Below are 144,179 nucleotides of genomic sequence, written 5' to 3' on the forward strand. Positions count from 1 at the left end.
CCAATTCAGTATCTATATTAGCTACCAAAGTTTGGGTTCATACTCTGAGATCTCTAGGTGAAATTCTCTTGGCTTGATAAGCCTTAAAGAGTCTTAAATGCCAGACATTAGTCCATAAAGCTCTCATGCAGTTGGTTAGTTTTTGAAAGTGAGATATGCACATATTATCTGGCTGATGTGGGTCCAACCCAGTATTGATATTATTGGTGGGTCCCAGTCCAAAAATCCCCAAATCATCTCTATCTGCTGACAATCCCTGTAGGATCTTAGTCAAATCCATGTTAATAATTCTGTTGTCAGTTGATAAAGAAAAAATGTATATATATGAATAGAGTTGGTCACAAAAACTTATATATGCAAATGTAAATATCTAAGCCAAAAAATGATTCACACACATATAACATAAAAATGAAATCCTAGGGACGAGCAATAATAGCCTTTGCTTAACACCTCTGCAGTCACCTATATGATAATTGCAGTTGGTCCAAACATTAAAACTAATCTGTGACTAATTCAAGGGACTAATGTCTGGCATTAAGACTCTTTAAGGCTTATCAAGCCAAGGGAATTTCACCTAGAGGCCTCAGAGTATGAACCCAAACTTTGTTAGCTAATATAGATACCGAATTGGCAGAACAACGGGCTTTGGCCCAACAAAAAGCCACCATGGGGTCCGTTGATATTGTTATAAATAAGTTAGCCAATATTTGTGAGGAAACCAAGACGTTTGAGGGACAGCCTTCTTATATGACATGTTTAAACAAACTCAGCCAAGAATTATCCCATTTAGAACAACAGCTCAAGGAGAGGAAAATACATACATTTCACAGGGACATGGGAAATTATGATAGGGGGAACCCTTTTAGTACAAGCAAACATGCCAAATTTGACAATGTGAACAAGAAAACCTTTAAACACAAAATACCAAGGTCCATCCTTAAGAAATCTAAAACATCCTACAATAGGACATCTGGTGACAATTATTCTTCAGTCACAGATTTATATGTCTTAATGTGGTTATAGGTTCATAGATTAGTAGTAGGCTAACTGCCCTTGTGGGCCATTTTGAGCCTAGCCCAATTACTCCCTGTGAGAATCAAACCCTGCATATTGTGCCTGTAAGGTAAACACCTAAACCATTATGCCAACCTCCCACCACAGATACCCTGGTGTCCAAATGTAGGAATTCTCAAAACCCTTTAGGGGTAGGACAAGGAGGGCAGAGAGAAAACATGTCACATGTAGGCAATACAGAGACCCTACTCAGACTCATGATGCAGAAATAATTGGAACCAGTAATGTGTTAAATATTTCATCACAATCTTTGTTACAAGTTCAAATTCAATTGTTAAATAAAGGGTTACATTTTGTACCAGGCTTTTTTGTCTCTGAGAACTCTTTTTGCACAAGATGTTATATCCTTTTGTCGTTTGTTAAATTTGAAATTGCATTTTGATTCACTCATTAATTCTGTGAAGGATGATGTATTTAAATATCACAGATCTAATTTCATGCCTCCTATGCATCATAATGTTCACATGTTCCAAATATCTGTTCTCAAAGATTTACATTTTCACTTCAGGGAATCCGGGATTATGCCTAATAACCTGTCAAAGATTGAACAACAGGTTATTCAGGACCTTGCAAATAATAAAAATGTGGTCATTTTGCCTGCAGATAAGGGAGGGGCTGTGGTCGTTGTGGACTGGGCCAAATACCATGCTGAAGCTGAGAGGCAACTTAATGATGGACGTTACTACATGCATATGCCTTTGGACCCCAGTTTTAGTTTCAAAAAACAAATTGATCAATTTCTTCAGTCTGCAAAGGAGGAGGGCATTATATCTGATTCAGTATTATATCATTTGACAGTGTCTGATCCCAGCAGTCAATAGTTGTATTTACTGCCCAAAATACTTAAAGATCTCAACCATCCACCAGGCAGACCTATTGTGTCAGGGAGGGGCTCCATTACTGAGCCCTTCTCCCAGTTTTTGACCAAATACTTAAAGCCTTTACTGAAATGGGTCAGGTCCAGGATCCAAGACACCACTCAATTTTTACAAATAATCTCGGACATGAAATTAGAACCAGGTTGGCTGTTATGTACTCTGGATGTATCTGCTTTGTATACCAACATTCCTTAATGGGCTGGGTTGCAGGCTCTCGAACATTAGCTACTTAGATCTGAACTTTATCCACCAGAGTTCAATACTTTTTTGATCTGCCTTGTACTCTCCAAAAATGTTTTTTATTACCAAGACAAATGTTACTGGTATTTTCAGGGCAGAGCACTGGGGGCATCCTTTGCCCCTATTTATGATGACCTTTTCATGGCCTTCCTAGAAGAACATCTCATTTATGACAGTAGTCATAATATATACTTAGAGGAAATTGATATATGGAGACATTATCTCGACGATTGTTGGATGGTCTGGAGAACTGATATTGAATATCTCTATGAGTTTGTAGAATATTTAAATAGCAACAAGTGGGGAAAACAATTTACAGTCAATCATGATGTCCAACAAATCACTTTCTTGGATGTCTTGGTCACCAGAAATACCGATAATATGTTAGATACTCAGGTTTATCCCACAATACAACTTTTTATTGCATACATCCAGTTTCCATCCATCACATTTTACTAGGAACATACCCAGATCTCAATTTCTTTGCATGAAACGTATTTGTTTGCATCCAGTCAATTATGAGCACTTCAACAAGGACATGACTAGAAGGTTTAGAGACGGAGGTAATAAAATTGGTAACATCTCGACTGCCAGTAATTGGGTATCAACGCTAGACAGGAAGGATGTATTGAACTATAAAAACAAAGAACAGGGTGGTAATTTAAACATTCATCTTGTTACTTCCTATGGGCAGAATATCAACATGTTACTAGACAGTGTTCAAAGACATTGGAATATCCTTTTAGCTGATACCAAGTTATCTGAGCTTCTTAATGATAGGTGACTTTTCTCCTTTCAGAAGGGGAAAACTCTTGGTTCCATTTCAGTCATTACAAACATGGATCGAGATACATTCAGGACAAAATTCAACAAACCGGTGATTTACTTTTTGGTTGTGTCCCTTGCGGACACTGCATACATTGTCATATGTTGGTAAAATCAAAACAATTTACAAGTAGGAACACAGGAACAGTTTATGATATTGAATTCTTATCAAATTGCGGAACAGATTGGGTGATTTACTTTGCCACATGTACCTGTTCAGCTTTTTATATTGGCAAACCTCCAGGCCACTGAGATTACGAATATTGGAACATTGTAGTGATATCACAACCAAAAGACCAAGTAATGCTCTATTTAAACACTCACTGGTACACAAAAATGCAAACTTTAGATTCACAGTCATAGACAGGATTGTTGGAAATAGGACAAATAAAGCTGGATGGCAGTCTATACTAAATGCAAAAGAGAAAAAAAGTGGATTATCAAATTGGGTAGTTTATTTCCACCAGGTTTAAATGAGAATTTTTGAACAGCCAATGAGCTTCACTTTTGTTGATATCTTACTGTTTAAATGGGCACTGGATTTCTATGATGTTTTTACTTACATTTTGCACTGATGAAGACTATTTAATCTTTTCAAACAAAACCGGTCTGAGTTTCATTTATACATGTTTTAATAAAGCATTCAGTATACTACAGTCTGCTGGCCTTTGTTTTTCAGTTTGGACTGTTCCTTTTTGGGGCTGTGCAATTGCTGTACTTGCAAGGGCTGTTCAGTTCTACTATGCCAGAAGAAAGCCAAACAAGCTAAAAAATAAGGTACACAAGACAGTGGTGCAACCAGTATTACTGTATAGTACAGAAACTTGGGCAGTAAAGACAGAACAGTTGAAGAAGCTAGAGGTGTTGGAAATCAAGTGCCTGAGAAGGGTGGTAGGATTCACACTGTGGGAAAGACGAAGAAATGTGGACATAAGAGCAGAAGCCAAGGTAGCTCCAATTGCAGAAAAGATCAAAGAGAACAGATTACTGTGGGTTGGACACATGCAGAAAAACAGAAGACAGTCTGGTAAGGAAGATTTGGGACAGACAGGAAGAAGGTAAGAGGAAGCAAGGATGTCCAGCAAAGAGGTGGATGGATTGTTGTATGAAAGATGATCTGTGGCAGTTAGGCATGAGTGTTGAAGAAGACAGGAGTGTAGCACTGAATTGAGAGGGTCGGTGACAGTTAACATGATAGCGCGACCCCTTGTAGAAAAAATGGAAAAAAAGGGGGCTGATGATGACGATGATATATGGATGTGTGTGTGTATGCATGTATGTATATATATATATATATATATATATATATATATATATAGACACACACACACACACACACACACACACACACACACACACACATACACAAACTCAAATTTACACATGTATATATATATATATATATATATATATATATATATATATATAAATGTAGATATTGATATAGATATAGATATAGATATAGATATAGATATAGGGGTTCCCTGCATTTTGTTGAATGTCCATTTGGTTGATGATTGCTTTTTCAGAGAATGTTTCATCTAGAAACGAGAGTGGGGTTGGAGGTGGTGAGAACATTCGTGCATGCGTGTGAGAGTCAGTTTTTGGGTCAGGGTTAGGTAAGGGGATAACCTTTGTATGTTTGTGCGAGAATGTGTGAGTTTTAGAGTTAGAGTTTGGGTTAGGTAAGGGGATAGATGTAATGTTGTTAGTGCGTGTTTGTGTGCCTGAGAGTGTCTTGTGTAGTAGCAGTGTTACGGAAGGTTTTTATTAAGGTGTGATGTAAGGCTAGAGTAGAGGAAAGTGGCAATGTTAGGGTCAGAGTTAGCACCCATTACTGAGATGGGCAGGGGGTAGTGTTATAGGGGTCTATATTATAACATTGAATTTTATAAACATCGAATGTTATAATATCGAACCCGTAACGTTGAACGCTGAAAACAGCGAAGGTGCAGGACACCAATTTTTTTCCCAGGGAAAGAATTCAGTGGGCCATTGCTGTGGCTTCGCTGTTTTCAGCATTCGATATGTTGGAACATTACGGGTCGGGTTCAGGTAAGTGTGCGATTGTGTGTAGGTTAGGGTTAAGGGGCGGGTTAGGTGAGTTAGGGTTAGGGAGCGGGTCAGGTAAGTATACGGTTGTGTAGACATTAGGGTTAGGGCGCGGGTCAGGTAAGTGTGCGATTGTGTGTAGGTTAGGGTTAGGGGGTGGGTTAGGTGAGTTAGGGTTAGGGTGAGGTGAGTGTGTGATAGTGATAGACCTTAGGGTTAGGGTTGGGTTAAGGTAAGTGGATAGTAGTAGTGTATGTAAAGTTTAGTGTAGGATTTTAAGTGTATGTGTGTGGATTGCTGTTTTTGTGTATGTTTCTGTTGTGTGTATGTTTCTCAGAATAGCGATTTTTTTCACTTTCTGCCATGACCGGCTAAACCTCACAATGAGCTGAACTATCTATGATGTAGATCCATACCACAATGACCTCTCCAACCTCTCCTCTTGTTCCTGTTTACACTTTGCATGTCCAGTGTCTGTTTCCTGTTATTTTTTTCCCAGTACAGAGGTCTGAGAATGAGATGGGCAAACATCCTGAACAGTATTATACCTTCCCTGAGTAGAAACCAAACCAAGATTACAGCAATGAATGTACCATATCTTATTCACTGGTATTGAGATGCATTGCATTTCTGTAAATATACAAGCTTGTATTATTTATTGAGACTGTTATATTTCTACTGTTTTATTTTATTTTTAATTTATTGTCATGTTTTATAACAACTTTCTGAGACTGTGTGAAGTTGTAATCAAAGAACATTTAAAAAATCATGTTCCATTTGTCAGCTTTAATTATGCAATGCTGTCATTATAAGAAAATGTTTGACAATGAATTCTGTCCCTGAACCTCCATTAGCATTTCTGATTCTTTGTAGGTATAAACAGGGAAATGCATTCTCTCTTTTCATACCATTGTCAACTCAACTTTTTTTTAAATGATTTATTATTATGGTGTCATGTAAAAGAAATGAAAAACATTCTTGCCATGTAGTATCTATAAAGAAATGTTACTTAATGAATAATAGTTATAACATCAACATAAAAAAGAGTTATTAACAGATTTTTTTTATCCATTTAATAACTGAGTTCTCAAAAGCTCGACTTGGTAGCATTGTCTGGTTATGTGATTGGCTCAGTCTCACAGTATTCTAATGGAGACTGAGGGCATCAACCAAGGACTACATGATGAAACTTATTAACAGCTTAGGACCTTTAGCCTATGCTATATTGTCTGTTTCTGAATGCTTCTGCAGATAGAATATAATTAGGAGCACAGTGACCTGGCAACTCCGTATAACAAAACAACATCACTATAGGATTGCTATTCTGACTTCATATTTTTCTTTCTTTTTCACTAAATATGCAGACATGATGCTGAGAGCATTTATACTACCTTAATTCCTCACTGTTATTCCATTAGTATGACATAATAGTACTTAGACCTTAACAGCTGTAATTTATTTAATAATCAAGAGATTTGTTAAACATGGGCTGTATCAACAATTAGTATATATATATATATATATATATATATATATATATATATATATATATATATATATATATATATACCAAAATCAGACTTGCACTAAAAGCTTAAGTCAAACTCTAATTCCTGCTAGTTTTAAATATCTGTGTTAGTCTGTTTATTTTTCTGTTTTTTTATCTATCAATCATTCTGTCTGTGCCCCCCCACTACTGTAGCTATCTGTCCACATTGTGCATATATAAGGCACTCAGCCATGCCTTTATGTCATATGTAATGCAATAAAATCAAACCAAGCAAATCATGCCACGTTCTAGGCCTGAATCCTCACCAACCCTGTTTGGGTGTTAAAAAATTAGTGACGGGTATTTTTGGTGGCTTTAGACTCTTTCCTTCTTGTCACACCATAGGAAACAACATGTTCTATGGATCATAAGTATATCTCTAACCTGCCTCATGCATGTCTGTATCTCAGGAACATAAGCAGGGGCTGCACATTTTGGAATCATACATCTGGCTATTTTATAAAAGGGATAAGGTATGCAGTACATTCATCAGTGTCGGAAAGGGCCTCATAAAATACAAAATTCTGAACTTGAAGGGATTTGTATTAGTATTACATCCTATTGATGTTAGTGTGTTGGCTTATCTTGGGCTACTGTATTAAAATCATTCCACCAAAATCATTTCCTTTCTTTTTAACTTGAGATACCAGAATTATATCCTAATACAATCAAGTACATAATGACATGTAAATATAATGCAGTCTCCACATAAGAATATCATCAGGAAAGTGGCTCTTGAGCAATAAAACTAATGCGCTTCTATTCAGAGACTTCAGACATTGTTTGTCCTGATTTTCCAACATTCGAATACCGCTCACTGTCACGAACATTGCCTTGTGAATACCGCTGTATGAAACTGGCATTACTTCATACCATGCTTAGTTCTTTGAGCGAGAAAGTTACTAGAATAGTAGTAAGCAATTAATGCTAATAATCTGAAAACTGTAAGCTATATAACATCTAAAAGTTGTAGTACATAGGCTAGAAAAGAGAAACATATAAAGGGGGATGGTGACAGGGCATATTTATTGCTACCCAAATCTCTTTAACTCTCTCCCCTCCCTTTTTCTCAAATCTGCTGTTATGGTTAGTCCCAAATACGTAACTGTATTAATAAGTTCATAGGTTCATAGGTAGGTACTAGGCTATCTGCCTGAAGGTATTTATAAGCCTAGCTGGAATGTGTTGCATTTGCCATCCCCTTAGATTAGTTCCCTGTGCCTCTGTCCAGCAGAGCCATTGAAGTGATCCCTGGGGTAAACTTTCTGTTTCCCATCCACTCATCAAGGTTTCTCTTGAAGAGGGTTAGCAAGGAGCTCTGCCTAATGTAGATTGGAATCTTGTTCCAGGGCATGGGAAGTCTCTGGGACATGAATCTATCCCTCCAGCATGTCCTATTTATTGTTGTGGTGAGGTTTAGATCCCTGGAGCATGTGGCTCGAGGGGATATGGTTTTCTTTAGGTGGAGCATGTCCATCAATTCTGTGTTGGACATGGCCTTGTATGTCAGGCAGAGATCACCTCTGAGTAGGCTGTATGCAACTGAGTACAGCTCGAGTTTCTTCAGTCGAGCTGCATAGGGCATCTGCTTGAGGCCAGTGATCCTCTTGGTGAGGTACTTCTGTGGTCTTTCCAGTTGTTGCAGGTGTCTTGTAAGGTACATCCCAAATGGGGCACTATACTCTATGATGGGTCTGATGAGTGATGCATAGAGGGGCCCAATGACTTCTTTCAATCTGAATGCAAACTCTTTTTTGATTAGGTGGGCCACATAGAAGGATTTTCTAACCACTTTGGCAATGTGATTATCAAAGGAGAGGTTACTATCCACTTGGGTCCCCAGATCCCTTATTACATCTTCCGTATTTAGGGGGCTACCACCGATGTGATAGTTTGTGGGTACTTTGTTTTTTCCAAAGAGGATGACTGTGCACTTTTTGGCATTTAACCTGAGGCCATGGTTCTGACACCAGGTACCTGTCTCAGTGAGACCCTTTTGGAGGATGTTTGTGTCAGCCAGAGAGTCAATTATAGCCCCTAGTTTGCAGTCGTCTGTGAACTTGGTCAGCCATAGTCCTCCTGTGCTTGACTGTACCTCTGAGACGTATATGCCGAACAGGAGAAGTCCCAGGACTGAGCCCTGGGGAACTCCACTTGTAACTGGTTTAGAGTCAGACCTAGCTCCCGCAACTCTTACCATGTGGGTTCTCTCTGTGAGCCAGTTGGCAACCCATCTCATGATGTAGGGGTTTATGTTCAGGCTGGTGAGATTATCTATAATACCTGAGTGGGGAATGGTGTTGAAGGCCTTTGCAAGGTCTAGGTAGGCTGTGTGGACCACCTTTCCCTCATCTATAGCCTTGGTAACTGTCTCAAAGAAGTCCACCAGGTTTAGGAGGCATGATCTGCCCCTAACAAAGCCAAACTGGGTAGGGTCCAGTGTTTGGAGGTTCCCAATGTCTCTGTTAATGAGATCCATGATGATGCACTCCATAGCTTTGCATACCAAGCTACTCAGGCTTATAGGGCGATAGTTCCCAGGGTCCATTGTGGCTCCACCTTTGTGGAGTGGAATAACCATTGCTGTGCGCCACTCTGTGGGCACACAGCCTGTGGAGAGGCTGAGTTTAAACAGTATGTTTAGGTGAGGGGTTAGTTCATCTTTGAGCTCGTGTAGGATGCAGCCTGGCACACCGTCCCATCCCATTGATGCTGCGTTTTTATTTTGGAGAGGGCTGTTTTAACCTGAGTGTCTGTGATTTCAGGGGCACTACATTCTTCTGGTATAGTTATGGGCCCTTTTGGGGGTGAGAGGGGGGTGAAGTTTGCACTGAACCTGTCTGCCAGGATGTTGACTATATCATTCGGTTCAGTGTATTTTGTGCCATTCTGCACTAACTCCAAGCAGATCTGAGAATTGCCACTTAGATTTTTGACATAGCTAAAGAATGCCTTGTGGTTTGCTTTGGAGTCCATGGCAATTTTTCTTTCGAAGCTAGCCTTGGATGATTTTATGAAGGAATGTAGTTTCTTGCTGATACTGATCAGGGATGTCTTTCCTTCTTGGGATTTTACTCTTTTCTGTACTAGTTTCCTCCTTTTACTGTATAGCTTGTTTATGGCAGGGGTCCACCAGACTGGTTTCCTTTTCTTGGAGGAGTAAGTCTTGGTTTTGTTTGGGAATAGCATGATCCATGCATTCTTGTAGGTGCCCATAGAGTGCATTAGTAAAGGATTTTGCAGCCTGGTCAGCATTATCCTTTAGCATGGGGGCTTTGAATCTTCCCACCTCGATCTTAAGTAATGTGATGTTTGCTTTTGAAAAGTTTTTCATGGTGGTTTCTTTGACCGGGGGTGGTGGCATAATGTGGATATCCAGAGTGATTAGTTTATGGTCAGATCTAACAGAGGGGTTGACATCCGGTGTGGAAAACCGGTCGCCCATGTTGGTGATGAGCAGGTCCAATATATTGTCACCTCTGGTGGGGGTGTTGACCAGTTGATCCTGGGTGTTTATAAATTCTAGGAAATGTTGGGCAAGGGAGTTTGTATTTGAGTAGTTCTCCCAGTTAATGTTTGGGTAATTGAAATCACCCAATATCAGGGTGTTTGGTAGGACCTTTATGTTTCCCAGTGTTTCCAGGCATGCAGAGTGGGGGTCCTAGGACATGATGGGTGACTGTAGCAAGCTATAATTTGAATAGCAGTTTTGCCCATTGTTAGTTGCACATGGATGATCTCTGAAGCATTGTGCTGTGCCACTAACCTGGAGGTGTGGGTATCCTTGATAAATATGGATACTCCCCTGCCTTTTGTATTTCGGTCCAGGTTTTATGGCTGAAATGTATGGTATGAGTTGTAGCCTGGTAGTGCTGGGGTGCTCTCTAGAGCCTTAAACCAGATTTCTGTTACTGCACATTTATTGATTTTCTCCATACTGAGGAGTGCCACGAGTGCGCGCATTTGGAGGTTTAGACTTCTGGCATTGAGTAGCATTACCCTCAGTTTTTTGTTACTTGTACTGTTTAGGGAGGTGGGTTTGTCTTTTGAGCCTTGCCTTAAAAAGGCACTATGGGGGGGTGGAAAGAGCCTTGGCCAGTATTCAAAAGCCTAAGGGTGACAGGTGCAAGCCACCTCTAGTGAAGTAGCGTGGCTTGTCAAGCATGTCATCCCAGGCTGAGAGACACTGGATCCCCTTTGAATGACACCAGAAACTTAGCCAATTGTTGAAATTGATAATTTTTTCTCTTTACCGTGGTATCATTCTTAATGAGGCCAGGATGCTACTCAGGGTCAGGGACATACCTGCCTGGACTACATGATCAGAGAGCTCCTCCATGTCTCTTTTTATGTAGTCCAGGGAGGTACGGCTCAGGTCATTCACACCAACATGGACAATGACAGAGTCATATTTGTACTTGTTCTGGAGTGACCTGAGTGCTTGTGTTATGTGGCAGATCCTGGCACCCGACAGACAGCTAACAGTAACCTTCTCCTTGATCAGCCCAGCGAGTGGGACGTCAGTGTGCCTGACTATAGAGTCACCTATTACCAGTGTGGTAGGTATGTTATTTTGCCTTAAGGGCTGTGATTGTATGGCACACTGGTTTTGTGAAGTATGTGTTTCATGGTTTATGTTGGGGGGTGGAGGTTGCTTGGATGTCTGCTTTGGAGGTCTCTGTTGCTTTTGCAGATTTTTATTTAGAGCCTCCAAGTATGTTTTCATGTATTCATGTGTGTTTTTTGCCGGTGCTGGTTTCATAGGTCTATGTGAGACTGGTGATGTGATGCAAGTAATTCCCTTCTCCTCTTGACTGCCTGGTCCATTCTTGGGTTGAGAGAGCTTAGCCTCCAGTTTGGCTGTATAATTGCATCTCTCGCATGTGTTAGTGTTTGGTGGAAGGAGGAGAGGGTTGTCTATGTACATAAGGCAATTGTAACATTGCCTCATAATGCCCAGATTCACCAGTTGGACTGGAGAGTACACCTGAAACTGCCCTTTGGACATGCCTGGATAGGTACAGTGAACTGTTTTACTGATTGGCTGATAAGGTCGAATAAAGAACCTTGCCCATCTCTACAGTATAGGGGGCTCTAGTGCTAAGGTTTATTAGTGCTTGCTATGAGTTTTGAGCAAATGCCGGGATGAGAAGTGAATGGTTTGAGTGCTTAAGTTGAAAGTTTGTCTAGTTCCAAGGGAAAAATTGAAGAGTAGACTTTGTGAAACCGGGAATAGTTATACCCTAGCTAACCGGTGCTGCCCGGTGCGCAAAACCACGCAAATGCGGGTTTTATAGCAGGGAAATGTAAGAGATAGAAATTAGCCCAAAATGGCCAATAAACTACTAATTTCTGGGCTGAAACCACTACTCCAAGGACAGATAGGCTGCTCAACGCTCCCTCTCTCACAGTGAACAGAGAAACTTCCTTCTATCCAAGTAAGGTATGGGCAAACACAGAAACTTGTAACAGAGCCCTGAATTCTGCACTAACCTGAAAACTGGACTATACTAGCTTAAAAAGGTGGGAAAACAAGTATTTTTTTTTGTTATTTTTTTCAGAAAATAAAGCAGATACAATTAAAAAAACACTTTAAATGCACAGAAATGGCTATCACAATTGAGTGTGAAGCCTACAACAGTTAAACAAGTAATTAAACAAAAAAGCAACATTGTTAAAGTGCAGGCAGTAAAATAATTACAATATGTAGCTGAAACAAGCTTTTTAAATCACAGAAACTCTAGAAAATCGGCGTTTTTGACAGAATTAGCTAAAGGCAGCAAGAAAATGCAGAAAAATGATACTTAATCACTCCAAAGTCTCTCTTTTGTCTCTCTGCTGCTATAGAACTCTGAAGGGCACCAGGCAGGAGCTTGCTGAGCTGTATACTAGCCCAAAAACCTTGCAAATATGGGTTTTATAGCAGGGAAATGAAAGAGATAGAAATTAGCCCAAAATGGCCAATAAACTACTAATTTCTGGGCTGAAACTACTCCTCCAGGGACAAATAGGCTGCTCAAAGCTCCCTCTCTCACAGCAAACAGAGAAACTTCCTTCTATCCAAGTAAGGTATGGGCAAACACAGAAACTTGTAACACAGCCCTGAATTCAGCACTAACCTGAAAACTGGACTATACTAGTTTAGAAAGGTGGAAAACAAATATTTTTTTTTGTTTTTTTTTCAGAAAATAAAGCAGATACAATCAAAAAAACACTTTAAATTTCAACTTCAATGAAATATGTATGCTGGAAACCAAGTAGCCATGTGCCAATTAATCTCAGGTTAAAGAAAGTCTTAGAATCCTCAGCAGAACTTACCTTTCAAGTCCATTTCTTTCCTTTGATGATGCATTTAATTTGTATGTTTTATGTAAGTTTGGATAAAAGAGCACATTACAATGTTAAGTTCTATAGCATAGATGACTATCGACCCAATTGCCTCAGGGTTGAATAATGGAGCCAGCTAATGAGCGATGGCAGGGGGTGATTGATACTAGCTTGCCCATTCTTTGGGGATGTTTGGTATGACTTTTATTTCAAGAACTGCAATAAATATGCACTCAATGTGAGAAGGTGGGATGGGTGAGGTCATGATTGTGCCAAGGAGACCATCACTCTGAAAGGCTAACAGGGGTGCAGAAGCATGTACCCACATAAGAAGAAAAAAAATATTACCTCATTCTAGATATGATGACAGCTAATAGTCATTACATTATGCCCCACATATCCACTCTGCTCTGATGCCAAGAAGCAAGGGAAGAACAAGGTAATTGCATAATAGGGTTCAATGGTTACTGGGAGGTTAGATGGGGCAAAACAGTACACCAAAATGTTCATGTCACAATTACATATCTGTCTTGTGTAGAAAGGTTTCTAAAATATGCAGCAAAGGTGGTAGATATCATAGTTGATGAACCTTGATTTTACCAGTTACTCTTATTTTGTTTATTTGGATTCTGTATCTGGCAGACCTCTTTTTTGTAGATCCATTTCAATAGTATGTGACAATATTATGTAAAGCAAAGCATGGAATCGATACATATAATTTCATGAAATATCTGCATTACTGCATTTTTTGCATATGGAACATCAGACATTTCAGCTAACATCAAATCTGCTTTTGAAAAGATTCATATATCAGCCCATTGCAACGTATAAACATGAAGATAAGCATGCATATAAAGGTATGGCCTACATACAGCAGTCTAATGTTCAAGTGATAAATCTTTTATAAACACATAGCTAAAAGCCATGTCTATCTCATACAGACTTGTGATTATGTTCATAAATAGCTAAAATGATTTCAACTAAAATGACAATATGTTCAAAATCTAAAAGTCATATCCAGTTTAACATATCAGGCATTAATCATAGTTAGCTGAAAAGGTAAATTAGTATAATCATGGTATGGGACATTAACATTTTAAAATGCATGTATAAAATATAGTATCATCACAGCTGCACATAACTAACATAAACATAACATTTGTAACAAAACTAAGAATTTGATTTTTGTGTAAGTTTTAAAAGCCACAGTTTGCAGTATTATTTTATTTTGTGATAAGGTGATTATTCCTACATAAGCTGTTTGATATTTGTGTGATTTTACAGTGGATACTACACAATGCAGCAGTTGCATTTAGATTTGCTTTCAGGATGTCATATAGCAGACTTGTAAAGTTTATAGCTATAGTTAGAGATTTAAATAAGTTGACTGGCTATTCCATGTTGTGGTGCCAGCACAGGTCCACAGACAGTCAGCAGATGAATAGAAAGAGTTTGGAAATCTGAGGTTATATGAAATACCCAATATGAGGTTTAGAATGGAGATATTCCACACCCAAAGGATCTGTGATTAAGAGCGTGGTTGTCTGTGTAGCAGTCTGAAGGTGATTTACAAGTGGAGCTGCACTAGGAAGTTTGAAAGGGAGTCGCCAAATGAAACAAATTGTTGCCAATGACACACAATTCAGTTCTAAGCTTTTTAGTTTGTAAATTAGATGAGATAGAATCTGGTCCATTCAGCACTATAGCTCAGTAGCCAGTGTTTCAATGTATAGCATGTCCAAAGAAAAATAACATTCACTGTCCAAATGAACTAAGCAACTTCTTACCCTAAATCCGAAGTTGTAAGTCCAAAACAAAATTCATCTTCAGGGACAAGCTCATTGCCATCTAGGATCATCTTCACAATGTTTCCCAGACCAAGAAATAGTCCAAAATAGTACTATTTATCCATAACAGGAAATCTAATCCATATGTAAGCAGTCAGAACTCTTAGCAAATACACATCCCATCAGCTCATGAGCACAGCAGGATAACAGGTTACTATATCAGTATAAATAACTGCTAAACCTAAAAGCTGAAGTCCAAATACAAATTAATTGGCAGGGGGTACACCAAAGCAGCTAACACACTTTTTTATGAACATCCAGTGACATCTCATAAATAATGTACAATGCAGATGGAATTGAGCAAAGGCACAGATCTTCATCAACCTAAGAATACACACTTCTAAGCTGCTTCCAGTGAGTCATCACAGATAAGTATTGTTCAAAATTTATCTGGAACAAAAGGTTTTCCTTTCACCTAAATGCTCTTAAATGGGTAGGCTTTAATCAGCAAATCCCCACAGATAAAAAGACTTTGCCCAAAACACAACATCCATCCATCCATAACACATTTTTTTCCATTTTTACACATGATTCAGGGTGTCACTTCAACAGTGACAATTATCTAGAGCAAAAGTTTATACCATCGGGTTGCTAGCCCTGCCTCGGTAGTTCTTCCACACCACACACATGCACACCTATGGCTAATTTAGAGTGTTAAATCCACCTACTACATTTCTTTGGAATGTGGGAGGAAATCAGAGCACCCAGAGGAAACCCACACGAACAGAGGGAGGACATGCAGACTCCACACAGAAGGCACCCCAGCCAAGAATTGAACTGGGGAATGTCTTGCTGTGAGACAACAATGCTATTCACTGCACCACTGTGCCACCCAAAACATAACATGAGTTATTTTATGGCAAAGGGCACAAATACAGCTAATCACTGAAGAGATACACCAAATAAACAGGTCTATATTAGAACATCGAAGTTTTAAAACATTGAATGTTCTAATATCGACACCAAAACAGCGAACGTTGAAAATAGCGAAGCTGCAGAACACCAAATTTTTTTCCTAGGGAAAGAATTCGGTTGGTTGTTTCTGTGGCTTTGCTATTTTCAGCCCTTTGCGGAAAGTTACGGGTCAGGTTCAGGTAAGTGTGCGATTGTGCAGACATTAGGGTTAGGGTGCAGGTTAGGTGAGTTAGGGTTAGGGCACGGGTCAGGTAAGTGTGCGATAGTGACGGAACATAGGGTTAGGGTTTGTGTTAAGGTAAGTAGATAGATAGTAGTGTATGTGCAGTTTAGTGTAGGGTTAGATGTAGGATTTTAGGTGTATGTGTGTGGATTGCTGTATTTTTTGATGTGCTTGTGTTGTATGTATGTTTCTCGGAACAGCAAATTTTTTTCCCAGGGAAAAAATTTGCTGTTCTGAGCTTTTGGTGATATCATATTTCGAGATTCCAGGTCGAGCTTATGGTGTTCAATGTTTTGGAATTTCGATAATATGATATCATCATCATCATCATCTTTTGGCTTTTCCCATTAGGGGTCGCCACAGCGGATCATCTCTTTCCATTTCTTCCTATCCTCTGCATCTTGCTCTGTCACACCAACCGACTGCATGTCCTCTCTCACCACGTCCATAAACCTTATCTTAGGCCTTCCTCTTTTACTCTTACCTGGCAGCTCCATCCTTAGCATCTTTTTCCCAATATACCCATCATCCCTCCTCAGCACATGTCCAAACCAATGCAATCTCGTCTCTCTTGCTTTGTCTCCAAACTGTCCAACATGAGCTGACCCTCTAATATACTGATTCCTAATCCTATCCATCCTAGTCACACTGAGTGCAAATCTTAACATCTTTAACTCTGCCACATCCAGCTCTGACTCCTGCCTTTTTGTCAATGCCACTGACTCCAACCCATATAACATAGCTGGTCTCACTACCCTCTTGTAGACCTTCCCTTTCACTCTTAGTGGTACCCGTCTGTCACGAATCACTCCTGACACTCTTATCCACCCATTCCACCCTGCCTGTACTCTCTTCTTCACCTCTCTTCCACATTCACCATTACTCTGAACTGTTGATCCCAAGTACTTAAACTCATCCACCTTTACCAACTCTACTCCCTGCATCCTCACCATTCCTCTACCCTCCCTCTCATTTACACACATATATTCTGTCTTAGCCCTGCTGACCTTCATTCCTCTGCTCTCTAGAGCATATCTCCACCTCTCCAGAGTCTCCTCAACCTGATTCCTACTCTCACTACAGATCACAATGTCACCTGCAAACATCATAGTCCATGGGGCCTCCTGTCTGATCTCATCTGTCAACCTGTCCATCACCACTGCAAATAAGAAAGGACTCAGAGCTGATCCTTGATGTAATCCCACCACCACCTTAAACAGATCTGTCACTCCCACTGCAGTCCTCACCACTGTCACACTACCCTTGTACATATCCTGTACCACTCTTACATACTTCTCTGCCACTCCTGACTTCCTCATACAATACCACAACTCTTCTCTAGGCACCCTGTCATATGCTTTCTCCAAGTCTACAAAGACACAATGCAACTCCTTCTGACCTTCTCTGTATTTCTCCAATAACATTCTCAGAGCAAACATTGCATCTGTAGTGCTCATTCGATAATATGCTATAGACCCCAAATAAACATGCTAACTCACAAAAGACACATTATTCCAACTCTGGTGTAAAAGACAGATTGCAGTCTCCTTCCTCCCACACAGAGACACTGAACAAAAATAAGAAAAAGCATTTCAATGACTGATGTATATGTCCATATGAGAAGATATGGGAAAAATTCAAACAGTGATTCTGCATTTTGCCCATAGCTAGCCATCTACTACCATCTTTGGACTAACAGGAAGGGCATAATAAGCAGGGAGCAACTACTCAGTGTGTATGATACAAAACAGAAAGTATGCTTATATCTTGAAAAGTGGCAGAAACAAGTTCATAAGTTCATAGCTAATTACTAGGATAGCTGCCCTTGTGGACCATTTTAAGGCTAGACAATTTCCCTCCCAAAGGTGAGAATCAAACCTTGTACCTTGAACCTTTGAGGCAAATACCTCAACCTTTATACCAACCCCCAACTAGGCTCAGTGACACTCTCATATTTTGTACGTTTGAATACCATGGCTAAAAATGCCAGATAGAAGGTCATTATCAACTAACAGATGTACATCACCATGAGGAACATGGGCACACTCTTAAGTGTCGTAATGGGACCAACCACAGTAAGGGAACTGGAGTTGGGGGTCCAGCAGACCACCAAGGGTTACATTGCAGTGATAGCACCAACATTACTACGGGGACTTAGAGGTGGGGGAAAACACTGGATGAAAGTCCAAAGTGCCATGACTGCACCAACATTGTAACAGGTATCGGAGGGTGGGGGAATACTCTAGACTACCAGGACCTAAGTCATACATACAGTAATGGCACTAAAGAATTATGGGGTAGGGAATCATGGGAAGGTAGGGTCAGATACAGAGGCTGTAGTGTGTTTGTATGTGTGTACATAATTGTGTACATGTGTGTTAAAGAGTGATTGGAGGGAAGATTTCCTCTGCCTCCATGTGCAACAGGGTACTACCACAATGTTGTGTAGTACATGTAATTCAAAAAGCATGCAGATTAGTTGATAATGAGGTTCAATCTTATCGCTGCTAGCATATTCCTGAATCAAGAATGAGCATTGTGCTGAAGGAACTTTCTAATGCAAGTCATACCATGTTCTAGGGCCTTTAATGAATAACTAGGCTTTTGTTTTTGTCAGAAATTCAGCTAAGATAGTATCAAATCAATAATACAGAACATTTAAGCAGTGACATGATTAGAATTATTCTAATCAGGGCTAACCAAGACATTTAAATTTCACTATTTCAACAATAAGAAAGAAAATAAGTAAAAACAGAAAGTAAGAGAAAGAAAGAAATGTGAATTAAATAGTAAGTAAACCATTTAAAATGATATTTAGTGCACATTTCTTAATCAGTATCTCATTATGTAGTAAGCTAAACAATGTTATCACAGAATATTTTCCTTATATTTATCTGGTAGTAGATTCAGTATAGTCCAAAATTTAAAAAAATAATGTCCATTTAATTCTCATTTGAATAGCATTACTTTCATTTTCATAAATAATAATGGTTATGATTAAAAAGGTAGAACATGAAGGTATAATAAGTTCATTTTAATTTTTAGTTATGGTATGTTTGACTACAGCATACCAAAGAAGTGGTAATGGTTCTTGTTTTATACCAAGAGAATTTGGAGCATTAAAAAAACTTCATAATTTGATAACTAAAATTTAACTGTCTATAATGCTTGGGTAAATGTTAGGCATTTTGTCTAAAATGCCAGTAATTGCTGACATTCATAAAAGATAAGTTGCAAAACTGCTTTTATCATCTTATTTCACCTTCAACAACTTCTATTATTTTCTTGTACTATCTTTTCAATCTTTTGGGTGGTGAAAAACTGAATGCAATAACATGAAAGTAAATATTCTCCAAAATGAGAATGATGTCCCCAAGATTCAATAAAATCCATGTAGGCTCCATGTAGAGCCTCCACTGAATGTGCCCATGTACACAGCCATAGTTCCCCTTTGGCAGGGTGCCATAATTATTAATCATGGTGCACTGCAGAGGGAGATCAGAGTAACACAGATATTGAATCTGTGTAGGCAGTAGTGTAGAAGCTGTCCTGTAGTTGTGGATTGTCCAGGAAATTCATGGACAGATGTTATGCACAGGATAAGAATCCATGTAATGTACTCTGCTATTGTATAAACATGTTTGAATTTTTTTTAATTTCTTTTTAATGCCCATTTGCATGGTGTGGTGCAGTGCTTAGCATTAAGGAGCTGCGCTTACACATACACAGTTGACACCTGCCAGACATCTAAAAATAGAAACTGTATGTAATTAATTTTGCATTTTTTTAATGTCTGTTTGCGAGGTGTGGCATGGAGCTTTGTTTAAATTTTTTTAATGGCTATTTGCATGGCACGGTGCTTAGCAATGCTATCAGGCACCTTAGTAGCATATGTGAAGGTATACTGGCCTTTTCACTATCAAATTAGCTAAATAGATTGAGTCACTGCTTAAAGTATAGTAGGTCCTTGGTTTGAGTCTTGAGTAGTCATACCTTTTTAAATTTCATGCCGTGAAAATGTGTGAGGTGACCTAAAGGGTGGTTTAATATAAAAACAAAATTGTTACATTTGGAAAAGCTGTGCAATGCTGAGTATCACTTAAACATGGTCAATGGCTATTCTTGTTTGCGTATTGCTAAACTCTGCTGAAACACGATTGTGCAAGTTTGTGTGATGCTCAGCTCTGCTAAAATGGGTTTCGTGATGCTAAGTAACATAATGCTTTTTTGAAAATTACACTATGATGTGTAAGGGCAGGAATGTAGCCTATATTAATGCCAATAGGAAGGAATTCTACAACATTCATTGGAGTCTATAGTAGGCTGTTGATATGCCTGGCGGTGTTGGTGAGGGAGTGTGATTTCCAGCATATAGGTGGGGTATGCAGGAGTCCAGCGTGTTTGTTGGACTCCAGGTGACCAACTGTGAACCCTGGCTGCTGTAGGGTGATTACCAGGACTCAGAATGTAAAGCTGAAGCCTGGGATCAGTTGGCCAGGGATCTTACCAGTGCTACTGGTATCCCCAGCACTAGTGAGCAGTGTCATCACCACTATGATGACCTGAGGCAGACGAAGAGTGGAATCTTGGACAACTGGGTCTAAGAAACTCAGGCTGGGCAGACCCCACAAATATGTAAGTATGTTTGTTACTACTTTGCTAATATACAAGCTGAACCCATGCAAAACTGGTATGCATAATGGTTGCTTCTCTTCCAACAGCTGTAGCTGAACAGATTTGCAATGTCCAGTCTAATGCAGGGTGCCTGGCCAGGATGAGGCATGAGTGTGGTAAATAGGGAAAAATGTCTGATAAATGTAGTGCAGTACACACAGTAAGGCTCAAGGCTGTTTTATAGTCAGTTTGAGTCAAATAACCCCCTCTATTCTTCCCACTCCAGGAACAAAGTATATGGGTAAGGTAGCTCACATTCTGGGCAGATATCATGTGTATAAGTGACAGATTCTAAGGAACAATAACAATAAAGTTTAAAGCAGGATTGTGCTTTGATAAGTAATGTGTTCAAATGACTGCCGTACAGCTGCATTCACTGCATGTGTGTTCTAATCTGACTCCAATCAGTTGTTAAAATAAGTGCACATGTACCCTGGAGTCACAGCTTGTGGGCTGTACTTCCAAGCCAGCCAACTAAGACATGACCATCTGTCTAGTCTACTTAACACACATGAAATACCTCTCAACTGTCAGTAGACGTATGTATTAGTAGTCTGTATAGTAATATCATCTGCAAGTTCACTAATGGTATGTTTTTCTCTCTCGACCCATCCCTTACCTTTTTTAATTTATTAATGTTATTTATTATCATGATTTGATATTAACATATTCTGTTAAAGTAACTGTTATATTAGCCTAATGGGTTATTTCATACTGGTCTGCTAACATACTTACCATCATGTTATTTATTGTTGTGTTCCATATAATTTACCTTAATATGTATTTTGATTAATCAATATCATCTTCCATTATGTTAATACTAACATTTGTTTGGTTATTATTTGTCTTACCTTATGTTTACACTTAATTTACTACAGCTCAACAAGGTAGGCCAGTTCCAGGAGATCCAGCTATCTTGGCTCCCCTGACTGTGGCACTGAGGCCCAGCATGTCTGGGACCTAACTTGGTGGTGCCCCCTCTGCTGCCCCTGCACTACCTGCTGCATTGGGTAGTGCAGGGACAGCAGGTAGTGCAGGGGCAGCAGAGGGGGGCACTGCACTACCTTCTGCATTGGGTAGTTCTGTCCCATGGGCTGGGACTGGGCCCCACTCTGTGAGAGGTTGTAGAGGGGGTGATTTTGCCACCCATGATGAAATACCAGGTACGGTACACAGGTTTCTCCACTGAAATGTCAGAGGTCACCTGCACTGGGTGGTGAACATGCTTGCTACCCTGGTGGGGCAGCCTTGCCCTTGACACCAGCCTCCACCACTGCCACCACACGGGCAGTGAAGGAGCAGTGCTGACAGTCCCATGGGTGAGGACTTGAGTCACACTGCTACCTTATGGATGCTCCTGAGACTGGGATTCCACAACACTCTCTCCATCTAAGGTGTTCACCCCCCTCTTGTGTCACACACCACCCCTCTCTGTTGTCTTGTCTGTCTTGTCTGTCTGCAAAAGCTTCCTCGTCTTCCAAACTTATCTCCCCCACACCTCCCTTCCCCAACATTCCACTCTCACGTAAAAATAAAAAATGGGCACCTGTCCCATAAATAAAAGATTGCCCATACATACCTTCTCCATTTCTCACACATGCCCACTGGACACATGTACTTTGGTCCATTTGGCTTAGCAATGCAGTTAAATTGTCATCACACCTCTTTGGGGGTGGCAGTCCAAATTTAGCTAAATGATCTGTTAAAATGCACAATTGTTGCTGATGAAGAAATGGATAGCTGTGGTTATTTCATACACACGTCAAGCACATCCCTACCTGCCTTTCACTATGTTTTTCCCCTGCTTGTACCCCTTTTCACCACTAACCTAGCTCCCATTTTTCTTTCCTTTAAAGATTTTTTGTGCTATGTGGCGTAGTGTACTGTGTCGCTTAAATATGCTAAATAGCACTGTACTGATATATGCTTTTGGAACAATATTAATCACATTCAGAATGTATATCTGCATCCTAATTCAAACCCATTACCCTCGCACCTGCAGAACAGTGGATCGTCCCACCAAGCCACACAGCTACTAATAAAAACAGCTGTTTTAAGCAAAACATAGTAATGCTGTAGTTCCCCCATTAAGCATATTTAAATGGTGTGGCACATCATGCTGCACCATGCATGTCAGCTAAGAGAGTCATAGGTAGGTACTAGGCTATCAGCCCTGGGGCCTGTACAAGCCCAGACAAAAAGGTACCCTGGCTTCTGCCACCCAAGAAAATTATTTTCCTGTGCCACTGTCGAGCAGAGCCACAGAGGTGATCCCCGGGGAGAATTTCCAATTTCCCATCCAATCATCAATATTTTTCTTGAAGAGTGTAATGAGGGGCTTTGTTTGATATAGATAGGTAGTTTATTCCAGAGTATGGGAAGTCTCTGGGGCAGCAATCTATCCCTCCGGCATGTTCTGTTTATTGTGGTGACAAGGTTTAGGTCCCTAGAGCGTGTAGCTCAGAGTTTTGGGGATTTCTTTAAGTGGAGCATGTCCAACAGCTCTGGGTTTTGATGCTTTGTATGTTAGGCAGAGATCACCTCTGAGTAGGCAATATGCGACGGAGTAAAGCTGGAGTTTTTTGAGATGGTCTGCATAGGGCATCTGTTTGAGGCCAGTAATCCTCTTTGTGAGGTATTTCTGCAGCCTTTCCGGTTGTTGTAGATGTCTTGTGAGGTACATACCAAAAGGGGTGTTGTACTCTATAATAGGTCTAATGAGTGATGAGTAGAGGGGAACAATGACCTCTTTTTTTCTGGATGAGAAACCTTTTGTGATGAGGTGTGCCACCTAGAAGGATTTCCTGACTACTGTGGCGATGTGATTATCAAAGGAGAGACTACTGTCCACCTGTGTCCCAAGGTCTCTTATCACACTTTCGGTGTTAAGTATACTACCACCTATGTTGTAGTTCATGGGTACAGAGTTTTTACCAAAGGAGATGACGATGCACTTTTTAGCATTAAGCTTGAGGCCATGGCTTTGACACCAGGCATCTGTCTCAGTGAGGCCCTTTTGTAGGATGTCCACATTGTTAGGAGTTTTTATTATGGCTCCTAGTTTGCAGTTATCTGCAAACTTCATTAGCCAAATACCTTCTGTGTTAGCCTGTACTTCAGAGAAGTAGATACCAAGTAGGAGAGGACTCAGGACTGAACCCTGTGGTACTCCACTTGTCACTGGTCTGAAGTCGGATTTGGAGTCTGCTAATTTCACAGTGTGGGTTCTGTCAGTGAGCCGGTTAGCAACCCATCTTGTGACATAGGGATTTATACCTAGTTTAGTGAGTTTATCTATAATTCCAGAGTGGGGGATGGTGTAGAAAGCCTTGGCAAGATCTAGATAGGCTGTGTGAACCACCTTACCCTTGTCTACAGCTTTGGTGACTGCTTCAATGCAGTCTATCAGGTTTAGGAGACATGATCTGCCTTTTACAAACCTGAACTGGGTGGGATCCAGAGTTTGGAGATTACCATTGTCTTTGTTTATAAGTTCCATGATGATACGTTCCATGGCCTTGCAGACCAGGCTCATCAGGCTAATGAGGCGGTAGTTCCCGGGGTCCATGGTGGCTCCCCCCTTGTGGAGTGGTATAACCATTGCTGTGCACCATTCAGCAGGCACAAAGCCTGAGGTGAGGCTATGATTGAACATGGTACTTAGGTGGGGTGCCAGTTCGTTCTGTAGTTCATGTAGAACGCAGCCTGGGATGTTGTCTGGTCCCATGGATGCTGTGTTCTTGGCTTTGGATAGTGTGGTTTTTACCTGTGCAGCCGTGTTTACATACAAAAATGGCACTGTAATTAGCACTCTAGTACACAAATGCATCACTATAAAGGCACACACATAAGCTTAGACGTAATTGAGGTATCTGATTGTAGGTAATCCTGCAGTTATGTCTACAACATAAGAACACACTTGATAAAACATTAATGGAAAAAGAGGATGTTAACTGGGATTCTGTTATACAAATACAGCACTCTAAAGCCATACACTAATTAAGTGCAGTATTTAACAGCAGATAACTGTGGACTTATAACAACAACATATAGGAATTCACCACCCATAACAGTGCCTCTGCAGCTCAGTCTGTAAAATGCATTGAAAAAATAACTTTTTGGTATACATGGTCCTGGGTTCAAGTACAGCTCTGTCTAACAATGAAAATACATGTATGTGGCCATCAATATTATAATGTGCGATATGCATGTCTGTCTCATCACCTATTTATCCAACCAAAGCAGTACAGTTGGAATGTCTGCAGATAGACCACCTTCATCCTACTCCTAGTGCAACAGGTAATGCAGTAGGCTGCATTCCCACTGGATGTCAAAGTGTGTGCTGAAATGGTACTCCAGTAATATCACACTGCATCCCACAATGTTTTTCTGGTGATATCACAGACAACCACAGATGCACACGTAACATACATATATGGCGGTTGAGCTAGACACAAGGGTTGCCAGCACACACTCAACTAGGGAATACCATGGCATAACGCATGATCTAGCAGTTGTCCACCTACCTGACATCATGGTTAATGTGCACCTACCTGTTTTGTAGGACACACCAAACATTTTGGCTTGCATTGTCTTAATGATACCATTGGCTGACACACTTACCTGACACACATACCTTACTTCCCAGTGGGGTCGCTACACTCAGTCTAGCTCTGCCTATAAAACAAGGCTGCCACACATCCCACACTTACTCTTACAGCTTGTTGTCCTGCAAAGTGTTCACCCTTTCTTCTTATGACTATTACCTGCAGCATCACCTTCAGCTCTAGCCTGTAGCACACACGTGTATGTACATAGTAGCGGCTACAAACATCCTGTCTGTCATGTCTGCCATGACATAGGATCTGTCCCCCACTATTTCCAAACCCAACATAGAGAAAGGGGTTGTAATGTACATTGAGGCCTTATATCTTGTTCAGGGGTAAGACAGGTAGTATATCATGCTCATGTCATTACTGAGGGCACTGTCACTTGATAATGCTGTGTTTATAACCTCCATGTGCTCTTCCCTCAGCATGCCAATATTTTACTGCAATGGTCATTTTGTCATGTACCTTTGTAAGCACCACCGGCAATTGGACACAACACAAACTTTCCCCACAAGAGAACTTCAAGTCCCCAGTATCTGACATACGGAGATCATCTGCAATTACTGTCATAGCTTGTGCCATATAGACCACTCAGAAGTGATCTGTGCCTTGCATACAGGGCATTATGTGACCCTGCAGCATTAGGCATGCTGCAACTCTGTGAGTGAAATGGTACATGTATTACCCACTGTAAGCACATAGGATCATAGAATCATAGGAAGTTATTAGGCTATTGGCCTTGAGACCCTTACAGGCCTGCCCAAGAATTTACCCTGTTTTCCAACACATTAGCACCCAATGCAAGTGGAATCACAAGGATGTATATTCTGTTCCCCTATCCAGTTATTCATGTTGCATTTACAATGGGTTAATGAGGTACTTAGCTTGATGTTGAGAGGAAGTCTATTCCACAGAAGGGGGAGTCTATGGGACACAAATCTGTCCTGCCAACAAGTTCTATTGATGTCACAGACCAGGTTGAGGTCACAAGTGTGGGTTACTCAAGTGGAGCTTGTCTTGCGTATATGCAGCAGTCTGTCCCTTCAAGGTGGGGTCTCAGATTGCTGTGTATGCCAGACAGAGGCCACCTCTGAAGACTCTGTATGAGACTGAGTAGAAGGACAGGGCTTTTAGCCTATCTGTGTTGGTTAGATGTTTGAGGCTCTAGGTTATCATGGCGAGAACCTCTGTGGTCTCTCCATCTGCTGCATGTGCTTTGTGAGGTACATGCCAAAAGGGGCACTTGACTCAATAAAGGGTCTTATAAGGGAATAATACAGGGATGTATGACCTCCTTGTCCCTGGATGAGATACCCTTCCTAATGAGGTGGGCCATGTAGAAAGCTTTCTGTACAACAGAGGCAATATGATGGTCAAAACTCAGTTTGCTATCAACCTGGGTGCCCAAGTGCCTCATGACTGATTGGGTGTTTAGGACCTTGTCATTATGGTAATAATTTATGGGGATATCACTCTCCCCAAAGGGGATGATGAGGCATTTTTTAGCATTCAGTTTGAGGTCATGTTTCTGGCACTAGGCATTTGTTTGGGTGAGACCCTGCTGGAGGATATCCACATCACTAGAGAAATTGATGACAGTGGCCAGCTTGCAGTCATCTGAAAACCTGGTCAGATATAACACATTGGTTTTGGTCTGCACCTCAGAAAACTATATCCCAAACAACATAGGCCCCAGGACCAATCCCTGGTGTACACCATTTGTTACTGGTCTACTGCTTGAGATGGCTTCCCCTATTTTGAGTAGATGGGTTCTATCAGTGAGCCAGTTTGCTACCCATCTGGTAACATACAGAGTGATGCCTAGTTGAGAGAGTTTATCTATTATACCTGAGTGGGGAATAGTATCGAAGTATTTGGCCAGGTCAAGGTAGGTGGCATGCATTGTCTTCTCCTCATCCATGGCTTTGGAGACTGTCTTAAAGAAGTCGACCAAATTTAAAAGGCATGACCTCCCCTGATGAAATCTGATGAAACTGTGGGGGATCAGGTGTTTGGAGGCTGCCAATGTCCTTGTTAATGAGTTCCATGATACTCCGTCCAATGGCTTTACAGATCAAGCTAATTAAGCTGATGGCCCTATAATTTGCTGGATTGGTGGATGCTCCACCTTTGTGCAAAGGGATGACAGTGGCTGTCCTCCACTTGGCTGGAACAAAGATGGTACTCAGGCTTTGGTTGAATAGGGTGCCTAAATTTCCTGCTAGTCCCTGCCTGTGTTCATGTGGGCTGTGTGACACCCATGCACTGGCCCAGCAATCAAGGAGCCTCAATCCTCACCACTAACACCAGTGAGGAGCATCCATATAGAGAAAGGATAATAAATACACACTCAGTAAAGTACAATTTCCCTTAAGAGCACACAGAGATCATAATCAGCTTGGGTCTGGCTTCTCCCTTTCTCTCCAGGTCACCAATAAGACTCCCCACTGGCACAGCTATAGTATCCAGATCTCAGCCTAGTGGGCAAGCTAAAAATTCCAGCATCCTCTCTGTCCACCAGTGCTTCGTGTCCCTTCCCAAGTAGCTGACGCACACACACTTTGAGATAAGAGTTATATACAACCACACAAACACTCCTGGGGAAGGCTGGCACAGGTTCTCCAGCTGTGCCCCTTTTACCCAGACTATATGGTAGTACCACTTGCCACCACCCACTAATATTTATCAGCTACTAAAAATGCCCTTAACAAAGGGTGTCCAATTATTACTGTGCAATAGTATTATCCAAATGGTAAGTGCAACTAAACAGTCAAGACTTATTGGAGTGGCTTGGCCAGTATCACTAAATACATGCAGTGTACTCTTAGAGCTTAAATTATCTCTACACAAAACAGCCATAGTTGAAAGGTTTAAAAATATTTAATAATAAATACAAAAACACAAGACAATGCTTCTTACTACACAGTGCTATTCAACATTTTAGAGATCACAGGGAAATGCTTAAAATAATACAGTAGAACAGTTCTGACATCAATACAGAAAAAAAATAATCCTATCTTCCTATTTCCTAGCTATATCTAAGAGAAAACACAGTTCTAAAATAAACTTATATATAGAGCAAGACAGTGCTGGTAATGTTGGATGTTCTCAAGACAAATGCTCAAATGCCCTCATTCTTTCTGTCCTTAAATTGATAACACAGTACCACTGATTCATTTCAGATTACATCATTTCTTTCTGGTTCCCAGGCTAACAGAGTCTCAGAGGATAATAGCCCTTTTGATCATGCAGCTGGTCAGGAACCCAGAGCAATAAAAGAAACTATACATGTAAATTCTAGCCATTATCTGTGGCCTCACAACAATAGGCAGAATAGCTCCCTCTAGACATCTCGGCTCCGAGTTTTAGATCAAAGAATGACATGACATGCTTGACTTATCAGCTTTCTTACAGCAGAGTGCACTGTTGTTACATTCTTTTCAGTTCAACATCCAATACTGTCTTTTCACATTTAAGAGCACAAGCCTGTGGCTTATATTAATATTTACAAATGACAGAATTATCTACATTATATTAATATTTACAAATGACAGAGTTATCTACAAAATTCTATCTACATAGGCTGGCAGTGTTCACCTATCTTCACCCCCCCCCCCCCCCGGAGAACTCAAACTAGTTTTTCAAGTGACCCTTGAGAAATGTTGCTTGAGAGGGTTAGGTCTATCTGAGTATACCTTACACCATTCCCTGTCATGAGAATCCATCCGCATTAGCATTGCTACTCCCACTGCAGTGCTGCACTGACATATCATATGCTTGCAACCCTAGGCTCCATCTTAGCAACTTGGCATTTTGCTGGCTGGCTCTGTTTAACCTTGTTAGGGGATTGTGATCTGTAACTACAGTGAATTTTCTTGCATACAGATAAGGCTGAAGTTTCTGCAGTGCCCACACTATGGCTAGACATTCCTTTTATACAGCTGCATAGCATTCCTACCTGGTTTGAGCCTATGACTGAGATAAACCACTGGGTGCTCTTCTCTCTCTGAAGAAATCTGGCTATGTACAGCCCCCACATACTCACACAGGAACCGCAAGTATGTCTGGTGCAAAGGCCCACAACACCTAAAGCAATCACAAAACTGGCCAGCACCTTTAGTGAAACCCAAAAAACTATTTTATTATGGCAACTCCAAAAGCTATAGCAAAACTATAGCTATAACAAAACAGTCAAACTTGTTTAGGCATCCATATGCCTTCCTCAGTGAACATAAACAGAAATCTTTCATCATTTAAATACACATCACATTTCAATTAGTAATTAATTAAAATTGCTCATTAAGACCAGGTCTAAACAAATCCCCAAGTCTAATGATCCAATTGCGTTCTTTGGTATTTAGAACAGAGTGCCAACCCATTTTGCCCTGTCTGTTTCCTTTTATTATATCGATAATAGTAAAAGTGAATTGTGTTGTAGTATGTTGCAAGGCATATTTATTTAATGAGCTGGAGGCTCTTTTGTGTCGGATATCACTTAAATCTTCAGAAATCTTAACCCGCAGGGACCTAGATGTTTGGCCCACATAGAATGCTGAGCAAGAACAACTGGATAAATAAATAAGGCAGTCCGTGATACAGTTACCAAAAAATAGGATATCATAAACTCTTGATGTATTTGCACTAGTGAACCTTTTGGATTTGGGACACCACACAATTTTTTTGCATAACATCTCAGACACAAAGTTGGAACCACATTGGCTTATGTGCACTCTAGATGTCAGCACTTTGTATACCAGTATTCCTCATTGGGCTGGTCTTGAAGCCATTGAATACTGGTTGAAAAGGGCAAACATATATCCACCAGGCTTTAATACACTTTTGATTTGTATGACTGAACATGTTCTTAGTAAGAACGTATGTTATTTTCATGGCAAATGCTACTAGCAAGTCAAGGGTACTGCTATGGGAGCATCTTTTGCTCCCATATATGCAGACTTGTTCATGGGATTCCTAGAGGACCAATTGATTTACAACACTAGTCATAATTTATATATATCTGAAATTGACATTTGGAGATGGCATCTGGATGACTGCTGGATGGTATGGAGTGCAGATGAAATTTATTTGCATGAATTTATGCAATATCTGAATGAGAACAAATGGGGCATTGAATTCATGGTAAATTACCATTTAATGGAAATCAATTTTTTGGATGTGACTGTAAGTAGGGAAAAGGACCAAACACTCAGTACTAAGGTGTTTTGGAAACATCCCCAATATAATACGCTACTCCATGCCTCCAGCTTTCATCCCAGACATATAATTAATAATATTACCAAATCTCAATTTCTTCGCATCAGACGTATATGTTCCTCTGAAAAATAGTATCAGGAATTCCAACATGATCTTGCCAATAGATTTGATCTTGGAGGTTATGATCATAACATTGTTTTGACTGCCAGTAATTGGGTTTTTACACAAACTAGATCTGACTTATTAACATATAAATCTAGAGTTCCGGATGATAACACTAATCTCTGGCTTTTTACTACCTATGGGCATAATACCAATGTTCTTCAGAACATTGTTGATCGTTACTGAGGTATCCTTAGGTCAGATGATAGAATCTCAAAAATTTTGGGACCTAGGTGTTTGTTTTCCTTCCGAAGGGGCCCCACTTTGGGGTCACATTTCAGTCATTATAAACATAGCAGGGAGATTATTCCATCACAGACTACAGACTACCCTATTCAGATATTTACTGAAGGGTTGTTTCCCCTGTGGTCATTGTTCTGCCTGTCAACATGTCCACAAATCCAAAAGTTTCACTAGTGCAAATACATCAAGAGTTTATGATATCCTATTTTTCGATAACTGTAGCACGGACTGGCTTATTTATTTAGCCAGTTATTCTTGCTCAGCATTCTATGTGGGCCAGACATCTAGGTCTCTGCAGGTTAGGATTTCTGAACATTTAAGTGATATCAGAAACAAAAGAGCCTCCAGCTCATTATATAAACATACCTTGCAACAAACTACAGCACAATTCACTTTTATTATTATTGATATAATAAAAGGAAACAGACAGGGCAAAATGGGTTGGCACGCTGTTCTAAATACCAAAGAACGCAATTGTATCATTAGACTTGGGGAATTGTTTAGACCTGATCTTAATGAGCAATTTTAATTAATTACTAATTGAAATGTGATGTGTATTTAAATGATGAAAAATTTCTGTTTGTTATGTTCACCGAGGAAGGCATATGGATGTCGAAACCGGTTTGACTGTTTTGTTATAGCTATAGTTTTGCTATAGCTTTTGGAGTTGCCACAATAAAATAGTTTTTTGGGTTTCACTAAAGGTGCTGGCCAGTTTTGTGATTGCTTTAAGTACAGCCCCCACCCCATGGTTCGAAGCATCTACCTGCACAACAAATTATTTGCTGTAATTTGGACTGGCTAACACAGGGGATCCTCCCAAAGCTTCATTAAGCTCCTGGAATGCCTATTCACATGTTGGGGTCCACTACCTTATCTGGTCTGTTCTTCCTTGTCAGGTCTGTGAGGGGAGCAGTTATGGTACTATAACTGGGGAAGAACTTTCTGTAGTACCCTGGTGTCCCTAAGAATGCCCTCACCTGCTTTTTGATAACAGATGCAGGCCATGCCTGACCGGATTCTACTCTGGCAGGTTCTGGCATGATCTTACCACTCCCCACTCTGTCCCAAGAAGGAGATCTCTGCCATACCCACCTGACATTTGCTGTGCTTAATGGTCAACCTTGCCTTCTGTAGTCTGTCCAGCACCTCCCTGACATGTTGAAGGTGCTCTTGCAGGAATGGCTGTAGATGGCAATATCATCTAGGTAAGCAAGGGCAAACCCTCCTGCTCCTGATAGGATATGATCTACCAGCCTCTGGAAAGGTGCTGGTGCATTTTTCATCCCAAAGGGCCTCTTTGTGAACTCATACTAGCCAAAAGGTGTCACAAAGGCTGACCTCTCTCTAGCACTGGGAGTCAAGAGCACCTGCCAGTAACCCTTGGTAAGATCAATGGTTGCAAGATACTTAACCCCACCCAGCTGCTCTAGGGCCTCATCTGTAATAAGCATGGGGTAAGCATCTGACTGTGTAACTATTTAATTTCCTGTAGTCCACACAGAACCTGGTGCTGCCATCCTTCTTTGGTACCAGCACCACTGAGGAGGCCCAGGGACTGTTGGACTCTTGAATTACCCCTAGTTCTAACATTCCCTGTGTGTCCTACCTCAGAGTCTGTTTGACTCTCTCAGGCACCCTACAAGGGGCCTAAAAACCACACTGGAAACAATAAAAATGTATAACCACCAAGCCAGTAAACACACCAATGAATAAATGAATTGTTTACTCTCTCTGACGTATCAGCAATAATGCCTTCAAGGAGTATAAAACATTCAAAAAACGTCTCCCATATATACCAAACACAATTAAACGTAATTGAACACAATTAACATAATTAAATCAATTAAATATTTGAAACATTTTAAAGTAAAACCCGCCAATTGACCTCAGCATTCATTCCCTTAGGTATCATTGTATCAAATTTAAGTATATATAAGACTTCCTTATACAAAAGCTTGCTTTTAATATCATCATATGTGTAAACATTATTTATATCATTTATATTTTCCAAAATAAGCATTATTGCCAAGACGTCAGAGAGAATAAATTATTAATGTATTCATTGGTGCGTTCACTGGCTTGGTGGTTATACAACCCTATATGGGGCGTGCCTAATAGACCTTTGGGGTCCTGTATCCACCTGGTGCTGCACCAGGTGGGTGCACCCTGGTATCCCAGTGAACATGTCCCCAAACTCTTGTAACACTGCCCAGATTTCTCGAACCTGGGTACGTGAAAGCTGCTGGGACATTGCTACCCCTTCAACTGAGGTGTCAGTCCGAGCCTCACTGAGGAGATCAGTCACCAGATCTTCCCTCAGACTCTTCCTGCAACCCAGTGCAAATACTCAGCACAAGGGCCTCCCTATCATGGTAAGGTTTCATCATGTTAACATGGTGCAATTTGTGCTCCTGCCTCCTGCTTAGCAGTTTCACCATGTAGTTAACATCACTTACCTTTCTTACCATCTTGTAAGGTCCCTCCCAAGCTGCTTGCAGCTTGTTTAGTCTGGCAGAAATGAGAACCATTACCTGCTGCCCTACAGCATACTCTCTAGCTCAAGCATTCCTGTAGATACCTGACCTTTTTCTCTTGTTGGGCTTCTGCCAGGTTCTCCTGGGCCAAGCTCATGAGTTCCCTGAGCCTTGTCCTGAGGTTTAGGACATGTGGTCATAACAGACTCCTTGTGAGATTCACACTCATCTTCCCACTCATCATAAATTAAATCTAGAGGTCCCCTCACCCTATCCCCATACAGCAACTCAAAGGGTGAAAAACCTGTGGAGTCATGGGGAATCCCTCTGTAAGCAAACAACAGATGGGACAAATATTTGTCTCACTCCCTCTTAAACTGGTCTGCAAATGCCCGTAGCATGGACTTGAGGGTAGAGTTTAAGCTCTCAACACCATTAGTCTGGGGATGGTAGGGGTTGGTCTTCAGGTGCATCACCCCACAGTACTTCCACAGACAAGTCAGCAAGTCTGACATGAAATTGGCACCTTTGTCAGTCAATATTTCTTTTGGGAAACCTACCCTGCTGAAAATCTCTAACAAAGCATTTGACACCTTTTCTGTCTCAATGGAGTACAAAGCCACTGCCTCAGAGTATTGTGTAGCATAATCCATTACCACTAGGATATACTTTTTCCCTGTGGAACTTGGGGTACTCAGAGGCCCCACAATATCCATGGATACCATCTGAAATGGCTCTTCAATCACAGGCAACAGCATCAAAGGAGCTCTCACATTGTCTCCTGCCTTGCCTACCTTTTGGTACTGCTCAGAGGTCCTGCAGTACCCTGTTACGTCTTTGAAAATTCCAGGCCAATAGAAGTTCTGCATAATATGTCTTTTTGTACATTTTATGCCCATATGACCTGCAAAGGGAATATCATGGGCTATGGCTAGAAGTGCCAGACGGTAGGCTCTAGGTACTACCAACTGCTGCACCCTCTCACCTTTTAGCCCACCCACATGGGTCCACTATATATACAGTAACCCTTTGTCCCAGTATACAGATTCCCCCTTCCCTTGAAAATAAAATGCCTCACTAGCTACCTGCCTCAGGCCTTGCAATGTAGGGTCTGAGAGCTGAGACTGTCTCAACTGTCTCTTTGTAACCCTTACCAGCTCCCCTTCCATGGGAAGTCTGGCATGCTCTGACAGTGGTGCCTCACTGTCAGCCTGGGTACTACTACTCACCTCTACCTTTGCAGTCACTCTGTGCAAGGAAACATCAGTACCCACAAGCAAATGTGGCTCACCTTCAGTCTCACTGCTACTGTGTAGCTTCTTACCTGAAGTAACCACCTCACCAGTCCTGGCTGCAAGTATGTGGTCTCTCTGGGTCTCCCCCAGGCTACCAGACCCACATGCTTGTCTTGAAGCCTGACTGCATGTAACTGCATAAACACATGGTACTGCCTCATCCAAATCCTTCCATATCAGGACATCTGCAGGATGGTAGTTCAGTACCCCTGTTGTCTCAAGACAACCTACTATTGTCATTTTGTCTTCCCCACTTACTGGCTGTCTCACCTTTTGTTCCCCACCTTGCCTCTACGGACATCTGTATGCCACATGGACCCACTGGTTGCATTCAAATCATTTAACCCTAGGTCCTGGACATGTACCTGGACTAGTGGCTTCCCCTGCTACTGACAGATTCTGTTGTGGCAGTCTGGGCTGCCCACCATGGATTACTTTAGACCCATGAGCAGTACTGGGGGTCCCTTTCCTGTGCAGGGATGCCCTGGTTGCTAGGTATAGGTCTCCCTTCTCCCCCAATTCCTTTGAAGGAGCACACTGTTAATCAGCTAACCAGATCCTCATGTCCTCAGGCAAACTGCTAAGGGCTTGTTCCCTCAGCAAAAGGTATGCCAGCCCTTCAAAAGCAGTGACCTGACATCCACTCACCCACCTATGAAAATAAGTGCTCAGTTCAGCAACATATTCACACACACTTTCATCTGCCTTGCATCTATGCTCACAAAACTTTTTCCTATATGTTTCAGGTGTTAGCTTAAAAAATTCTAACAAGCAGTTCTTAACAGTAGTATAACCAAAACATTCCTGATCAGAAATTTTCGACAACACAATTACAGCTTTACCATGGAGTAAGGGGGTCAGGAACCATACCCAGAGCCTTTGGTCAACATCATACTGTTTACGTACCCTCTCAAACATATGAATGAAACTATCAAAATTATCCCCCTCTTTAAACTGTGGTAGAAATTTACTGACCTTTCGTGCTTCTGGGGTCTGGTTACTCCCTTCTCCAATACCTCCATGACTCTGGTGAAGAGTCAGCATCTCCCTTTTGTGCTTCCTCTGCCTTTTTTTTTCCTCAGCTTCCAGGCATAACAGTTTCTCATTCTCTTCAGCCTGCAAACGTCGCAGTTTCTCATTGTCCTCATTCTTTAGATGCCTCAGTCTCTCAGCTGCTTCTATTTCCACACGCTTGGCCTCCAACGCAAGTCTCTTCAGCTCCAGATGGATTATTAAATCCTCTGTAGAAAGGTTGAGCTGTCCATTCTCTAAGTGTGGTACATCTCCACTGTCTGATCATCCTCCTGGTTGCTGTTTTCTGATGCAGCTGTGACCAAAGCTGCAATCATGTCTGCCTTAGTCAGGTTTCCATGCACCAGTCCCCTAGCCTGGCACATCTCAGCCAGCTGGCTCCTTGTCAGCTTTCCGTACTCCTCTACTGACATGCTGCCTGCTCTCCCTGACTAACTGAGCTAACAAAAGAAATAAAACAATTGTGATCTGAACTCTGAGTATTCACTGTGTGGCTGATTTAGAGTACAAAACACCTTCCGTGATCACTGTACACAAGCTACAGGAATTCACACTACCCACACCACTACAAGTCAGCTAGCATTTGCCAACCAATTACTATGTGGTATGGATATCCCACCACTGCCAAACAATTAATATGTGATGCTTGTGCACTGGCCCAGCAATCAAGGAGCCTCAGTCCTCACCACTAATACCAGTGAGGGGCATCCATACAGAGAAAGGATAATAAATACACACACAGTAAAGTACAATTTCCCTTAAGAGCAGACAGAGATCACAGTAAGTACGGGGCTGGCCTTGTGGTTAAGCTAAAACCTCCAGCACCCTCTCTGTCCAACCAGTGCTTCGTGTCCCTGCCCAAGTAACTGACACACACACACTTTGAGATAAGAGTTATATACAACCACACAGACACACCTGGGGAAGGCTGGCACAGGTTCTCCAGCTGTGCTCCTTCTACCCAGACTATATGGTAGTACCACTTGTCACCACCAACTAATATTTATCAGCTACTAAAAAGGCCCTTAAAGGGTTTCCAATTATTACTGTGCAATACTATTATCTAAATGGTAAGTGCAACTGAACAGTCAAGGCTTATTGGAGTGGCTTGGCCAGTATCACTAAATACATGCAGTGTACTCTTAGAGCTTAAATTATCTCTACACAGGACAGCCACAGTTGAAAGGTTTAAAAATATTTAATAATAAATACTAAAAACACAAGATAATACTTCTTACTACATAGTGCTAGTCAAGAGTTCAGAGATCACAGAGAAATGCTTAAAATAATACAGTAGGAGAGTTCTGACATCAATACAGAAAAAACTAATCTAATCTTCCTATTTCCTAGCTATATCTAAGAGAAAACACAGTTCTAAAATAAACTTACATATAGAGCAAGAGAGTGCTGGTGATGTTGGGTGTGTTCTCAAGACAAATACTAAAATGCCCTCATTCTTTCTGTCCTTAAATGGATAACAGGGTACCACTGATTCATTTCAGATTACATCATTTTTTCTGGTTCCCAGGCTAACAGACTCTCAGAGGTTAATAGCCCTTTTGATCTTGAAGCTGGTCAGGAAATCACAGCAATAAAATAAATTATACATGTAAATTGCAGCCATTAACTCTGGCCCCAAAACAATAGGCAGAATGCTTCCCTCTAGACATCTCGGCTCTGAGTTGTAGATCAAAGAATGTCATGACATGCTTGACTTATCAGCTTTCATACAGCAGAGTGCACTGTTGTTACATTTTTTCAGTTCAACATCCAATACAGTCTTTTCACATTTAAGAGAACAAGCCTGTGGCTTATATTAATATTTAAAAATGACATTTATTTCAACAAAATTCTATCTAGCTAGGCTGGCAGCCTTCACCTATCTTCACAGACTGCAACCTGAAATGTTATTAGGTCCTGTTACCTGGTATGTGATGTTAATAATACATGCTGGTGGGAGAGATATGTGTACCACACTGTCACAAACTGTTGAAACAGACCCCCACCTAATGCCAAACAGTGCACCTCATTGGCCCTCCTCAGATGCAATCTGTATGATTGCATGGATGATTGCCATGTCACCATAGGGGTTCTGCATGTGTCCCTTGTGGAAAGGGGTGATATGTGCTGATTGTGTAAATAAGGGTTAGAACATGACTAGAATTTTATGTCTCCAATGGAATTTCCTGCACGTAAGGAGTTGCGCGGCTATGAGATAAGTAAATGCCAAAAAAAAACGCCAGCAACTGGTGAACTGCTGTAATAGTAGTTTAATAATAAACTACCAAAGCACCATAAAAGCTCCAAAACATACCGGTTTCGGCCCGGATTCAAACCTTGCCTTCTTCAGTGTATAACAATAGAGCAAATCAGAAAGTGCTTTTATATGATACAAAATTCTCTGATTGGTTAAACAAAAGCTGTCAAGCTCATAAATATTTAACAAAATTGTATACCTTCCATGCATATTAAATACACTGCAATGAGTTATAAATAGAAGATATAAAAAAGAAATATAACAAAATACATGAAAATAACATACTATGCTCAAAAGTGTACAACAAAAGTAAATACTTGTGCATATATGTTTATAAACATTCATTGAGTCCTGGGTTAAATAAAGCACCAAGTTTGGTGATCCATTTCTTTTCTTTTAGATCAAGTTTTTTATGCCAGCCACCTTTATTGGTTCTATCACCAATAATTTTGTCAATGATTGTAAAATGAAATTGTGCCTTGTTGTGTGTTAGTGTGTGTTTATATAATGCATTAGATGTTTTTTGGCATCTAATGTCACTCAAATGTTCAGATACCCGTAACCTGACAGGTCGAGGTCTGCCCAACATAAAATGAGTGGCAACTGCAACATGCCATATAGATGGCCCAATCAGTGCAATTAGCAAAAATTTTATATCAAAACTTTGTTGCTATTTCTACTAGTAAATTCTTTTGTTTTGCCATAGATTTACAGTTAACACAGTGACCACAGGGAAACTACCAATAAGTTTATCCCCCAAAATAGTTGTTTGATATACATTTGGTAAAGAAGATTCAAAGTGATGTTTGTAATGATTAAAGTATCCCGCTAGGTTCTTGCCTTTCCGAAAGGAAAATAAACATTTATTAGGAATAATGGATTTAGTTCTAGCATCTGCTTCCAGTATATTCCAATTGCCCTTAATAATGTTCATAAAATTGCTAGTATTTCTACCATATGTTGTTGTGAAACGCAATATATTTGTCTTGGTAGATTTCTTTTTGTACGTCAACAAATTTGATCTATGTAGACCTAAGGCATGATTATGAGCCATTGTAACATACCCTGAACTATAACCCCTGTCAATAAATCTATTGTACAGATCTTGAGCATGATGACCAAAACTGACATTATCAGAACAGTTTCTTCTCATTCTGATAAATTGTGATTTTGGAATGTTTTTCGCGATATGTTTTGGATGAAAGCTAGAGGCATGGAGAATGGTGTTATATTGGGGAAATTTCCTGTAGGTTTCGGTTTTTAAAGTATTATCCATATTCCTTGTTATCAAAACATCCAAAAAAGTTATGGATTTTTGATCATAGGTAATGGTAAATTTTATTCCCCATTTGTTGTCATTCAGGTATTCCATAAATTCATGAAGATATGAAACATCCGATCTCCACACCATCCAGCAGTCATCCAAATATCTTCGCCAGATATCTATATCAGGTAAAAACAGATTATGGGTGTCATCATAAATCATAATATGTTCTATATAAGCCATAGATCAGCATATAGGGCAAAGGATGCCCCATAGCTGTACCACTGATCTGTAAAAACATTCCTGATTATAGAAAAACATTTTTGGTCAATACTCAGTTAGGTTTAACAAAAAAGTATTGAATCATGGTTGGTACATGTTGGATTGATGTAACCAAAATTCAATAGCATCAAGTCCGGCCCAGTGTGGAATATTTGTATATAATGAACACACATCCAAAGTGCAGAGCCACCAGTTCGATCTAACTGCATATCATCGACAATACCCAAAAATTGAGTAGTGTCCTGTATTGATCTCACAAAAGATAGCAAAGGTTTTAAATACATAGTCAGAAATTCCGAAAGGGGTTCAGTAAGTGAACCCATGCCCGACACAATGGGCCTGCCTGGCAGATGTAAAAGATCTTTATGTATTTTGGGTAGAAAATAGATATATTGTCTAATGGGGTCAGAGATTGTTAAATGGTTTAATGTTTTTTTAGATATAATGCCATTATCAAAAGCAGAGTATAGAAAATCATCTATTTGTTTCTTGAATACTGGGGTAGGGTCAAGTGGCATTTTTGTGTAATACCGAGCATCATCCAATTGCTTGTGTGCTTCAATATCATAATAACTCCAATCTAACACTACCACTGCCCCTCCTTTGTCTGCATTGATAATCACCAAATCCTTGTTACGTACTAATTCTTCCAAACAAGATTTTTCAACATCAGTCATATTGTTGGACATTGGTAAACAATGATTATACTGAAAGTGTAGCTCATTCAATACACTGCGCAAAAATAGATTAACAGTTGGATGCATGGGAGGTGTGAATGATTAGGTGTGATATTTGAAAGAATCCAATTGTGATTGTTCACCATCTTCTTTATCCTGAAAGAATAATTTAAGATTCATGAGTCTACAAAACGAAAATAAATCTTGTGTAAAATTATCCTCAGACACAAAAAAACCCGGAATAAAAGATAATCCTTTATTAAGTAGTGATATTTGTTCGGCTGTTAGTACAGTATTTGAAATATTGTATACATTGTTTACTTGTTCGACAGTATTTGCATCAAGTTTTGTAGACTTGTAACTTTTCCTGTGCTTCCTACCACCCCTCCTCCCTCTGTGTTTCCTAAAGGGGATATATTGTTTTTCCGTTTGGGGTTTGGGGAATCCAAAGTGGACTGTGTCTCCGTGTCTGTCCCTGATGACGTATCATAGTCAGTGAAATCAACATTACTACTCATAATCCAAAAGGTCACGAGAAAATTTTTTAAGGGGCAACCTTTTAAAAACAAAATTAAAAAATTTTCTCGTGACCTTTTGGATTATGAGAAGGGGCAACCTTTTAAAAACATCAGACATGTTAGATTCCAAGATGGGCATAACAAAAATAAAAATCCATCTAATTTTAAAAGGAAACGTCCGCGTTCTATACTTAAAGGACGTGGTAGTAATGTTGATTTCACTGACTATCTTTCAGGATAAAGAAGATGGTGAACAATCACAATTGGATTCTTTCAAATATCACACCTCATCATTCACACCTCCCATGCATCCAACTGTTAATCTATTTTTGCGCAGTGTATTGAATGAGCTACACTTTCAGTATAATCATTGTTTACCAATGTCCAACAATATGACTGATGTTGAAAAATCTTGTTTGGAAGAATTAGTACGTAACAAGGATTTGGTGATTATCAATGCAGACAAAGGAGGGGCAGTGGTAGTGTTAGATTGGAGTTATTATGATATTGAAGCACACAAGCAATTGGATGATGCTCGGTATTACACAAAATGCCACTTGACCCCTACCCCAGTATTCAAGAAACAAATAGATGATTTTCTATACTCTGCTTTTGATAATGGCATTATATCTAAAAAAACATTAAACCATTTAACAATCTCTGACCCCATTAGACAATATATCTATTTTCTACCCAAAATACATAAAGATCTTTTACATCCGCCAGGCAGGCCCATTGTGTCGGGCATGGGTTCACTTACTGAACCCCTTTCGGAATTTCTGACTATGTATTTAAAACCTTTGCTATCTTTTGTGAGATCACGCATACAGGACACTACTCAATTTTTGGGTATTGTCGATGATATGCAGTTAGATCCGAACTGGTGGCTCTGCACTTTGGATGTGTGTTCATTATATACAAATATTCCACACTGGGCCGGACTTGATGCTATTGAATTTTGGTTACATCAATCCAACATGTACCAACCAGGATTCAATACTTTTTTGTTAAACCTAACTGAGCAAGTATTGACCAAAAATGTTTTTTTCTATAATCAGGAATGTTTTTTACAGATCAGTGGTACAGCTATGGGGGCATCCTTTGCCCCTATATATGCTGATCTATTTATGGCTTATATAGAACATATTATGATTTATGATGACACCCATAATCTGTTTTACCTGATATAGATATCTAAGATATTTGGATGACTGCTGGATGGTGTGGAGATCGGATGTTTCATATCTTCATGAATTTATGGAATACCTGAATGACAACAAATGGGGAATAAAATTTACCATTACCTATGATCAAAAATCCATAACTTTTTTGGATGTTTTGATAACAAGAAATATGGATAATACTTTAAAAACCGAAACCTACAGGAAATTTCCCCAATATAACACCATTCTCCACGCCTCTAGCTTTCATCCAAAACATATCACGAAAAACATTCCAAAATCACAATTTATCAGAATGAGAAGAAACTGTTCTGATAATGTCAGTTTTGGTCATCATGCTCAAGATCTGTACAATAGATTTATTGACAGGGGTTATAGTTCAGGGTATGTTACAATGGCTCATAATCATGCCTTAGGTCTACATAGATCAAATTTGTTGACGTACAAAAAGAAATCTACCAAGACAAACATATTGCGTTTCACAACAACATATGGTAGAAATACTAGCAATTTTATGAACATTATTAAGGGCAATTGGAATATACTGGAAGCAGATGCTAGAACTAAATCCATTATTCCTAATAAATGTTTATTTTCCTTTCGAAAGGCAAGAACCTAGCGGGATACTTTAATCATTACAAACATCACTTTGAATCTTCTTTACCAAATGTATATCAAACAACTATTTTGGGGGATAAACTTATTGGTAGTTTCCCCTGTGGTCACTGTGTTAACTGTAAATCTATGGCAAAAACAAAAGAATTTACTAGTAGAAATAGCAACAAAGTTTTTGATATAAAATTTTTTGCTAATTGCAACACTGATTGGGCCATCTATATGGCATGTTGCAGTTGCCACTCATTTTATGTTGGGCAGACCTCTCGACCTGTTAGGTTACGGGTATCAGAACATTTGAGTGATATTAGATGCAAAAAAACATCTAATGCATTATATAAACACACACTAATACACAACAAGGCACAATTTCATTTTACAATCATTGATAAAATTATTGGTGATAGAACCAATAAAGGTGGCTGGCATAAAAAACTTGATCTAAAAGAAAAGAAATGGATCACCAAACTTGGTGCTTTATTTAACCCAGGACTCAATGAATGTTTATAAATACATATGTACAAGTATTTATTTTTTGTTGTACATCTTTGAGCATAGTATGTTATTTTCATGTATTTTGTTATATTTCTTTTTTATATCTTCTATTTATAACTCATTGCAGTGTATTTAATATACATGGAAGGTATACAAGTTTGTTAAATATTTATGAGCTTGACAGCTTTTGTTTAACCAATCACAGAATTTTGTATCATATAAAAGCACTTTCTGATTTGCTCTATTGTTATACACTGAAGAAGGCAAGGTTTGAATCCGGGCCGAAACCGGTATGTTTTGGAGCTTTTATGGTGCTTTGGTAGTTTATTATTAAACTACTATTACAGCAGTTCACCAGTTGCTGGCATTTTTCTTTAGAATTTTATGTCACCTATGTCCATTAGGCTACTACTGTCCAATGACCCTATGATCCCATACACTGATGTAAAGGGCTGTAACATACACACACACACACACACACACACACACACACACACACACACACACACACACACACCTGGCTACAGTGAGAATAGTACCACTTTCAATTCATATATACATAACAGTGCACAGCATACACAGTTCAAGTTGGCTACAATTAGAGTAGAGCACTTACCTATCTAATGGGAGACACTAGAGATCTCGGTACTTAATGCATGCACCACACCTCAAGTGTGCTATTAGCATATCCTTAGGTAAAGTTATGGTAGATGACATCAGCAGGCCTTGTTCTGGTCAGGACTGTGCAGGTGTGTCACCTACAACAGCCAAAATACTGCAAAACCCCACCTCTGTCTAGGTCAGTGTAGTGATCACATTTATTTTGCAGGGGGATAGACAGTCAAAAACAGCATGTGGACTGCAGTGACAATAGAACCCCTGCCTATCTAGTGTGACACATTACAGATCACAGTATTTTCAGCATGCACCATGGCTTATGTCTGACATTATCATGGCAATTGGTAGTGTTAAGGTAAATGACATCAGCAGGCCTTGTGAAAGAGAGGGGTTTGAAGGCCAGCAGCACCTGCAAAGGCCAAAAAGTGCAGGCCCATTGACATGTGGGATTCCCATTTGTTATGCAGGGGGATGCATTTGCACTCATATCAAGTGGACTAGAGTGATAATAAAGCCCCTACCTATCTTGTATTGCACACTACAGATCACAGTATTTACAGCACATGCCATGGCTTATGTCTGCCATTACTCTGGCAATTGGTAGTGTTAAGGTACATGTCATCAGCAGGCCTTGTGGAAGAGGGGTTTGGAGGCCGGCACCCCCTGCAAGGTGTAGGCCCATTGAAACATGGGATTCCCATTTGCTGTGCAGAGGTATGCACACACACACACACACACACACACACACACACACACACACACACACACACACACACACACACACATGGAATGGAGTGAGATTAGAACCCCTACCTATCTAGTATTACACACTGCACATCACATTATTTATAGCACATGCCATGGCTTAAATCTATTTTACACATGACTGCAGGCAAATACTAGTGGGGTACATAAACTAGGCTTGTGTTGAACAGCATATGTGGGCTGCAGAGTGACTTTGCTTTTCAACTGTTCTCTGCATCTAGTAGCCTTTCAGTCAGATAACTGCTGTTTATCCTAGCTATGTGTCTACAGTAGCAATTTTGACTATATGTGGCTGTTTGCATTTGGATGGGTAAACATGTGGGTCAAAACAATGCATGCATACACAACATGGTACATAACACTACCTGATCACCTGTTGGTGTATGTGTTGTGACATCCAGCAGGGGGCTGTAGGGAAGTAAATGCATTTATTTAGTGTTGAACCTTTGCATTTGATCCTTTGAGCAACATTATATATATGTCATACTGCAACTTTAATCACCGTTATCAGGCTTTGTAGGACAATACAGATGTACACAGACATATAAACATATGTCTATAAATAACATGGATGTGTGTGTGTGTGTGTGTGTGTGTGTGTGTGTGTGTGTGTGTGTGTGTGTGTGTGTGTGTGTGTGTGTGTGTGTGTGTGTGTGTATGATATCTATATATTTCTTATGTAGACAGAGATGTATGCCTCTATATGCATACATACATACATACATATATATATATATATATATATATATATATATATATATATATGTGTGTGTGTGTGTGTGTATGTATAGATTTATATATATATATATATGTATATATATATATATATATATATGTATATATATATATATCTATAGATAGATACATAGACAGGGAGAGTGAGATACTGATAGAATATGTATATATATATATATATATATATATATATATATATATATATATATATATATATATATGTCTGTATCTGTAGACATATCTATATATAACAAGTCATTTTGAGTAGGGAGCAACAGACTTTTGCTCTGGTTAACTAAGTGTATGAACATGCCCAGCAGGGGTTTTGCTAGTTATAACCTGACTCCAGCTCACACATACCTGTACTCCAGGCCAGGATTTGTGTGTTGCACATAAAATATGACATCTGTCCCTGTTTCTGCACTGTTGCATGTCACTGAGCTTGGCTATGACTTTCTTCAGTTGTGTGATGTAATTTATATGTCACAAAGGTTAATAATATTGCAGCACACACAAGACTGATGGCCTGTAAAACAAAAAGTAATACTACCTGACATCCAAAGTAAGCGGTTATGTCTAGACTAGAACCATTAACACCACCACTACACAAGGTAATTGCCATAGTCCTTTGAGCCACACAGGCTGTTTGGCAGACAACAAGAATTCATCACACATTCACCTGCAGACATGCATATATATAGTTATCCCTGCACTAAGTAAGATATATAATGTATGATCAATTTCTTTGTTACTATCCTGAGACTGCCTGGCATGCTGCTATACCATTGCTGAGTTTGTTTTACAGCAGTTTCAAGGGAACACTGTTGTGTTGGGGGTGGTTGAACACCACCACTTGTTCTGCTGGAATACACAGTAGTCTGACTATCATGTCACTCCACTGTCTAATATCTCCCTTGACAGATGTACCAGTATTCTGTTGCAGAAGGTCTGTATGAGTATTCCATGCATGGGGCCTAGTGAATACTCCTGGATACAAAGTAGTGGAATGGGTATCTGTAGTCTCATGTGGATGGAATTTCTGTGCAAGTAGCCCACTGTATTTACTTGCATAATGTACCAGATTCATTCATACAATGCCATATCACAATAATCCTTACAAGTAGTGTAGAGGATAAGGGCTTACCTTACAAATACAGCAGCTGACACAACCATAGATCAGGGCTGACCCTGTTTGATGCAAACAGTATACATCCAATACATGAGTAGGTACAGGATGCATGAGTTGCCTGCCATCATTTTTAATTTCTGTATGTGAGTGGGAGAAAGGTGTGATATATATGGGAACACTTCACAATGCTGAAATCCTGAAATATCAAGTTTCATATGGCCAAGATCATATGATCGAATGTTCGGAATCCTAACATTGTGAATGGAGATGTACATACAGCGTGGAATGGGATATTTCCCTTTTCCTCACTGTAGTGCGATCTCGGAGTTGGAATATTTAAGTAGCGTGGGTGTGGGGGGTGCAGGGGGGGCTTGCCTCCATGCAGAAACATTTAAATTGTTGTTTTTTTTTGGGATTTGTTTTGGAATTTCAATATTCTGAAGCATCGATCATATGGTCCTGGTCATATGAAATTCGATGTTTCGGAATTTCGAGATTCTGAAGTGTATATATATATATATATATATATATATATATATATATATATAAAAACAAAGTTCAGCATGGTTCCTTACAAAACGGAATAAGGGTATATAGATGCAATGTAGCTTTTCTGAACCATTTCATAATAATAGCCTTGGAGGAAGCAATTAGGTCTGCCTGTCTGGTAATCACATGAGGGGGTAGGGACTCAGGTATCTGTGGAACTTCAGCTACTTCAGCTGATATGAAATTAGCAGTAAATGTATCTGTTAAAATAGTAGATTTATCCTTAGGATTACAGCAGGTAATATCATTATGTATGTAGCTCAGGGCATTGTTGAATGTTGTTTCTTAGTTTTCCATTACAGTTAATGAAGGATTTGTAAGAATCTTTAGTTTTAATTTGTATTTTCATTTCCTGTTTAGCTTTGATTTTCCTGGTTGTGTTTTTCAGTTATGAATTGATTCTTTATATAATGTCCTTTATATGGGTAGACTGCAATCGGTTATACCCTTAGCATTGGTTTTCGTTTGTTGTGAAGTTTTCTAATGTGAGTAGACCACAGATTGGCTTATTTTTGAATTTCTAATTAAATGTGGTCATGTCAATGACTGCTTGATTTGCCATTTTTGGTAAATGCATATAATATTTTGAGGTATAGGTAGCTGTTGAGTCTTCATGGGGAATAGAATTATTACAGCATCATTTTCAGAGTACTTCATGAAGTTGTAGTATGTTTTGCCTTTTTAAAGTCCTTAAATTCTGAAGTGTTGACTGCAGAGTATTATTATTTAAAGTCCTTATAGAGGAAAACACTGAAGTGTGATCAGATTTGGCCAGGAATAGAAATATATTAGAAGTGGTGCTACTTCCCAAGAAAACAAAACAAAACAAAAATAATGCACATTTATCCTCAAGAATAAAAAGTTCACTGACTTGCTGCTTCATAGACATGCTAAAGCCACAAATAATCTCATCAAGCTAAAATAAATCCAATGAATCTACATAAAATATATTACTAAAAGTTTTAGAGAAAAAATGCCTAATTCTTACCTGTATGTATTTCAGCTCCTCTTCCTGTACTGATCTAAACAAGAAGGCATGCATTTGGTAACTTGCATGGTCTATGTTGAAACCTTTATGAAGACATCTACATTTGTGGACTTAATGAGTGCAAACATGATTCTAAATATCACAAAGTTTGCTCTGGAAGTCTGCTGAGTCTAAGGAACATTAATACTGGCCTTTTTATGATAATACTATAAAGTAACAAAAATGCAAATTAATAACATGGAACATTATCATTAACGGAATTTGTCAATTTTGTTTCAAGAATGTAAAATAAGTGGAAACAAACTATAAATGAAAAAGAAAGAAAAGAACCTGCAGAGCGGCACCAAAAAATTATTGTAGTGTTAAGTGCTTTTCGTTTGTTGCTTTAACAAACTTCTTCAGACATTTTAAAATCACATCAAGAACCTTTTAAATCTAGTCTCAATTAGCTGACCTAAGATCTATGAAAGCAATTAAAGACTAAAAACATTTAAAGAAATAGCTTCATAAAACAGCCATTAAAATAATCACTCAAAACACCACTCACTAACCAGTTAGAGCTAACACTGTAAAAAGTCAGTAATAAAGAAATGTCAAACATCATAAATTATAATGTATTATACCATGACCCCCCCCAAAACGTGCACGCTGATTGACCAGCGTGCACATTGTAAATCGAGTTATACTAATGGAAAAAGGTCCGGTCGCCCGGACTTTTTTCCATTAGTATAACTCTACTTTAAACATTGTCGCTATGTTAAATGGGTTTAACATAGCGAGACAGTTTTAAAATAAGCAACGGAGATCTCCGCTGCTTATTTTAGCTGTCTCACTATGCTAAACCCATTTAACATAGCGAGACAGGTTTTAAAAAAGCAACGGAGAAAGCAAGATCTCCGTTGCTTTTTGACAGCTATGTTAAATGGTTTAACATAGCGAGACAGTTTAAAATAAGAAACGAACATCTCCATTGCTTATTTTAAAACTGTCTCGCTATGTTAAACCCATTTAACATAGCGAAACAGTAAAAAAGCAACGGAGATCTTGCTTTCTCCGCTGTTTGCTCAGTTTCTGATGTACCGCGCAGGCGCAGTACATCAGAACTTCCGGATGCCAGACATCTGCGGAAGGGCAGTAAACAGGCATTATATTATGCCATTATTTAAGAAAAGTAATAGTTTCTTTTCTTAAATAATGTCATGTATAATAGCAATCCCTTCTGGGTGTGGGTAATGCTGTATTTACACGGTTGGCTTGTTTGGTCCTCGGGCTTAGCCCGGGACCAAACCACGCCAACCGTGGGTAAATCCAGCATTACCCACACCCAGGCGTGGGTTATTGCTATATGAACACAACATACCAGGCTTAAATGAGAGTTGTTCTATTAGCAGTATTCTCAAACTCAAAAGCTTTACTAGATAGAGCTTTGTTGTTTACCGTGTTTATAGTTTAAGTTTTGTGGGTTTGTATATATATATTTTTTACTTTTTGTGTTCATACATTATAATCATAGCTGATTTTCATTCAACTGTGCATATTTTTTCAGTTCAACAAGCTGACTTGTTGATGGGTTTAATTAACTTACATATATATATATATATATATCAATGGGTCTACTTCAATTCATTGAATCCCATTTCGTCGAACTTTCATTTCACTGAACGTTCATTACATCGACAAGCATTTTAGGTGGGGGGCTTCGCACCCCACATCCCCAATGTGGGGGGCTGTGCCCCCCACACCCCCCTACTATATATATATCAACTCCAGGGTCGCACAACATTGGGGAAGGGGGCAAATGCTTGTCGATGTCATGAACTTTCAGTGAAATGAAAGTTCGACGAAATGGGATTCAATGAATTGAAGTAGACCATATAGATATATATATATATATATATATATATATATATATATATATATATATATATATATATATATATTATATATTTATATGGGTCCCCTTCAAAACATCTAAAACCCATAACATCTAATTTCATAACATTGAGACCAGAACATCTAAAACCCAAATCATCTAAAACCCATAACATTGAATTTCATAACATCTAACAGTACAAATCACATGAAAATAACATCCCCATCCACATATAACAACATATAATAACACCAGGCTACCAAACACATGTTTTATTATGTTTCTGCAGGGGGGGCTTGATACAGTGGGGTTAGGAAATTAACTTTTTCTCACTCTAGTGTGATCTTGGAGTTGGTATATTTAATTTACAATGGGTGTGAGGGGCAGAGCCCCCCACATGGGGAGTACAGGGGGGGCTTGCCCCCTGCAGAAACGTAGTAATAAGTGTGTTTGCTAGTTTGGTGTCATTATATGTGGAGGGGATGTTATTTTCTTGTGATTTGTAGTGTTAGATGTTATGAAATTTGATGTTATGGGTTTTAGATGTTTTGGGTTTTAGATGTTCTGGTTTCAATGTTATGAAATTAGATGTTATGGGTTTTAGATGTTTCAAACCAGACTGGTAACATGAAAGCTTTTTAGTGTGGCTGAAGTGATAATGATTGGGCAAAATATTTTAATGATTTGTCCAGATACTGTTTTAGCACTCCATGAGCATGTATGACGGACAGTAGTCATTCAACTTTGTTGTACTGTAGAAAGAATACTGGTAATTGTCTATTCTGCCTGTAGGTAATAGCTGATGAAACATTAGAAATGAAAAGCTGATTGACTCTGAGAGAAACTATATCTACGTTGAACACTTGGTGAGGGAATGATGCATCAAGGCCTTTATCAGTGAAATCGAACTGTTTGCAGTTACAGTCACAAAGAAAATATACTTTGAAGAAATGAACTTTAAAGTCAAAGAAATTAATGAATTTAAAGAGGAAAAGCTATTCATTTTATTTGACAGAATTCAAGTCCTAAGCAGCTAGAAAATAATGCCGTGCTGACACTAAAAACAATACTCCTTTTAAGCATGCTTTAACACAGGGATCTGCAAATACCTGCAGTGCAGAATGAGTACATGCTGAACTTACTGACTGATGACTTTTAATTAGGAGTATGGCATACCAGTCTTACAGACTTTATGGACGAAGTTTATACCTACGGTTGAATCCTGAAGATGGTGAGTTGCTTAGCTTGAAAACTTGTTTTTCCCATAGTCAAGTAAACTGACCTTGGACAGGATATACTCACTTCTATAATGATGCATAACATCATCACCATCATCCTCATCATCATCAGCCCCTTTTTCTCATTTTCTACATGGGGTTTGGCGTATTTGAGTTAAATGTCACCATCTCTCTTAATTCAATACAAATCTCCTACCTTCTTCGACAGTGAGGCCTGCCTGTCATAGATGTTCCCTCACACAGTCCATTCCTCTCTTTGCTGGATGCTCTCATTTCTTTTGTATTCTTCCTGTCTGACCCAAATCTTCTTCCCCCAGATTGCCTTCTGCTTTCTTGTACATGTGCCCCAACCACCACAAACCTTTCTCTTTGACTTTCTCTGCAATTGGAGCTACTTGGGCTTATGCCCTGACATCCTCATTTCTTCATTTGTCCAACATTCTGCATCTGACCATCTATCTCAGGCACTTCATCTCCATCACCCCTAGTTTCCTTAAATGTTCTGCTTTCACTATTTAGGGTTCTGTACCATACAGTAGTAACGGTCACACCACTGTTCTATATAGCTTACTTTTTAGCTTCTTTCACATTCTTCTATCACTCACTACCCCTAACACTCTGTGCCAGTTGTCTGCAGCCCCTCTGATTCTAACTTTGACTTCATCAGACTTCCCTTCTCCTCAGCAACCATTCTCAGGTAGTTCCACCATTCCCCTTCTATCTCAATTCTCAGCTTCTTCTGATTTTCTCCATTTGTTGCCATGAAAACTTTTTATCTGTACTTAATTTTATCCTGTGTACCTTCAATTTTATATTCCATTCACCTATCCTTTGCAGACGTTCTTGTTCAGAATCTGCTTATAATGCCACATCATCTGCATACAGCAACTTTATTGATCTGTCCCTTCCAACCTATTTTGCTAATGTAGTCCATCACTAGTATAAACAGCAGTGAGTTTGGAGCTGAACCCTGATGCACACCTACTCCCACTGGGAACCCTTTTGTGAGTCTGAACACTGTTTATACTTCCATCGGTCAGTCCTTGTACATAGAGTGCACTAATTCACCAATGTTTCTATAACTTTAAACCATCACAGGACTGCCTAAATCAGCTTTCTTGAGATTTTATCATATGATTTTGTTAAGTCCAGAAATGTCTATTTGGACTCTTTACTCATCTCTAGCTTTTCCTCAACTATATGCATCACATTGGGTCAGTTGTGCTGTATCCTGATCTGAATCTGAACTATGTATCTCCCATCTTACCTTTTACTATGCTGCACATTCATTTATCAATCACTTTCGCCAGAATATTCATGTTGTATGATCGGCGTTTGATACTTCTATACTGCCAATAGTTGTAAATGTCTCCTTATTTACTGTACATTGGCATTAATATGGTTATTCTCCAGTCATCTGAAATATGTCTTTTTTCTCCATACCGCTAATTAGCACTCTTTAAGAAGACTCTTGATGAATGGATGGGAAATAGGAAACACACCCCGGGGATCACTTCTGTGTCTCTGCTCGACAGTGGCACAGGAAAATAACTTTCTTGGGTGGCGTAAGCCAGGGAACCTTGTTAGCTAGGCTTACGTAGGCCCTTGGGCCGATAACCTAGTACCTACCTATGAACCTATGAACCCTCTGGAGCCATTTCTTCTTTAACTCATCCAATATCTCGATCATATCTAAAGTGACGTTATCTGAGTCTGTTTCTTTGCCTGACTTTATTTTAATTAGTGCTGTTCTTATTTCACTATAGGCTGTGCCTGGGGCAGTGCAGATTTTGTAGGGCTTTTTTCATTCAGAAGCTTCTGGAAGTACTTTTCCATCTGTCTTTGATGTCCATTGGACTGATAAGCAAGTTGGTCCTGGCATCCTTCATGATGGGTATCTGATGACTATCTTTTTTATCTTTCTGTGTTTACCTTGCAACCTGATAAAGTTCTTTGTGCCATTAACTGAGTAAATTTACAGAAGCTGGTAGAGTGTCTCTGATGTCTTATTATTCAGTATTCTGTCTGCCCTTTTCGCATCTTTGTTATCTAAACAGTATTCCTTCTTAGCCTGGTCTGTCTTTGCTATCTCACACTTTTTCCTGCACTCTTTATTCTTTTTGACAACTTCCTGGACTTCAGCATTTCACCACCAGCTTTCCTTATGTACCTTATTTCCACACCTGGTTCAGACACATACATGTTCTGCAGTCCTCACACATGCTGTTTTGGGGAGCTGCCATTCCTTTTGTACTCCACCCATTTCATCTTCTTCCTGTGGTGCTAGGACCCTGAGCATTTCTTTGAACTCAGCCTAGTCTGTCTTGACCTTAGAGTCTTTTCTAACCTCTGCTTTCAGCTGATTGAGGCAGCCAGTGGTTTATGCTGTGGGTCAACTGTTTCACTGAGGAGGACTTTGCAATCACTGACTCTACCTCAGTGTCCTTTCTTTACTGGGAGTATGTCTACCTGAGTTGCATGTTGGCTACTCTTGTATGTCATCTTGGGACTGTCAGTCTTGCTGAACCATGTGTTGGCCATTTACCATTCAGAAATCTAGAATGGGCTCTTCTTCTTTATTAATTTTGCCCCATCCATGTGGATCCAGTCAATCCTCATACCCTGTTCTGTCTGTCCAGATATGTACTCTTAGGTCCCTCATTATCAACACCAAATCAGTCCTCCTTTATCTAGTAGTTCCTGTAACTGCTAATTGAATGCATTTTTTCCTCACTATCACAACTTTACTGTGGGACATAGATTGAGAATATGAATTCTGCCATATTCTTACTTTGGCATCTGATTGGTATGCGTATGGCACTAATTTTGATAACATCCTTGATTGTCTTCTGAAGCCTGTTCCTCACCACAATTCCCACACCATTTCTAGTCTTTCTTCCTTCAGTGTAGTAGACTCTGGATCTCACAACAAATTACTTTAATGCACTGAGCTTACATCTTATCTCCTGGAAACAGAGGATATCCAGCCTCCTTATTATTATTATGTCATACATTTCTGTCAGTGAACCTATACTGAGTATAGCAATCCTTAGTATATGTTTGGCAGGTTGATTTCTTTTTATGTCCAACTTTTGTTTCAGAGAACTATCCCAGTGAATGCAAGCTGGGCAAATGGACACTGGCAGGTCAGTAGCTTATTGACATAGGTCTGCTGGGCTTTATGGCAGGCACATCCTGGCTAATAGTAGCACATAGATTCCTCCCACTATTAGCAAGGGTCTCTTGCCTAGGTCAGATCCTCAACCCACTTTTCTTAGCTAAATATCTATGCCCATTTTTTGGGAAACATTAGACAAAGTGGCCAAATCATCTCAAGCCAATCTTTACACTTGCCAGTCATAGCCTTGACATGTGATCTGTGCTCTCCTATCTAGAGGATACCGAGCACTACAGTTGGCACCCAAAGTGTTTGGTCTGTATAACTCTTCCTCCAATAGGTGCCTTCTAGAGTTTTTGCTGCTGCTACTGCTCACAACTCCATGCTTGGGTGAGTTTGAGGTGGAAACACTCAGCAGAGAATGTACAACCTCCATACAGGCATTGGCTGGAGGTAAGGATCAAACCTTGTACCTTGTGCATGAAAGGTGAAGACCTTAACTATTATGGCAATTGTGCAATTAGATATTGATGTATGACACTTCTGAGGAAAATAATGATCAAGATATTTAGGTTTGAACATATAAGACTACATTGTTTTTGTTGCTCTAGTCAGTAGCATAAAATGTGTAAGGCAAAGGGGGTAATGGCCTCAGATGCTAAGTGTTAGGGGTTGTGACTGGCTATATGATCTTGATCTGATCACTGGTGAGTGCAATACCATTTCTTAAAAGCTGGTATTGCATTTACAGTCAAACCTGAGTACTGTAGCTCTGTGTGTGTGTGGTCTCAACTGTAACAATCTCTTCCTGAAAATGTAACAATTAATTTGCTACAGTTTTAGGGGAAAGCATTTTTTTTATTATATTTTTTAATAAAACCTGAGCAGTGCAGTGCCCCGTGCATGGTATAAACTGTAGCTGCTGCTTGCTACATTTGTAGCAAACAATTTGCTACAGCTTTAAAAATAGGTATAATTTTCTTATTTTTTTTTAAATAATACCTGAGCACTGTAGCACTCATTATGTAGTATAAACTCTAGCAACTGTTTACTACATTTGCAGCAAGTAGATTGCTACAGTTTAAATAAGAAGGTTTTTTTTTCTCATCTGAAGAAGTAGGGTTGGGGGCATGGCACAGAAATGGGATCTGCATATCTCTTGTAGTTCTGGAGCTCCAGACCCTTTAATTAATTAATTAACTTGCTTACTTATTTATTTATGTATGTATTTATTTAGTTAGTTAGTTAGTTAGTTAGTTAGTTAGTTAGTTAGTTAGTTAGTTAGTTAGTTAGTTAGTTATTTTTGTGATTGCTCCTCAGCTACAAGGCCTGGTTGGCTGGTTGTCACTTTTTTTCTTATTACAGAACATTTAAGTAGAAGGCCTGATGGAAGATTGCCTGAGAACTGTTACTCAACAGTCCATACATACCAATGGTAAAGGCTTTCGCTTTTGTACCAATAAATCAGTAAATAAATAAAAATAAAAATAAAGAAAATCATGAAAAGCTAAAAGCAAGTGGTGTAAATGTTATATTGTTTTCTTCCCTAACCAAATCCAAGCATAACTTGGACCAAAGAATGGGGAATCAGGAATTCACCCCTGGTCTGGCACCTATTCCGTTTATGGACAGAGGCAGCCTGGAAATGCTTGATCACCCATTGTCCAAGCCTATATCCAATTCTTAAAATTACCTTGTGGTATCAAATCAAGTCAGGTACATTGAGGAAATCAATAATAAGTTTAAAAAGGCCCTTAAGGCCATTAGCCTAGTGATCATCTATGATCCTATGAACCTATGCCTTACTTTATACTTCTTAAAAATGCCTTTAAAATTTCACTGTAAAGCCAAAATATTGAGGTAAAAATCATATGTGTATGATGCAGGACAGTTAATTATTTGTCAGATAAAGCAAAGGTGTTAAGTTACAAATAACTACAAAGCAACAGTGCCTGCATAACATTAAACAAATCTACCAATATCCTGATATAACAAATATTCTGCAACAATGCAAACCTTTCTGTAATTTAACTTTATTTATTTAGAATGGTAGCTCAATTTAAGAAGCTTCTTAGAATCTTATTCATTTACATTATTTCATAACTCTATGCCAAGTTTGTGGAACGGGTACATGCCTACAGCATTTAGAACATGTGATATTGTGAATGCAGAAACTGCATCCTTACTTAGCCAGAAGCTTCTTACACCTTGTTTCTCAAAAACAGCTCAAGTAACACATGATTAGTTACTGCAGACATACTCAGCGACATTTTTGAACAACTGCCTGCTTTAAATTAAAACCATTTTAGCATCTATAAATGTTTTTTATAATGCTAACAGTCTAAACTGTTCTTTTGTCAAGCATGGACAACTATCATGTTATCAATCTATAAGAATTCTAAGTCTCAAGGATAATCTTCAGAACTGTATAATTCAAATAAAATGTTTCCAAAGCACTCTAAATAAGAGTACATGCAGCATCTTTTTTTCTTTATTTCTTGTGTTTTTCCAAATGAATACTTGAAGTGAATGAAAATTCAAGAAGAGCGCTTACTTTTCTGGCCTTGATGCCTTTTATGTTTTGTTGACTGGCAGCGTATAAAAGAAATGGCATTCCATCTGTTGCTTTCATCATATCATTTGAATAATAACTGAAAAAAAGATGCTTAAAATGAGTTTATCAGAGCATCACTTCCAAATGGCAATATAAATTGAGTAAATGTACGAAATAAAGTCTTTTCTACAGAGTTACAAATATTGGCTTTATACACAGAACTAATTTGCTCTAATACTGCTAATAATACTCATATAGTAAAACTATATATTAGACATGTTTAAAACATGCTATTCCTGGTATTAGTCACTGCTATAACAAATGCATTCCTGGCATTAGTCATTGCTATAACAAATGCATTTAAACTGCACTTTTCTTCCTCGCAACTTCAAATACAGATAACAAAACTGTAATACCTGATAAAACTGTCTGTAGACTTTCCTCTTAAAATTCTTATTGTATTATTATTATTATTATTATTATTATTATTACTGTTAGTTCTTCATTCTAGCATTTGTTAGGTTACAGTGACTTTTCTTGCTCCACTAAAATAATTGTAATAAATATAGCCTTGAAAAAAGTGCTCAAAGAGATTTGATATCACTGGAATATGTTGTTGCAAACCAGGCATTAACCCTTAGGAAAAAAATAAAGAGAAGGGTAAAACTGTTATCAAATGTTCCTGTATAGATGCTTCAGTAGCAGAATCACAAAAGGGAAGCAAAAAAGAATACTTGCTCAATCTTTTTCATGTATGTTGACCAAAAGCAGCACAATACTTTGCACATCTGTAGTGAGTCCACAAAGAGGCGACAATGGCAGGCAGAGTAAAAGGTCAGCAGCTTTTGTTTCCGAGACTTAGATCAGTGACCTGAGTCTTGCTACTTAAATGGCCTGCACTTGTGAGGTTTTAAGATCTGGGACATCTGGCAAAAGATTACACTGTGAAAACAAAAAGATAAAAAAAAAACACTCCTCAGTGCTCCAAAGGAATCTCAGGGATAAAGCTAAGGAGAACGAGTCTGAAGGCATCACAAAACAGCATGGCGAAAGTCCATGTTTTTTGCACAGACATTGAAAAAGTGGCACTTTTAACTAGGTTATCAATACTATAACACCAAGAAATAATAATGTGTCAGTAGAACAGCTGCAATGATCTAACTGTGGCACACACAGCCAGTTTTGCCCTTAAAAAGTATGATAATTTCAATAAAAATAATAACAGAAAATCATTTTAAGTTTGTATTTAAGATCCAGTTTGCTAGTCTTTTTCAACCCAGTTTTGTTTTTCAATCATTATAATATAAATCATTCTGGTAGAATATTACATGTTATTTTTCTTTTCTCCCATTCTAAGCCTGGCATGCCTATAGTAAATGCATTAAGTTTGCACTGAAATGCTGAATGAAGGTTAAGAATTAGTATTTTGTTAAGCATTAAACCAGCAAGTAACTTTTAGTCAGTAGTCCACTTTCTATAAGCTTAATAGCACTGCTTGCCAGTGTTACACATCGTGAAATATAACCCATATGAGCAGTAACTGTCATTCTCTCTTTCTGTCTCTGTCTGTCTCACCTTTACCAAAGTGCTTCAGTCTCAGTTATTCATTTCACATGTTATATACTGGCAGTTGCATTTCATGTTCAGTCTTTCATTTTCCAAAGCCTCCTTTATCGTTTTTCTGCAGGAAAGGTAAAGTTTATCCCATCTCTTTAAAAGGCATAAGACAGGCAACCAGTTCTGGCAAAGACAGCAATCTATAGTAGGACGGACACACACACACATGCACACACATTTATTTATTATTTATTTGACATTTGTTTACCGGGAAAGTCTGACTGGGCCAGAAAGTGTCCATTTTCAACGTAGGCCTGGAGAGAAAAGGTCCACAATCACAGTATTTCAAAAATCAAGTACACATATTTTCAATCACAAAATATCATGTTACATTACAAAACAGCAAGTACAAATATTTTAAATCAGGAAGTATCATGTTACAATACAAGCATAAGAGTGAAAGAATGCTGTAATGAGAAAAACATAGAACACGTTTCATAGCAGAGTAAAATAAAAAGTAATAACATGAGTTGAAGAGAATATGTGAGGAAAAATTCAATAGTCATATTATTTGTTAAATGGATTAGCATGTGGTAAATGAGACCTGAGACAATTCTAATAAGATATTCAAATAGATATCCAAGATTACTTGATTAGAGACAGTGAGGTGAAACTGAGTGATGTCTTAGTATGAGAGAGGTGTTCATATTATGGTTATAGAAGGAAGAAGGGTGGAGAGAAGGAGGTTATAAGAAGCATGCAGGGTAGGTTGTCTTCAGGTAGCTTAGGTGAGTAGGGAGAAAGAAGTAGCAGAAAGGTCTGCAGAAATGAATTAAATAAGGTAAGGTAGTGGGGAAAACAAAAAGGAGTGGAGTAGGAGGCTGGCGGGGATTGTAAAATGTGATCTAGGTTAAGGGGGTGAGTGAAGTATAGTAACTTCAGTCAGGATTGTTACAGGAGCAGGTCCAAGATTTTGTAAGGTATTATTTTAGGGAGCATTTAAAATCCAGTATGTTACAATGGTTAGAGGTAAGGAGTTCTGTTTTTTATTTTTTTATTTTTTGCTACTGAGTACAAGTATAGGCTTTGTCCAGGGGATTTATTCAGTTTATTTATGGTGAGAAGTTGTTTATCTTCTGATGTTAGAGTTCTTTTTGGAAAAAGCATGTTGATTAAAGGGGTAAGTGTTAGACAGGCTAATGGTTTCTGTATGATTTCATGTATTGTTATAAGTTGAATGTAGGAGAGGTGGAGGGGGAGGAGAGGGATCACATAATTACATCTCTGATTGGACATGAGCTTATTTAACAGCCAATGACTTTTCTATTTGCTTTGCCTATACACTATTGGTTGTTTGTTGTTTGTTTTTACTTAGATGTATTTAGTACACCTTGAGCAAGTAGATGCACATTTGAAGTGATTTTTTAATGTGAAATTTTTCAAGCAAGACATTTTTTGTGCATATATTTTATTAATCATTGTATTGTATATTTTGAGTTTTATGGAGTGTTTCCAGGATAGTCATTAGGCATTGTATTCCAGACCATTCTCTTTATATACATTCTTTTATAAGTGTCCCAATTTTTGTATATTTTTTATTGTTTTTTTTTTTATATATACAGATTATTGGATGCATCATTTACGATGTTTCATTCAGTAAATGATTTACAATGAACAACCAGTGTCACGGCACTGTGGTCTGTGATTTCTATTATGACATAATTGTATTTCTGCTTTTGTTGGAATCACAAATATGTATAAAAAGAGAATCACACCTATTTGTGGAGGATAATTCAACTGTTTGTTTGTTTTCTCCAGTAGGTGTTATTTAAGTAATAAATGCATAGTTTAAGATTCATATTATATTTTGTTAACACATATTGAATTGATTTACAGTATATATATATATATATATATATATATATATATATATATATATATATATATACATATATATATATATTGGCTGTTTGTTGTTTATTCTGACCAATGGAGGGGCAAGAAGTTGTGTATTAAGTATGATCACCTTGACTAATAGTCATACCACAATATGATATATACCACTACATCCTATACTGGAACACTGTATGCTGGCTTACAGCATGATTGGATGAACTCATTGTGTCATCCATTGGTTGTTCAGTGTTTTTCTTTAACCAGGTGTGGGTAGAATATATGTAAAGGGTGATTGGAAGAATGGTTTTGCCTTAACCAATGATGATTTTTTGTTGAGTTTTGACTTATTTACATTTTAAATGTGATTAAAGGTTAATTTCAAGGATTCACATAATTTTAATGTGCTTCAGACTTGAGGAAGGGTTCCACCCGAAAGCACTTGTCTGCTTTTTATGGTTTTTTTCTATATTTTTCTTATTTTGTTTGTTATTTAGCATGTTACTATGTTTCAGCCAAGCTCTGTGTCCTCGGTTTTTGTCAGTGCATTTGTGTTTCCGGTATTTTGGATTGCTTCTTTATCAATACAATTCTGTTTTTCATCATGTTTGCTTAACAAGTAATCTTCTGATACCTTGTATGTAGCATGGCTTTTGGAATTATTAAAGCAAATATGAGCAAGCAATATTTGATGCCTAGAGGCATCAGTAGGAGTTAACTGCAGAAATGCCTGGAGGCACACTTGGCTGTAATGAGTTAAAAAACTTTTTTTCCAGTGCCTTCAGAAAAAGATTTGCCATTCAGGAGGCTATGGAAAAAGATGTAAAGAACCTTCTCAGAGATAATATAAGTAGGAACAGAGAAGGATAGAGTTGTGCAGGTGAAAGAGGAAGATAAACAGGTAAATAAACATTTTTGGAAAACATACAAATGAAAGAAAACATTTTCAATATTTTTGCTTTTGTTTTGAATGAAGAGCAATTACATGTGTTGCAAAATTATGTACTAATATTTTCTACAGATTTGACAAGTATTTCTGACATACATTTATATGTCTGGAATTTTAATATTACATCAAATTGAAAAAATAGAACTGATAGCAATATTAGTAGCTCTATTCCTCCATCACAGCATCTGACTTGGAAACTGTCTTTGGAATTTTTTTGAAATAAGAATAATTAAGTAAAGGTAGGGAAGTTTCACTGATATGATGATTTCAATAAACAGGAAATGAATGTATTGTTAATATTACAGTACAGACAAATGTACTGTTTATATGCAGGTGGGTAAAAATGGGTTTGAAGTTTTCCTGAACCATTATTTAGATAACACGCTAGAATTGTTTGTCCCAGTCCCCTTCAATAACACACATCACACCAAATGATATTTGATAACCTTTATTAGATTTCCATAACACAGCTTTGATCACCATCTCCCTCTACTCATTTCCTTTCCCCAGATCCTTGAAATGAACATCCAGACATCAGAGGGGGAACAGAAGAGGGCAAGCCTATCCCTCTTCTCTGCCTCCCCCCACTGACAAAATAACCCTACACCCCACCAATGAAAACTGGGAGGGTGGGTGGGTAGCAAGTTCACGCCAAAATGTGACTGCTTAACCCAGCTACACTAGACTAAACCTCTTAAGCCCCTCACCATCATTATCTCACTTCCTCCCAACAATCCCTGCCTCCACTTAAGCCTTTCACCTCCCCAACCCACTTAACTCCCCTTAATATTAACCTAACCCCCCCATGAAGATGTCCCGGGACAACTTAGTTTGTTCCAAACTTCATTAATTGATGATTCTTTCTGCTTTGAAACTGATGACAGTTCGATGTGAAAATATTGTTAAATTTGTGAATGCATCAATAATGATTATTTCTATATTACTTTGCTTTCTGAGAGTTTTTTTTCTTATTTTAGCTAGAAAACAATGCATGTTTGTTCAAATGGTCTAATGTTTTAGGGGATAGCATGCCAGTAATGGCATTTGAGTGAAGGTTTAAAAAAGAGGTATGTCCCTTAAGAACTGATTTTTATTATTCTAAGGAAAGGATTGATTTTAGGATAAGGCAATTAATAAAAAATGGCATCATTATCAAATTATTTTGAATGGTGGTATGCATAAATATACATTTGTTATACAAATAGTATTGTAGTGTCCTGATAAGTTGATGTGTTAGAAGGTACAGCAACATATCACGTCAATTTCCAAGAATTTACCCACCCATAACATCCAACCATCCATCACAATACTATTAATATTCTCTACCTCGCTCACTCACTCAAGGTCTAGGCCATTAATACAGCATTTTCAACAGTACTTCTGACATTATTGTTCCCACTTAGTCACTTAATGACTGCCCAGGAAATATCCACCCCTCCTTCCTTTTGCACTATTGCTTTCTCTACTGCTCTTCTTTCCTTATTCCTGCACATTACCTCTTTGCCCTTCACATCACACCTTAACACTTTAATGCTCATCAAATTTCACTCATTCCTGTTTTCCTCATACAATCTCCAATCACTGAACATCTACAACATCTCACTACACCCCCACATTCTCTCAGAATGCTTCACTCTAGCCAGCACTGTTTCTTTGCTGCCTTGTTTTTCCTTTTAAACTCACTGCAAACACCCTTCTACCATTGCCACAACATACACCACCTAATCACTTTTTTACTTCCCACCTTCCCAATCCAACTTCTCCAATACAGTCACCTATTTCACTTATGCATTTAGCTCCCTTAACATCCATAAATAATCCTGTATCTGGAAGTATTCCTTCCACATATCACTGACAACTTACACGTTAACTAACACAAACTATCAACAGTCACTCATTCAGCCTGTGTAACAACAAATCAAATTACAAAAATATTTATATGTTATTTCCCATCCAATTAATCCTTTTCATGCATAGTAACATTGAACAAAACCATGGACCACAGCCACATTCCTTTTATCTTATCAATGTCCAAAGCATTGCAAACAAAGTAGACCAAATCAATGCAGTTACTGTTCTACAAACCCATACCTCCTTGCATTTACTTTCGCTTTCTTCATCACCTTTTAGAGAGTACTCTTAAGAGGCTAAGAATGTTAGGTATGTTTTTCGTCACAGTCTCAGTGTTGTGGATATATGATACTTACCAGTTGTAGACTTATGTGAGAGATTTGTTTCTGTTTTTTAAGGTGCAAATTTGTCACAGGTTCCACTATTAATTGGTAGAAGCAGAGGGCCTTTGATAAGCATACAGTAGTTGCTACACTGACTTAAAACATATAGTCTAATCAGAATGGCAAAAGATAGGGTGAGAGCAGACCACTGAGCTATGTTGCCAGAGGGGTGAATGGTGAGAGCAGGTTGCAGCATTCAGGGACTGGATAAAGACTAGTACAATAGACCCTGAAGATTTATGGTTGCATTTTTGTTAGCTTTAGCTTTCACTTATGACTGCATTTTACTGTACAAGCTGCACTAAGGAATTCTTTACCCATTTAGAAAAAAAAATGCATAAAGCTAGCTAACTGGCCCTAGCAAAATGAAGTATAATGGGAAATTCAAAACAAACCACACTGGTGGTCCACTGCAATAAATAAACTCTACAACAAAAGAAAAAACAACTCCTTAAATTATTTAGCAGATCCAAAACTCATCTTGTCAAGGATAATATCAAAAACATTACAAAACAACTGAAGAACACCATCAAGTCTACTAATAGAGCCCATGAACATAGGAACATAGGCTGGCCTCTAAAGTCAAAGATAATTATAAATCCTCTTTTGATATGTTAGAAAACTAAAAAAAAAAAAAACACTAACTTACATTTCTTAGTACTTATTCATGATGATGTTTTTTTCTGACCCGAGGAACACTGCCAATACCCTTAAAATTTAGTGTCATCTTTATTACTGAAACGTCTCTTCAAAGCTTCAGAATATCTGAATCTATTATTCCTCCAATTATCTATAAAGATCATTTACTGAAAGTGCTAACCAACACCAAAAATTCTTCCTCCAGACAACCTGCTTAATTAATAGTGGTAAACATGTCCTTGTAGAGACACTCCTCATACTGTTTAATATAAGTCTAGCTAATTTTCTCCCTGAGCGGCACACTGCAGTGGTAATGCCCCTCCATAAGAATGGCCTTACAACCAACCCTGGTATTACAAACCCATTATCCTTACAAGCCACATCTGCAAAGCTATGGAAGGAACTATAACTGACCTCATATATTCTGTTACGGAGAATCGTGTTGGACTTGATCCCCCAACAGACTGGCTTTATAGAGGATAAATGCTGCCTGTTTAATCTGATAAGCTTCTTTGTAATTGTTATGGAGGCTGTCGATGGATAATGCTTTGCAAGCAGTATAATTTGACAAGGCCAAGGCTTTCCACAGTGTTCCAAAATGCTAGTATCATACAAAAGCAAAATACTTTAAAAATAGACTCATATTTGGTAAGATGGATAGCAAACTGGATGAAATATAGAACCCATACAGTGTAAATTGCAGTTGTCTCATCAGAAAAGTAACCCGAGATGTCTCTCAATGCTCAGTGCTGTGGTCTCTCCTTTTTTAAGTATTTATTTCTCAGATCTCCAAGCAGACAGCCAAGTCCTCTGACTAACAGCATTTACAAACAACTACAAATTGAGGGCAGTTGTTTTACTCTATGATACCCAAACCTTGCAAAATAAACTGTCCTTAGTAAATGCTTGATGAACTAAAAATGGGTTTAAACTAAATACTTGAAAGTGTAGTACCATCATGTTTGGTGGATAATTTACAAAACTTCAAATTTCTTATGGTCGACACCATAAGATCAAAGTTTTGAAACTTCAAAATGTAAATAAAAAAAATATATAAAATCAAAAATCTTTTTTTTCACATATTTGCAGGGGGGGCAAGCCCCACTGCACCCTACAGCCCCCTGCTAATTAAATATATGAACAGTGAGAAAAATGGTAAATATACCATTCCACTCTGTAGTGCGATCTCCATTTAAACAGTTCGAAGTTTCAAAACTTCGATCTTATGGTCTCAACCATAAGAAATGTGAAGTTTTGAAACTTCAAAATTTAGAAGTAGACCCCTTTATACTGCTATAGAAAGGATTGCCACTCTATTAAATCTTCATTCAGTTATTTGTTTACTTCTTCAGATTGATACCATTTGTCATATCATCCTTCCAGTCATTGTGAATGGCTCCCCTGGATAAAGTACCCTATATGCAAAAAATCAAAGTGTCCTAGCAGTCAAAATTTCAACTAGTCTGCTCTCTGTTAAGGCTGCCAGGGCCCTGGACTTCATGGGACATGACATAAAAAACACCCTGCAGATCTATAACAGTCCTTAAAATGTCACTAGCCTTCACTAGTCTCCAGTTTTGCCTCCATTAATAAGAACTCCATCTCCTTGCAAAGGTTATGAAATTTTAACATTCCTTCTGAGCATGTTGCTGGCTTCTTCATATGAAGAAGAAATCATGTAAGTAATACATTGTCCAGGCTTCCAGGTTGTCAGCCACTGAGAATTTCTCAATTGTGGTGTAGACCATTTCAAAGCAGGCACACTCCCTAGATACTACCCAGTCTGTACAGCAGAAATGTTTAGTTACAACTCTAATAGTGACCAGGCTTCTGTTTTGACTGGCAGAAGCCTGAATGCAGAATGAATATCTACATTTATAAAAACTACACCACTATCCCATGAATCCTTGCCGCAGCATTATCTAGCAGGACATATTTTATGCTGTATGATACTGGTATGCTAATGTTAATGGAATACTTCATTGAGGAATGCTGATGTACGTCTCTCAGATTGCCTTACTCCTTTTAGGTCTCCATGTCTAGGAGAGAGAGGTGAATTGCATTAACAGGAGGATTGCAACAATGGCCCAGTATCATCCCTGCTGATTCTTCTTTATCTTTGATGGATTTGTGAATATCCTCCTTACTTTGCACAAACCTTAAATTAGAAATCTCTGCACTGGATTGGACACAAAACAAACAAAGGGATACTTGCTAAAAACTCATTAGACCACTCTTTCCTAAATTCATTACAACCCACCCTACTCAACTATTCAGGAGTGGCTGGCCCAAGCACATCTTTCATAGGAATTGTGGTATGACTATCAATGTCCTCCATCCTGGTAGACTAACAAAGCTCCATCCAGAGGTCTTCCTTCTCCCAGTCATCGAAATCGAGCCAACAGCTTTGGTCTGTTTCATTTCCTTCCTCTCTTCCCATACCCCATCCTTTGTTAAAGCACCTGAAATTTAAGTGATCCCTCATACAGTGAGTACAGTAGTACACACAATCTGTATGCTGACTACTTATAAATGTTTGTATTGTTATCCTAACAATGTTTGCCAGTGACCTTCTGAGGTCATTGCCCACAAAGGCTGCATGACATACAGTAGGCATTTATGTTGTAATGGCAAGCCATATATCAGTATGATGAACTCTGCCCGAGTTCTTTATTTACAACTTTACTTTCCAGTGAGGTCTACGGTGGGAGTGACGGATGCGTTTAAGGTGGAGGTGGGATTACATCAAGGATCAACTCTGAGCCCTTTCTTATTTGCAATGGTGATGGACAGGTTGACAGACGAGATCAGACAGGAGTCTCCGTGGACTATGATGTTTGTAGATGACATTGTGGTCTGTAGTGAGAGTAGGGAACATGTGGATGAGACCCTGGAGAGGTGAAGATATGCTCTAGAGAGAAGAGAAATGAAGGTCAGCAGGACTAAGACAGAATATATGTGTGTGAATGAGAGGGAAGATAGAGGAATGGTGAGGATGCAGGGAGTAGAGGTGGCGAAGGTGGATGAGTTTAAGTACTTGGGATCAACAGTTCAGAGTAATGGTGAGTGTGGAAGAGAGGTGAAGAAGAGAGTACAGGCAGGATGGAGTGGGTGGAGAAGAGTGTAAAGGAGTAATTGGTGACAGACGAGTACCAGTAAGAGTGAAAGGGAAGGTCTACAAGAGGGTAGTGAGACCAGCTATGTTATATGGGTTGGAGACAGTGGCACTGACAAAAAGGCAGGAGTCAGAGCTTGACGTGGCAGAGTTGAAGATGTTAAGATTTGCACTGGGTGTGACGAGGATGGACAGGATTAGGAATAAGTATATTAGAGGATCAGCCCAGGTTGGAAGGTTTGGAGACAAAGCCAGAAAGGCAAGATTACGTTGGTTTGGACATGTGCTGAGGAAGGATGCAGAGTATATTGGGAAAAAGATGCTAAGGATGAAGCTGCCAGGTAACAGGAAAAGAGGATGGCCTAAGATAAGGTTTATGGATGTGGTGAGAGAGGACATGCAGGTGGTTGGTATAACAGAGCAAGATGCAGAGGACAGGAAGAAATGGAAACAGTTGATCTGCTGTGGTGATCCCTAACGGGAGCAGCCGAAAGAAGAAGAAGAAGAAGAAGAAGAAGACTTTCCATAAAGTCTGTTATCATATTCCAATCAATCTCTGCCTTAGCAAGAAACATATGACTTGTGGATTCTTTTTTTCTGATATTCAGTAACCTAAAGGCCACTCTGGGGCCCTTTTTCCATGAGAAAACTAATGAATAACTCAGTGAATCACTTAAGTGTCCCATGTCTTCACCTTTCCCTTTCAAAACTTAACTTCCCACCAGCTACCAGCGTCCTGAAGGTGTTACATGCCTACATCTTTATTAAATAAGGCAAACATTTCTGCGTATTCTAATCACCACACCTTTTCCACAAGAGCATGCACAATATGTCTACTTAAAGGTTCATTTTTCTCATTTTAGGAGATTTTTTTTGCTCCATTTTATATTCTATACAACATTTCCATCCTTCACTCGCCTCTTAGCAATATAGCTGTCATCAGTCTACCATTCAAACCCGTGATGTAGCCTGTCCATTGAAGCACCATTGCTCATTTTGTTCTTTCTAGTAATCTAAACGTATATGCTTCAGATAGTAAGTACACAAAGGCATCCATGTAACAATCTACATTCTTCAACTACTTGAGTGGTTCCTCTTGCCCACCTCCTGTCAGTTTTCTGTCTCCCATGTTACTGCACCTCTTTTCCTCTGGTTGGTGCTTGAACTTAATTTCTCCTTCCATGTGTTCCTTATGCTTCCTCTTAGACTTCATTTGCTCTTGATTTTCTTCATCTGATAGGTTGATATGACCTGTGGCAATTGGCCGCACTTGGAACTCTATAGCAGCCTTCACTTCCTGAACCAGCAATTATAGAAAATAATTAGTTTTGTGGCTTGTTTGTACTGCTTCCTGTAAAGGAAAATCAAATAGAGATTTATAATATTAATTCTGTTTTAAGCTGTTCCCTTTCTCAGACTGCTTTTACCTAGAATCCTGCTGTATTTTTAAACCATGTTCAATTTATAGTCACATGACCCAGACAACCTTTGCAATATTGCAGTGTTTAGTTCACACAGATCCAGACTTGCAGACATTTCTTTTTTTTTTATTTCTCTATTAGTTTATAGTTTGACTATTTACCTGAGCATCTATTTACATATTTTTATTAATCCTAGAGCATGCAAACCATAGATAACAGCTTTAGTTTTCTGTACCATACATTATCAGAATTTCTCCATTATTACATCATTAACTTGAAGCCATGGCTAATAACAAATTTCAGCCTTTACACTGCCCGGGATGTGTCTCCTTTAACACTGTATCTTAGCACTATCGCTATTGGCACTTGTCACTATTGTATGTTTTTTAAATCAAGAGTTACTGAATTTTTCTTTATTAAGAACAATCATCTCCAGTGATTCTTGCACTCTCAGTGGACTAACTGTATCTGTTGCACAAATTTTAATAATGTTAACATTATATTAGTATTAAATGGTCTATAAATATGGCCTATTAACTTCAACATGCATTTGATTACATGCTCTAAACTATAATTCCTAATGGTTCAGGAGAAATAATTTGAATGAGTCATGTCCTTTCTTGTGATCCCTTGAAGGACTGATCTCAAACTTCTGCTCTTTGCATGCATGATATATTCAAACAACTTTAAAATGATAAAAATGTCATTGTAAATCACTGGCAAGCATGAATACAGTGATAGCCAGCCAATGGTTTTAGATGCAGTTTGTATATTCTTTATATGTTTCATATGAACAACTACACACTAGATGTTGATTTTTGACCTTATCAAAGCAATATTTAAAAACAGACCTTGAGGTGACATTTACATCTGCCTTCAGATTTTGTTACTGTTTACAACCCATTTGTTTTGGCTAAAATCTGAACATGAAATTGTAATATACCTTATTGATCAAACTGAATGACAATGATGTAGACCACATTCAACGCATTTCCTGAATTATTCAATACAACCTCAGCTTATTTATGATCCTACCACCCACAAAATAACACATTCCTTTTACAGTCTGAACAACTTATATGGCAGTAATTATATTATGTTGCATGCAGGAAATGCTTTACTAACCCTTAAAAATTGTAAAATGGTTGACTTATTACTTTTGAATTTTTTTTTATTTGTTTGATTGCATATCCTTAACTGTCCATGTGAAACATTACCCACTTTCCAGCCACTCTAAGATGTTTGGCCATCCTTACCTGCTTAGTTTAAGCTGAGAGAGCTTTTTTTCTTTTCTGCTATTGTGTCATGGCTCAAATCCAGACAAAATGTTCCCATTCTCTATGAGTAAAATGTTTTTGTTGCATCCACTATCATGAAATAATTTTATTTTGTGTATTTATTCAAAATTTGTTACCAGTGGTAATGGACGTGTGCCTACAAAAAACAATCTAGTCCTTAAGTACATAGTCAGTTTACCTTCTAGCTAAAGTTTTCTTGACTATTTCAATTGTGGTAACATCTGTTGCAGATTCCTCAAATTTTGCTCAATCACATCAATGGAACAATCAGTTCTGCTGCAGGAAAAATATTCATCTTTTAAATTTTGTTTTAATGCTTTTTCTGCTAAACTGTGTACTACACTAAGTGGCCAGCCACATTAATTTGTATTTTTGTATGTGTTTGATAGAGACCCTGAGCGTGTGTGTGTCTATGTATCTCTGTGTTTGTGTACATGCATGCTTGTGTGTGTGTGTGTGTGTGTGTGTGTGTGTGTGTGTGTGTGTGTGTGTGTGTGTGTGTGTGTGTGTGTGTGTGTGTGCGTGGCTAAGTGTGAGAGCAAGAGAAAGAGAGGGAGAGAGACAGAGAGGTTTCCATTTTGTATTCCTTCCTAAATTTTGAAGTACTCCTTTAGCCCTCCCTTTCCCCAACAGTTCCCCCTCCCTAACCCCAACAGTTTTCAAAGCTAACTGCTAAATTTGACCACATTTGATATTAGTAAACAACAAATGAATTAGTACATTAGCAACATTGTCTGCCTTTTTGCTACACTGATGCTAATAGGGACATCAACATTATCATTATTATTATCAATTATTATTTTAATAATAAAAAAGTGAATTTCAGTTTACTTAAGCACTGAAGTTTATTTCAAAGGGATTGAAGCTCTGTAAGAGCAATACATGTGTGAATCTAGCCAGTAGACATGGCAGGTATTTTCAACAGTTTCAGAAAAATACAATATGCCAGCTGAAGTGATTTGGGCAGCATGTCTTGCGTCAGGTTTTCAGAAGTCAGTTTCTGACTTGTGCCTTATTGATACACCTATAGTGGCACACTTTCATCATTGCTGCTGTTGACATGCAAACAGCTTCATTGCTATTCACTTTGGAGGCTTTTGTTATGTTCTGATACCTTCCCACTTAAACTTCAGTGACTGGATTTAATAGTACTTTAACTACTACAGCTGGCAAGCAGACATTCAGTGCTACAGATACAGTTGCAATCACAACTAGCAAACTACATTTTAGGTGAGATTGCCCATTGAAAGTTGTGAGTGAGGGCAATAAGCATGTTAATACTAGTGGCAAGCAGTGTCAGTGGGGCAACAAGTAGTATACTTGCCTTTTGTACTAAAGGATTAGAAGTCTGAGGGTTCTACTCCCACTCCAGGTGATTGGATTGCTGACACTACAGTACAGCATTAAGGATGTGCCACACTCCTTGAATGGGTCATCCTCCATGAGATTTTAAACCAAGGTCTCATCTGCTTGGAATGGTAGCAACTCAAGGGGACATAAAAGATCCCACAACACGCATTGAAGAATATAGGAGTCCTGTATTTATATACAAAAATAACTCTTATTTATAAAATATTTACATATTTACAAATATTTACATATGTACAAATAAATATACAAAACTGTTTATACATATTCAGAATTTCCTTTGCAATCATGCTAAATTGTCATCCCTTATTAGACCCCCACTCCTTTTTCCATAACCACTGTCTTATTTTACTAAATATTGTTGCTAAAATCCATTTACCATTAAACATAAATTTATTTTTCTTTCGTTTCATATAACCCGTATAATAGAAAATAACTTTTTTTAACTATTCTTTTAACATATTCTTTACTTCCAATCTTATATCTATATTTATTCATATCCATGTTTATTTTATCTACTTCTTTTATATCTTCAAAAATATTTACATAGTTTTTCTCCATAACTTTTTTACTGTTTTAAATTTCAAAAGCACATATCCTGTGGTTTCTTCTTCTTTACAATGTAAATATATTCTATTACTTTTCTTTTTATATGGCATATTTCTTTTTACTGGCAATTTATCTATTACCAGTCACCACAAAAAATCCTGACATTCTATTTTTTTGGTTACACCATTTGCTTCTTATTTTTATAACTTTACATTTTTCATCTGTTAGATTTTCCCATGGTTTTACATGGTACTGTTTTATCATTACACTCATACCATACTATTCTATAGTTTTCTATCTCATCAGTTTTTATTTTCCGCAAACATTTTTTTTCTTGGTAATATTTTGTTTCTTTATTTATACACATTTTCTCTTTCACTCATTTTTTACCATACTCCACAAGTTCAGAGGATCATAGGATGATATTAGGCTACTGGCCCAGAGGCCCTTAAAAGCCTGGCCAAGAATTTTGCCTATGTTCCCACAAAGTCAGCTCCTGTTTCCCCTTTCCAGCAGAGACACAGGTGGGATCCCAGGGGTGTATTTTCTGTTTCCCATCCAGACATCCTGGTTCCTCTTAAACAGGGCTAGTGAGGTACTCTGCTTGACATGGAGAGGGAGTCTATTCCACAAATGGTGGAGTCTTTGGGACGCAAATCTATCCCACCAACAAGTTCTATTAATGTCACAGACCAGGTTGAGGCCTTGCATGCAAGTTGCCTGAGTGGAGTTTGACTTACAGATATGCAGCAACTCAATCAAGGCTGGGTCTGAGATGGCCTTGTATGCTAGACACAGGTCACCTCTGAGCAGGCTGTAAGAGACTGAGTAAAGAGAAAGGGCTTTTAGACTATCTGTATAGGATAGGTGTTTGAGACCCTGGATTTTCCTGGTCAGGAACCTTTATATTCTCTCAGCTGCTGCATGTGTTTGGCAAGGTACATGGCGAAGGGGACATTGTACTTGATAATGGGTCAGATAAGGGAGGAGTACAGGGATGTTATGATCTCCTTGTTCCTGGATGAAATACCCTTACTTATGATGTGGGCTATGAAGAAAGCCTTGCATACAATAGAGGCAATGTGGTGGTCAAAAGTCAGGTTGCTATCAACCTGGGTGCCCAAGTTCCTCACGACTTATTGCATGCTTATTATGTTGTGATTAATGTGATAATTAGTGGGGACACCATTTTCCCCAAAGGGGATAATGATGCATTTCTTGGCATTCAGTTTGAGGCCATACTTCTGGCGCCAGTCATTAGTTTGGGTAAGGCCCTCTTGGAGGATGTTTGCATCACTAGGATAATTTAAGACAGTACCCAGCTTGCAGTCATCTGCAAACTTGATCAGCCACAGACCACTGGTTTTGACTTGGACCTCAAAAAAAATATCCCAAACAGTAGAGACTGCAAGACTGATCCTTGGGGTACACCACTCATTACAGGTCTACTACTAGAGGCGGCTTCCCCTATTTTTCACTTAGTGGGTTCAATCAGTGAGCCAGTTAGCTACTCATCTGGTAACATTCGGGCTGATGCCTATCTGGGAGAGTTCATCTATCATGCCCAAGTGGAGAATAGTGTCAAAGGCTTTGGCTAGGTCACCGTAGGTGGTGTGCACCATCTTCCCCTCATCCATGCATTTGGTGACTGTTTTGAAGAAGTCAACCAAGTTTAACAGGCATGAGCTCCCTTTGACAAAACCAAACTGTGTGGGGTCAAACGTTTGGAGGTTGCCAATGTTCTTTTTTATAAGTAACATGATAATGCATTCTATGGCCTTGCAGATTGGGCTAGTCAGGCTGAGGGGCCTATAATTGCCTGGGTCAGTGGATGCTCCACCTTTGTGTAGAGGGATGATAGTGGCTGTCCTCCATTTGGCTGGAATGAAGCCGGTGCTCAGGCTTTGTTGAATAGGGTGGCTAACGGAGCTGAGAGCTCATGCCTGAGTTCGTGTAGGACACAGCCAGGGATGTTGTCTGGTCCCATGGAGACTGTATTTTTTGCCTTTGAGAGGGCATTAAAGACATGCTCCATGGTGATGAGGGAGGGCAGGTGCTGGGGGTGTCCTGGTTTACTGATGGAGAACAGAGGGTGAAGTTTTCACTGAACCTGTTTGCCAGCAGGTTGGCTATATCTACGGTTTTTGTGTATGTGGTGTTCTTGACCACCAGTTCAAAGCAGATTTGGATGTTACCTTTGAGACTGCGGACGTATGTGAAGAAGGTCTTGTGATTGTCTTTAGTGGATGTGACCAATTTGGACTCAAAGTTAGCCTTAGAGGATTTCACCAGTGACCTTATTTGCTTGTTCAGACAAAGGAAAGATTGCTTTCAGCTTGACACCTGCTTCTTCTTGGTCCTGGACAGCAATTTTTTCCTTTTATTATAGAGTTTGTTCATTGCTGCTATCCACCAGACAGGTTTAGTCTTCTTTGAGGAAGATGACTTGGTCCTGTCAGGTGTTGCTGAGTCCATACAGCTATGTAGGTGCTCATATAGTTTTCTGGTGTAGGCTTGGGCATTAGTGCTAGTTCTAGCTGAAGCGATGGTGGCTGCAAAGCTCCTTATACCTGCTCTCAGGAGACTGAAGTCAGCTTTGGAAAAGTTTTTGTGTTTGACCCTGACAAGGCGGGGGGGTCAGGAGAGATGGTGACTTCAAAAATTATTACTTTATTGTCAGATCTTACCAAGGAGAATGACACTGTAGGGGTGCTGCAGTGGCTACTCATGGTAGTTAGTACCAGGTCCAAGATGTTTTCACCTGTCATGGAGGTGTTGACCAGCTGATCCAATGCATTGGCACTGACGAAGTCGAGGAATCTCTGGGCATTCACGTTTGGGCTAGAATAGGTCTTCCACTCTATGGTTGGGTAGTTAAAGTCACCCAGGATCAGGGTAGAGGGTTGAATCATGATGGATTCAAGTAAGTCAAGATAGGTGGAGTGGGCATTCTGAGTCATGGTTGGGGGTCTGTAGCTAGCAATCATTTGAATAGGTGCTTTGACAACAGTTAACTGCACACAGAGTGTCTCCTGTGCATTATACTGTTTCACCAGCCTGGAGGTGTGTATGTCTTTGATAAATATTGAAACTCCACCTCCTTTGGCTTTGTAGCACTTAGTTTGATGTCTGAAAGTATGGTAAGATGAGTAACCTGGTAAGGCTGAGGTGCCCTCTGCAGCTTTGAACCAGGTTTCAATGATTGCACAAATGTCAGCATCCTCCAGGATGAGAACTTGCAATGAGTGCAGTTTCATGCTATGACTCCTAGCATTTTGCAACATGACCTTTAAATTTTGTTTAGAATAATTTTTCACGTTGGTAATACTGTGCTCATGACCTTGCTTAAAAAAGGCACCATGGGCAGGCAAGAGCCTTTGCCAGAAGCATGAAGCCAGGTACGGGACCCCCTTGGAATGACTCCAGAAACTAAGCCAGTTGTTAAAGTCTATCATTTTCTGTTTGTATTGAAGCATCATTCTGGGTGATGGTAGGATGCTGCTTAAGGCTAGGGACATACCTGCCTGGGATACATATTCAGCTAGCTCAATCATGTCTCTATATATAGCCCACAGAGGTACCTCTCAAGTCATTCACACCAACATGGACTATGACAGAGTCATAACAGTACCTGTTGTTAAGAGACTTGAGTACGTGCTTGATATGGCAGCTTACCATGACTTTCTCCTTGTCTAGCCCGGTAAGGGGCACATCACAAATTTATCATACTTACATTTATACAGTTTTGCTCCTAATCTCTCACCTTTTTTCATTTATTCTCTTTAACACTTTGTACAAATTTAATGAGGCAAGGTATACCACTGGGTTAATTAACCCTAAACCTCATTCTACTTTATTCACATACAAAACTCCTCTTTTTACTAGGTTTAATCTAGAAGCCCATCTAAATGAAAAAAATATATACAATAATTCCTTTTCAAATGCTGTTGGCAAAATAAATACACTTACTAAGTGTGCTATTTTCCCATCAGTACTAAAGTTATCAAATAAGCCTTTTTACTGAATGATAATAATTTATATGTTCTCTAGAAAAGATGTTTGCTTTATTTCTTCTATTGCTTTTTTCCCATTGTATTCTATTTACATCTTTATTCCCAGATTTTATACCTAACACAGAAATTTCATTCATTGTCAATATATATATATATATTCCCGATCTTTACTACATCACCTAAACCTTTACTTTTCTCTTTATTTAAAGCCATGCCTATCATCTATAGACACTAATTTGTGCAAAAGTATTACTTCTTTCATGCAAATTTTGTTTTTTTGAAATTATTATAATGTCATCTACATATGTTAACAGAACCAGAAACTTTAACCCTTCAGGTGTTATATACCCCGCCTCCTTCATTTTGTAATTTATTTCACATGCTATCACATTCATAACTAATATAAAGAGTATACAACTCATTGGACATCCCTGTCTTACACCACTCTTTATATGCAGCTCTTGACTTAACTAGCCATTTACAAGTATTTTTACTTTATCATTACTATGCACTGACATACATAATCTCCTAACTTTCTCACTTATATTATATTCTTTCATTATTACACATAAGATTTCATGTCCGATTGTGTCACATCTCTTATTAAGGTCTCCTATCATGATTTTTGCTTCTTCTTTTCTGTTCATAGTATCATCTACACTTTCTCTAAGTATCATTAATAATTCTTGACAACCCTTCCTCTTTATACTATGTATGCTATGTTCCATAATATTTTCCATTTTAGTTTCAAATCTTTTTTGTATTATATTCATAAAGATTTTATACTCATTATCGTTCAATACTACTGGTCTCCAGTTTTTTAATTCTCTTCTATCTTCCTTCTTCCAGTTGAATATAAGTATTCCACTACGCAATTCTTTATACATAAAACCTTCATTTAAACATTCATTCAAAATCTTTAAAAAATATTTTTGCCAGTCCCTTAAATTTTTATACATTTCATACCCTATTCCATCTGGGCCTGCAGCCAAATCTATATTAACTTGTCCCAATACTTCATCTAGCATATTTAAAGAAATCTTTTCCAACTTTTTATTCTCTTTTTCTGTTATTCTCTGTTTCTGTTTTCAGCCTATGATTCAGAGCTGGATTGTGATTGTGAAGAGAAGATTGCATCCAGGCAGCAGTTGCAGGACCTACTAGGCAAAGCAGGACAACATGAATTGTTGTTGATAATGGGTGACTTGAATGCACATTTGGGACAGACAAAACAGGATATGAGGACTGCCTGTGTCCACATGGGTGGGGCAACAGGAATAAAGAAGGGCAGACTGGTCCAGACTTATGTCTGGAAAATGGCTTGATATTAGCCAACAGATGGTTCAGAAAGACAGTCATAAGATCACATACAAGAGTGGCCAACATGCAAGTCTTGTAGACTTTCTCCTAGTAAAGAAAGGGCAATGGGGTAGAATCAGTGATTGCAAAGTTATTCCCAGTGAAACAGTTGGCCCACAGCGTAAACCACTGGTTGCCATAATAATATGAAAGCAGTAGTCAAAGAAGTCTGCAAAGCCAACAGAGACTAGGCCGAAAATCTGAAAGTTGAATGGAGAGAAATCACAACAGTTCAAGAATAAGTAAGGGCTCTAGCATCTGAAGAAGAGGAGGAAATAGGTGGAGTGGAAGAAGAATGGTAGCACTTCAAAACAGCATGTGTTGGGACTGCAGAACAGATATGTGGTTAAGCCAGGTATGGAAATAAGGTACATAAGGAAAGCTGGTGGTGGAATGCAGAAGTCCAGGAAGTCATCAAAAGACAGAAGAAGTGTAGGAAAAAGTGTCAGATAGAAAAGACAGACCAGGCTAGAAAGGAATACTGGTTGGATAACAAAAAAGCTAAGAAAAGAGTTGCAATAGCAAAGAATAGGGCATTAGAGGTACTCTACAATCTTCTAGAAAGTGACTCAGTAGGTGGCACCAAAAAACTATGTCAGGTTGAAAGGCAAAGACATAAAGATAAAGAAGATAGTCAGACATTCTTCATAAGGAATGCCAGCAACAACCTGCTCACCAGTCCACATGAGATCAAAGGCAGATGTAAGGAGTACATCCATCAGCTTCTGAATGAAGAAAACCCCACAGAAGATGTACTGCCCCAGCCACAACCTACAATGAGAGAAGAAGAGGAGCCACCCTAGGAGAAGTAAAAACAGCACTAAGGAAAATGAAGTCAGAGAAAGCAGCAGGCTCAGATGAGGTCACTGCAGATATGATAAAGATGCTGGGTGAGATGGGGAGAAATGGCTCCTGAGGGTATTCATAGCAGTGTGGAGAGAAAGACATATCCCAGATGCCTGGAGAATAAACATTCATGTGCCAGTGTACAAGCACTAAGGGGGCATGCACAACTGTGGGCAGTACAGAGGTATCAAACTCCTGTCACACTGTATGAAAGTTCTAGAAAGGGTGATAGATAAAAATATATCCAAAGTAGTAAAAAGTAAGATTGGAGATGAGCACCTTGGATTCAGATCAGGATGCAGCACATCTGACCTGAACTTTGCAGTGTGACAGATAGTTGAGAAGAAGCTAGAGATGAGGAAAGAGTCCAACTGGGCATTCCTAGACTTAGAGAAAGCATATGACAAGGTCCCAAGAAAGCTGATTTGGGCAGTACTGCAGTGGTTTAAAGTCCCCAAAACATTGGTAGAATTAGTGCAGGCTGTGTACAATGACCCAATGACTCAAGTATGAACAGTGTTCGGCCTCACAGAGGGGTTCCCAGTGGGAGTGGGTGTACACCAGGGTTCAGCTCTGAGGCCACTGCTGTTCATACAGTTAATGGACTACATTAGCAAACAGGTCAGAGGGGACAGATCAACAAAGTTACTGTATGCAGATGATGTGGCAGTACAGGCAGACTCTGAGCAAGAACTTCAGCAAAGGATGGTGGAATGGAATGCAAAACTGAAGGCATGTGGGATGAAACTAAGTACAGATAAGACAGTGGTAATGGCAACAAAGTGGGGAAATCAAATGAAACTAAGAATTGAGACAGAAGGGAAGATATGGGGAACAGGTTAATAGCTTCAAGTATCTGGGAGAGGTGGTTGAAGAGAAGGAAAGTTTGAATGAAGAGATCAAAGCTAGAATCAGAGGGACTGCAGCCAACTGGCGTAGAGTGTCAGGTATAGTGTATAACAGAAGAATGCCAAAGAAACTGAAAATTAAAGAGTACAAAACAGTATTGTGACTAGTACTGATGTATGGCACAGAAACCTGGACAGTAAAGACAGAGCAGATGAGGAAATTAGAGGTGATGGAAGTGAAGTGCCTGAGATGGGTGGTGGAATGTACACTGTGGGACAGACAAAGAAATGAGGGACATAAGCGCAGAAGCCAAAGCAGTTCCAATTGCAGAAAAGATCAAACAGAGTAGATTATGGTGGTTTGGGCACATGAGCAGAAAAGCAGAAGACAAACTGGTGAAGAAGACTTGGGACAGACAGGAAGAAGATAAGAGGAAATTAGGATTTCCAACAAAGAGGTGGATGGATCAGGCGAGAGAAGATTTGCGACAATCAGGTATAACAGTCGATGAAGGCAGGAGTGTAGCACTGAATAGAGAGAGATGGTGACAGTTAACATGATACCCGACCCCATGTAGAAAATGGGAAAAGGGGGTGATGATGATGATGATGATGATGATGATGATGATGATACACTTTTTCTATTAGCTTTTTAGTTTCCATGTTTTTTCACTATTTTCTTTTTTCTTTAGACATTTCTTGCACATATTCTACTACACTATTCATAATCTTTTCCTGAGTTCTATTTATTTCTCCTTTTACATTTTTATTTCTCTCATTACACTACCATCTTCCTTTACTAATCTGCTTAAGTAACTTGATACTTCTTCTCTTTTTCCTTGTAAAAAATATCTTTACTTATATAACAATTCTTATATATTTTCTTGATTTCTTTTATATAATTATTCTTTGTCATAGTACTTTCTATCATTATATTCTAAATCTTCCAATACATCGTTATATTTTTTTTATATTTTTCTTTCTCTACTTTTCTCACATCATATTGCCACTGTAAAAAATCTTTTTTATATTTCTCCTTAAATATCATCTACCATTCAGACCAGTTTTTGTAAAATGTTCTCATAGTAATAAGATCTTCCCATAACTGTATTGATAATCTCTTTCCTTCTTCGTTCCATGCTTTCTCGTTTACCCTTTTTATACCTTTGCTATTTTTATTACATGTTTTCTTTTCTTTCTAGCCATATTGCAAGAGGATCAGAAAATCCTGATTCAACTACTTCCCCTTCTCCAATAACCAAACCTTCTGATACTATGAAATAATTTATTTCCATTTTATACAAACCACTTTGTAATTCCATGAATTTTTGTTCCAAAGTTTTAACTTACTACATCTTTTAACTGCTATTTTTTCTTATATCATTTCCTTTCTTTTTACACTTGTCTCTTAAATCACAATTAAAATTTCATGTTATTATAGTTTTCATATTTATCAATGCATAGTCTAAAATCTGATGAAATAAGCTATCCCTTTCTTTACAATTAGGATAAGAAGTTAATGTTATAATTCTCTATATGTGTTCTTTCCATTTTAAATCTACAATAGTTAAGCCTCCCATTTTTGCTAAAGTTGCATCTTATATCCTTACTGTATTTCTGCAGAATATGGCTATTCCACAAAATCACTCCTTTATCAAATTCCCTATTGTCTTTCCTCCCCATAGTTGCTCTGTTTGCAGTCTTTAATTTGTTAAAATTCTTGTGCCTTCTAATATAATTACATCTACATCATGTGTATTATAGCACTCCGAAATTCCTACTCTTAATGCTATTCACATTTACAGAAAGTACTCTAAATTTTTCATTTTATCTTTGATTCATGATTTTATATGTTCATTACTAATTACTAGGTTGGCTTTCTTTAGAGACCATTCTAAGCCTAACCAATTTCCTTCCCAAAGGTGAGAATCCAACACTGCACCTGGTGTCTATGAGTCTGACATCTTAACCATTATACCAAACCTCAACATTTAGCTTTATATATTCTTTTTCACCTATTTCCTTTCTTTTTTCTTTTGTTCTTATCCCTTTAAATTTTCTTTTTCTGTGTTTTACCAATATAATTTTTCCCTTTACTACCTCCCACTTTATACCTTCATCATCACTTATTTCAAGACCTTCTTCTATGTCTTCTTTATTATTTTTTCTCATCTAAAGTTTTCTTCTGTTTTTACTACTTCTAAAATTGCATATCTTTGTAATTTTCTTCACTTTCTGTTTCTTTTTGTGTACTGTTTTCATTTTTGCAATCCATCCATAAATGCCCAATTTTGTTTCATTTATAACATTTCAGTTCACATTTATTGCATCATGTCCCATTTCCCCACAAATATAACATTTTATTTTGTCACAGTTAGTTGTCAAATGTTTTTCTTTTTCACAAGAAAAAAAAAACAAATCTTGGGTTGTCCCAGTATTTTGCAACACAAGCTATTCCCCTCCATATGTATCATGCATGGTATATGTACATTTTTTTCTTTTTCTCTTCTTAGCACAAAATTACAATCCCAGCCAACAGTCCATAAACCCCTTTTGTCATAAACATTTGAAATGTCCAATGCTTCTTTACATAAAGCTTTCAAATGTTCTTCCACAGTCTTTCTTTCTACCTTTGTTTGAAATTGTAAATTGTACATAAATCTTTTTTGTTTCCCTGTAAAATGTTTTTATCACATAAAAATTCCATAGGTTACAGTCTTTCTTTTTTCATATTCTCCAAGAAAAATTTCCATTGAAAAAACAGTGTCAAATATAATGTCACAAAATGTCTCTTTGTTAAGAAGAATAAATGATCCTATCTCATGTGCTTTTGCACCCAAATGAGCTATTAAATCGCCGCACACGGCATACCTCTCCATTTCTTTGTCTTCTTTACTTTGAATTCTTACACGTACTTCTGGTTTTCATTTTCTTCTGCTTTCTTTTCTGCTACTCCATTTTCTTTTCTGCTACTCCATTTTCTTTTAGTTTCTCTGCATATATTTTCTTTTCCATCTCACCACTATCATTCAGGGATGTCTCTGTATCCTCCTTTTGTATTTTCTCCATAATGTCCCCCTGGGAAACATCTCCTTCATTTTCTGGCTTACTCTGCACCACCATTTCTTTAAGTAAATCATTCTGCAACCCTTGTGAGTGGAAGGCTGTAATTATACATCCATCATTTACGGACTCATCTACATCAAACTGGTTTTATTGAAACATTTCTTCAGAATCTGGCACACATTTGCCAGTCTTGATCTTTGCTTTTTCTTTCATTTCCTTCAATACTCCATCATCTCATTCTCTCTCCATCTGCCTCCCTGTTTCCCTGGGCCAGCACTGTACCTGGAACAGAAACAGGAAGTGCCCCTTCAAAATTGTTCCCACTCACAGCAATGATGGGTAGGGGAAGTTTCACAATGCCCTGGCCTAATTTCACCTAGTATTGTAAATACCACCTCAAATCTCCCCTTGAAAAGAGCCACCAGCCTAGTGGGACTAACCTAGCCAACAAAGGATAATTACATCAATAAAATAGTAGGTTAATACTGAGAAGCTGGGATCCAGAAAGCCAGGTGCATCTCTGTAATTGTGATATAGAACATGTGTATAAGTACTGTACACCAGATGCTTTCTTGGCACACATTATCCTGTATCTCCAGAAATATTGTGTAGTTTTCTAGGAATAGTGATTTTTTTTTTATTTTCCTTCCTTTTTCCATGAACTGATGATACACAGTGAGGGCCACATTTCCAAACCCCACCCTTAATGTTTTCATATGGTATAAATTGGCATCATTATGATGGGATGTGTGACTATTGACCCTTGTACAATAGATAAGCCCCCTCCTCTGTCAGGAGGGGTGAGAGTTGCCATTTCAGAAACAATGACCACAATGATGGCATTTTGTTTATAATTATGAAGCTGGAAAGAAGCATTTGTCATGTCAAGAGAGAACAATAACTACTCTCTGTTATAAGTAAACCTCTTGCACCCTGCCTCTTAGGTCACTTAATCATTTACTGAAATATGCAGTCTCTTCCTGTGGACTAGCAGAAGTAAATGACTTAATTTTTTTCAGGAAATGAATGAAGTATTTGACTTTCTGCACCATGTTTTCTGGTATGCTACAAAGAAATGCAGTAATGTTCCATCATATCCTTTACCTATTAGTACTAGAAACAGTGGTCACCCTTTCCCTGGCAAACTGTAAGAGGCACTGAAGTAGCTGGACACCATCCATTAGGCAAAATTACTATAAGCATTCATTGAAGAAACACCAACAACTTATACTCATACAGAACAACAGAACAACAGAATTAACACTTGTTCTAGGTGATGACTGACCAGAAGCTTTGCAAATTTTGACACTGAAAGCATTTGACCTTACTTTAAGACTTTTTAGCCAGCATTCCTTTATCAGTTGACTTAAGAGTGGCAAATATGATCTGAAATTGAGGGCTGGGTTTGACAGATAGGATTTCACACTGGTGCTTTATACGTATTTTTCAACATTTCGTAATCACAGCTTTGGTTGCAGATGCCCACTGGATAAATCATTGCTATCCTGTCTGTGAAATGCCCATTATGAGCTACTCAGGCCAGTATGCTCACATATCACAGAATAATAGAAAGTTGTTGTCCAGTACATTGTTAGCTTGGTCTTTGATCCAAGCTCCTAAGGATAATATTAGCAATGCCAGAATGTTTGGCACATGCCAACTGGCTGAAGGTCACAGTGCTCCTGCTGCGTACATTTTACAATTCATTTCTCTTCTATCTTTTCAGGAATCCAGTAATTCCCATGCAGGAGTACTGTTTTTTTTGTTTTTTTTTGGAGGGGGTACTGCAGCTCTGTCTCTATGTTGTCCCAGTTATTCTTGCCCCATACACCTTTTCATCTATCAGGGTGTCCCTTTATCTCCTTTTGCTTGCAGTATTATAGGAACCTTTAGCTTCCTTAATTCAGGGAGTGGGAGAAAGACAGAAAAGTAGCCATAGAATAGGCAAATGATTTTATGTGGAGGGTGGCCTAATGGTTAAAGTGTTTGCCTTACAAACACAAGTTGCAGGGTTTGAGTCTCCCAAGGGATAAATGGCTTGACAAGGGCAGTTAGCTTAGTACTAATCTATGAACCTATGAATATATATACAGATTCTATTTTCCTTACATTTCTGAATCACATGAAAAAAATTGCAAATATTATGAAGCTGTTCTAAACTTTGCCAAGGTATCCAAGTGTTCTCACATATCCATGTTTTTTTTTTGACTAACTGAGATAAGATTATACAGAGTTGTCAATTATCTTTACCCCTATGATAAATTTTAAGGAAGCACTTCCAATGGAGTTGATGGCGTCGCCATGAAATATCTGCATTTCTGGGCACCCCAAAAGTGGCATAAAGTGAAGAAAAGACAGTCAAAAATAGTAACCCATTTTTAGACTACTATTTGCAGCATTTGTCACCTCTTGAACAAGAAAATGTCTCCTACATAGAAAGCTATATGCAATGGAGTTTTCTATGATTCTTCCAAGTATAAACACTGTGAACAGGTGGTGTGGTCAATTAAAAAATATCTGGACACTCCTATAGTGGATGTACTTGTGCTATTTACGATGGTGGGTTTGTCTTTTGAGCCTTGCCTAAAAAAGGCACTATGGGGGTGGCAAGAGCCTTGGCCAGTATTCAAAAGCCAAAAGGTGACAGGTGCAAGCTGTCTCTAGCGAAGCAGCGTGGCTTGTCAAGCATGTCATCCCAGGCGGGCAGACACTGGATCCTCTTTGAATGACACCAGAAACTTGGCCAATTGTTGAAATTGATCATTTTTTCTTTATACCGTTGTATCATTCTTGGGAGGGCAGGATACTACTCAGGGTCAGGGTCATACCGGCCTGGCCTATGTGATCAGCAAGCTCTTCCATGTCTCTTTTCATGTAGTCCAGGGAGGTATGGCTCAGGTCATTCACACCAACATGGGCAATGACAGAGTCATATTTGTACTTGTTCTGGAATTACCTGGGTGCTTGTGTTATGTGGTGGATCCTGGCACTCGACAGGCAGCTAACAGTAACCTTCTCCTTATTCAGCCTAGTGAATGGGATGTCAGTGTGCCTGACTATAGAGTCACCTATTACTAGTATGTTGGGTATGTTATTTCGCCTTAAGGGCTGTGACTGTGTGGCACGCTGGTTTTGTGAAGTATGTGTTTCATGGTTTGTGTTGGGGGTGGAGGTTGCTTGGATGTCTGCTTTGTAGGTCTCTCTTGCTTTTGCAGATTTTTATTTAGAGCCTCCGAGTATGTTTTCCTGTATTTATGTGTATTTTTTGCCAGTGCTGGTTTAATGGGTCTATGTGAGACTGCTGGTGCGATACCAGTATTTCCCTTCTCCTCTTGACTGTCTGATCCAGTCTTGGGTTGAGAGAGCTTATCCTCCAGTTTGGCTATATAATTGCATCTCTAATTAATTTGAAGAGCTAACAGCATTTTCTGCAACCTAGCTGCTTTTCATGGGTCTGCAGTGTCTGATATGAGCAGGTCTGCTTCTCTTAATAGTAAAAGTTTTAAATAGCTTCTAGGCTTCTTTCACATAGATATGCATATTTGTGCCATACTGTACTATTGGGCCTTCTGCTTTGTTCTTTGACAGTGAACAAATGAAACTTTCCCTTCTAAAGCATCCAGTTTTCTGAAAATTTGCTGCAGTGAGGGAATTCTTGGAGGTTGCAGCTGGATTATTTTGCTTTGAAATTTTTCTGTACTTCCAAACAAACAGACCCTTAAAAACACGCATATTTCTTCATTTTACGATATATTTCTCCATCTTTACATTATATGAATTCTTGTTTAAATGCTTTTTAGCAGCACAGATACTGTAAATGAGCTTAGCAGCTGTATGAGGTATCTAATCGAACTACCTTTTTGAAGGAATCTCTGCCATATGACATGCAGCTCCCTGTTATGAGGAGTTAACAAGCATAGTTAAAGCCATACATCCCTTGCACTTCAACAGTTACTTCTCAAAATCCAGATAACTATCTTGGTGTGGCATTCCTCACACAATTCATAATTACTTTCAGTATCTAAAATGTACAGGTGAACAATACTGGTTATAGTTTTCTCATGTAGCTACTATGCACTGTTGTACTATGTAGCTCATAAGCTTCCCTACATTTCTTTTATGCAATATTTAATTAGCACAGCTTGTTACAAAGTCTCTGAATGTAATGAATCTAGTAAGCACCTCCAACTATAATGTTGCATGCATATTTAATTTTTTGATTTGTTTGTTTCCCTGTGGGAAAATTCATAGCTCACAGCAACAGTCAGAAAAATAAGATGCTTCCTGGGTTTATCATCATGTTGTAGAAAAGATCTACCAATCTTGGTGAGTGTGTTATTTCCAGAGAAGAATTGTACCTGCCTATGGGGCAGCAAAACCAATATGGAAATTGAGAAAACTGTCTAAATGAATTGTAAGTAATGTTACTTTTGAATCAATAAATCAAATTACAGTTGAAATGACTGCTATGGTGTGGTACTGCAGAACAGAGTGGGATTTGATTTCACCCTTGCTTCTAAGGGTGGTACGTGCATGCTCATCAAAACAGTGCTGCTAATCTATACCTGAAAATTCAAATGCCATTCATAATCACCTTGAAATTATACAAATGGTTCAGGAATTGCTTAACAGTAAAGAAGCAGAAAATTCTCAGTGGGCATGGTTAACCAACTTATTTTCTGATTGCGGAGGAGGCATTTTAATTTTTGCATGTTGGTTGCAATAGTTATTATTCTTTAGAAACATTTTACTGATGTAAAATGTTGATTATGAAACTTTTAGAATACAGAAAAGGTATCAAATTACAAAATGTTAATATTAAACATAGAGCAGAAACATTGCTACTGACCACCATTATAAAAATTATGATGAAAAAATAATAAAACCATATTGAAGGATTTTGTAGACTGTATGAAAATCTATTTAAAGGAGAATATGTAACAGAAAAATATTTGAACTGTCTTTTTATTCCATCAAGACATAGTCATGTTTTTATTACCAACACAAAACTCTAACTGCAAAGCATTTATATAAACATTATGCATGTCTGGGACAAAAAGAAACTGCATGTGATAAATGTTTGATAGCATGTGAAAAGTTATCAACCTATTTAAAATCTTGTTATCATTGTCCAGTCATTAAAAAGTATAGGACTTGAGTGATGCTTCATAAGGGAGGGGAGCACCCTTCACCCCCCATGTGGGGACAAGCCCTTCACCCCCTGAACTTATATATACTAACTCTACGATCACCGTTCCATGGAAAAAAGGGAATATTCCAAGAAATGGCATCTCAGACATGTAAGTCTGATTTTTCGACCATTCGTTTTCCATATTTTGGGACTCACTGTGGGCCCTGACATTTCAAATGGTTACCATGGAAAAGCACAGATAAAGGGTCAGCAGATTCTTAGCAAAAATAAAGCAAAGGTGTTCAAGTTTTAATTGTTCAGTAGCTGTAGTCTAATATATACAATATATTTTGCTTAGAGTCAGAAATAATATAAAATAATTAAGTTTCTTGTGTTTGGGGAGACAAGATCTTGATTGCCTGGTCTCCCACATATGTGTGTTCTTTGCAATACATGAGACAATTTTCTCTGTTGAACCATGTTGTCTGAAGTTATTATGTTCAATAACAGCATTATGTATGCAATTAGTTGAGGACAGCAAATCAGTCACACTATTTTGAGATTTATAATGGAGTATCAGGACAAAACCCAAGCAGTCACAGGGAGAACATGCAAAACTACACACAGGCAGTAAGCAGAGAGCAGGACTGAACCTTTGACCTGGGAAGCACAGACCTTACCAGTGAGCCACTGCTCATTCGTAAGATGACTTGGATACTTCACACAGGTAAGACTATGTTGTGGATCTGATATAATATGAATATGAAATATGGAATGTAATTACATTTGGGAGTTAAATGGAAAATCTGTGCTTACTTTCATTAATTCTGAGTATTCAGTAAAAGCAAAATGAAAACGCACAGCTAGTGGGGTTTGGCTTTATTGGCCTGATATTGTCCATTAAAATGATGAAACAAGGCATGGGCATTCAGAATCGCCAATTAGCTGAAACACCTGATGTTCATAAGGGTCATTTGCATATATCCCATGTGCCTCTGATACAAGAGGTTTGGTAGGTCACTCAGTGGAGTTGGAGTTTTCATTTTGTTTTTACTGATTGATTTTTCAGTGACCTTCTGACTTATTGTTTTAGTTAATTCTGAATATCCTGTACAAGCATTCTACATGACATTTTTACTATTTCCTGTTATGAAAAAATGATAAAAGTTCAAGTTTTACTTGTAAAATGATCTTAAAGATGGATGACAAAGTCATCTTTTAGTACATTTATTTATAACAAAATGGGATATAACAGGGAAGCAGCTGTTACTATTTCTCATTCACAGTACATGGTCATTCAATTCAGTTCCCATCCGAGGTACCTTCAGTACAGAGTCTGCAGGTCCTGTCTGCATGATTCTGGGTTTGCTTTTCTTGCACTTCCCCAAGACATTTGGATAAGTGAACAGGAGGTGCTCCACATTGAGCTTCCTGCAAATATACCATGTGCTAGATTGGTGTCCCTTCCAATGTTCTTTTCTGCCTTACATCCTTTGTTTTCAGGAGGACCTCTAGCCCACCATGACTCTGAACTGGATAAAATAGTTACAGAAAATGGATGAATGGACAAATAGTTCATTAAACGTGACTATAAAATAAAGCTGTGGATAATTTTCAAATGCACTGGCATATTCTCACAAATTAAAGAACTATACACTGTTTTCATTATGTTAATTTTCAAATGCATTGGCCTATTCTCCCAAAATACAATAGTATATATTATTTTCATTACGCTCACTATTTCACCTCAACCTATGAACCTATTAACCATGGAGAAAAAAATCATGCTGGATTAATATTTGAAGGACTATGTTGCAGAAATATTGCAAACATTACTTTCAGTTTATAAAAACAACTGTTCAGGATATGCAGGCTAGCAGTCTTTCTAATAATGATTTATACTGGGTGTCTGCACAAGCCTCTTGAAATTTAACTAAATGGACACTTTGAGTCAGACCTCAAAATATTTTTTAAAGTTTTCAAAGGTTTGATGGGTTAAGCCATGATTTTCAACCAGGCATGGTGATGTGATGATGACGATGAAGTATAAAAAGTTAAAAAGGATTTGTTTTCCGAACCTTAAACCTTGGACAGCCATAAAATCATGGAGTTGGGCAGCCCAATAAGTTAATAGCTTCTCAAAATGGATACTGTAAAATTATTACTTTCCTATCCCCAGCCTGCAAAGAAACCAGTGTCTTACACCACCAGAGAAACACATAATATGCTGGAGAAAACTCCATACAACTATTGCTACTATGTTTCTCCAGTCACTGTGTGATCCTATATACCCCCCCCACACACACACACACACACACAAAGCTACTAGTTACTACCCTTTTAGCTATAGCAGTCATGTCTGTCTTGAGCAAATGAATCATCTGCCTCTCATTTCCAGGCTCTAAGCATGCACCCCCATTCATCTTACTTGTAGTATACCCTCATTTTAACTATCAGCACCTCATTAAGCAGATTTACTCTTGGGAATATGGCTACAAAACTCTGAGATAATAATAGCTTCAGTGAACTTTGTGAGCCTGGAAAGAGTAAATAATCAAAAAATGAACAAGAAAAAAAAAAGAGGATGCTTAAACAGTGTAATGTGGAGAAGAATGATAAACTGAAAAAAAAGGATGTATTTTTTCTCACTTGTGCACTTTCTGTTTAACAAGCCTTAGTAATACCTTAATCATTTGTGTGTCTCTTTACATGAATGTGCACTATTATGCTTAGCGCAGGTACCATTATATATAACTTATGTTAAAATCATAAATAAAGTGTGACATTCAGCTTTCACCACTGATATTAATTTTATTCCTTTTAATTTTTATGAGTTTTCTGTTTTTTTCCCTGGTTTTGAAGTATCTGACAAACTTTAGTAAAGGAAACATAAACAGACACAGAAACAGTGCATATTTTTTGTGGATAAAAACTAAAGAAGACCATGTTCATTCCCTGCAGGCACTCAGAAGGCCTTGCAGACTATGATAGGCTATTTTCAACCATTTAGCTCCTGCATTATCTCTGCTCTTTTTGCTTCATTATTCTCTGCTTATCAAATTCAGTATCACTGCACAGTTCAAATAGAGAGCTGTAATTACCCAGCTTGCTTTCTGATAGTGCCCCTTCTATCAGAGTTATCTTGCTAGGCCTTGCTGCTTCACGACAGGATAAAACTTGCTTATGGCAATCCTTCTGATAGTATATCTCTCTGATACATTTAAAGTTTTCTCATTTATCTAAGAAAAAAATGCTGAACCCATGTAATTATTTGTCACCCTTCTCCATTAAGGCTTTTCTAACTGCCTTTCAATCTGTAGTTTACCTGCAGTTTTAACAAACAAGTTAAGGTCATTGTTAGATATCAGGTTAGAAAGAGAAAAATAATTTGCTCTTCTGAAGTAAAAAAAAAAAGAAAGTAAAAAAGACTATCATCTGACAAGCCAAACAAAAAGCTATGGGGTCTTTTTCTTCCAGGTAACAGCAAATGACTGATTTGAGTTATCTTTTACATTCAAGAAATTAAACTTTAAAAAGTGTAATAACACATAAAATCAACCACCAGCATAAGAAAATTGAGTATTGATAAACATAAGCACTGAGCTACTTTTTGTTTAATTTCTTTCCTTTTTGTCTATGTTGCCTTAAAAATTCTGCAAAGTAACATGCTATATAGTCTAGTTAACTGAATTTATTCTGCATTTGCATACAGTAAAATGTGACTCAGAAACTTGTTTTGAACATTTAAGATTTTTCTTTACATTCATTAAGTAATGTTACTGTTGCAGGTATCTACGACTAATGCAGTTTCTACAAGCAGTCATGCAATACTGAAAGTAAAAGGTGGAACAATAAATTTTAAGATACATTATTTGTTTAACTGCTCTCATGGTATTATTTTTCATCGTCTGCAGGATCACTTAATACAGAGCTGGTGTTAGCATGTTGAGGGCTCCTGGCAAGTCTCAAGTTGGGTGGCTCCCTGGACCCTTCCAGTCTAAGTATCATCCTGTAACTGCCATCCATTCTAAGCAGCCTTTTAACTCATGCTACAAAGGTTTAAGAGTAGTACACACAGACTGAACACCCCCTGCCCACATCTTCCAGAGCTTCCCTCACTTTCTCCCATCCTGGGCTCATCATATCATACAAATGTCTTTTTCTTCCTTTTCATATTTTGCTTCAGTGTTCAGCTTATTCCAGAAGCCATGGCTTCCTGGAGGCTCTGAAGTGCATTTTAGAGTCTTTTAAACAACCTTTTTATTTAGTGGTGGCCTGAACAAAAATTATCACTAAGGAAAGAAATTCAGTGTCACTGTTTAACTTTATTTTTCCTTGCATCCTTTCAATGCATCCTAACTAGCCAAGACAGCACGGTAATAACTGTGTAAGAAATAACTGAATTAAGCAGAGCAACTGCCCCCAAAAGCCATTGGGTTATAGATACTCTGAGGTAAATTTTTGAGCATTTTCCAAATGTTTTGATACAGTAGTGGCCTGAACTTAAAAAAAAAATCTGACTAAGAAAAGAAATTTAGTCTTATTTTTTTCTTAGGTTCATAGGTAGGTACTAGGCCATTGGCCCCAGGGCTCATACAAGCCCAGCCATAAAGATTCCCAGGCTTACACCACCCAAAAATTATTTTCCTGTGCCCCTGTTGAGCAGAGCCACAGAAGTGATCCCTGGGATGAATTTCCTATTTCCCATCCCAAATCAAGTTTGTTTATTGTGGTAACAAGGTTTAGGTCTCTGGGGGCATGTGGCTCAGAGGATTGGGGGATTAAGTGTAGCATGTCCAACAGCTCTGGTTTTGTTGATGGCTTATGTTAGGCAGAGATCACCACCTACCTATATAATACAAATACAATAGAGAGAGGAGAGTTTTTTTCCACAAAAGGGGATGACTATGCATTTTTTGGCATTGAGCTTGAGACCATGGCTTTGACACCAGGCATCTGTCTCAGTGAGGCCCTTTTGTAGAATGTCCACATCATTTGGGGATTCAATAATGGCTCCCAGTTTGCAGTCATCTGTGAACTTTGTTAGCCATAGACCCTCTGTGTTGGCCTGAACTTCAGAGAAGTAGATGCCAAACAGGAGTTTACCCAGGACTGAACTCTATGGTACTCCACTTGTCACTGGGCTGTAGTCAGATTTGGAGTCAGCTACTTTCATGGTGTGGGTTCTGTCAGTGAACCAGTTAGCAACCCATTGCATGACATAGGGATTTATGCCCAGTTTAGTGAGTTTATTTATGATTCCAGAGTGGGGGGATGATGTCAAATGCCTTGACACGGTCTAGATAGGCTATGTGAACCACTTTACCCTCGTCCATGGCTCTGGCAACTTCTTCAAAGAAGTCAGTCAGGTTTAGGTGACATAATCTGCCTTTCATGAACCCAAACTGGGTGGGGTCCAGAGTTTGAAGGTTACCTATGTCTTTGTTTATAAATTCCATGATGATACTTTCCATGGCTTTGCAGATCAGGCTCATCAGGCTAATGGAGAGGTAGTTCCCCGTGTCCTTGGTGGATCCCCCTTTGTGGAATGGGATAACCACAGCTGTGTGCCATTCAGTAGGCACAAAGCCTGAAGTGAGGCTATGATTGAACATGGTACTTAGGTGGGGTGCCAGTTCATTTTGTAGTTCATGCAGAACACAGCCCATGATGTTGTCTGGTCCCACAGATGCTGTATTCCTGGCTTTGGAGAGTGCAGTTTTTACCTGTGTGGCCATGATTACCGGGACTTAGTATTCTTCTGGTATTGAGATGGGCCCTTTAGGGGGTGAGAGTGGGGTGAAGTTAGCACTAAACCTGTCTGCCAGGATGTTGGCAATATCAGTTGGTTCTGTATATTTAGTGCCATTGTGCTGTAACTCAGCAGATCTGAGTGTTGCCATTGAGATTCTTGACATAACTATAGAATGTCTTGTGGTTGTCTTTAGAATCTGTGTTGATTTTGTTTTCATAACTAGATTTGGAGGATCTTGTGAGGGATCTCAGCTTCTTACTGAGGCTGACAAGGGGGGTTTTCCAATCATGGGATTTTACTCTTTTTTGCAACAGTTTCTTCCTTTTGTTGTACAGTTTGTTTATGGCAGGAGACCATGGGATTGGCTTCCTTTTTTTTTTTTGGAGGAAAATGTCTTGCTTCTATTTGGGATGGCATGATCCATGCACTCATGTATGTGTTCATACAGCACATTGGTGTAAGATTCAGCAGTCGTACTTCTACGTTCTATCTGCATGGATGTGGTGAAACTTGCCACTTCTGTCTTGAGAAGCATGACGTTGGCTTTTGAGAAGTGTTTTACAGTGATTTCCTTAATGGGGGGTGGGAGCAGGATGTGGATGTCTAGGGTGATCAGCTTATGGTCGGATCTGACCAACGAGGAGCTGACCTCTGGTGTGGAGCATCTGTCACCCATGTTGGTAATGGCTAGGTCTAGGATATTGGTGCCCCTGATGGGGGTATGGATCAGTTGATCCAAGGTGTTGGAATTTATGAATTCCAAGAATCATTGAGCAAATGTGTTAGTACTAAAGTAGTTTTCCCAGTTAATGGCAGGGTACTTGACGTTGCTCAGTATTAGGGTATTTGGTTGTACCATAATACTTTCCAGTATGTTGAGAAAGGTGGAGTGGGAATCATGGGGCATGGTGGGGGATCTGTAGCAAGCTACAATTTGGATTGTAGTCTTGCCTAGTGTTAGTTGCACCTGGAGAATCTCAAATGCATTATGTTGGGCAACTAGCCTGGAGGTGTGGATATCCTTGGTGAATATGTATGCGCCTCCACCTTTAGTGTTTCGGTCCAGGTTAGGTGGAAGGAATGTGTGGTATGAATTGTAGCCTGGTATTGCAGGATTGCTCTCTGGAGCCTTGAACCAGGTCTCTGTCACTGCACAGATGTCTATGTTCTCCATTTTGAGGAGTGCCTTGAGTGAGAGCATTTTGAGGTTTAGACTTCTAGCATTGAGTAACATTTCCCTCAGATTTTGCTTGCTTGTACCTGTTACTGTGGTAATTTTGTCATATGAACCCTGCCTAAAAAAGGAACTATAGGGATGGCAAGAGCCTTAGCCAGTATCCGGAATCCCAGGGGTGACAGGTGCAGGCCATCTCTGGGAAAGCATCGTGGTCTGTCAATCATGTCATCCCAGGCAGACAGATACTGGATCCCCTTAGAATGACACCAGAAACTTAGCCAATTGTTGAAGTCAGTCATTTTATCCTTGTACTGCAGTATCATTCTAGGCGATGGCAGGATGCTACTCAGGGCTAGGGTCATACTTGCCTCTTTCTGAGGAAGAAATAAGTTGTGCCCAAGGGTTCAAGGGTTAATGTTCAAAGCTGGCAAAATAGTAGCTCACAATAAACAGAAAAGACAAATGCTTGAAAAGATACATAAATCCTAGCTAGAAATACTGCTTGGCACCCTAACCTCCTCAGAAAAATCAATTATCATCTCTATGCATGCCTGTGGTGTTAGATTGGGATGAAAGCAAAGGCAGAAATGGCCACAGTCATGTATTTCAAGTGACTGCTGTCATGCATATATATATATATATATATAACATGCCACCTCAACTCTATCCCCAAAAGACAACCACTTGTTGGGTGGGTGGCCTAATGGTTAAGGTGTTTGCCTTACAAACACAAGGTGCAAGGTTTGAGTCTCACATGGGATAATTGGCTAGGCTTAAAATGGCTCCCAAGGGCAGTTAGCTTAGTACTAATCTATGAACCTATGAACTTGTAAATGTGCTTGGTGTTTGATTGTGAGGAAAGTGAAAAAATAACAATCACTGTAATGCATTCCAACTTGTTGATCCTAGTTAGTATGCTGCTCCTACACAAGTTATGGTAACCTTCTTTCCACACCTCTGTGCTCTGTGAGAGAAGCAACCGAAATAATGATCACATTGTCCCTAGTCCAAATTCAAGCTATAATGCCCTCCTGTGCATTCCTTTGAGGTTTGATTTTGAGGAAAATTAAAGAAATAGTGACTACACCATCCACAAACCCCACAAAAGCTATAGCAACCTTCTCTACACACCTGTCAGCAGGAGTGGCTTTAGAATGGATGAGGCTGAGGGAAGAGGCCACCATTAAGTCCATGTTAAATCTGTTTATTCAGTCTGGGGTGTGCCATATTCATGTAGTGCTGCCATACCCAACCCTCCATTGTATATCTTTTGATTCAATCTGCAGATACTCCATCTGACATAAAGTGGCCTATGCATTAGGTCCAACCTCTAACTCCTCCCCTTAAAGTGCTATTACCTCTATTATATTCTCATCACTCATTTACCTTTATCCATTACCCTACCACTCTATCCACAAATATCCCTACATTTAACCAAAACAAATGGCTCCATAGATTCCCCAGCTCAGCTACCCACTAGCTAGAAAAATAAGAACCTAATTTTTAAACTTCTACAACTCATCCTAACAGTTCAGGTCCACAGACACTTAGCTCATCTTAATATTCCCAGGCAATAACATCAACACATTAGAGGCTATCCTCAGCTGGCTCTCAATAAAACTAACAACAAAACTAAACTATAAAACACCCTCCTGAGGACATAAGTGATCACTTGTTACCTATTTAATCAGAACAAAACTGTCATCCTAAACTCTGCCATCTGTAAATTTTAACCCTGCTCACTTTCAAGCTGAACTAGTCACCCTGTGACTGGTCACCCCTGAAATACCTCCCAATAGATAATGCCGTGAAATACTTTAACTCTAAAATTTCTAACCATTTTAGACAGCCCCCCCCATTATGCAAAGTTAGAATTAGAACCAAACCGGCACCATGGCTCACCAAAGAAATAAACAATGGGCCAAATGGCTCAACAAAAAGCTCCACAGACCACCTGCAATTCAGAAAGTTTAGAAATGAAAACAAAAAAAAAATATATTAAAAGAAAAAAACTACTACTACAACTACAAAACAAACCAAAAAATAATCCCCAAAAATTCTGATCACAACAATCCCATCCAAATAGCTGACTCCATTTAATACTTTCACTGAAACCATACAATCCCTAGCCAAAATCCATCCCTCCTAGCCCAGGCCCTGCACACCAACAACCCTGCATAATCAACAATTACATTTCATTCTCAGCCATTTCATTTACTCCAACCTCATGTAATCACTTATCTGTACTCCAACACAAACCCTTAAATTACCTAATTAATACTGATAAAAAACTGCAAGTTGCTAAAGTCATACCCATCCCCATATCCATCCCTCTACTATTTCTGAAGGATCTATTAGTTGTCCAATTATAGGCCCATAGCTAATCTATCTCCTTTTGCAAAAATAATGGAGAAATGTATACACACACAACTGTTAACACCCCTACCATCACAACAATTTATTAGCACCCTCAACATGGCTTTTTTAGACCATTTCATAGCACCACCTCTGCTCTCTTATCCTTCTAACCATATTAACAGCAATACGTAATATTGATACTCTATCCTCAGCTCTTTTTGTTGATCTGTCCAAAGCATTTGATTTGACATGGATCAACACCTCTTTATAGACACACTAAAAAACCTGTCATTGGACAACCATACTATACAGTGGTTCCAGTCATACCATAACACAGGCACAGCTGTACTATGGGATCTATATTAGGCCCATTACTCTTCTCCATCTTTACAAATTCTTCATTCTGTAATTCCTCAACTTGTCCTTTGAACCTCACATTAATAACACCATAAAAATAGTAACAAGAAAACTAGGTTCCCTATAGAATAAAAAACCTCACCACCACTCAGCCAGGGCTCCCCTATCTATACCAAAATATGTAAGAAGTATCTGAGTAAACTTACATCCTCCTACAACAATATTGCCAGATTTTGCAGCTGGGTCCTCTATAGAACATCACTGTATCAATCAATCTCAGTCAGTTAGGATGGTTAGAACTGCCAGATTTAAATACTTTCAATCAATTAAAGTAAGAAATAAAGATCCTATTTATCAGCTAATAACCTACTTGTACAAATATCAAAATCCAACAACAGCTGGTGACACCTTGTTCTCCAGTAGAGTAAAGCCTGGAACAAACTCCCCCTCCCAAAGCACTCAATATCCTCTGTCAGCTTATTTATAAAAAAAAAGCAGCTTAAACCCTAACTGGCTACACAATTCCTAGCCTATCATGATCTTGTGTTGTCTCACTAATTCCTTAGGATTTTTCTCATGTAAATAAGTATATACTGTGGAATGATCAAACACCTTCATATATATAGTCACAACCTATGTGTTAAAAATAAGAAGAAATCCATCCTTGTGTTTGGTTCTTCTATACTACTCTATCTATTCTCTAGTGTTTTCTTTCTTTTTTTTTTTTGTGAGACCTTCTTCTCTTATCATAAATTACTAGGTGTATCTAATTTTTTGTAATATGTTATAAAAGATTTGTACTACACCATTATTTCACATAATGTATTAGTCTCTTTATTCTATTAGATAAATGTTTTTCCCTTTTTCCTGAAACATAAAATATATAATCTTATAATCTTATAACTATAATATAATAAACTAAAACCAAATTATACTTTGTCTGTGTCTTGATTGACTTTTTATGTTGTTGTAATTTGTGGAGTTTTCTCCCGGCCTCCACTGAAAATATATCCAGCTGGATAAAAAAAATAAATAAAATTTTTTAACATAACAAGTATGTCCCTTAACAGTTATTTTTTAGCCAAAGTGGGACTACTGAAAAGGGGGTAGAATTATATTTAGCTTTCTGACTTCTAGTTTAGAAAATGCTACAGAATGCTGATCCAATTTCTGTATCAGTTGCTGGTATTAAAATTAATGGAATACCTTCATCATGTGCAATGGGTACATGTGCACATACTCAATAGTTACTAAAATTGATAATCTTTGTATATGTATACAAGACAACAGAGAAAGTATTACATTTAGAATGCCAGTCTGGGGAAATCTGCTCAGTATTAACCAAATATCTTTCCCTGGTTTTCATTACATGCTTATCTCTGATAAAAATGTTCAGCACTTACAATTACAATGGCTCCAGATGACAAGAAGAAATGTAGCAAACTGATAAAAGCCACATGCTTTTATGCATTCCTATAATAAGTTCATATGAATATCTAGAAGGCCTGGGCTGAAGATGTTTTTTTTTTTTGGAAAAAAAAAAACGCAAGCATGGATGATACATTGTCTTTCTGTAATCCATACAAAATCAATTCCAACACAAATTCCATCCAGAAGTTCTGCTGCCTGCAATTCCACAAATGGCACTTACTCACCTGATTCACTTCCTGCATCATGGGCTGACTTCCAGTTATTGTTTATTCAACATAATGTTGCTTAATCATTAATCCTCATTTATTGTGAGGCTGGATTGGGGTGCTTCTGAGCTTCAAAGACTTGTTTGTGTAGGTGTTGTAAAACAAAAAGGAAACATTTACAATAAAGTAAAACAGATTCATCAACATTTTGTAACTCCATATTTCTGGGCAGGGGTGTGGCAGGCATTCTTATAGGTCTCCCTATGAGAACTGTGTGAGGGGAAAGTTTTCTAGTACTCCTAACTACATTACACACACAAAACAAAATTAAGGGTAGTCTATGGCCAATTAAAGCCTGTTTCTTCACATGACTTTTATTGTTTGGTTCATTCTTTCAACAATTTCTGAAGCTTGGGTTTTATGTGGGCAATGGTACTGTATATTTACATTTAAAGTCTTACTTATCTGCTGTATCACTTGACTTATGAAATGTGTGCCTTGGTTGGACCAGATACAAGGTACAACATATCTGGGTATTAGTGTCTGCACTATAGTAATCACATCATTTTTGGCACAGGGATAATCATCAACCCATTCAGAAAGAAACATCAGCAATCATCAAAACATACTTAAGCTTTTGTGTCTGTAGAAGTTCAATAAAATCCCACTGTATACAAGAAAAAAGTACCCACAGCTTTTTCAAAGACTGTGTAGAGACAGAAACACTTTCTGACACACTGTACTCTAAACAAACAAAGAAAATGTCTATTGATAAAATGCTGAATGACTTCTGAAATATAAAGGCCATACCAATCAGTCAAAATTTATTTTACTAATACACTTTTCCGTAAACAAAAAGGCAAGCGATAGGCTTGAACCAAGTAAGTTAAAAAAGCACCTGGGGCTACTAGCCTTCCCTCTGGGTGGTGCCATAATAGATATGGAGAGCGGCTGCAAACATCAAGAATCCACCTTACCCTTTCAGAATCATCATCCTGGACTTGGAAAGACAATAATTCCTTGTAAAAAAACGGGTGCATTAGTTTCATGTAATTGCAGAAAAAATTAATCCTGTACAGGATTAATCAATACAACTTGTCTGGCCACCATATCGTCAAAACTATTTCCCTTTGAAATATATGAATCATCAGTCTTATGTGAGGCACATTTGATAGCAGCTATCTGTTTCAGTAACAAAACTGCATTCAATAGTTTACAAAGTAAAACAGAATTCTTAATAATTCCCTCCAGGTTTTAAGTACCATCTTTCTATTCCAAAGTGCCCCAAAATCATGAATGGTATCCATAAGCATAGTGTGAGGATATAAAACTTCTCACTGCTTTGCCCTTTACTAATTTGCATGCTTCAGTGATAGCTACACATTCACCTACTTGAGCAAACACATTTCTGTTTAATTGCCCCATTATCAGAATTTTATTCAGAGTGCACACAGAAAAGGCTGCTTCTAAAGTGCCACCTTCCCTTTGGACACAGGATCCATTAAAAAAAAAAGAAGTAATTTGGAGTTTGTTAATGAGACATCTTTTAAATCAGATCTAGGAGGAAGCACATAGCTACAAAAACAGTCACGTTATTCTCTTTCGTGCACTGTAGGAATTAAAGAAGAAGGGTTAAGAGGTGGACATCTAATGATCTGCAAAGAAGGATTATTAAGTCAAGACAATTCATATTAAGACTGTCACATGGCAGATACATATTGCATTCTAGTTTCTCTAACAGTATTTCTACAAAATAAGGAACTGCCAGAAAAGACTCATGGCTGAGATTAAGGGCAACCGTCATTTCCACTATACATGCCAATTCTGCCACCTCCCTAAGGCAGTGGGGAAGGGCTGCTACTACAGGATCAAGATTTGTACTAAAACAAGCAATTGATCTAAAACCACCATGTCTACATTGTGCTAATAATCCTAATGCTGTCTTATTTCTCTCCAACAAAATAGGAAAAATATTTTTTGAATAATCTGGTAATCCAAGAGCAGAAGAGTTTGAGAGTAATTTTTTTTTAGTTGGACTTGTTCATGTTTTTCCTACCGGGACAGGGGTTCAGGAGTGTCTTTCTTTAATAATTCTAGCAATGGTTTTACTACTTCTGCATAATTAGCAAATCATTGTCGATAATAACCTGTCAGTCCTAGAAAAGCCCACAATTGTTTTAATGTTGTGGGTGTGGTGCATCTTGAATGTAATGTGTGAGGCTAAATTTGTCCTGAACCTTTCCCTGAAGATGTCACACGAAACTTATACTTTACTGATGTTTTCCCCCTTTATAAATCTAAAACTCTTACTTTAATTTTGAAAAAGAAAACAAAAGAAAAACTACAACTGTGATAGTAACTTTGAGAACTCTGAAAATCAAACACATCAAAGACATATATTGAGTTAGAGTTAACTCGTTATTTGTCTGACTTTTTTCTCATTGTTTTATGATTCTAGATTTTTGTAGAAGAAAAGAGATTTTGTATATCCTTGTGGTAATCTTGTCCATGTATATGTGTGTACAAACAAGAAATTTGATCTATGGGATAGAGAATTGATTGAAGAAATAAGAAAGAGAGAAGAGAAAAGCTAGCTGTGGATGGAACTTAGCATCGTAGCAGGATTAGGTACTTCGCCCCTTGTGATCAAACCACACCAGTCATGAATAAACCCTGATATTTCCACACCCACCATGATATTTTTACTAACAATTATTTTTACATGTGGAGCACCTTTGTGACATGTTCTTCACCTTTATTCTAATTCTAAAGGATTAACCAGCTATATGTGGTTTGTTCTGATGTCAGCAAGTGGAAGTTTCTATATTCACCAATACAAACACTAGCTGAATACAGACAAAAAGTTCCTCTAAATGAATAAAAAGGAAGATGGAGGCCATCTGCATAGAGACAGGGTTTGTTTCTGAATAGAGCAGAGTTCTATTGATCAAAGCATCTTTGATCTCTTTGCCCCTGTGTATCAATAGATCATTATGTTTTTGAACAATTGCCTTAATTCTTGCCCAGTTAGGTGTCAGGGTCACGCTGTAGTAATCACTTTTGCTAAATTACCTCTGGGGTTAGAAAACTACCATCTGTATGTTTTGGAAAGCTGTCATCTATGGCTGATTTTTTTCTAATATTTTCCTAATAAAAATGTTAGGGTGATTTTTGAAGCTTTCAAAACTACTCTTAAATCCTTGATAGTAGAGTTTTGTAACTGTACATGCCCTTCTAATATTTTGGCATATTTAGCCAAATGTATTTGAATTGGAAGGACAGAATCTTTGATAGCCTGAAAATCTGCTGCAGTCCGCAGATATACTGTTCTTATGGTAGGCTCAGCATGACTGTCCTGGATAACTACAGGATTAGGTGCCTCCTGCAAAGGATGCATCTGAGTGCTAAATGGCATATTAGTGAGGGCACTGGTGTCTGAATCTGATGCGTTCTCTGTACTGTTTAAGAGGTGGATTCTATTGGTATTCCTCTCTGCCAATGATTATCAGAAATTGTGGATCTAACTTTTTAATTCTTTTTAAATTGGTTATCCTTGGAGGAGGGATTTTGTTACTTAATCTTTTTAATTTATCTGTGTGCTTTGCATTAGACGTATGCCTGTGTTTATGGTATAACTGTCTAACCTTCTCAGCTATTCTCATTAACACTTGATCAGAAGGTGAAACGATAGATTGCTGCTGTTGTTATTATTGTTGTTGAAATGGAGTATTGTAAACTAATCCACGAGGATGGGTAGAAGTACTGGAAGTAACCTAAGATATATCAGGGGTAGTAGTAGGTGGATTACAAGCAATTTGTTCCTCCACCTGCCCTCTTGAACAGGGAGGGATGTCCACCTCATAAGAAACAGAATGATCATATAGTGGGGAGCTGAAGGAATCTGAGACCAGTCATCGACAGAAGGTTCAGATTGATTAACCTTTGATTTCTCTATCTGCTGTTAGGGAAAGAGATCCAAAGGATTTTTCTACCACTCATTTTTGTAGCATATTTACTGTCCTATTAGCTGCCTGCAGCTGTGTTTTCAATCTAGCTGAGTTATATTTTATACTTATAACTACAGATTCTTTATACATATTTTTAGATTCTTCTTTCCAGTCATTAAAACCTGACCAACAAGAGGCAGATACTTTATTTCCTTTTTGATTTAAATTCCCTTTTCCCTCAGGGAACTGCAGTGCACTATCATTTTTAGTAAGCTCTATTTTTTTCCAAATAATTACAGCTGTCTCAGCCATATTTATTGAACATATGTCTGGGTGGAGTCCCAAACTCTGACTCTTTTAATACACCTGCATTCACACCCATTGTATTTATAATACAATGGTATTTACTCACATACCTAAAAAACATACGTGCAAGTATGATTAAAATCCATTCTCATACTGTTAACGAAATATTTTATTTATTTTCATCTTATTTAATTAAACATCACTGTCAAGCACTTTAAGGAAACTTTGTACTTGTTATTTTTATAATTAGACATGACTTTCATATGTGCAAGGAAACTTTGTCCCTTTTATTGTTATCACTCACTAGACTCCACTCTCATACAATTTAACCATTTCTCATGTAGTTTTACCACGCTATCATACAGTGGCGGCTGGTGACTTCAAATCAAAGGGGGGCTGCAGGAGATAGCTGAATGGGTGGGGTCAATGGGGAAGGGGTGTGGCCAACTAGAAATAGGAGGAGCTATGCTCAAAACCACAAAAACTAACTTTAATTAAATACGCTGCCCTGGGTGCCAAACCATCATTATGAGAGTCCAATTAAGACAAAAATAAGTGTAGAAGAATAAAATATTTCAATGCATTGGCTGCATGACAGCTTACTTAATATCTAGATGGAAACAAAAGGTTGTGAGGCATGAAAAAATAAATTACTTTTTAAATACATTACTGGAATGCCAGTCAAAATCAAGAATAAGAAAAACAAGCAGCACTCAACTCAAACCACTTCTCCTTGCACTGCAGTTCTAATTATAATTTATATTCAGCTTTATTAAAGTACCAAGTAACATGCTGAAAGTAGAAATCTCTGTGATGCCGCCACTTGTAAAAATGTTTCTTATCCAAAAAAGACCTGCTGCCTGACAACTATCTACTTGTTTCATGGGGAAAACATGATCAAAGTAAAAAATGAAAAGCAAATAAGAAACAAGCTCAAGATACATTGCTTAAAGGATTACTGTACAGGTTATGGACCACACATGATTGGCATTCTATTTAGTTTATGGGTAAAGCCTGTAGAGATGACTGGAAGTCTCCAACAAGTGTGAGCTTTTTAAAAGAATGTAATCCTGTCCTTCAATACCAAATGCTTATACATTATCTAGTTAAGTATTCTCTGCATGGCAACAACAGAAAGGCTTTCAATGTTGGCAATTCTTTAACAGTATGCTTATTAAAGCTTACTTGCATCTTACGATCTCAGACAAGCTTACCTTATGGTCATTAAAGCATTGCTACTTAAACACAGAGCAACAGGCACTTTGAGTAATAAGCATAAATCTGAGTAATAAGCATAAATCAACAGTACAAAAATATGACAGAAACCAGACCATTCTGCAAAATCAAGGACAGATGAAAAGCCACTGTAGTACTTGTGTCTACCTTGGATGGGGGAGACACACTGCACATTTACACTGCATAACTACTCCTTGCCTTGCTTGGACACATCCAGAGTCACTACATGGGGGAGTGGGGTGCAACAAGTATGTCACAATTTGAAATGTCTCTGTCTGACTGTGATGGCCCTGACACATTTGTCATACCTCTCAACCTCAGAGCAAGAAATCTGGACAAAGCCATACACAGAAGTGGGACAAAGGCCCAAAAATAAGGACAATTTTTAAATATTGCTCTAATAAACTTAGAAAGATAATAGAATAGGTCTTGCATTAGTATGAATTTTCTGAAGGGTATAAAATCTGAAACTCAAATGTCTGTCATTATTTTCTAACTTCAGTCTTTAATGATTTGTCAGTAATTTGCCAAAACACACAATTTTATAAAAAATGGACCAAAAATGTGATGCAAAAATATGAAATAGCCACACAATACAGCTGGGAACCTGTCAAAGAAGGGACACTTTAATATTAGTACTGCTAACTTGAGCAGCTGACAAAATAAAAGAATATACATGCATTTTAAGTAATCTATAACTTTGATTATTATAATTATTTCTTAATTGTAAACCCTCCATGTTTTCTTCCAAAATTGCTATTTTGCGGAGGGATTATTAGGGGGAAGAGCAACATTTTGAGCCAAAATCGGGGACAGTTGAGAGGTTGGCTATGCCTAATTCTATAAAGCAATTTGCATGCACCTCTCAACCTGTTAATGCAGTAAATCTGAACAAGGCCAAATATATTGGGGGAACATATAAACAGTACTAAAAATTGCTCTTGTATAAATTGAGACAGTTGATAGAATAACAGTTCTTACTTTAGCATGCATTTTTCTGAAGGTTATGAAGTCTGAAACTCAGTGTATCATTATTTAGTGACTTAATTCCTAAATGATTTGCCAGAAAACTACAAATTTTATGAAGAACAAACCAAAAATAAGAAGCAAAAATCTATTCATTCTTTGAAAATCTGGACAGGTGGGAGGTATAGTTCAGCTGGGCCTGTCTCAGTTTGCTGCCCTTCCCCCCTGACAAAATCATGGTTGAATGGAGCCTCTGCAGCCATTCCAATGATCCATTACTTGGCTATTTCATTCCATTTACCATAAACACTAATGTGCATACTGCTTTACTTCTATGATGAGTTGGACTTCATTTGAAAGTTTTATTTTGTATTTTACAGCACAAACACTAAGACATCTGCTAAACAAAGCAATGCAGTCTCACAATGAAAAACAGACTTAGCATTAAAACTTCTCTGCCCTTGAAACTAACGTTCATTGAAACAACATTGAAACCCACATTCAAAGAAAATACATTTTGCCAGTTGCAGATAAAGATTAATTTTGGGCTATTTTCAAATCATAGACCCCTTGCATATGAAACATACATGTGCTCTTTGATACACCTTCCTCATTGTACTAAATTTATATTCCTTGTACAATACAGAACAATTGTTAGAGGGTGTTTTAAATTTGTTTTGAACATTTTTCCAGTAAGCAATGAAACAAAACACATGCACCCATAATGACAAAACTGCCCAGTTCAGAACATTTCCATCATAAAAGTCTACTCAGACTTCCACAGTCCACCATTATTAGTAAATATGCAGAATTCTACAGTCCACCATTATCAGTAAATATGCACAATTCTACAGTCCACCATTATCAGTAAATATGCACAATTCTACAGTCCATTATCAGTAAATATGCACAATTCTACAGTCCATTATCAGTAAATATGCATAATCTCTGAAGAAGTAAAAGGCATCTAAATAATTCCACATTAAAGAAATCTGTAACTAATGAAGAGGTTGCTTCTAGCAAACACCTTTATATTTCATGGTTTCATCGAAAAATAGTGTGTGTTGCCCCTCAGGAATAAATTGGCTATATTACATTAAAAACATGATAAGCTAGTAATATTTCAAAAGGAAATGGATGGCAAACTGATAACAGACTCATAGTTAGTAGTATCTTCACCAAGGAGAACATTCTCAGTACAGCAGCATCCACCCCTTCTGGGAGTAGAACCCACAGCCTTCTGCATCAAAAGCAAGTACACAACCTGTTGTGCTATTAACAAGGCAAACCAGCTTCCCTTAAGCAACACTAAACTTCTGTTCCCCTGCAGCTCTCAGCTCCTTGTAAAATCTACTCAATACTCAACTGCATCTCAACTTCGCAGCACAAGAAAACTGGAAAAAGCCAAAATTTATTGGGGGGGGGTCAAAAGCCCAAAAACCATGGACACATTAAACATTGCTTGTATAATCTTGGAAAGTTGCTAGAATAAAATGCTGTGTTACCACCATACATTTTACTGCCAAGGTCCCTGTGCAAAACAGTCAGAGCAACATACCACTACGCCAAATCAGCTGCTTTGTGAAAGAGAAATGCTGCGTTACCACCATACATTTTACTGCCAAGATCCCTGTGCAAAACAGTCAGAGCAACATACCACTATGCCAAATCAGCTGCTTTGTAAAAGAGAGGAAGACTGAAACTTAAATGGCTATCATTTAGTAAATTCAGTTCTTACCATAGCTGCCAACCTCTTAGTACAAAACACATGGACAAACCCAGTAATGAGGGAATACAGCCCTCAAACATATTCAGTGAATTCAGTTCTTGCCATAGCTGTCAACCTTAGCACAAAAAACCTGGACCAAGCCAATAATGGGGGAATACAGACCCAAAAATAGGGACAAATTTCAAATATTCATCTTATAAACTTAGAAAATTGCTAGAATAAAAAGTTGTTTTACTATGTATTTTCTGAAGAATATTAAGTCTGAAATTCAAATGCCTGTCAATTTTACTTCTGACGGAACAAAACAATTTTCAGCAGAGGCCCAGGGAGAAATACTGTAGACACATGTCTTTGTAACATGGCAGGACACCAGAGCAAATCCACATAAACAGAGATAAGATGCAGACTCCACACAGAAGGCACCCCAGCCAAGAATCAAACCAGAAAACCTATAGCTGTGAGTCAACAATACTGCCACTGCACCATCAAATATGCAAGGAATTGAAACATTCAGAAACCTGAAGTCTGAAATTCAAATGTCTGTCAATTTTATTTAACATTTGTTAATCAGGACAGTCTGACTTGGAACAAAAAAACAATTTTCAGCAGAAGCCCAGGAAGAAATAATGCAGACATGTCTTTGTAACATGGGAGGACACAAAAGCAAACCCACACAAACACAGGGAGAAGATACAGACCCCACAAAGAAGGCACCCCAGCCAAGAATCAAACCTGAGAACCTGCAGCTGCGAGGCAACAATGCTACCACTGCACCATCAAATATCAAGCATCGCAACATTTACAAACCACAGATATTATGAGGAACAGATCAGATCAAATATGAGGCAAAAATCTGCAATTTTTTTACAAATGGTGGTGGGTAGGGAATTCAGGTCTTTAACACTTGCATACAAGGTACAGGGTTCAAGCCTGAGGTATTCCCTACCACACACACACACACACACCTGTAGTAGCAAACCACAAAAACTAAATATACTGCCCTGGGTGCCAAACCGTCATCATGAGAGTCCAATCAAGACAAAATGAAGTGTAGAAGAATAAAAAATATTTCAATGCACTGGCTGCATGACAGCTTAATATCTAGATGGAAACAAAAAAGGTTGTGAGGCATGAAAAAACAAATTACTTTTTTTTAAATACATTAATGGAATGCCAGTCAAAATCAAGTATAAGAAAAACAAGCAGCACTCAACTCAAACCACTTCTTGCACTGCAGTTCTAATTATAATTTATATTCAGCTTTATTAAAGTACCAAGTAACATGCTGAAAGTAGAAATCTCTGATGCCCCCACTTGTAAAAATGTTCCTTATCCAAAAAAAGACCTGCTGCCTGACATCTACTTGTTTCATGGTGAAAACATGATCAAAGTAAAAAATGAAAAGCAAACAAGAAATAAGCTCAAGATACATTGCTTAAAAGGATTACTGTACAGGATATGGACCACACGACTGGCATTCTGTTTAAGGGTAAAGCCTGCAGAGATGACTGGAAGTCTCCAAGTGTAATGAGACTCTTAAAATAATGTAATCCTGTCCTTTATTACAAATACTGGCATATGCATTTCAATACCCAAGGCTTATACATTATCTAGTTAAGTATTCTCTACATGGCAACAGAAAGGCTTTCAACGTTGGCAATTCTTTAACAGTATGCTTATTAAAGCTTACTTGCATCTTGCAATCTCAGCCAAGCTTAACTGATGGTCATTAAAGTATTGCTACTTAAACACAGAGCAACAGGCACTTTGAGTAATAAGCATAAATCAACAGTACAAAAAATATGACAGAAACCAGACCATTCTGTAAAAATCAAGGACAGATGAAAAGCCACTGTAGTACTTGTGTCTACCTTGGATGGGGGGGGGGAGACACACTGCACATTTACACTGCATAACTACTCCTTGCCTTGCTTCGACACATCCAGAGTCACTACATGGGGGAGTGGGGTGCAACAACTATGTCACAGTTTGAAATGTCTCTAGCTGACTTGTGATGGCCCTGACACATTTGTCATACCTCTCAACCTCAGAGCAAGAAATCTGGACAAAGCCATACAAAGAAATGGGACAAAGGCCCAAAAATAAGGACAATTTTTAAAATATTGCTCTGATAAACTTAGAAAGATAATAGAGGTCTTGCATTAGTATGAATTTTCTGAATGGTATGAAATCTGAAACTCAAATGTCTGTCATTACTTTCTAACTTCAGTCTTTAATGATTTGTCACTAATTTGCCAAAAAAACACAATTTTATGAAAAATGGACCAAAAATGTGATGTAAAAAATATAAAATAGCAACAGAATATAGCTGGTAACCTGTCAAAGAAGGGACACTTTAATATTAGTACTGATAACTTGAGCAGCTGACAAAATAAAAGAATCTACATGCATTTCTGAAATAAAAGTAATCTGATTATTAGTTATTTCTTAATTATAAACCCTCCATGTTTTCTTCCAAAATTGCTATTTTGCGGAGGGATCATTAGGGGAAGAGCAACATTTTGAGCCAAAATCAGGGACAGTTGAGAGGTTTGGCTATGCCTAATACTATAAAGCAATTTATTTGCATGTGCCTCTCAACCTGTTAATGCAATAAATCTGGACAAGGCCAAATATATTGGGGGAACATATAAACAGTACTAGAAATTGCTCTTGTATAAACTGAGACAGTTGATAGAACAGGTCTTACTTTAGCATGCATTTTTCTGAAGGTTATGAAGTATGAAACTCAGTGTGTCATTATTTACTGACTTAATTCCTAAATGATTTGCCAGAAAACCACAAATTTTATGAGGAACAAACCAAAAATAAGAAGCAAAAAATCTATTCATTCTTTGAAAATCTGGACAGTTGGGAGGTATAGTTCAGCTGGGGCTGCCTAAGTTTGCCGCCCTTCCCCCTCACAAAACCATGGTCGAATGGAGCCTACCCCTGCAGCCATTCCAATGATCCATTACTTGGCTATTTCACTCCATTTACCATAAACACTAATGTGCATATGGATTTACTTCTATGATGATTTGAACTTCATTTGAAAGTTTTATTTTGCATTTTACAGCACAAACACTAAGACATCTGCTAAACAAACTTGGCATTAAAACTTCTCTGCCCTTGAAACTCACATTCATTGAAACAACATTGAAACCCACATTCAAAGAAAATACATTTTACCCGTGGCAGATAAAGATTAATTCTGAGCTGTTTTCAAATCATAGGCCCCTTGCATATGAAACATACATGTGTTCTTTGATATACCTTCCTATTGCTTTGAACATTTTTCCAGTAAACAATGAAACAAAACCCATGCACCAATGACAAAACTGCCCAATTCAGAACATTTCCATCATAAAAGTCTACTCAAACTTCTACAGTCCACTATTATCAGTAAATATGCACAATTCTACAGTCCATCATTATCAGTAAATATGCACAATCTTTGAAGTAGTAAAAAGTCATCTAAATAATTCCACGTTAAATAAATCTGTAATGAAGAGGTTGTTGCTAGCAATCACCTTTATATTTCATGATTTCATCGAAAAATAAAGTGTCTGATAACCCTGAGGAATAAACTGGCTAAATTACATTAAAAATAAGCTAGTAATATTGCAAAAGGAAATAGATGGCAAACTGATAACAGGCTCATAATTAGTATTTTAACTTTCAGTACGGCAGCATTCACCCATTATGGGAGTAGAACCAACAACCTTCTGCATCAAAAGCAAGTACACAACCTGTTGTGCTATTAGCAATGTGAGCTGACTTAGCATAATCAGCACTAAACTTCTCTTCCCCTGCAGCTCTCAGCTCCTTGTAAAATCTATTCAATACTCAACTGCATCTCAACTTCGCAGCACAAGAAATCTGGAAAAAGGCAAATTTATTGGGGTGGGTCAAAAGGGCAAAAACCAGGGATACATTAAACATTGCTTGCATAATCTTGGAAAGCTGCTAGAATAAAATGCTGTGTTACCACCATACATTTTACTGCCAAGGTCCCTGTGCAAAGAGTCAGAACAACATACCACTATGCCAAATTACCTGCTTTGTGAAAGAAAAATGCTGTGTTACCACCATACATTTTACTGCCAAGGTCCCTGTGCAAAACAGTCAGAGCAACATACCACTACGCCAAATCAGCTGCTTTGTGAAAGAGAGGAAGACTGAAACTTAAATGGCTATCATTTAATGAATTCAATTCTCACCATAGCTGTCAACCTCTTAGCATAAAACACCTGGACAAACCCAGTAATGAGGGAATACAGCCCTCAAACATATTCAGTGAATTCAGTTCTGGCCATAGCTGTCAACCTTAGCAGAAAAAAACTGGACAAAGCCAATAACAGGGTAATACAGTCCCAAAAATAAGGACAAATTTCAAATAGTCATCTTATAAACTTAGAAAATTGCTATAAAGGTTGTGTTACTATATATTTATTGCTAGAATAAAAAGAGTTGTTTTAATATGTATTTTCTGAAGAATATTAAGTCTGAAATTCAAATGCCTGTCAATTTTACTTCTGACGGAACAAAACAATTTTCAGCAGAGGCCCAGGGAGAAATACTGTAGACACATGTCTTTGTAACATGGCAGGACACCAGAGCAAATCCACATAAACAGAGATAAGATGCAGACTCCACACAGAAGGCACTCCAGCCAAGAATCAAACCAGAAAACCTATAGCTGTGAGTCAACAATACTGCCACTGCACCATCAAATATGTAAGGAATTGAAACATTCAGAAACCTGAAGTCTGAAATTCAAATGTCTGTCAATTTTATTTAACATTTGTTAATCAGGACAGTCTGACTTGGAACAAAAAAACAATTTTCAGCAGAAGCCCAGGAAGAAATAATGCAGACATGTCTTTGTAACATAGGAGGACACAAAAGCAAACCCACACAAACACAGGGAGAAGATACAGACCCCACAAAGAAGGAACCCCAGCCAAGAATCAAACCTAAGAACCTGCAGCTGTGAGGCAACAATGCCACCACTGCACAATCAAATATCAAGCATTGTGACATTTACAAATCACAGATATTATGAGGAAGAGATCAGATCAAATATGAGGCAAAAATCTGCAATTTTTTTACAAATGGTGGTGGGTAGGGAATTCAGGTCTTTAACACCTGCATGGAAGGTACAGGGTTCAAGCCTGAGGTATTCCCTACCACACCACCATGAGTCTAACCACCAGTATATTGCACCTGGGGCATTTACACACACACACACACACACACACTACATCTTGTCCTTCTCCTTCTCCACCATAAATCCAAACACACACACACTACATCTTGTCCTTGTCCACCATAAATCAAATCCCTGCAAGTGAAACGAACCACCATAAATAAATACAAACCTCCGTGAAAGCACCAGACCTGTGAGATCTTTCCTGACCAGACTGCTGACGTTGCAGTCCAACCCTGATGTGTTTTCCCAGCGAGTTCCAGGACAGTCTATGCAGTTTAAAACTGCATAGACTTCTGGGAGCTCCGTTCCTCATGTTTCCCAATCAGGACTGCTGCTGAGACAATCTGCGCATGCTCCAGACTCTCAGCAGCAGTCCGGACTAGTGCGCATGCGCAAAGTCCGCGAATTTAAATTTTTTTTTTCTTTTCATTTATTTTTATTTTTATTTCTTATTTCTTTTATTGCACAGTTGAGGGGGCTGCAGTCCAATAGCACTGGCCGCCCCTGCTATCATAGAATTTATCTATTGCAAAAATTATTAGCAAACACTTACCATTAGAGATGTCAAACTCTGCTGAAGGGGATAAATATAATTGTGTGTGGGCACACCAGAAATTCACCAGCCAGCAAACCTGATAAGAATGGGTCCAGAGATGATTTCTGCTGCAGCAGTTCACAAATGTCTCAAAAGATCTGATAATTCATGGCACCAAACTGTTATGGTACAAAAAACTTCAGACAATATGGTTTGGCAGAGAAGAATAGTCTTGTTTATTGCAAAGAACACACATATGCAAGAGACCAGATAATCAAGGTCTTGTCTCCCCAAAGACAAGAAACTTCATTCTTTATATTATTTCTAATTCTAAGCAAAATATATTAGCTCTATTAGACTATACCCACTGATCAATTAACACTGAGCATATTTGCATTATTTTTGCTAACAGTGCTTTTCCATATTAGGCACAAGTTCTAAATTCCACATTGAAACTTTCTAAGCTGACACTATCATGTTGGTAGTATTTATGTTGGCAGGAAATAGACCATCAAAAACAGATTAACACTTTTCAAAATCCATCTTGACATAAAATGGATTCTAAAGTAGAATATTCAACAAACATGTTTTCCCTCTTTACACCTTTCTCTTCACAGTGCATTTACTGTTGCCCTTAAAGTCCAGGACATGGCTGAAAGGAGTTTGACAATAATGAGTTAGCTTACGAAATGAATTAGAAAAGCGTGTCCTGTAAACAAAAAAAGATAATGTTACAGTTCTTTCAGTCACTACCATTATCACAGTTTATAGTTGTTTTAGCCTTTGTCATTTTGTAACATTGAACTAAAATATTGCTTTATATGTTCCCTTTAATAATTTACTAAAATAAGTAAGCATATTGATAGTTTTCATGTAAGTTTACAATATAACTGAATTTTACTTTACTTTATGAATGCATGAAGGTATTTATTCCCTGTGTTGTCCAGACTGCTATCAAATCCCAAGAATGGAATTTGTTGTATCTGTGCATAACAACTTTCAGACCAAATGCAGAACACTTTCTTTGCCTTTGTGTATTCTTATGAGAAAAGAACTCACTGTAACTGTCATCATTTAGTTAAAATATACAAAAAAGCACTCATATGAGATGATTGAATAATTTGATATTGCAGGTTTCTAATATATGTGAAATGCTAACCATTTTAGTATGAAATCTTTACTGTACTGCTTCTGGCTTTATTTATTTTTATTTATTTATTTTTATTGTTTTCCCCTCACCCGATCAAGTTGCTTTCTGTTATGTTTTTGTGGTTTATTTAGTCATGGATTTTCCTTATGCTGCCTTCATTTGTGTGGCTTCTCCAGATGCACAATGAATAATTAGAAAGTGATACAGATAGTTACTTGAATCACCAAACCTTGAAACAGGCAGTTTGAGCACTGTGTCCTTAGCTGTTTTGTTACTCCAAAATCATAAGTGAATGAAGAAAGGAATATACTTGATATTTTTCTGTAATATCAAGTACTTAGCTTTACTTCAAGTTACACTAATTTCAGAACAGATCACACTGTTTAACAGCAGTGTGGGGATACAACTACTTGCATGGGTGGTGTGGAGACTTGTATGCCCCAATAAAAAGGAGTTATTAACATCTGGTTAATAACATTGGTAAGATCAGACCATAAACTAATCTCACTGGATATTCACATCCCGACCCCACCCCCTGCCCAGAAAACCACAGTGAAAAACTTCTCTAAAGCAAATTTCACACTCCTCAAAACCGAGGTGGAATCCTTCAAAGCCCCCGGGCCTGTGGAAAATACAGCCCAGACTGCAGAATCCTTTATAAACGCATTCTATGAAAACCTTCAGGAATGCATGGATCTTGCAATCCCAAATAAAACCAAGACCCAATCCTTCAAAGGCAGACGTCCTGTCTGGTGGACCCCAGCCATAAACAAACTATACAATAGAAGGAGGAAGCTACTACATGACAGAGCAAAATCCCAAAAAGGTAAGGCATCTCTGATCAGTATTAGCAAAAAACTACGGGCACTCATAAAATCGTCTAAGGCCAGCTTCGAGAGAAAAATTGCACAGGACACTAAGGATAATCACAAGGCTTTCTTTAGTTATGTTAGGAACCTGGGTGGGAATTCCCAGATATGCCCAGAATTAGTCCAAAATGACAAAAAATACACCAAACCCACAGACATTGCCAACATCCTAGCTGACAGGTTCAGCGCAGACTCCCCCCCCTCCCCACCAAAAGGGCGAATATCTATCCCAGCAGAGTGCTGCCCCGCTGACATCTCAGATGCTCAGGTAAGAGCCGCCCTCTCCAAAGCAAAAAACACAGCATCAATGGGACCAGACGGTGTCCCGGGCTACATCCTACATGAACTCCAAGAAGAGCTAAACCCAAACATAAAACTACTGTTCAATCTCAGCCTTACTACAGGATATGTACCCAAAGAGTGGCGTACAGCAACAGTGGTCCCTCTCCACAAAGGTGGTACCCCAACTGATCCTGGAAACTATCGCCCCATAAGCCTGACTAGCTTGGTCTGCAAAGCTATGGAAAGGATCATCATGGACCTCACAAATAAAAATATTGGGGACCTACAGACACTGGATCCTACCCAGTTCGGCTTTGTTAAGGGCAGATCCTGCCTCTTAAACCTGGTCGATTTCTTTGAAACAGTCACCAAGGCCATTGACGAGGGGAAGGTGGTCCACACAGCCTACCTGGACCTGGCAAAAGCCTTCGATACAATACCCCACTCGGGCATTATAGATAAGCTCACCAGCTTAAATATAAACCCCTATGTCACTAGATGGGTTGCAAACTGGCTCAAGGACAGAACCCACATGGTTAGAATTGCTGGAGCCATGTCAGACTCCAAACCAGTTACAAGTGGCATCCCACAAGGCTCAGTCCTGGGACCTCTCTTGTTGGGTATATATTTCTCGGAGGTACAGGCCAACACAGAAGGACTGTGGCTGACCAAGTTCGCAGATGACTGCAAACTGGGTGCCATAATCGACTCTCCAGCCGACACAAGCATCCTCCAAAAAGGCCTCATAGAAACAGACAACTGGTGCCAGAGACATGGCCTCAAGCTAAACGCCAAAAGGTGTATAGTCATCCCCTTTGGCAAAAACAAAGTGCCCACAAATTACCACATAGGTGGTAATCCATTAAGTACAGAAGAAGTAATTAGGGACCTGGTGACCCAAGTTGATAGCAATCTCTCATGTGACAACCATGTGGCCAAAGTGGTTAGAAGAACATTTTATATAGCCCACCTAATCATGAAGGGATTCACATCTAGATCAGGGGAGGTCATCGTGCCTCTTTACTCATCCCTCATCAGGCCCATAATTGAGTACAATGCCCCTTTTGGGATGTACCTTACCAGACACCTGCAGCAACTGGAAAGACCCCAAAAGTACCTCACCAAGAGGATCAAAGGGCTCAAACAGATGCCATATGCTGCCCGGTTAAAGAAACTCCAGCTCTACTCAGTGACATACCGCCTGCTCAGAGGTGATCTAAGCCTGACTTATAAAGCCATGTCCAACCCGGAATTAATGGACATGCTGCACCTCAGAAAATCCAAATCCCATCGAGCTACGTGCTTGAGAGACTTTTACCTCAGCACTGAAATAAATAGGACATGCTGGAGGGACAGATTCATAACCCAGAGGCTCCCTTCACTCTGGAATAAAATCCCAGTCCAGGTTAGGCAGAGTCCCTCATTGACTCTCTTCAAGAGGAATCTTGATGAGTGGATGGGAGATCGTAGGTTTACCCCGGGTATCACTTCTGTGTCACTGTTAGACAGAGGCACAGTATACTAACCTCGAATAAGGGCATAGCAAAATTAATTTAAAATGGGTGGCGAAAGCTAAACACACTCTGGCTAGGCTTATAAATGCCCTATGGCAGATAGCCTAGTATGAACCTATGAACCTATGAATCTGTCCATTTCTGATCTGCTGCATAACTGAAAGATTGTTCATTAGGTTGTCTTAAACCTGATTATGGTAGAAATATATATTGATATTCACAGGCTATGAAAGCAACCAGATTGAATGCATATGAGATCAATTCCTTTTGCAGTAAAGAACACATTTATTTCTCTATCTTGTGAATCAGCACTTCTTAGTACTGTATCTGCAAGCTACTGTCAAGAGGCAAACACATTTTAATGAAGATTTTAACACTTATGCTATGAGGAACAAACTTTTATTGTTTAGAGCATTTGTAGCATAGTAAATGACTGCAAACTTCTCAAACCACAGACTTTTAATAGTGTAGTGCAACTTTGACAGTGTTAAATATTTACTTATTTGGTGCAAGGATCAGTCAATCGTGAAAAAGCCAAAAGACACAATGTGTGACAGCATACAAGTATTAGTTATTGCTAGTTATCTGTCACCTCTCACTTTAAAAATAGTAGTTTAATCTTCCTTGAATCACATTACTTTTATAAAGCATACGACATTTAAACATAAACAAGCACGGTTTTGTGGTTGGCAACAGTGTTCCTGGCCAGGAAACCGTGGAAAGCAGCGTGGATAGGAAACCTGGTTACCTCATAGCAATGCAGGTTAGTGGGATTGCTTGAAAGCAATGGGCGTAACCCTAGCACGCATTACTTCCTATCTAAACCATTCAGCTTAGCTTCTTCTAAATCACCTAGTATCTAGTTGCTTTCTTTTCTGCCTCTCTCACATCACCCTCTGCATTTCCCATTATATTTTATGTAAACTTTTCTTCTTTTTAAAGTTCACTAACATCATCTGCTACTTAATTTGTATAGCAAGCATTCTGAATTGTGTGCTATGTAACTATTATACAGTCTCATTTGTGCACCATTTTTACATTATTGCTGAATATTATCTTTTGTTATAAATTTTGTAATTTTTTTTCTTTTTTTCTGCTTCAGAGCTTTTCTTCCCAGGCATCTGTTAAATATGGCCCATTTTGGCCCAGTTGGACATTTCTGGTAACAAATGTAAACTAAATAAATAAATAAAATGAATAAATGCCACAATGATTATCAGGGCTTAACATATAGTTATGTTTGTGGTCCAAACACAGTACAGGACAGTGCAGAGTATTGTGAAGTCCTATTCCAGGCATTCTGTACAAAAGTTGTGTAAATGATCTGTAAAGGTATGTGGATTGCCATGTAAAATAAACAGTAAGGGGAAGTATGTGTATTGAACAGGGACAAAGGGATGAACTGTAGGAATAAACACAGAGAAGAAGGACAGATGAAACATCCTAATGCACAGCAGAGGAGGGCATGTCAACGGAAGACAGTTGTAGCAGCAACACCAGTCACATATCACTATGCTACAGTATGGACTGCAAAGGGAAAATGTGTATCATGTGACTGTCACACAAGGTGACATAATGGAGAAGATGTCTTTGTGAGATAAGCATCCTTACATGAACAATGCAGAGGACATCTATCAGGGATGTTAGGTACAGATGAGGTAGGGTGCATGTTGTGAAGCTGTGCAAACTAATTTGCCTGAATATGAGCGCAATCTCAGCAGAGGTCTCCAACAGGTGGGACACAATTACAGGCTCATGGAAAACAGTAAAAGAAGCACACACAATCATTGACAATATCAGAATAATACCACCAATATCCCTATGTCTCTAACATAACATATGCGATTATAAGTGATAAGAGATGATTCTGCACAAACAAACTTGTACAACTATTATGACATGTCAGCAATCTATGAGGGTAATCAAGCACACTCCTGACACTGTAGCATCTGCTGGGTGTGTTAGGAGGGACACTGCTATATCTGTATGTGACATTATAATCAATCCAGGCTAGATGACTGGTGTGCATGGCATACACATACACACACACACACACACACACACACACACACACACACACACACACACACACACACACACACACACACACACACACATATATATATATATATATATATATATATATATATATATATATATATATATATATATATATATATGTGGCACAATCTACACTATCACAAATGTAACCCATGCTGTCACTGTTGTCAAACAGCTATGTATGTACTGTGTGCATCACTGGAACAGGTATCACACATGCATCTGTTGTAATACCTTGATTGAGGTTCTGCACCATCAGACATTAATGTTTATTCCACAAAAAGAGTACCTAGGTATGGCCAACAAGATGTGGCACAGCTCACTGTGGCAAAGGTGGTACATGAAGAAGAGTGCATTGTACCCAGTTATTGGTATGTCAAAGGCTGTGAACTATGGAGGTATTATAGCTTTTGATGTGGATGTCCTTCACATAGACATTAGCTGTGTTGCATACAAGGCAGTAGTCACCACAGTGGCCACATGCTGGCGGACATTCCACATACCATCTACCCAAGGACACAGGTCACATACCACTTGATCTGCTTATTGGGTGTGATGTCTACATTATCCTTGTGTGTTTGTTTTCATGATATAACAAATCCCCCCAATGTTTTTGTTTTATTTCATGTGTTGTCATGGTTCTGGCAGCAATCTTTGGTGTGTGTTGATACTACATGTATTATACTTATCTCACAGTTGGAGTCAATGATTGCCCACAATCGGTAGTCCTTCAGACAGCAGTTTGGACACAGGATGTGTATGTCATTTGTGATGTCTGTGTCTCAAATAATGGACAGGAAAGGACCAAGCAGACATCCCTGATATACAGACGTGATCACTCGATCTGAGATATAGGTCACTTCACACATTTTAACATATTTAGATGCCACGTATGTGATCCACTGGTCTACCCACTTGGTGATATAGGTGTTTATGGCCACATCTGACAATGTTGATTTAATACCTCAGTGTGGATTTGTGTCAAATGCTTTGGCCTGATCAAGTTCAACAGGATGACAGTGTTGTCGTTATGCATGCCCTTGATGACCTCTTTGTGGATATCTATCAGATGCAACAGACATGATGTAGCATTAACAACTCACACAGGTCTGTTGCACACAGCTGGGATAGTACTATTGTCCATTTAGAACAGATCTATAATGATGTATTGGTCTACCTCACAGCTGAGGAGAGTCAGGATGTGTCTATACATGCATGCATCAGGTGCTGTTCCCACCAACTCAGATGGATGCATGTTGATGTACACCCTTCTATGGGACCATAATCCATGTGGTGGGTGTGTTGAAGTGTGTATTCAATGGTGTCAGAAGGTGTATGTGCTGAGTCATGCCATAGGTGATTTGTGATGTTGTCACAGCCCATTGATTCTGTGTGATAGGCCTGGATGAAGGTAAGAAATGCATACTACCTCTCTTGATCTGGCCTAGGGTTTTGACACAATCCCTCACTCAGGTGTCATTTTGAAACTCTCCTAGCTGGAGATTAACCGTTACATTACTAGATGGGTAATCAACTGGCTCACCAACAGAACACATACTGTGAAAGTTCTTGAATCAACCTGTACCAGTACAGCTGTCACCATTGGCATACCCCAGGGATTTGTGCTTGGCCCTTTACTGTTTGGAATCTTATTTCTCAACAGTTTAGGCTAAAGTAGATGGCCTTTGGCTTACCAAGTTTGCTGATTCTTGCATATTGGGTGCAATCAATGAGTCCACCAATGATGATAGCATACTATAGGAGAGCTAACACAGACAAATGATTGGTGACAAAGCCACATGCTCTACAAATAAACACAAAAATGTATCTTTATTTTGGCCTTCTGCAAAATGGAATTCCCTGCTAATAATAATATTGACAACACTCCCCATATGCTGAAACCTAGTGGTGCAAGACCTGGGAACACACATAGATAGAAATCTGAACTTCTACCACCAAGTGTCCACAGTGATATAAAAAGGCCAGGTTGTGCACATTATAAATCAGGCCATCGTATTCAGATCTGAAGATTATATAACACCACTGTACTTGAACCTCATCAGAACACTGTATAATGCTCCCTTTTACATGTACCACATCAGACACCTGCAGCAGCTGGAGAGACCACAGGGGTTTCTCACCTAGAAAATACAGGGCCTACAAACCATGCCATGACATATGTGGATAGACTGAAAACCATGTCATTGTAATCTGTATAATATAGGATGAGGTGACTTCTGCCTGGCCTTCAGGCCACTCTCTGACCTGCCCTGATGAGAATAGTGCACATCCACAAATCAGCTATAGCTGTTAACATCAGCAGTGTCTGCTGAGGAGAATATGTTAATAGCAGTGTAAAACATGCTGGTGTAAATGGCACTCTCTAATGTCAAGCAAGTGTACAAACACAGACACCAGTTGGCTGCAGTGAGAACAGAACCCCTACCTATCTAAGTACACTGACTATAGAACATTGTGTTTAAGACAAGCACCACAGCTCAAGTTTGATTTGGAGAGTCTCAGGCAACACTTTATAGGTAATGACATCAGCAGGGTCTGCTGAGGAGAATATGGTAATAGCAGTGTCATACCTGCTGGTGTAAAAAGCTCTCCTAATGTCAAACAAGTGCACAAACACAGACACACACACACACACACACACACACACACACACACACACACACACACACACCCTAGTTGACTGCAGTGAGAAGAGAACCCCTTCTTATCTAAGCACACAGATTACAGATAAGTGCCATGGCACAAGTCTGATGTTTACAGGGTTGCAGAACAACTTATAGTGGATGACATCAGCAATGTGTAGGCATGTGCAAGTGTCAAAATACATTGCAGTGGTAACTGTAGGATACATACTTATGCTATTCTGGCTAGATAGACACACACACACACACACACACACACACACACACACACACACACACACACACACACACACACACACACACACACACACACACCAGTTAACTGCTGTACTGCAGTGAGAACAGAACCCCCTACCTAAGTACACAGACTACAGAACTCAGTACTTTATGCAAGTTCCACAGCACAAGTCTAGCTTTGCACTGCAGGACAACTTATAGTTGATGGCATCAGCAGTGGATGTTGGATAGAAGATGTTGGGAGGCCTGCATGAAATAAATGTGTAAGGCATGTTCAGCTGTGAAAATAGTTCTAGTTTTGCATGTTACCAGATTGATGTGCATTGCATATCATGCAATTGTTATTAATTAATGTAGTGTAGTTGATATATTTGTTAACAAGTACTGTGAGACCAGGGTTGCAGTGCATGGGGGGAGGTAACACATGGCTATATTGTAAATATGTGACATATTCTTAGATAGGGCCTGCATTATATGTTTTCACATGTAGCTTCATGGCATGAAGAATAAATGGATAGTAAACAGCACTAATACATGTTAATATTTCCTTTGTATAGTACAACAGTGAGCAGTGGGTTTGTGCAATTGCAAGCAAAGTGTTTCCACATGCAAGATACACATTTCCATTACTTTTACTGTTTGCACAAAGTTACGCAATGCAGAAAGATGGGGCTCATTGCTAAAATTCTGAGAGTAAGTATTGAGTGTATGAAATACACCTGCTACTTACCTGACTCTTTGGCAGCAGGTGTAAACACAGTGACACATATCTTTTTGAACCCAGATGATTCTGGGTTTGAATCCAGGTGTATTTAATACTTTGAAATAAACAGTGGTAATGCAATGACATTACACTTTATAGTACATTCAGTATGTATTACTGTGTGTTGACTTAATGCAGTGGAGTTAAGCAGCATTGCACTGAGGTAACCACAGCATTGTAGAACCACTCACCATTGCTTGACATTGGTGCATGATGCCAAACTCAGTGCAAACATAGAGGCTGAAACGTTATGGTATCCATTGCTTTTTTGGTACTGATGTGTGTTGTGTGAGATTCTATTTTTTGACCAGATTATAGGTGTTAAAATGGGGGGGGGCAAACAGGGAGAAGAACAAAGGGAAAGCAATACAGGAATGTGCAGGAGGGAGGTAGGAAAGAACCATAGCTATATCCATTTCTTCAACAGTGTAAACTAAGTATATGTGCATATTAGCTGAATTTGGACTGTCACGTCCGGAAAGAAGGGTAACAACAATGTAATCATGTTGTATAGCCAACTGCACCAAATCAAGTGTGTCAAGAAGACACGTGTGAAAAGGAGAGCTATATATGGGACGATATTTTGTTTTTGTGGAACAGGTGCCCATTTTTTTAATTTGGTAAAAGAGGAATGCTGAGTAAGGGACTTGGTATTTCTGGGTCAGGTAAGTTGGGTAGGTGAGGAAGCAAATGCAAAGAAAAAGACAATCAAGACAAGACACAAGTATGGTGAGTGGCACAAAAGATTGGGGGACAATATGATTGCAGTGAAGGAAGGGCAACCCAAGCTCATGCCCATCAAACATGGAGACAGTGAGAATCTAGACCTCACCCGCTGGACTTTCATCATTGTCCCCTTAATTTGCTGGTGGCTGAAGTGCTTTACATCTTCTGCTCCTACAGACCATGAGGGAGAACAGCCTCTCCAACCAGAGTATGCATAAAGCAATGTTGCTGTACACAACCCTATGCACCAACCCTGGTATCTCCTGGCAGGTGGTGAAATCCCCACCTCTGCCACTTCTCCCAGAGGGTACCACAGCATCAGCTGCTGGGGCAGTACTACTTGAGGGCACAGGTAGTGCAGGGGCAGCAGGAGCAGCAGAGGCATTGCTACCGATTTGGGTCCCATATGTGCTGAGCATTGGTGCTGGAGCCAGTGGACCGGGGCAGGCTGATCCACTGGGGCTGGTCTACCTCACTGTGCTGTAAAGCATTTAGTGATTTCTTACAGATGGATGACATGGAGACATTTTGACAATACATAGAAAATAAGAAAAGGGGATAACGGCTGGGGTGAGAGAAAAAACAGATAAAATTAGTGCCATCATATGTGACATACAATGCATTATCACAGTTATACAACTATTTTATCTGAAGCATTGCATTTAACAATACATCCTAACAACTACAAACTATAAATATGGATTGCTCAAAGTAATCCTTGAAATGTGCATATATTGCATATATGCTTGGTCCAGTTATACAGATTACAGTTAACAGCAGGGCATTTATGCCACTTGTATAGAGTTTAATTTGTGTAATATTATTATTAAAGAAATGTATTATATAGTCATTATTTGTGCTATTTGAACCCACAACCACTGACTACAGTTTTACACTTAACTCCTAAAGTTGGTTTATGCTACAGATTAATGCATACATAGTTGCTTTTACAGTTAGGATGTGCATGCTTAAATTGCTACTACTGTATAGAAAACCCAAAAGTTTATCTTTAACTTTTAAAGCTGCAATAATATTTCTTGTGTTGCATACATACCACTTTATTCCCTCAGTCTCTCCAGTTAATAAACATGAGCCTGCTGATTAAACTCTATTTTGGCATTAGCAGTGGAAAGAACAGAAAGGAACAGAAGAGCATTATGCATACCAGTGTTGCCTATATTTAACTTTCTATTGTATTAAAATACTCTTTTATTAGCATAGTTATGCAGCTGTGGGATGTCACCAGTTTGAAACCCACTCAACCACTGGTGTAGCGTATCCTTCTTGTGCCTTTGTACATCATTAAAATGGTGCCTACACTGTTCTTCAGTGTGTGGGATGCCAGTTGCACTGCGTACAGCCTGAGCCAAACTACTGCAAGCCTTAGACTTGTACTGGGAGCCAGAATAATCCCCCTGCAGAAACCTTTGGCTGTGGCACTTTCCTATGGAGTCCTATAAATATCCTGAACACCCCTCTCTGCACTCTAAACTGGGCACCTTCCCCTCTCATGCCAGACATGTCTAATACCAGAAATAGAGTAATGGCAACTAATAATTTCCCACCAATTGTTGTTACAGCATTTACTGGTAGTCCTCAAACCTGAGCAACAATGCCAACTGTGTTTGAATGTTTTTAAGGGGAGTTCAGCAGTGCCAAGCAGAGAGGAAGTAATTATTTTAAATTGGAAGGTTAAACTGACACTTGACCTTAGTTTGAGGGGTGTCTGCTGCTGTAGATTGGAAAAATATTTTGAAAATTGGAAGGTAGTTGTCAGGTGAGTTACGTTTGCAGACATGCACTGGGAGCATACATTTCATAACCTTTTACTTTTTTGGCTTTATGCACTGATAAAATTGATTTTCAAAGTGTGGGATTCAAACCTAGGCATAAGGGACAGTGATGATTTCCCACCCTTGCCACAGAAAAAGTGCTGTTCAAACATTGTCATGAATCATTCCTAAATACAGCTGACAGTTTGAACTGTTAAACATGTATATGTGTGACCTGACAAGGTTCTTGTATATAGATTCAGTTGTGTATGTATCTTATTTAATTGTGAAGGCCATTCAAATCCAGCTAGCAGAATTATACTTACAGAATATAATATACAGTATACCATCACTCATGCATCAGAAAACAAAATAATGGTGTCTTATCCCTCATACATATAATTAATATCAGCTCCACTATCTAATATGTTATAAATGAGAATGAATATAATCAAAAATGGAACAACATTAAAAATGTCTGGAATGTCCTGTATTTGGGTCCAGGACCATGTGTATGGCAGCCTTAGACTTACACCTACTGCCACAAGAATGTTGAAACAACACTTGTATATTTTTTTGTTCATTGCTATAAACTGGACTGAAACACCTTTAAAAATATGTTGCATTCCCTGTATTGAAACCCAGGAACATCTGTATTACAGCCCTACACTTACACCTGCTGCCAATGGAACACTTAAATGGCAGTTTCATAATTCCCTATTTATTCTTAGGTTTTGTGTGTTAACCAACACACAACACTGCTTAATGTGTTTGCGTGGTGCCCAACAGAATTAATGGAATGTAATAATTTTCAGTTATTGACTGTCTGCATCTTGTCTGCAGGTGTTCAATGGCTGCAGGTGTTGGAGAATCATGCTAACCACCACGCAATGTGACATAGTGGTGTTGTGTGATGGAAAGCAAAAAATTGCAACAATTGCAACAATGCATCCTTTATGGCCTTTATACTGTCTACACCCTGTCTATAGGTGTTCTGTCTGCTTCCTGTGTCAGTCACTAGTCTGGGTTTGCACACTGCTAAGTGTTGCACAAACAAGATAAGCAAAGCTAAACCTAACATTCATTTCTCCATTTACCTTGTTTGAACTAACACTGCAAATTAAAAAAAGGGAAAAGTAGTTGAAATGAAGAGCAATCTATTAAATAAGCACTACAATGTGTTTGTTGGTACACATGAAATATTTTTATACAGGTCTGGATTTGAACTTTCACTCCAATGAACCTTCAGAACACAGTAAGAGTGTCCTATCCCTCTTTGCCACACTAACAGCTTTGCAGCAAGGAACTGAAATCATTCTGCATACAACCAAATGCTACACCATCCACAGTACTAACAAGTCATATGACAGTTATCTGTATATGTATTCATATCAGATATAGTGCACTGAGTGATCACACAACCATTTATGACTATTGTTTGCAAAAATGTAGCTCTATCTTATCTCTCTGAGTTTGTTGCTCAGCCTTGTCTTATCTGAGCAGTAATCTGAGACATGCAGTCTGTAAGGCATTCTATATCATTGTCCTTAAACTGTGGGATGATATTAAATGGCAATAATATACAGTTGCTGTGAGGATATTAAATGACAATAATAAACAGTTGTCATTAAATGAAGGGGAGATTGGATGTTAATGAACAGAAACTGTGAATTTTGCGCTGCTTACTTGCATTTCAAACCTTGATAAAATTATTTCTACACTTTGCCATTTTAACCTGGCTGACACACTCACTGGAGGTAGGACAGTCTGGATTGCTGTTGTGTTTTCCTTCTCTCTACTAGTAATCATTTACACTTGCAATCCATAGGAAACAAATACTGAAGGATTTCCTGCACTGTTTTTACATGTGCTACATAGAGTCAAGTATTTGGGATTCAGCAATTCTAATAAGTTCACACCATATTTGCATATTCACCTTGTTCACAGTCCTGAATCTACACCATAAAAAGGCATACATGTAGCTAGGGAAACTGAAGGTGAGGAAACTTGTTTATGTGGAGAACACAGAAGAGACTATTATTACTTTGGGATATATCTCTACAAAAGACTACTGACCTTGAAAAGGTATGCTTGCATTTTTCATATATAGATATATACATATATATATATATATATATATATATATATATATATATATATATATATATATATATATATATAGATAGATAGATAGATGTGTATACTGCATGTAGTGAAATGTCGTAAAGAAAGCTATATTAATATATATATATATATATATATACACACACACACACACACACACACACACACACACACACACACACACACACACACACACACACACACACATTAGCAAATGCTGCTTTTATTTGTATGCAGAAGTGTACTGATGGCATGGGCATGCTTGCCACGGCATTTCACTTTCGTAGATGCACAGCCTTATTAACTGTCATCACAAGTGCTAATGTTACAACTGTTTTTCTGTATACACTCTTCTAGTGTTATTTCCGTGAAATGGTAAATGTCCTAAATTGTCAATGACACAGGGGTAATAGCCTTCTAGGATGGACTGTACACACTTCTAGGGGAGTGCTGGCCACAAGTAGACATGATTGGCAATGGCTTAAAATGGAATGTTCTGTGTTGAATCTGTAGATGTTTCAGAGGCAGTTCATTTGATAGCACTTCTAACATTTCATTGATGGTTTGTTAGCAAAATATGTCCTTTAACTGTCCTTTTGGAGGTTGGGGAGCAACGTTGCAATTCTATTTTAGCACATACAAGGATATGTTGCTGTTGTTATCACCCACCTTTACTTGCTTACAGTATCAGGTAACAACATGCAAGGATATGCCATTCATTTGTATTATTACACAATATACTCCAGGTTCAGCACTTACCTTATAAATCCAGCAGTTGCAACAGCTTTAGTTCAGGGCTGACTCTGTCTGATGCTAACAGTACACAGCCATTACATGGGTAGGTAAAGGTTGTGAGCATTGCCTGGCGTCAATGTTACTATATGTATGTGCATGGGAGGAAGGTTATAGCCCCTTAGGTGGTGAGTGAGTGTGCTATGCCTTGCCTCTTAGCCAGTGCGAGGTCATGTTGGGCATACCTACATCTAGCTACACCCACAGCAGCTGCTGGTTCCCCCTCTGACTCCTCACATGCTTGTGGTTGTGGTGACCTTGCCATTGGTTATGGAAAGTGTTCCTCTTCCCCTTGTTGATCCTGCTGAAGCTGCTTTCTCAGGATGATGTTTGTGTAGCATGGCACATATGGTGAATATTTCAGTGCATGTATGTGGATTCAACTGCAGGGCTCCCACAGATGTATCTAGGCACCAGAACCACAACTTCAGCAGCTCAAACACATGCTCTATGATATTTATGGTTTGAGAATGTCCCTCATCATGGCGTTCTTCAGCAGGTGTGTGCATTTCTGATGGACATCATCAGCCATGGTTCCAGTGCATAACCTACATGCCCCAGTAAATGACCCTGTGAGATATACCCACAGTGAACATCTGATACAGTTGGGAGGTTTGCCGGATATGTGAGTCATGGTAACTGCCTGGGTTGCCTGCACACATGTTCAAGATGATTCCCTTGGCATTACACACTACTTGGCAGTTAATAGTGTGAAAACCCTTTCTATTTATGTAGAGCCTTCCCTGTTCCCTGGATGTTGCCTTAATTTCTACATATGTGTAATCTATGGCACCTAGTACTTCAGGGTAGTGTGCTACAGGGTAGAACTCCTGCATATTTCTGACCCTGTCCTCAGGAGTATGGGGAAAATATATGTAGTCTCTGAATGTTCTAGCATAGCATTCAAAAGTTTATGGAGGATCCTGGATGTTGATGCCTGTGACACCCACAGTACATCCCCTGTTGTTCTGTGAAAGGTACCTTTAGCTAAAATTCAAAGTGCTACACATTGCTTTGTCTCCAGTAGTATAGCTTCCCCTCAGTTTGCCCTGGATCTGAGTTCAGGGCGACAGAGGTTGCAGAGTTCCTATGGTGTATCTCTACCTACACTGTAGCAGTCTACAATTTCCACATTATGTAGATTGTGATAAATTTCTCGGACTCTGAAAACTCTTCTCCTTCTTAGCCTTCGTCTATGAGCAGTAGCAGCATAGACTTCAACCTGTTGCACATACACATGAAATGAAGCAACAGCAGCCCTTAGCATTGTTTCTGTGTAGACTCCTTTCTGTGGTTATACTCCAATAGGTTTTGGAATTCACAGGGAAAACTAACATGGAGTCTACATGGTTGCTTTATAGTTTGTTGAATAGCTCTCTATCTTGGATTGGTTGATTAACATACACTTCAGCTGTTTATGCTGTAATTAGCATGCCACAGTGTTTACCTTGTTTGTGCAGCTCTACACACTGTGTACAGCTGCTTACTGATTACAAAACAGAGCACTAACCTGTTAGCCCATGTAGGTTTTATTGAATCTGGCTATATGCCTTTTGTATTCCTCATTTAGTCACCACCCCCTCATTGGATTTACTCCACTTCAGCACAGCTTCTCTTAGTTGGTTCATAGGTTCATAGGTGTGTACTAGGCTAATGGTCCTGGAGCCTTTACAAGACTAACCCCAACAAATTACCCAGGTACTGTGCCACCTGATGTTAGTTCACAGTACCCCTATCCAATAGGGCAACGGAAATGATCCCTAGAGTGAACTTTCTGTTACACATCCACTTGTCAAGATTTGTCTTGAAGAGGGCCAGCGAGGTGTTCTGCTTAACATGAATGGGAAGCTTATTCCAGAGTATGGGCAGTTTTGGGAGATGAACCTGTCCCTCCAGTGTGTTCTGTTTATTGTGGTAATGAGGTTGTGATCCCTGGAGCGTGTGGCATTGGGGGATTGGGACTTCTTTAGGTGTAGCGCTTCAAGTAGGGCTGGGTCAGACATGGCTTTGTAAATCAAGCAGAGATCACCTCTAAGTAGATAATACGAGACTGAGAACAGCTGAAGTTTCCTGAGTCTGTCCATGTAGGACATGTGTTTAAGGACTAGGATCCTTTTTGTGAGGTACTTTTGTGGCCTCTCCAGCTGTTGTAGGTGTCAGGTCAGGTACATGTCAAACAGATTCGATGAGTGGTCTAATGAGGGATGAGTACAGAGGGATGACGACCTTTGGTTATAAGGTGTGCCACGTAAAAGGACTTTCTGACCACAGTGGCAATGTGTGGTCGAAGGTGAGGTGGCTGTCGACCTGGGTGCCCAGATGTCTTATGGCCCCTTCAGTGTTCAGTGGGCTCCCATCAACAGGGTAATTCATGGGAACTGAGTTTTTTCCAAAGGGGATGATAATGCATTTTTGGTGTTAAGCTTCAGGCCATAGGTTCATAGGTTCATAGGTAGAAACAAGGGCCTACATAAGCCTAGCCAACAAGGTTTTCTGGCTTATGCCACCCAAGAAATGTATTTTCCTGTGCTACTGTCGAGCAGAGACACAGAAGTGTTCCCCGGGGTGTACTTCCTATTTCCCATCCACTCATCAAGATTTTTCTTGAAGAGTGCTAATGAAGAACTCTGCCTGACATAGATAGGTAACCTGTTCCAGAGTATGGGAAGTCTCTGGGACAGGAATCTATCCCTCCAGCATGTCCTGTTTATTGTGGTGACAAGGTTTAGGTCCCTTGAGTGTGTAGTTCAGAGGGATTGGGATTTCTTTAGGTGTAGCATGTCCAACAGCTCTGGGTTTAACATAGCTTTATATGTTAGGCAGAGATCATCTCGGAGTAGGCAATATGCTATGGAGTAAAGCTGGAGTTTTTTGAGGCGGTCAGTGTAGGGCATTTGTTTGAGGCCAGTAATCCTCTTTGTGAGGTACTTCTGTGGCCTTTCCAGCTGCTGCAGATGTCTTGTGAGGTACATTCCCAAAGGGGCTTTGTACACTATAATGGGTCTAATGAGTGTTGAGTAGAGGGGAACAATGACCTCTTTTTTCCTGGATGAGAACCCTTTTATGATGAGGTGTGCCATGTAGAAGGACTTCCTGACTACTGCGGCGATGTGACTATCAAAGGAGAGACTACTGTCCACCTGGGTCCCAAGGCCTCTTATCACACATTTGGTGTTAAGTAGATTGCTGCCTATGTGGTAGTTCATGTGTACAGAGCTTTTACCAAAGGGGATGACACTGCACTTTTTGGCATTGAGCTTGAGGCCATGGCTCTGACACCAGGCATCTGTCTCAGTGAGGCCCTTCTGTAGGATATCCACATCATTTGGGGACTTGACTATGGCTCCTAGTTTGCAGTCATCTGCGAACTTCATTAGCCAGAGGCCTTCTATGTTAGCCTGTACTTCAGAGAAGTAGATACCAAACAGGAGAGGTCCCAGGTACTCCACTTGTCACTGCTTTGAGGTCAGATTTGGAGTCTGCATCTTTTACATTGTGAGTTCTGTCAGTGAGCCAGTTGGCAACCCATCTTGTGATGTAAGGATTTATACCTAGTTTAGTGAGTTTAGCTATAATTCCAGAATGGGGGATGGTGTCGAAAGCCTTGGCGAGGTCAAGATAGGCTGTGTGAACCACCTTACCCTCATCTATGGCTTTGGTGACTGCCTCAAAGAAGTCGATCAGGTTCAGGAGGCATGATCTGCTTTCACAAACCCAAACTGGGTGAGATCCAGAGTTTGGAGGTTACCAATGTCTTTGTTTATGAGTTCCATGATGATATGTTCCATGGCCTTGCAGACCAGGCTCATCAGGCTAATAGGTCAATAGTTCTCGGGATCAGTGGTGGCTCCCCCTTTGTGGAGTGGGATAACTGTTGCTGTGCACCATTCAGTGGGCACAAAGCCTGATGCGAGGCTATTATTGAACATGGTGCTTAAGTGAGGAGCCAGTTTGTTCTGAAGTTCATGTAAAACGCAGCCTGGGATGTTGTCTGGTCCCATGGATGCTGTGTTTTTGGCTTTAGAGAGTGTAGCTTTTACCTGCATAGTTGTGATTACAGGGACTCTGCATTCTTTCTGTATAGATATGCACCCTTTAGGGGGTGAGGGGGGATAAAGTTAGCACTGAACCTATCTGCCAGGATGTTGGCAATATCAGTTGGTTCTGTAATTTGCGTGCCGTTGTGCTGTAACTCAGAGCAGATCTGGGTGTTGCCATTGAGATTCTTGATATAGCTATAGAATGCTTTGTGGTTGTCCTTAGAATTAGTGGTGATTTTGTTTTTGTAGCTAGCTTTGGAGGATCTTATAAGGGATCTCAGCTTCTTACTGAGGCTGACCAGGGAGCTCCTCCACTCATGGGATTTTACTCTCTTTTGCAAGTTTCCTCCTTCTGTTGTACGGTTTGTTTATGGCAGAGGACCACCAGATTGGCTTCCTCTTTTGGAGGATAGTGTCTTGGTTCTGTTTGGGATAGCACGATCCATGCACTCATGTAAGTGCTTATAGAGTGCATCTGTGTAGGATTCAGCAGTTGTAACTGTATTGTTTATCTGCATGGGTGTCATGAAGTTCACCACTTCTGTCTTAAGAAGCATGAAGTTGACTTTGGAGAAATTTTTTACCATGGTTTCCTTAATTGGGGGTGGGGTGGGATGTGGATATCAAGGGTGATTAGCTTATGGTCAGATTGGACCAACGGGGAGTTGACTTCAGGTGTGGAACACTGGTCATTCATGCTGGTAATGACTAGGTCCAGGATATTGTTGCCCCTGGTGGGGGTGTTGCAAATTGGTTCACAGACAGGACCCACAGAGTGAAAGGTGCAGATTCCAAGTCAGACTGTCGACCAGTCATGAGTGGAGTCCCTCCCACAGGCCATGGTTCTGACACCAGTTATTGGTATCAGAGAGGCCCTTTTGTAAGATGTCTGCTTCACTTGGGGAGTTGATAATGACTCCTAGCTTGCAGTCATCAGCGAACTTGCTCAGCCAAAGCCTTTCTGTGTTGGCCTGGACTTCTGAGAAGTAGATGCCAAAAAGGAGAGGGCCCATGACTAAGCCCTGTGGGAGGGACTCCACTCATGACTGGTCGACAGTCTGACTTGGAATCTGCACCTTTCACTCTGTGGGTCCTGTCTGTGAGCTAGTTTGCAACCCACCCAGTGATGTAAGGATTGATGTCTAGTTTGGTGAGTTTGTCAATGATACCTGAGTGGGTAATGGTATCAAAGGCCTTGGCCAGGTTGAGGTTGGCTGTATGCACTGACTTACCCTCATCCACAGCCTTTGTGACTGCCTCAAAGAAGTTAACCAGGTTCAGCAGGCAGGATCTCCACCTTGATAAAGCCAAACTGAGTGGGATCAAGAGTTTGGAAATTCCCTATATCTTTGTTAAGCAGGTCCATGATGATGTGCTTCGTAGCTCTGCATACCAGACTCGTCAGGCTAATGGGGTGATAGTTTCCAGGGTTTGTAGTTCCTCCCCCTTTATGGACCGGAATGACTGTTACAGTGCACCATTCATTAGGGACATAGCCTGATGTAAGGCTGTGATTGAACAGGGCACACAGATGTGGTGCCAGTTTGTTTTGTAACTCATGTAGGATGCAGCCAGGGATATTATTAGGTCCCATGAATGCTGTATTCTTGGCTTTGGACAATACAGCTTTTACCTGTGCCACAGAAATGGTGGGTACCAGGCTTTCTTCTGGTATTGTGGTAGGGCCCTTGGGGGGAGTAAAGTTGGCACTGAATCTGTCGGCCAGTATGTTGGCTATATCTGTTAGCTCAGTATAGGAGGTGCCATTGTGCAATAACTCAGAGCAAATCTGGGTATTGCCTTTGAGGTTTTTGATATAGCTATAGAAGGCTTTGTCGTTGTTTTTGTTGTCAGCCAAAATTCTGCCTTCATAGCTGGCTTTAGAGGATTTGATAAGGGAGCTCAGCTTTTTGTCGAGACTGATAAGGGAGGTTTTCCAGTCTTGTGACTTCATTTTTTTTTGTAACAGTTTCTTCCTTCTGTTGTTGAGTTTATTGATGGCTGGGGAACACCAGATTGGCTTCCTTTTTTTGGATGAGAGCATCTTAGTTCTATTTGGTATGGCAAGGTCCATGCATTTGTGTACATGCTCGTACAATGCATTGGTGTATGATTTGGCAGTTTTGCAGCTATTTTCCATTGGCATGGGTGCCAAGAAGTTAGCCACCTCTGTTTTTAAGAGCCCAAAGTCAGGTTTAGAGAAGTTTTTCAGGGTGGTCACCTTAGCGGGGCGTATAGGTGAGATGGAGATTTCCATGGTGATCAGTTTGTGGTCAGATTTAACCAGGGAGGAATTGACTATAGGTGTGGAGCAATGGTCTCTCATGTTGGTGATAATCAGGTCAAGGATGTTGTTTCCTCTAATTGGGGTCAGAATGAGCTGGTCCAGGGCATTGGAATTGATAAATTCCAGAAACCATTGGGCCTGTACATTGGTACTTGAATAGTTTTCCCAGTTGATGTTAGGGTAGTTGAAGTCACTGAGTATGAGAGTACTGGGCTGGACCTTGACAGATTCCAGGGTGCTTAGGAACTTGGAGTCAGTCTAGGGACATGTTTGGGGCTCCGTAGCAGGCTATGACTTGTATAGCCGCTTTACCCAGTGTTAATTGTACCTGAAGTATCTCAGATGCATTGTGCTGGAGGTGTGCATATCAACCCCACCGCCTTTGAAGCTTCTAGATATATTCTGGGGCTGAAAGGTATGGAATGAGTTGTAGCCCGGGAGTGCAGGGGTGCTTTATGTCTCTATAAACCAGGTCTCCATTACAGCACAGATGTGGAGATTCTCCATTTCGAGCACATTTCTGTCTCGGGGGTCTCTGTTGTTTGGGAAAATTTATATTGAGAGCCTCCATGAAGGTAGGTGTATGGTTTGTGTTTCTATGTGTGGGTTGTAATGGTTACTGTTTTGGAGGGTTGTGTGTTCTATGTAGTGAGTTGCAGGTGTTGACCTTCTCCTCTTGACCAGCTAGTCCGGTCTTGGTTGGAGCATGCACTGCTTCTAGTTTGGTGATATAAGTGCATCTCTCACAGGTATGAGTGCTGGGAGGTAAGAGGAGAGGGTTATCTGTGTACATTAGACAGTTTAGTATATTTAATAATAATGAATAAAAGAACATGAAAATATAAAGCATCTATTTACAGTAAACACCAGAGTTTAAGTCACTGGAAATATTAAAAATTACACAGCTGGAAAGATTCTCACAGTTACAGAAAAACAATACTAAACTATTCTCACTATATTTCTTGATTGATCTAGAGAGTTACTGTTCCTACTTACTTAACAGAGCAAGGCAAAATTAATTAGGTGAGGGATCCTTATTTGTCAGGTTCCAAGAAAAAGACTGCCCTGATACTTCTGTCTCACCTAATATTAAAACATTATTTTTCTACAGAACGACATCACATACATCTGGTCATCTGACTTCTAGTTCCCATGCAACCCTCCATTGCTAGAAACTGCCATGATTTAGCATCTACATGTCCATAGTACACACACAAGAGCACTGCTCAGATCTGGTGCAGCTTCTGGAAGTCTTAAAACAATTACAAATTTCTACTCCTCCTACAGAGACTGATAAACCATGCTTCTTACAGACATTGCATCTCTGGCTTCATTCAAAACTGTGAAATAAAATCTTTATGGCCTAGGCCCAGTAATTCAATTTCTTATTATTTTCCAAAGTTAGCTGGAGCTGAGCATAACTTCTTCTCTGCCAGTATCCTCTGTCAACATCTCTCTCTCTCTCTCTCTCTCTATATATATATATATATATATATATATATATATATATATATATATAAAACTATATATATCTATCTATCCATATATATCTATATCTATATCAATATATATATATATATATATATATATATATATATATATATATATATAGGGGTCTACTTCAGATAGTCGAATGGCCATAATGTCAACACATGTATGGCCAAGACGAAAACATTGTTTCTTCACAACATAGGTGTGTACTAGGCTAATGGCCTTGGGGTCTTTACAAGTCTAGCCATAGGATTACCCTGGCATAAATAAAAATAAACCCCCCACACACACCCCCACTACTTAAATATACCAACTCCAAGATCACACTTACATTGAAGTGAATGGGAATTTTTCCTTATGGCGATCTCCATGCAAATGGATCAATGTTGTGAAGAAACTATGTTTTTGTCTAGGCTATATGAGGTTTAACGTTATGGCCATTTGATTACCTGAAGGGAATATATATATATATATATATATATATATATATATATATATAGAGAGAGAGAGAGAGAGAGAGAAAGAGAAGCAACTTTACAAATCCATTTTCAACACAAGCATCTGTACAAATCAGTTAGATATTCAAATAACATATACTAATTCCAACTAGCTGTGCTGGCATATGTTACACATCCACTGCCCTACTTCTCCTGGCACAGCTGTCAATACCTCACATCATCACATACCTCATTGTGCTGTATCCAATAAATCAATCTGTTTGGAGTTGTTATAGCCCTAGTATTAGGGTTGCTGGGTCTTGAGAATTGTGTATTACAATAGGTCATCTGCACACCATAGTAATTGTACTGTGTTTGTATGCATATACATTTGATTTGTATAGATCTTTGCAATATTCCTATATTTGAAAATAAACTCTATACAACTGATTTTTTTTAAATGGTACAACTTGCATCCAGTTTTTACATATGAGACAAACCAGGGTAACATTGATTGTGAACAGCTTTTGTTCTGAAGTCTGTTTAGCAGAATTGGAATGTTTTTCCATATCAATGGCGTTGGAAAAATATAGAGCTGTGTTGGGTAGACTATGTTTTTGTCTTGCCTCTTGATCTCTTCGCTCAGGATGTTAATTTGGCTGAATGTTTCTACTTTATGAAGTTTCTCATTTTTAAGTAGTGGAATTATCTTAATTGTGGACATAAATTTGAAAAACAACCTTCTGTTAAGGTTCTGTGTATTATTTTTTTAGACAGAATATGGTGAAAGTTGCAACTTTCTTTAAATATGCAATCAGGTTATCCATAAATGGTGATCAATGATCCTTTAATTCGAATATGAATGATTTTGCAGTTGCTACTGAAGCTAATCAAAAACAAACTGTGGGTGTTGGTTGACCCATGCAGAATTTGTTGGTCATCTAGTTTTCATCCACGTTTAGTTATTTATTGTTTTATTATGGATTTACAGAGTAGCAACTTTCTTTAAAGTATGTTATATGGTGAATTTCTCTAATGAGTTTACCATAGTACTACTGTTTTTCTAATATTTTTAATAATTACTTTCCAAAATCCATCAGAATTATTTAAATTGGGCTCTTGTGGGTGAATTTAATAGTTTTGCTTTGCTCCTCTGATTCACCTTTATCATTTATTTTGAATATACATATACTTTGGAAATGTAGGTGGAGGTGTACTGTTTCCATATTGAAAAAAATAATAATTGGTCAGAAATCTGAATTGATAGAGTTTAGATTATGGTAAAGTTACTTGAATGTTTGGCAAATATCTATTCAGAATGATATTGAATCCTGGATCCTGTCAAGCAAAGGTGTAAATGAGTTAACTAAAACTCATCTGTCGTGTGTTTATGTCTAGATTGTACCTGAGATTTTCATCCAGCATAGGATGAAATCTCCCAGGATAAGTAATTCACCTGTGCATTTATCATTAAACTAATATTCAGTATCTGGGAGTAGGTTTTGGTTTTCTCTGATTTAAAGTAGATTCAGCCACTAGGCAGCTGTTTGTTTCCAAGTGGTGACTAGTGTAAGTATTACTTCCCTACTTTAAATGACTACAGACAAATATGAGCAGACTCTGGCATTTCTTTGTGTTACTATCAGTACTTCTCTACTTGTTTTTACTTTTACATTCATTCCTGAATATTGAATAATTTATTATGCTTAATTTCCTATATTTGATGTGAAATACAGCTGTTATGTTCTGTTGTAGTGCTAAATCACAGGCTTGAAACTTATATACTTCTGACATTGGTGTGTATGGATGGGTTGCTTTCATTGAGTGGACACAAGATTGACATCTGCTACATAGAGAAGATGATGGTTGATAATGTGCAGAAAATCAACAATCACCAAGAAAGGTAATATTCCCTTTTCTTGGGGATTCTGCAATCATGGAGTTATTATAAAGAAAATTAGCATTTTTAGTTAGTCTGCTCTGGAGTTAGTCCAGAGAGCATCTGCAGTACGTCAGTTTTCCATCTTTTGATGTTTTGATGTTGACATTAGGGATGTCGATCTCCTGCCCATTCAAGGGAATGAGTCAGATCGCTATATAGGCCCTCATATGCCTGGTAATTATATATAGCAACTGGGAGATAACACAATAGTGGTATAAAGGCAAATTCCCAGATCCCGCTGTTCTGTCCTCTCATACTAAAGTAGCCGAAACACTGTAAAATAAGCATGTAAAAGCAATTGCTCTTAAGAGCATTTAATCTGACAGACAGCATTCGTATATCTATATATATATATATATATATATATATATATATATATATATGTGTGTGTGTGTGTGTGTGTGTATATAGCAGTAGTTGTTGTGGATCATTGTATTTATCGGTGTGTATGTCTGTATACATATATATATATATATATATATATATATATATATATATATATATATATATATATATATTTATATATACACACACACACACACACACACACACACACACACACACACACACACACACACATATATATATATATGTATATATATATATATATATATATATATATATATATATATATATATATATAAACACATATATACAGCTACATATCTACATATACATATGGGTCACTAAGGATGAAAGCTCACAAGAGTTAATGTTAGAAGACCAAATTGGGAACATCAGATACACAGAAGATCAAAAAACAAAGACCTTGATAATGCAGGATTGTGGTACAGTGAAGACTGGGGATTAGCTCCTTTCCCCACTGTAGGATGATCTCGGAATTTGTATATATAATTAACAGGGGGTGTGCAGTAGGGTAGATGTTGTGAGGTTTTATTTGTTTTTTTGTCCTTCCATGTTTTGGATATTCCTGGTTCAGTCTTTTGACATTCACTCTTATGAGCTTTCATCATTCTGATAGAGGCCCATATATATATATATATATATATATATATATATATATATATACATATATATATATATATATATATATATATATTTATATACATATATATATATATATATATAATAGACAGATAGACAGATATCACTTTTAATAAGAAAAACTCCCAAATGTGACATCTATTTTGTCAACAGGTCTGCAAGATTGACAGTCTCGGGACTGGGGAATATTTCACTTCTCAGGGGACTGTGCAATCTTGGAATTAGTATATATAATTAGCAAGGGGGTTTGGGGGTCACAGCCCCCCACATGGAGGTGTACGTGATCTTGCCCCTCCAAAAAAAGGAAATTTCTTTTGTATGGTCTAAGGTTGTACCTCTGAGCATGCTCATTAGGGTGTTATTGTTATTTTTTCTAAGCTTTTCCTGTCAATGTTTGTATTATTGAGCTTCTGAAGATTAGATTAACTCAGTAAATCCCAATATATATATATATATATATATATATATATATATATATATATAGTTGCACTTTATAATCTCGAAATACTGAAATGTCGAATTTCAGTATTTCAAGACTGTAAAGTCGGAAGTGCATTTACACAAAACTACATAATAGCGAAAACGGAAATGTCGCATTTGCCATTATGTGTTCATGTACGTGACGTGCAGTTTGTGGATTTAGCTGGGGTTTGAGGTCAGTGGTGTTTTTGTAAGGGTATTGGGTAGGGATTTTACTGTGTGTGAATGTCTGTAGTGGTGAGTTTTATGTGTTTGTGTGTTTAGTGTGACCTCGGAGTTAGTATATTTAAGTGGGGGGTGCAGGGGGGCTTGCCCCCCTGTTTTAGCAAGATTGTGTGTGTTGGTTTTTTGTTTTTTTTGTAGTGTTGGCAGGTAGGTGTATTTGTGTTTGTGTGGTGTATTTTTTGTTTCTGTTACATTCATGATTTGAAAGTTTGGGGTTTTAAAGTTTCGGGTTTTTGATTTTTCGGCTTTATAGTCTTGAGATACTTGAAATTCGATATTTCAGTATTTTGAGATTATAAAGTGAATCCATAAATATACATATATATATATATATATATATATATATATATATATATATATATATATAGGTTCCCTTCAGATGACTGAAGTTTTAAAACTTCAAATTTCATATGGCTGAGACCATATGATCGAAGTTTTAAAACTTCGAACGTTCTAAATGGAGATCTCCATACAGCAGGGAATGGGAAATTCTCCCTTTTCCTCATTGTAGTGCAATGTCGGAGTTGGTATATTTAAATAGCAGGTGGTGTGGGGGGTGCAGGGGAGCTTTCCCCCCACAAAAACATCCAGGAAAAATTTTTTGTTTTGTTTTTCTTTTTCTTTCTGGTGTTTGAAGTTTTGAAACTTCAGTCATATGGTCTTGGCCATATGAAATTCGAAGTTTTAAAACTTCAATCATCTGAAGTAGATCATATATATATATATATATATATATATATATATATATATATATATATATATATAATATGCTGCAATTTACATTTTATAGGAGTTGATTGATAAGTTGCATAGTGACACAGTTGTGTACTTATTGCTATATATGTACTGTTTTGTGATGCAGGAGGAAAGGAGAGAGTATGTCTATAATTATCAAGGATTTTTATGGGCACATATCTGAGGATTTACATTAATGGAATTAAATGTCTTCCTCTTTTGCTGGTTAGTATTAAATAACTGCAGAATTGTCCACATATCAGTCATGTTTGATGCCACTGGTGATCTGCTCCTTGAGCCTGATTGCCCAGCTTATCTTGTCTCTTGGCAGGGTTGCTCATCAATGCTCTTATAGTCTTGATGAAAGACAGAAAAAACAGTTATGAAATGGGCAGGTTTACGTCCAAGACGACCTCTAGGTATTTGGCTGTGGTCAGGTAGGCCTGGTAGCGTGGCAGAGTTAGGTAATGTTAGTTAGTCAAGGTTTGGGGCTTTGCTCTCTTTGGTTATTCCCATGGTGTCTGTGTATTTTCTGATTGCTTAGCTAGTTGTATGATTGACAGCTGCTGTCGTTTTAAGGATATGGCTTGTCTTTGGAAGTTGGATTTGGAGGGTTTCATCTGTCCTGCTGTGTTAAGGCTGAAATTTCAAGGTACGGTAGGTTTCCACAGAAGGGGTTGTAGGGGTACACATGGGTGTTTTGTGGGTTAGGCCTAGGAAAGTAGATGGGTTTGGGGGTGTTGCAATTTTGTTTTTGTGCAGGAAGTTTGTTTCTGTGGCCTGTTTGATGCTGAGTCACATTTTGCTGTCGCTCCCTGTGTCTTTCTCTCTCTCATATGTTTGGATGCGTTCAGCTCCCCTACTTTCTGTCCAGTACTTGTCACTGCTTGTTCAACCCCATGCAGTTTGTTTTTGCGGGCTTCCATTTCCATTGCTTCTGCTCATGGATGTTGTCATTGGCCCATTAAGGGGGAGGATAGGGTTTTAAAGAAAATAACATTTCCATCTCTCGATTTCATGGAAAAAGGATGATCGCTGCTGGGTTGTCGAGACTGCAGTTAATGCAAAAGGTCGGCCGTGCTCAGGACGTTTATCTGTACTTGCTTTACTCAGCAAAATGTACCTCATTCTCCCAATGTAAAACATTCTTTCACTATTTGGTGAACGTTAGAAGAGAGGCAGTGGAGCTTGGAGTTTTGTGGTGTGGGTGCGAGCGTAATGAGCCAGAGTATGGAAGGTAGATGTCGTACCTTTCAGCTGTGTAGATGTTATGAACTGTGCAGATTTTGCATCATATCGCAGGACAATTTTATACAGTTGTGGTACTGAAGAGTGAAGTGAGGAGGGGAGGAATTGGCAACAGACATCTTGATTTTCAGATTTCATACCCTGCAGGAAGGTTAAAGCAAAACCTGTTACCAACTTTTATCTGGTAAGAATAGTAATTGGGAGTGGTGAATGCCTTCCTTGTGAATGCCTTCCTGTGTGCGGCAGCTAAAGGAAAGGTAAAGATTAGTGCTGCTTGTCATGGTGCTCGCTGTGACTTGCATTCTCATTGCCTCTGAGTTGTTGCTGCTTGCGGGTGGACTCCTGGGAGAAAATACTTAGATATGTATATATACTTAAACATTTATGATAAATATATATTTATATATTTAAGATACTTAAATATTTATGTTAAAATACTTAGACTTGGGGGAGTGCTTGATGGTGGTGTTTTAAGTGGGATCAAAGCTTTGTCACAGTGATGGTTTGTTGGGGGAGGGTTGAGCATCACTCATGAATAACTAATGTCTCATGTTCATTGAACTATTATTTTAAGTGTCCAAAGTGTCCCCACTGTTGACAATTGGTTGAGAGATATCACCAGGACAAAAATTATTTGAATTAATTAGGACCCACTAAGGGAAGGTAATTTAAAGAGTTGTTGTCAGGGGAGGAATTGGCAGCGAGCATGTCCGATCATTTCGTTATATTATGGTATGTCTGCCATTTACAGTGCAAGGTCTGTTTAAATACTTGAGATAGGTATATTAAACCCATAACCATTTAACTATCACCTGTACAGGTTTGCAGAATATACAGCATTTGAGTTGGGATTGGCTGATGATGGAGGCCAGTGTTACTGTCTTGAGGTGTTTTCCCGGGCCATTAGTCTAATGGCTTATTGCGGTGGTGGTGAATTTCGTGGACTTTAGGTAATGGGGAAAATGCTGATTACGCATGTGCAGAGCATGGGGGGGTGGATTAGATCACATGAGACTTGAGCAATTGGAACAGTATGCTAAGCATGCCTCTTAGCCTCGTGGTGCCAGAAGCATTATTTGTCATACACCAAGTAGAACAATTTCGACTTTTAGACTTACTGTGATTAAGATAATTTAGTCTACAAGTTGAAGTGCAGCATGTGTCATATGCCTCACACTTTTCTTAGTGATAAACGTGAGTGGTCGATTTAATGACCATATTATTGAAAGAACGCCAGCCCTCATATTAAGTTACAGATAAATACATTTATAAATATGGAGTGTTATGGGGCAATGGACATGTGCTTAGCTTTTAGGGTGTGGGAAAAGTTTGGAAGATGGTCCAGATTTTACCTTTTCTCATGGATCTAGGTGTCAGGCAAACTTTGGAGTCCCACCTTCTAGGTGTTGGCATCACACCTCATGTTTGCACTGTTCCTCATAAACGTTGTTGTTCTACCGAAAGGTAAACTCACCCACTTTGGCCCTGAACTTGTCTGATTGAAGACTGCTGAAACCTGGCTCAGTTCTGAGGTTTTTTACTGGTTAATTGGGTAATTTGTTTAAATCCGTTTGCTTGTTTCCCATTGTTTTATATATATATATATATATATATATATATATATATATATATATATATATATAAATTATATATATATATATATATATATATATATATATATATATATAAAATTTGCACTTTACCTGCTTTTACTGTATTTGTGTTTCTTCCTACTTTATTACCTTATTTTGCTTTTGTCTCTTACTAAAAGTACTCAATTGTGTTTATTCTGCTGCATTTATTACTGCTTGGTAGTAGCCTGATTACATTGTGACTGTTACTCTAAGTCTTTTGGTTAAAGCACTTGGGCTTCAGAAAAGTTGTTTTACATTGAGAAGGTTTGTGGTCTGCACTCTTGAGGGAGGAGAGGCTAGTTTCTGCCCTTCTGAGCTGGGAATTTCTGGCCAAAGGCTTACTGTGCCTGCTTATTTGAACTGTTTTTCTTATATTGGTGCACCTTGTCTGCTGTAGCATAGATTAGATTCAGGCCTGCTGAATCCAGCTTTATTTGTATAACTTGAGCATTAATCCAGGACATTTTTTTTGGAGAAGGTTCCCCTGCACCCTAGTGGCAGGAGTGTGCGATTAGAATTTGTCTGAAGACTGCTGGAACAAGGCTCAGTTTTGAGTTTTTTTACTGGTTAATTGGGTAATTTGTTTAAATCAGTTTGCTCGTTTTCTATTGTTATACAAAAATAAAATTGTACTTTATTCATCTGTTTTTACTGTAATTGCATTTCTTCCCACTTTATTACCTTATTTTGCTTGTGCTTCTTCTTAAAAGTATTCAATTGTATTATTCTGCTGCAGTTACTATTACTTGGTAGTAGCCTGATTTTGTTGTAACTGTTATTCTAAGCCTTTTTGTTTAAGCACTTGGGCTTCAGACCAGTTGTTTTACGTTAAGAAGGTTTGTGGACTGCATTGTTGTGGCAGGACAGGTAGCTTACATCCTTCTAAGTTGGGAATTGCTGACTGAAGGCTCAGTGTCTGTTATTCTAAAAGAGCATTAGTTCTGGTTTAAGCACTTCAGCTTCAGGCCAGTTATTTTACATTAAGAAGGTTTGTGGTCTGCACTCCTGTGGGAGGAGAGGCTAGATCCTGCCCTTCTGAGCTGGAAATTTCTGGTTAAAGGCTTATTGTGCCTGCTTATTTGAACTGTTTCTTTCTGAAATTTGCATGCCTTCCTTGCTGTAGCCCAGAAGTTAGTAGTTTATTGGCCATTTTGGGCTCATTTCTATCTCTTTCATTTCCCTGCTATAAAAACCACATTTGCGCAGTTTTTTTTTTGCACTTGTATTCATCTCAGTGAGTGCCTGCCAGGTGTCCAGCAGTGTTCTACAGCAGCAGAGAGACAAAAGAGAGAATTTGGAGTGATTAAGTATCATTTTTCTGCATTTTCTTGCTGTCTTTAATTCCGCCTAAAACGCCAATTTTTCAGCATTTCTGTGATTTAAAAAGTTTGTTTCTGCTACATATTGTACTTATTTGCTGTCTGCACTTGAACTAAGTCATTTTTGTGTTTAAATAATCTGTTTAACTACTGTAGGCTACACACTAAAGTGCGATAGCCATTTCTGTGCATTTAAAGTTTTTTTTTATTGTATCTGCTTTATTTTCTGAAAAAAAAAAATATATATATATATATATATATATATATATATACTTGTTTCCTGCCTTTCTGAACTAGTATAGTCCAGTTTTCAGGTTATTGCTGAATTCAGGGCTGTGTTACAAGTTTCTGTGTTGCCCATACCTTACTTGGATAGAAGGAAGTTT

The sequence above is a fragment of the Protopterus annectens genome, chromosome 5.part1 (assembly GCF_019279795.1).
Source record: "Protopterus annectens isolate FY-2018-M chromosome 5.part1, PAN1.0, whole genome shotgun sequence".
NCBI lineage: Eukaryota > Metazoa > Chordata > Ceratodontiformes > Protopteridae > Protopterus > Protopterus annectens.